The following is a 144179-nucleotide window of genomic DNA, read 5'->3' as shown; positions in this document are numbered from 1 at the left end:
AGGCTTTTATAATACAGTAGAATTCGCTTATTCCTATGGTGACGCCTAAAGAAAATGTGTCACCATAGTGAAATGTCACTATGGCTGAATTGTACTGTATTAAAAAACACTATGCAAATTATTTGGATTTTACACGTCATAAAGGAATGCTTCCTGATTGTTGATTTATTAATAATTGCGTATGGTTAGAAAAAAGCTTTTGTCAAATTTATTAAACTGCTTCAATATAACACTAGTTTGCTTTCCACGCTCGCTACAATCAAGAAATGTGTAGTCTCAACAGTAAGAAGTTTTGCAACCCCAACAAACTCCTTTGAAAATTTGGTTCCAATAGCACTAACTAAAAATTATAAGCTATTACAAACAGATAATTTCATGAAAATAAAACTTACTGGCACTAGTGTAGTTGACGGAGTGACAAATTCCTTCGCTGAACTTCAATGTGAATCGATCAGACGCCTTTTGAGGCAACTGAAGCCTCGGACCATTTTGTTTGCAGTGTTAAAAAAATTCAATGAAAGAAATCAATTGACTTGAGATGGCTTTTCAGTGTCGATCAAGCTGTCATAATTATTGTTGCACATTTATCAATTTCAATCTGGCAGCGATCGATCACGAAAACGATTGATTCTACTCGAATAAAGTGTCGATTTGAATGAAGTTGTTTCAGGCTTTGCAAGGGAAAAGGGGGCACACATTTTTTTAAGTTTCTTAAAAGGAAAAACGAGCATCTGTCGCTTTTAGAAAAGTTTTGCATGATCTGGTGTAGGAAAATTTTATTAAATAAAGTTCTGCTGCCGATTAGAGACTTTAAAATCAGCACTCTCCTGGATTAACAAGCATTTTTGCAAACGCACACTGTAGTTTCCCCACATGTGTTACGAATGTATACAATATTGATTTCGATAACTGCAATGTATAATTACAATCGAGGATATGTACTTTGTTTGAACTCAATGATACAAAGCCATTTTCTATGATTTAATTCAACGTAAGCTGCAGCCGAGAGGAAATGCTAAAGTTGATGAAAATTCAACTGTCGGTCTTCAAACTTTTAGCGTGATTAATAATGCAAGTAAGTAATTGAGATAAAGCAAGAAAAAACAATCAGTCCAAATATATTCGCTATTGATTGGAGAGGGTCAATGGAAAAACAATTGAAACTTTAAATGGAGTTGTACATATTAATGTGACTAAAACCACTTAGAAAATATTTTGGTTGCGTTTGCACAAAAGGAGCCTGCTTCTAATCTGTCAGATTAAAAGAGGAATGTGTCAGAAAGTCAAATGCCTTTGTGTGACCAGCTACGAACTTATCGAAAGAAGATACAGCGATTTGTTTGCATTTGATATAGAAACGATACACTGTAGTTTTCCCTTAAGAGGATAACCTTAATGCTTCAAAAGGTTCATTCTACATGTATTTTCTTGTTGTTTGTTGAGAATTTTGTTTGTGAGACCAACGGTGAGTGTTCCGATGATCAAGGTGGTCCTTTGTACCGTTCAAGTGTGCAAGCCTGGCGAGTGGTTGAAACTTATCAGATAAGTCACTTGACAGAAACACACAACACGCGAATCAACATTGCCATGCAGATAGCATTTCAAGTGGTGATAATTTGGGAATACAGAGGGCCCTGCAAGCAAAATGCAAGACATTACAAAGATAAAAACGTGACATGAACCGATGTGGAGTTCATCCGATGCAGGATGTCTCAGATGAAAACCACTCTGTGTCGCTACTGATGACAGATTATGTGTTTTTATCGTAGTTGAAGTTGTCAAGAACGTTTAATAAACATCAGGTGATCTTTTTTAAACAGTCGGTGATGGCATGACATATCTTTGAAAAAGTTCGTTTGGGGTGTGGTGGAAATGCTTGAGGATAACACATACCAGTGCCAATGACAAACGCATGATGAAAGCAATTGATTACGTAGCAAGTAAAAAAAATTCAACTTACGTGAAACTTCAATGCTGCTGAGTGCCGACATGAATTGGTTTAGAAGTTAGACACCTTCAAACACATTCGTTACGCATGGTTCGGAACGCACATAACTAGTATATAACTTGATTATATTTTTCAATACATTTGCAGTCTGGGTTGGAAAAGTGAATCACAGCGCAGTCTAGTGTTCTGCACAAAACGGGAAAATCTTTCGACCGAAGATACGAAAATCAGGTGCTTGTAAAAAGAAAACGTAAGTTGAATTCTATCGAAACCACAGATGGTTCCATATGGTAAAGTTAAAGAGAAACGAATCCCAATTTGTACCAAATACCACAAAAATCCTTGCAAAAACCATGTGTAGGCTATAGTAGTGTGGTTGGGTTAGAGATGTAGTTTTCGCTATAATAATGAATCATTTCAAGGGTAACTTTTTAACAATATGTGCCAAAACAAAGCAAACAACGCATAGGGCCTACTGTATTGTCCCACCTATGTAACACGAAGACTGTGGAATCTAATCTAAGTAAAAATTATGACAACTCTGTATGGCGTATCAAATAGCGTTAATGGTAAAGAAAATGATTAAGTCAAGAATCTGGAGACTTTTAATGCTCGCAAAATCTAAGAATAAGTGATTAGGTTTATATTACAATACTTAAAATTCGATGTAGCATATTATCTTGCAATAAAAATGATGCTTTTATTTGGCATTGGCAAATTGCACTGAATTTTATTCTTGTAGAGGATGCAACTACCAGCCAGGAGCTACATGTCTACAATTCAATAACAACCGGCAGTAAAAACAATTTCAAGCCATCAATAAATCAATCATGTTTGTTTTGAGTAGATGTCAATGCATGCTGCACCCTAAAGAACAATAATAACTTAGGCTACACAGTTCTTCTTTTTAAGACTTTACGTTAGGTTTATCAAACATTTAAATGTTGCCGTGTGGAACCATACAAAACTAGACGGTTGTTAAAATTTAAAAGTAAAGCAAAATAAAACAATATATTTGCGTGGTTATTTTAAGTTTCTCTCTAATAATATGTTTTTTGCAACAATAATTGCTTCCATAGACATAAAATCGTTGAACTAAGAATCTGTCATGGACTGAGCACCTTTTTTAGAATAGAAATCAAATGGATTTTATATACAAGAAATTTTAAAATCTAAAAACACTTGAACACTGTACAAGGCAAGTGCATTAACATTTGATCGATAATAAGGATATCCAAGGAAAAATAGTACCGGTATGTATGTAAGCTTAGTTAAGGCAAATTAGAAAATTGGTAAACTAATTTAAGAATTTTGATGGAATATGCGGCGTAATTGTATAGGCGAAGTTGCCAGAGGTTGATTCACCACGGTATAATGAAAAATATAGATGCTGTCTTTTTTTACACAAAGCTAATCTGCGCTGCGCGACCCAAAATCCAATGAATTGGTAACAAAGTTATCAACTTGGTCATTATAAAATGAGAGGGTACCCTGATGCACTCCTTTCCTGTAGACATTACACTGTTGGCTACAAAAAGTCTAATATGTTAAAACAAAAGCGTCCGAAATTGATTAATATTATTAAAAAGTTATTTACCTAGATATTTTACTGTGAAGCGAGATTTTATCACAGTCTAATTACAAATATCTGACTAGATAGCTAAAAAGTTTGGTTGTTGTTTAAAATGATTTACTTTTTCAGAAACTTAAAGATGGTCCCATACTTAATTCAAGTGTCGGGTGTGAGAAGATAGGCTCTCATTGTACTAAGCTATCGGCACTAAGAAGAGTAGAGTGGCCAGTTCCTTTCTCTTAGCCGTCTTTCTTTCAACAACTACGCCCACCCAATGTATTACATCCTAGGTAGAGGTGAGCGGTGTTTTCAACAACCAGCTTAGCCGGGAGTCGAACCAGGTTTGCATTTGGAAAGCCAACGCCATATTCGCTGCGCCATCGTTTTTCAGAATTGCTTATAATAAAACATTACACGCCAAAACACACCTTCCAGATATTTCACTGCACAAAATGTTGTTTTCAACAGAGACTTATTATTACGTAGAATAGCAGAACCTACACTAGATATCGTCCATTAAATCGGAGGCCACACTGAAGTCATATTGTATTCACACGGGTTTATTTACTTTAAATGCTACAAGTATATATGCGAGATCATGACAAATTACTTTGACAAAGTTGAAAGGTTGTTAACTGGAGGTAAGTTATGCTCTGGAGTAAATGCACACAAGCAGAAACGATAAATAGCATGAAAAATACCCAAAATTGTAACAAAACGACGATAGCCTACCTTGAACATTGCACCTTCAACTATCGTTGTATGAGAATTTCATTTCATGCTTCTTGCATCGCCAATTGACATATCCATGACTAACAAAATAACCTCATTTCATAGGTTTACCGCCCACTGATGCAGAGCAGTAACACAGGCTCAACACTACCCGCTGAGTTCCCAAGGAGTCCTTTGATAAATATGATCAAAATTCGTCTTAAAAGTGCGTTTCACTTCGGTGCTGACATCAAGCATGACACTTGACACTACACTTATAAAGTTGTGCTATCACATGAAATTTTGACGAGATAAAAAACCGCCTGCCGTTTTACCGCCCGTGATATTTACATGACGTCATAACAAACCATTTAGAAAAAAAGTTAACTGAATTTTGAACAATAGATAGATATTGTGACGAATCACTAAGTCATTTTCAATTTTTTCTGCTAAATTGCGCAGCATAAAATCCTTTTAAATAACAGAAAAAGTGTTTTTCGGTATGAAACTCATCAGACAGTTGTCAAATGGACAGATAACCACAGAAGTTACACACAATAGACACATGAGATACTTTTTGCGCTGATTCAACTAAAACAAGCGTCAAATTAACACAGAAATGACACTACATCATCAGAGAACGACCCGAAGATGTCGTGCAAGTTTCTGAAAAGCGACTGTATTTTATATCTCAGGAGAATTAATTCTGGCATTTCTATCGATAAATTCGTATTTCGCACAAACGAACATTCACGATAGCAAGTAGTAATATCAGCTTTAATTTATTTGGAATGATAAAAATTCCGGTAAAAGTATTATGACAAGAAGTAAATATATTTTAAGGGCCAAAACATGAATTTGATTTAAATTGTCCAAGACAAAGCAGAGCACTGTCAAAATAGGAGATTTAGTTTGAAAGAAACATTGGTAAATATTCAGCCTTAAAATAACTTATTAGTTTAATAATATTAAGAATTTTATATTTTATTTATCTGCAAAACCGGGTTCATGGTTTGAGGAAATGCTTCGAAGGATTACTTTTGACAATAAGGTAGGCCTACAACTTATCAAAATAAAGTGACAGAAATACACGTAGAAATTATTCCAAAGGATTATTATCAAAAGAGAGTCAATTTGAATCTTACAGTCGCTGTGTTATTTTGAACAGCAAGGACACATATGAATTCATTAACCATCCAAAGCGGCGTGATTAACTTTTCATGTGATGTTTATCGTGTCATGAAAAAGAAAATATCCAGGAAAAAATGATTCTTTAAAATTGGATGCCTAAACCGCGGATCTTTTAAGCGGCCGATCAAGCTTACCGTTTGATTAGTTGATCGAGAATCAATTTCTGTAAAGTTTATCTGTGAATGTCGAATTGACGATTGTTATCAGCGAATTAAGGTTCGTGTAAAAAGAAAAAAAAAAACAATCTAAGAATTGAACTTTCTGATCGGTCGATTTGCGCAGGCCGTGAATCATCCACTGTTGGTTCATCAAACTCTAATAGTTTGTTTAATCTTCCATTCAACTTCAAATGTTAGTTGCACAAATTGCAATTGCAACTGCGGTAAACTGGTTTTGTTGTGTCATGCATGCGAAAGTGGTAGCATGCGTGCACTAAAGGCCATAGCACAGCTTGTAAAAAACGGTCGAGCACGTAAGTTTAGCTTCTCATTTTCACACCACTCACTAGATCTATAACAAAACGGGTGAACAGTGAAAGCACTTTAGAGCATATGACGTTGGAAATATGCGACTGAATATCACAGCACTATCAAGTCAACGAAGATTTCACAAAGCTGCGGATTCAACACTTGTGATTGCTACAATCGACTGCCGAGAAGCATATATATTATCATCACACAAAACAACATTTTTATGTTTCAGTAAGATGTAATTATTCAGATGTAGTTAAATTGCATGTATGTTATTCCTGAAGAAGATATTTTGTGATGTCGAAAACGTTCGATATTTAATTTGCTGCGTGTTATGAATCCATACTCATTCATCACAAATCCTCAAATTAAGGTTTAATAAACAAAACACACGATATAGCTGAACATAAACATAGCGGTTAACATCAACATAATAAGGTAGCAGGTATTAACTTAAATAAAGAGATTATACACTACAGCTTACAAACTAAAGATTACATGCAACTGAAATGTCTTCACTACTAAACAATCTGCTGTATGAAGCAAGCTACGCTTCTAGAACACTGAACACAAGTAAAATGTCGTGGCAGGTATTTGATTGTTTAAACGGGCAATTACCTACGTCATAGTACCGCAAGGAGAAGCAATAGAAATGATTAGGCACGAGGCAAAATACGAATGGTTAGTTGTAATCTACAACATTCTCCCTTGCCAAGAAATCGAGTTCAAATGGGTATTTGTATCATTCATACATCAAGCGATCAGGAGGGCGCCTTATGCGGGAAGAACGCCTCAGCATTGGATCTTCTCTTGTGTTAGGCTCTTCATTGACTTCAGAATGATGATCAACTTCGGTGTTTGGTTCAGCACCTTTCACGTTGCTGTGATGCATTTTATCAACGGGTGAATCGCTTGCAACGGTTTCATCATTGTACGATTGATCATTAATGAAAACAGAAGTGTCAGAATCAGTTGCGCTATTTTCGAAAGCATTTCTTTCTCCCACAGGAGCAACATCACGCAATGATACAGTAGTCTGGCGACCATTCGGTAATCTCACAAAAGCATACGTTGGAGTAGCATGAATTAATTCTACTTCATCTACAGCAGGTTCATATTTGCTCGTGCGAACGTGGCGCTTCAATAGAACAGGACCAGGAGTACTGAGCCAAGTGGGACTTGATGATCCCAACTTGGAACGCCGACTAAACTTCATAAAGCGTTCGTGGGGAGATACATTGATCGCAGTACAGAGCAGTGAACGTACGGAATGTAATACGTCAGGCAAAACACTTTCCCATTTTGAAATGGGCAAATTGCGTGTTCTTAATGCAAGTTGCACTGCGGTCCAAATAATATTATTATATTTTTCACATTGACCATTACATCGAGGGTTGTATATTGAAGTTTTGCTGAGAGCTATTCCTTTGCTGTGCGCAAATGATATAAATTCGTTTGACATAAATGCAGGCCCTCTGTCAGAATGAATATATGAGCAAAGGCCGAACAAAGAAAACAATTGCGATAAACATGAAATAACAGTTCCGGCATTCATATTTGCACAAGGAAACGCAAATGGAAACCTCGAATACTCGTCGATTACAGTTAATATATATTTGTTTCTTGTGGCTGAAGGCAATGGGCCTTTGAAATCAATATTTAGGCGTTCCATAGCTTGAGTAGCTTTTATTAGCGGAGTTTGAATCGGCTTGTGGAAACGAGGTTTAATTTCAGCACAAACATTACAATCTGAGATCATTTTACGTATCTCGCCGAGCGAATAAGGTAGATTCTTTGTTTTGATATAATGGTGCATTCTTGTTACCCCAGGGTGGCAAAGACTCGCATGAATCTCGTACAAATAATTGCTAGACAAACTTGCACAATACGCTCTTGATAAGGTATCAGGTGCCACGTTAAGTTTTCCTGGTCGATAAACTATGTCATACTGATATTGTGAAAGTTCAACACGCCATCTCAAAATTTTACTGTTTTTCAACTTACTATGACTTTTGCAATCATACATAAACGCGATTGATCGCTGATCAGTTACAAGTTTGAAACGCCGCGCGGCCAGCAAATGGCTCCATTTCCGCACTGCTTCAACAATAGCAGCGGCCTCTTTTTCTATCGAAGAGTGATGCTTTTCGGTTTTTGTCAACGATCGGGAAAAAAATGCAACTGGTCTATCTCGTTGATTTAAGGTTGCTGACAAGGCAACATCTGAAGCATCAGTTTCGACTACAAACATGGCTTCTTCATCGATTACTCCAAGTGTCACAGTGGCCAATTCTGATTTAAGCTCTTCAAACGCTTTTAAACTATCACCATTTAAAGGAAAGTCGCTGTTTTCTATTAACGGTTTAATTTTGTCAGAATAATGAGACACCCATTTGGCATAATATGCGAAAAGTCCGATAACACGCTGCTGCTCTTTGTTATTTGTTGGAGAAGGGAGCTCTAAAAGAGTTTTCACTCGGTCAGGATCTGGTTTTAAACAACCTTTAGAAATTTGATAACCTAACAACTGTATGCAGTCAGTCGAATATTCACATTTCGACTCATTAAATGTCAAATTACACTCTTTAGCTACTTGCAAAAACTTCGACAAATTTTCATCATGTTCTTGCTGCGTTTTACCACCGATTGTAATATCATCAAGATAAGCGAACGTACCTTTGCAATCATTAGACTTGATAATATCGTCCACAATTCGCTGGAAACATGGCACTGCATTTGTCAGCCCAAATGGTATTCTTTTCCACTGCCAAAGTGAACCGTCAGCTTGAAACGCAGTAAATATCCTGTCGCATTTGGGTAGTTCTACTTGATGGTATGCACTTGTCATATCGATTGTCGAATACACATTAAACTTTGCAACATTTTGCACCACGTCCTGCATCCGTGGCAGCGGATAAGCATCAATTCTAGTGAATTTATTTATAGTCTGGCTATAGTCAATGACCATTCGCTTTAGGTGATCGACACATTTTGGAGAAATGTCCTTTCTTAGCACAACGATAGCACTCAACTTCCTTAGCTGGGCAAAATTGTCGAGAATGCCGTTTATTTCCACAATATGGACATCTTACTGAAACGGTAGCTGCAACAGTATCTTGCTTTCTTTCAAGATCATCTTTAGGTTCGGATATAACAGCAACTTGATGCGAATGCAGTGCTGAGGGTTCTGCAACTATTCGTCCAGCGTTTTTTTGAGCATCTTCCAACGACCGAGCTTTCTCGAAAGCAGCTTGTAAAACAAGGTTTGGTTCTTCCAATAAACGTTGCTTAATTTCTTGTGATGTCAATCCGCCGATAAAGGCATCGAGAATAGATTCCTCTCTGTGCTGAACGGCGGACACAGCTTCGAAATTGCAGTCAGTACTCAAGCGCTTGAGCTTTTGATAATATTCATCAAGTGTCTGGTTGACCTCTTGCTTGCAAGATTTAAGCAAATAACGCGCATAAATTCGATGAGGAGCTTTGTCATATGCACTTTGAAGTTGAGTAATTGCAGCTTCATATGTGCCAGCTTCTGAAATGACCTCATAAGCTGCACTATCAAGATGATTGACAAGAAGACCGAGTTTATCTGCATCCGAAATACCTTCGTACTTCTGAATATAATAGGTAAATGACCTATACCAGTGCGACCAAAGCTTCCTGGCTTCGCTACTGTGAGGATCGGCAGTAAACAGTTTTGGTCTTAAGTCTTTAAGATCCATTCTGTGTCTGTTTATTAAATTGTTATGAATCCATACTCATTCATCACAAATCCTCAAATTAAGGTTTAATAAACAAAACACACGATATAGCTGAACATAAACATAGCGGTTAACATCAACATAATAAGGTAGCAGGTATTAACTTAAATAAAGAGATTATACACTACAGCTTACAAACTAAAGATTACATGCAACTGAAATGTCTTCACTACTAAACAATCTGCTGTATGAAGCAAGCTACGCTTCTAGAACACTGAACACAAGTAAAATGTCGTGGCAGGTATTTGATTGTTTAAACGGGCAATTACCTACGTCATAGTACCGCAAGGAGAAGCAATAGAAATGATTAGGCACGAGGCAAAATACGAATGGTTAGTTGTAATCTACAACACTGCGTAGTTTTGTGTTTCTGTAAATGCAATAAACTTAAATATGTTAAACTTGATCACGTTGCTCCGCTTCGTATGCCTATTGCCTATATTCCAATAAACTTGATAAAATTAACCTGTTATTTGTTTGTAGGCTACATCGTATGATAAAAACAGCCCTTCGAAAATATCCAGATATGGTGAAAATGTTTGAAACATCATAGTATTACTATATCTATCAACCAATACATTTTTAACTTTGACAGTAATTAAACATGATGTAATGAAGTAAATGAAAAATAGTTTTTCTTTTTAATTTAATTTTCAGCGTAAAAGCATTTAGTTGTTTGACACACTCCGGTACATGCGCACCCTAAATTATACAAAATAAAAAAATAACAAAATTGATCAATTTTCGTAAAACCCAAGCAACTTAAAAAGTAAACAATAAGTTAGTGCATGAAATTGAAACATTTAAAATTACTTGCATAATAAGTTGCTTTCACGGATGCAAAGTTATATTAAAACGTGCCAAGTATATTTTGACAGTAATGGCTTAAAACCGTAAGGCACACAGAAAGGATACATGTGTTACTTACATTTAGTACAATAATCGATGCAGTTTTTGTACAATGATTCTTGTTATTGAATTTTCGGATTTAATGCTAACGTAGATGATAGGCCTATGCATTTCGGCAATCGAAAGCACATATGCAATAAATACGTATTGGTTGTTTGCAGCTTATCCATTTTTGTGAAACAAAAACTCCAATTGTAATAGAGAATGTTCAAGCTTATACTGATGGCCCAGTGAAATATCTCTCTACAAACAATAACGCTTGCCTCTTAAAGCTGTTGGTAATTATACGGTTTAGGTAAAGTTTTATTGAGGTATACACATACAGTTCTCACACTCACTGCTTGTTCAGGTGCAGAAAGCAGATGATGGTCTGAACAGGGTAATCAGATAATTGCTGTAATTGAAGTAACCTTAGCAAGCTAAAAATCAAATATTGGCTGAAAATTTAACTTTTCAAAAGTTTAAACATTAGGCTATATCTCAATTCAACTTACTGCGGGAAAAATTTTAGTCGCCAGCGATAAAAAATAAATGGCCAGACACCTGCTACAACTTATTTACAAGACACATTTTTAAATGATAAAATTTCACAAAAGTATATTGACTTATGCTTCTCATTTTCTTCAAAATTTGACAGAAATTCCACTAAAACTACCTCCGTTTAACGATAGGCTACGTATTTACTGCATGGGTTACACAGTAAACGTTCTGGCTCACAAAAATCTTGCTATAAAACTCACATTACAACGCTTCACCTGTTACAAAATGAAGAGGGGGTTCAAATAGGAAACCTTTCTACATAAGTCTACTTTCATGCACCAAGTTCATTCTCTGAAGGTAGAGTATATTGTCTATACAAGAAAGTAAAACAGTAGTAGCCTACAATTTGTGTACGGAAACTGAAATGGCTAAGTTGAGTCAACAAGATTTTTTTTTTATTCTAGTGCGTTTTTGGACAAACTTGTTGTCGAAGTTCAAGTAGTTGAAAGCATGTGAACCGAGAATGCAGAAAACATGAATGACAACAGCAATTCTCATTTAACTTCCATCTAATTCAACGTAGCAGAACGTTTGATCCATATACAAATAACAGTAGAATGGTTAAAAGGGACTAATGAGTGGATGTCAATGCACACGCTTGAAAAGCTTTGTAGTGAGCAAGTAATAGGCACCTGTGTTTGCAAAAAAGCAAGAAATCGGATATCTTTAAACAGTTTGCGACAGCTTGTACAGGTTAATGCGTTTACTTTAACGTAATTACTCTCAACTTTCGTGTTTAGAGATGCTTATGTTGTCATTTGAAAATTCGTGTTCTCCATTCACTTCTTATTGAAAGAGAAATGGCAGTAAGATGTAATAGTGTAGACACATTTGAAATGTGATGTCAAAACGTAGCGTCTTGGACAAACCAACAGTGATGTAACAAAGCATATAAAATATACTAAGAAAAAGATAAGGTATGAATTGAGTAATTATGGAATAAATAAGTTTGCAGGCCAAAGCTTTCTCGTCTAGTTTACTGATGCATTAAAAAATTGTCGATATGGGGCATCTTAAATTCTGTCTTCAAACGGATGAGGTGCTATTTTTGTTTGCTTCGTGCATCTATCTTAATGGATCTTTCATGCATGAGCCAGGTGTGTGTGTTGACCTTATAATCACAAGTACAAAGAGCTCAAACATGAGTAGTATGAAGCGTTTCACCAATTCTTAACCTCTGAGGTGTGAAAACACGAAATCTTACAACAGTATTGGCTCAAACTTTGAGACTTTTGAAACATCATATTTGGTTTTCAAATGTGTTTACCTTCGAAATTAGTCAAGGTTCGCTTCAAGAAGGGCACAGTTCTGTTTATTACAAGCCAAAACAGTTGATGAAAGTCGTTGTTTGTCCGCTTATTAGATTACAGTCGTTTAAGCGATTTTCAGCCGTTTTAGCTAAGCTTGCGTTTTGCTCCAGTGAAGAGGAAAAAGTCGTGAAGCTCTTCGGTCGCATCGGATGCGTTGATTCAATTAAGAATCTGTTAACATCAACCATTTGTTTTGTAAAATATAGAACACCCTCCAGGAAAAGCAATATCAAAGTTTTTATGGAACATCATTTTAAAATTTACTGTTCAATAGCCTCGAGATGAATCTTGTATGATTTTCCTGCGGTATGTAGCCTAACTCATCGACCAAAAAAGCCTCTGAGAAATTGACAGAATCTTAATAAATTAAGATTTGTTTTCAATTCCGATGATGTTGGGAAGTTTAAAACCGGAAGGATTTTGCTTTAATCAAACGTTTTTTCCACGTTTAAAGTGCTTTGGTTTGTATGATAAATGTCCATGATGCAAATTTCTTTCATTCTAATGAGTTTATGATTTAAAATACTCACAATGCGTTCATCATCCAGGTCAACCTCTCGAATTGGAAAAAACGTCATATCCCATATCGTTTTGCGTAAACATGCCATTGTAGCCCAGACAACAAAATCCGTCATTTTTACATTGATTCAACGTCTACGTTGACTACGTTGAATCAATGTAAAAATCACGGATTTTGTTGTCTGGGAGCCTATACTACTGGTGAGCCAAAATCGACAGGTGGAATGCAAACCATCCTTTACATTTAAAGGTATTAAAATAATTTTAAAAAATTTATTCTCTATTCGCACAACATCATTATACAACTCAAGAAACGTAATAATCTTTTTGATTTCTTTGTTAGTCTTTCTCATGTAAAATGTGTTTAAAACTCAGTAATGCTCTGAAATTGTGTCTCATTGAATACTATTACAAGGAAATGAATTAAAGATGAGCTGATAGATTCTCAGATATTTGGCATGCCGACGTCAACAGACATTGTCAAGGTACAAAACTGAATACTGTACACTATAGCTGAAAATGTGTGATTGTTAAGTCAGATCCATGAAAACTTGCGAGTTCTAAGCACAACTAGACCAAGCTACAAGCTTGAACAAAGTAAAACGAGACTTCAGTCACCTACACTAATAGATTGTCACGCTTTATTGGCTACTATACCACATTAACTTATACAAGGAAAAAGAAGCATAGGTCGGCAAAGATTAACTTATTTAAACAACTTGAACCAATGAGCCACAAACACAACAATCAAAACTAATGATTTTATAAGGATGTCAAGTGACAGAGAAGGTTGGAAGACCATGGTCGCCAACGTCTGCATCAGATCAGGCACATAATCATCATCATACCACACTAACTAATACAAAACAAAATATACTTTGTGTCATGATATATGCCGGTTAGTTGGTCGGTTTGGTTTTTGAATCTTTATCCTTGGACTGACAAAGCCTTGATAGGTTATTCCTGGTAGTTTCGCATACTTGTAGAGGCTTTTGACACAGGGCCGGTTACCGAGATTGACAGAGTGAAGTTTTCCGATTGTTGAAATGTTGTTACCGGGGAATTATTCCATTCACTAGGTGCCGCTGAATGGAGAGCAGTCCTGAAATGCGTTGCTCAAGCGCACACCCCGAGACTCGAACTTGTGTCGCGTGATCTTGAACCCGGCGCGTAACCACTGAGCTAACGGGGCGGAGTTGCTTTGCTTTAGTTGCTTTAATTCGTCTACTTGTGACTCAACATAGCTACCTCAAAACTGTCTTTGGGGAAGTGTCAGAAAAACAAAATGTAAATAAAGTTTGGTGAAACCTCCTTTGTAAAATGTTTTGTTATGTTTCGTAATGGTTTGTTGTTAAATTGATTAAGTTTGAAAGGACTTTAGAAAGATTTTATCACGAATGCCCACTTAGAACGCCTATCCATGGTTAAGCATTTTTTGCCGAAGCATTGAGTTTTCATAAAAGTGTACAATTACCAATTGCAAAATGTGCAATGCAATTACAATATAGATTATTGCTGTGTTGCGATTACTGCTGAAGAAAACAAACAAAATTCAACCTAAACGCGTGTTCTTGAACTTCTACGTGTTCTTGCACATACACTTGAGCATCCTTACATTAGTTTGCTGAATATGTTTTCGATGAAAAAGGAAAGTTGCCTCAGAATTTAGATCTTTCTTTCAGATCTCGCACTGCTTTCCTGAAGAAGCTAAATATCTGATGTGCGTTAAAGTTGAATCATTCTCATTGCAATAGAATTTTTGTGGCAGTAAAATATCAACTTCTGGCCATAATTTGAAATCCGGAGCAAGTGCACAGACCAAAGCACCATTGGTTTCCACAGCACAAAAACAACTTGGAACAAAATAAATAAACGCTAAGAAAGTCGTGCTTTCATTCACTCAAGTTTTCGCTCATAAGAAAACAATTAAAACTACAACGGCTCAAGTTTATTTACAACAATGACAGACTTATTCGGCACTTCAACGGTGCATAAATGCATAAATTAACACGTCATAAGAAGATGTGAAAGATATCCCACACGGCATTCCAACAACCTTCATTAAAACGAAGAATTGTTTGTACAATAATTACAAGGCTATCACTTACAAAACTGGCTGTTGACTTACCTAATTCTTTTTCACCACGTCAACCACAAAAAGAGCATAACGGACTCTACAGGCACGTACAAGTGATTCGGGCCAATAATTTGACAGCTTTCAGTGGGCTGATGAAAGATTGGGTGTCTCGATAGAGACAAATGAGCAAACACAACGTGAAAATTTACTTACTCAAAACCTTGACAAAAGCACACCTAAACGGTAGAATGAACACTTGTAATTAGCTAAATAAAAGCTTGTTTTATGTCTGGTCAATGTAGCATAGTAACTCATGACAAAACCCAATCGTAAAGATCCATTCTGAGAGTTCAAAATACGTCAGCAAGAAGTTTCATTTAGATGAGAAATGATTGTGGATCGGTCAATTTTACGAACTCTTTAGAATTTAACAGGAATATTTTCTAATAGGTTACTTCATAATGCAGAAAAAGATGCAAATTTTTTTTTTAAAAATATGTATTTGAAAAAGCTTTTTACAAACAAGAATGATAAGGATAATAACCGACGTGAAAAAACTGCTTCGTGCACAATTACTTTGAATCAATCTGACATTTAATCCCTTTCATTATGTCAAGATTGATTACGTAGCCTATGCGTCATCACACCTGTACACTTCTGCTCTGACATGACCGTTCAAACCCACACGAAGACATGATATCAATAAAATAGACTACAATCGAGCAAGTAAAAAAAAAAACATGTTCAGTGGATTGTGTATAAATTTAAGTTGTCTTCAATCACGATGTGCTGATACTTTTTTGAAAACTTTGTGATATGTCTTAGATTGATATTTTATTTGTTTGCTTGTCGGCAGCCGATTGTAGCAAGAATTGACAGCGAGACACAGCGCCGGTGTCTATCGCTGTAGCGAGCATGCTACATCGCGATGGTGAGCGACTCCCAAATCAACTCGCTGTTCTCAGTGTTCTGGCGAGTTCAGCTTTGCGCTGACTGACTGCCAGGAAGAGCACCCCTTTCTACATTATATTTGTTGGTACTAAAAAACACCTTCAAAAACAATTTGCCAAGTACACACTCTAGGCTAATAAGCAGCAGTTTGCTGAAGTTCAAGTGTTAAAAAAACTGTCAAATTCAGATTTGGTCATTTACATCATACAAGCATATTAGGCTATTTCACAACGTTTACATCAAACCAAGGTGGTTTTTAATTGAAAACGAAAGAGTACAATTTTAATCAAAGACATATTTTGGCTGCACAGTATAATCAAATTCACTGAAAACGAAAAATTGAAGAAACAAAGTACAACCAATAAAAACGTTAAAAAAGGCTTAGGCTATTTCATTTCTACGTAGGAGGTCCACCCAGCTCTCTTTAAGATCACTGGTTTAATTTGGGTTGTGACATTATTTCACTAGAAAGTATCTCAAAAAAACAGTACTTTGTGTCCTTTTGATGGTATCATAGTGATCAACTTCCAGCTCATCACTGTGCGCCTGAAACAAGAGAAAGAGAAAGGCCAGCGACACTTCTTTAATGCATCGAAAAACAATGTTGCACTGCAACAGTACCGAGCCGTTTCTCTTTATCGAGTATTATCTTTTATTTTAGCCCATTCCAATGAATATTAGATTGGACATTTGAGAGTAAGTTGTTGCAAAAAAACAAATCCGACCTACTTCGCATCTAATTTCTTTGTGGTCGAAACACAGAAACAGATGCCAGTCGTTGTTTAATAAGTAATAAGTCTATGATAACACATTGAAAAATAAAACCCATCGTTGGAAACATCTGTAACGTAATGCTTAAATAAATAACCAACATTTTATTTTAATCTTTTGGAATTTAGTTTCATTGCAAAATTGCTGAAGCTTATTGGAACACTATTGTAAAATGGGAGGACAATTTTAAAAAATGTGTAAGTTTCCATAAACATGTCAAGTTTTGTATTGCATTCCATATGAAAACATAAAATGAGTATAAAGTTCACCGTTCAAAAGTCATTTGAAGCCTTTGATATTAATGATTAATATGGGATTGGGTTGTAGCTATTGACTTTTGTAATAAACGGGTTTTTGCAATTGCCTCGCTGGAGATATTAAGAGCGCAGTAGTGAAATGACTTCGGTGAAGATATAATGTACAGTTCGAGCAAGATTCCGGTAGTCTGTGCCACATTAAAGACGTAACAAGACTCAAAATCTCAACAATGATCGTCACAAACAGACACCGCCCATTCCGTGGTGCTTTACCTACAGTTGTATTGCTGTGTTTTACAAAATATACGCTGCGACGCTTTATATTCGCAGGAACAGAGCTTCCATCTAGCTTGTTGTTCCGTGTGGAGTTCATAGCATTAGAGACGGTTACCATAGAAAAATTACTGTTAAGACGACTTCTAGCAATGTTTTTTTGGGAAGGCTTTTTCTAAACATTTGTCCACGCAGTCTCAGAGGATATTGCCACAAAGTCAAACTTTTGCGTTCTTCACAAAATTACTATAATTAATAAAAACAAAGCATGGTTTTAAAGTTTATTTTTTCAGTCAGATTATTGAATGCATGCATGCACATTTTTAAGAAAAGGTAGCCACATACTGCTGATCAATTGTCATCGAATCTATGCACAATAGTCAATCATTTAATAGACCTACCGTAGTAACAGTAGGTTAAAGTTTGTGCTTATGTAGCAATGCGTCTATTGCAGCCACGAATGGAACGATAGTATGGAGGTGCTGTAGCACAGCAGCGTTATTAAAACTGCAAAAATGCATGGTTTTAGCTGATTACCATGACTACACATTGCATCTATGAATAACCGCAAAGAATATCAATCCCAATGAAAAATTACATTGAAACAACTCTATCCAATAAAGAACCTTTTTCGAATAACAGCGAAAGTGGCCACACTGGAAATCAAGTCATGCGCGTCAGGTCTAGCCACTGCCATCCATGATGTACGCCATTTTGTTAACCACCATGTGCAAGTCAAGTCCATAATAGCAAACAATGGTGTTCACGCTTGTATCAGCAGGCGACATACAAGCACTGTCAAACACGGAAGTAACATTTCAAATCTTTGCTTAATATGTCGATACAACAGTGCTTGTGTATAAGATTGATTTTCGCTTTTAGCTGAAACAGATCGTTCAATGTACACATGTGAAACAAGAGTGCTTATTTCTCTACATCAAGAAGTGAATTTTAATAAGTCTGAATCAGTAAATTCAGTAACATGTATTGCACAGAGCAAAACTGAACCCAAACTAAAACTTAATTAAAATCAGTCATTGAATGACCAAAGTCGGGGCGACAAAACTTTGTTTTATCTATATGAAAATTAGGAGTTGGCGTCGTCTTCACAGACCTCAACCAGAAAGCCCTCAAAATCAATTCCAGACTAGGTTTCGTTACATAAAACAAGAATCAACTGAACGTTTAATGACGCGACGACATAGTTCTGGATTGTCATCTGTTTTGGAGGAGACCTTCTGTCAAAGGAATGTTCAAAACGTCTATTACAACTACAGTCACAAAAGTGAGGTGTCAGAAATAATTTTAAGAAAACGCCCGGATATTGACACGATTGAAATCAAAAGATAGGATATCTACAAAATAATATTTTATTTGACATAATACAGATCACAAGCATTTTATATTTCGCTACACGTTTACTAATGTCAAAGTAGACCAAAAAACTCAATATTTTTTTTAGTGTACCATGCCTGTTCCAGGATTAGGCGTTCATGCACAGTTCTTTCCATTTATCCCGGTATTTGACTATGCTAAAAATTGCTGTGGAACTCAATAGGGAAAAACCCAATAGCTTACTTAAAAGGCGCAGCTCAATCAATTTACGCCTTACTCGAGTGATAAAATAACCGAAAGAAAATAGTAAACAAGAACTACAAACATAACTACCATTTTATTCTAAACAGCGTGAAGTGCAGAAATTAACGTGTTCAATGCACCATAAAAAAGGTCCACTGCCAAGAAAGATTTGCAAAAGCAGCATCTAAACATATACCGTAGTGTAATATGCAAATCACTTTTCCACAAAGTTGACTCGACGGAAAAAAACGGCAAACAAATGTGAAAGAAAAACAACAGTTTACAAATTAATGTGTGTGAAAGAAAGATCTGAAACTGTAACCGTCATCATGACTACCGGCTTTGATCTTCCAAGGACTGGGTGGGAAACATCACGAACTGCACGCACTGCTGTGAAAATGAAAGTATATTAAATTAAAAACCGCTTTAAAATTTCACTCTCAGTCAAGAAATCGATGTTTAGGTTAAAGCAACAAATAGAAGTAGCATACCCAACAAAAAGCAACTGGAAAGCGGTCAAGAAGCAACATGTTCATCAAAGCATTTAGCAATTTTAAATGTCGATATATCAGCATGTTCTGATAGGGTGGGCAATAGTTTCTACCATTACATCGATAAAGATACTTCAGTCTCACGATCATTTGGCTCTCTGAGAATGTATCATTGATCAGAAATTTTGCTTCGCAGATCATGCTCAGTGATTCGTAACTTACCTGCTGTTTTTGGTTAAATGGATATATCGGAGAAGAAAAACTGGAAATTATTTTACACCAGATTGGAGCTAAATCATTCCACAAAACGTCATTTTATTCCCACAGTTGTAAAATATAGAATGGTTATTATTGTTGGATTAAAAATGCAAACAAGAGCATCAGTGTTTTACAAGAGGATAATGGTTTAACTATTTGTTTCATGCTAAAGCTAATATTAGGTCAACATCATCCGCTTACTGACATAACTATCTTTACAAAGTGCATCAAAGACAGAGATATCGACACGACAACCTATTCAAGTATTTCCGCCATCCTGTTCAACTGATAAGATCAATTGTTAGTTTCTAATATAAACCATGAGAGAGTCAACATACAGGCAGATTCAAAAATCACATTGAAATGGCACATACTTCAAGCTCTTCTTGTGTTACTTCAAATGATCAAGCAATACATGTCACAAAAGAAACCACCACCTCAACCTCACATCTTCCGGCCAAGCGTGTCATCCATGGTTATGGTGTTCAAACGTCGTACGACTTCATTTTCTTGTTTGTGTTTTTTTCATTTTCCAACATCACATCAACATCACATCACAACTTTCTTCGTCAATATATGTAGTCTGAACATTGAAACTCTGGGGTGGCAAAAAGACAGTCCTTCGGCCTCAAAAGCTCAAACGATCACGATGAAGAACTAGCATAGCGCAATAGGAAAGTCCTGACAAACCTTCCCTACAAAACCATCATATGATATTAAACATTCCCCGTCATCATAATCGTGTTTATTACTCGTATTGAGTGTTAGAAGCAATGCGCCATTGTTAATGATCACGGTTGTCGTACCTCACAGTCATAATTTAGTTTCGTCTATTTAAAGATGTTTAAAAATGTTTACAGCAAATGGTACAGTTGGTTTATGTCCACTTTTAACTTTCTCAAGTTTAATCATTGCAAGTAATCACCAAGCCAGTATGGAAAGGAGGCAAAGCTTCTTCCATTGTCAGTTAAAACTACCTAAAAAAGCAGTGACACCCCCAAGATCTTGTATTTTCAACTCTCTTGGTTATTATATAAGTTTGGGTCAGTGCAAGAATAAATGATCGTTGTGGAAAAGTTAGCTACAACTATTGGATGCTAAATATTGGGATCTTTGTGCCAGCCCCTTGGTTTGTTCGCAGCCAAACGCAAAGGCATAACATTTCTGTGGATGATCGGGCGAACAACAGATGAAGCGTAGAGTGAAGACCCAGTAAAAGATTCCGTTTCTTCCTAACCCATCCGCTTGTCTCATCTGAGACAAGTGTGGATGTGTCTCGACTGCCTCCGCAAGGGTGTCGGTATTTTTCGCTCTCAACCGCGTACAAATAAAGAGTTGCACCATCTTCTTCTTTAGAGTGTATCGCCAAAGAACGGACCGCAAACTATACGCTATCATTAATGATGGTGCCATCACACGCCCAGTAAGTTAACCAAAAGGTCTGCGTATCTTGGACGCTGAAAGTAAAGATTGGCCACTCTCCGGGGCGAAATGGCCCGTTTCGGTGAGTCCGATTCGGTGAGTCTGATTTGGTGAGTCCGATTCGGTGAGTCCGATCCCTTAACAAGGGATTTTTTCAATTTTTTTTTAAAATTATCGGGTACCGTAGCCTGATTATCATTGCCGTTTTAGGATTAGGGGTTAGGGGTTAAGGTTAGGGGTTAGAGGTTAGGAACTCACCAAATCGGACTCACCGAATCGGACTCATCGAGTCGGACACCGAATAGTAGCAGACCCCTCCGGGGGCCCATCGGGAAAACAACATCAACATGGGAGAGTAAAATGATAAACTTTTGACCCTAAACTCTCATAGGAAGAAGATGGCTAAATGATTTATCGTGGAAAACGTTCACAATTAATTTTTGTAACATCAAAACGTCGAATGGTTGCTTGTTTTGTGTACGAAGATTACAATCTTACGATTAGACGGTATTGTTATGAGTCAGGGCTGCATTGCCGAATGTTGGAAATCACTATTTTCAATTTGCCTAAAAACTGTAAATAAATGATGAATCAGAAGCCCATGCTAAAGCATATTGCATCCAATCGTAAATACCTTGGAATAATGAAAATACGAAATCACGCCATTAATCATTCAGCACATTGTTATGTCTCCTAATGTCTATACATGAGTGCCAGTGTGGAGCAGCTCAGCAGTATTAGCTTATCTGTAATTGCTAAGAATTTCAAATGTCCACAAAAGCGCCTTGTGACATATTGAGATCAGTTAAAAATAACACAAAACCTAGAGTCGATTTAACGTCGTTTCAACGCACGGTAAGAGTCACAAACGTGATGTAAAAATTGGATTAAGGTTTGTTGCAAAACAATTCTACGTTTCGCGTTATCTAATATACAGGTGTATGACACTAAAGGCACAGATAAGCATTGAAAGCAAATGCGTTGCTCAAATAATTAGTCGTGCCTTCTGAAAGCTTACTGTTTGGCTGCAGAAGCTTTATCCACTAACTAATCAAACAAGTAGCCTATGTCTTGTAGTAGCAATAAAAGTCAATAAACGCAGCATGCCACATTACGTGGAGTTGGTTTTTTTTCCACAAATCTTATTTCTTCTTTTTGCTTGTTTGGTTTAAAATGACAGTTCGGTTGACAATGAGATAAAAAAATGAGAGCATATTTTACGTAGGAGCTTATATCTTGGCTTTAGTACAGAAAAAGAAACACGAAAACCACACAAACGCTTATCATTACATCCGCCACTTCAAGTCAGCACCTGGGAGGCTAAGAACTAGATGTGGGACTCGTATTAGTTAGACCTTGTAAACTCATTGACAGCCGGTGTTCCAACAACAGCTTACGATAACCTTGACTTATTAAAAAACAGAAGGTTGTAGACTTCACTAAACGAAGATTCAGACAACTTCGAAAAAGGTGTATTCAAAATTGGGATTATTAGCATGCTCTTTCTTGGCCTAACTGTGCGGTGTGCATTGTACAATGTACAAGCTCGCAAAAACCAGAAGAGCGCGATAGGCAAGGAATCGCCAAGGACAACGCGTGGAAGCCCCTAGCTCACTTTCTAAAGACATTTCCACATAGACGCTTCTACAGTAGTTCCATCAGTAACAACCAGACAAACGATTTGACCGATTGTACTAACAGGAACTCACCTGTCGTGGGTAATGATAAAACTTTACTGATCGGCCAAACTATGAAATGCATTGAAGTTCATCTTAAAACAGTGATGAACATAAATAAATTGCGAAAAGAAAACCTAAAAAAGTGTATGGTATGCACTATGCTGAGTATGAACTTTGTTTTGAAAACTTTCGTGGAAACAAATCAATTATCTCATTGGTGAGTAACTGACGTGTCAATTATGCTATTTATTGTTTCATTCCTGAACAGGCGAATATGCTTGGTAATTTCTTTACCTTGTTCTCCGCTGGTCAATATAAAACAGTTCTCATGGTTTCGGTAAGATGTTAGAAGAATTGTAATGACCTGAAAAATTTCTGTCAAGCCGTAAAGCAACGAATGTCTGATATATTGGTGCAATGTTAAAATATACTTTACTTGGCTATTTGCTTTTTAATAATTTTGTCAATTTTTTAAACTGATGCTTTTGAAAACCTAAACAACATAAATTTTATTTTGATATTTATTTGTAGTTTTACGTTTTTTACGAGGGACATTACCTTTACGTACGCCAGTGACTGTGGAAATTACTCCGCGCATGTTTGTCACAACAAATTAAATCGATGTTTTTTTTTACCAAAGATTTAAAGGCTAAAATTTAACAAGAATAATTTTATGACATGGAGTTTATTCGAAGAATTTAAATTTACAATAGTCCAGTACAAAAAATAAACAAACTTCAGCTCATGATATGCATGTCTAATTAAAACTTTCAGTGCATTCATCAGAAGATTGATGTAAGATGTAAGCAAGCGCTCTATATTATTCAAAGCATTTTATTTACTGGCTGTAATTAAACCAGGTTTTTCAAAAGCTCGATAAAACAACACAAAATGTCCATCAAATCGCTCTTCTTAGCATGATGTTAAAGTATAATTCGATCGAAATTTGAGTTTTTTAGTTGGCTTAGCATACACAGATGTTAGATTCGTTTCTATGAGCTACGGTCGAGGAGCATCTCACAGGTAACAAGCTAAGATAAAGTATCGGTAGTTTCATTAAATTCCTATGATTAAAACTATGTTCATTTACTGCTACAGACTAGAATGGTGGCTGAGCACCCATCCTCTAATAAGGATAAATGAGAATTCGATTTCGCATTTAGTATAATTTGCAAAATAGCTGTTGGTTTTCCAAATTTTAATTTATGATCAAATGTGGTTACATAAAACCTGTTTTAACAAGGGAATCACAGAAGTTGGCAAACTATATCCAACTTCATCGCATTCCAATTATGTTTTCACTCTTCTTATGTGACAATAAACGCCAATCGGACTAATGTATAAGGTAGGAAAAAACGCTTAACATATTTTTCACTTCGACAAAGCAATTTGTGAAGCAGTATGTTAATGTAAAAGTGCAGAAAATGTGTTTGGCATTGAGTATTATGTCAAGCAAACTCAGCTCGGCGTTGTTGTTATCTGATTATGGCTTATGATTAATTTATGAAAATACCCTTTTTGTGTGGCAAACTCTTCAAAAAAATTGGCTGATCAGAGTAAATAATTTTGTTGGCTGATCACTGTGTAGCAATACAATATAATTCCGATTAAATTATTCAAAGCTTATTATTTTTATGGCTTTAAGGTGATTGAGAATCAGAAAAATCTGAATGCCGATGGCTTCCTGTAACAAGTGAGTTTGGCAAGCAAGAAAATAAGGTGTTTCATGCCAGAGTAAATATACACGTTTTCCATTAACGTTAAAGGAGAATAAGATGGTGTACAATCTTGTGCAAAAGTAAAACACACCAGTTTTATCACAACATAAAATTATTCATTTTATATAACTGAAATTTTAATAATTTAAATTTCATTGAGGGATAGCCAAGGTGCCTAAATTCGCAAAAAAACATATTTGCATGCGTTTTTGTGGACACCGGCTAAAACGTCCTACAGCGCTAGTTTAGGTTATAAGCTGCTTTAGTGAAACCATCAACGCATACCAGAATTTAAGTTGTTTTAGTAACCACTTTTTGGAGATTAACTTTTTGCAATTCATCGGATGTCAAATGTATGTTATAAGAACACAGTTTATAAACTAGTGTACAAATTCTAATCTAGCCACACCTACTGTCCTTTCAAAGTCACTGAAGGAAAATTAAGTGCAACTTACATCGTTAGTTTGAAGTAAATCGCTTCTGCATTGCATTTTAAATCATCAACAGAAACAAATCAATTTTAATAAATAAGACAAGTACACAAGCTTAAAAAACGAATGAAAGTCAAGAAAAAAATCATTCATCTCCGTAAGCGGTATCGATGAACTGCGAGTGCGACACACGTGAAATAAAAAAAATAAATAAAAGGCTTTTAGGTAAGTCTTAAAGGAAATACAAGAAGAAAACATAAAAAAGATCATTGATTAGATTTTACGGAAACACTTTTCTTCAATCTGCTCAATAAAGCACTTACTCAAATTCTGGCTTCGATTTGGATATTCTATGTTTTCCGATTTATAATTTAATTAGTTGACTGAAGAAATAGAGTATTACTTCGGACCAACAAGCTGTGAGTATTACTCCAAATGACTGATATTAGTTTTCAAGTCACTTTAAGTGAATAATTTAATTATATGAAACCATGTACGAAAAACCTTTATCAAAAATGTCCAAAATAATATACGGAAAACTAAAACGCGTCCAGGCCGTCGAAAAAAACTTAGGCCTACACGCCACCAACAACTCAAACCAAAGCTAACCAACATAGTTCAGCTTAACATACATGAAAATATGTTCAGTAATATCTGATTCTTTCACCTGTTAATAAAATGGCTCCTTTTTACCAAATTCACTTTGGAGTTATAACTGCCAAAATCGATAAAGTTTGTTTTCCGTGGTTACGTCGTCGAAACCATTTGCGAGATTGCAAGTGCCGTTTTAAGAGCTGTATCGTTTGTACTTTTAGGTGGTATCGAACTTGGAATTGTTTAACAATAAACAAGACAACAAAAACGCTTGTGCTGATAGGGCATATAACTGTTTTCAGCTTATAAGGAATTGTTTACATTGTTCGGGTTTGGTCGTTGAAAACTTGTAACCCACCTAGCAATTGGTTCACTTTACATTGATTCCACATCTGTAGACGTAGAATTTATGTACAAAAAAAAATTTTTTTTGGCTGGGATATGACAACATGTCTTTGTTGCATTTACTTTGTTTCCTTTGGAGCTACGTGTTTCGCAACAACAAACGATACAAGAATGTCATCATACAATGAAAGTAGAAACCGGTGGGGAAGGGGCAACAATTTGTTTCATTGATCAACCTGACTGCTGCTCGTACCAATACCACAACGACCATATGCAACCGTACCGGTTTTTAAACTCTGAAACTTTTTCGTGCCAGTAGAGAAAAGTAAAATTAAACTAACTATAATTTTTCATGGACCTTTAATTTTTACAAAAAAATTGCATTTTCAAGACAAACCAGTCTGAAATGCTATGACCAACAAAAAAACAAATGGGTAATTTTTTTTTACAATTGAATAAGAAAACCAACAGAACATCGCAACAACTTTTTTCATCGCCTTTTGAGTTGCTATGATTGCTGAGACGTGTTGGAGCAGTGTTGGAAACATGATGTTGCGTTGTCCTCCCGGAGGGGAAATTGACCCGGTCGTGCGATTGGCATTTTACGCTGGAAAGCTTGGAGATTCACTTGGGATCTTGGAAGTCTTATGATATTGGATTACAAAATATTGAAAGAAACAATCACTATTCCATCCGCTATCTATTGATTACAATTAAGTGTCATATCCACCAAGCAAAATTCAAACATTTTACGTCCATTCTACAATTAGCGATGCTAAATTATTGTATATCGAAGTAACGTTTAGCGCGTCAGTCACGTTGGCTTGTTGTTGTGAGATACTGAAGCTGTTTTACTCGCGTAGCATGGCGTACCGTGCTGTGACTTTGATGTGCAGCAGGTCTTAAGCAATCAAATGATGACGACATTCCGATCCATGGGACATTTTAAACCGACTCGAATTCGTCGACTGTCAGTCTTCATTTAAACCAAACTATCAACAGTGATATAGCAATTTTTCACTGGGGGGATTAGGAATAACTTTGAAATTTGACCTACAGAATGTAAAAACACTAGCTTTGTCTTACTTCTCAGTTACACATCATGAAGTTCCGCCAGTCTATTTTAATTTAGAGATAAAAAGTCCATCCGTAAAAAAGCAAGAAATGGTTACAGATTAAAAAGTGGGTGAGAATCACCGCTTTATTGACTCATAGCCAGATTCACTCCAAACCCACTTCCTAGCCTCTAGTATGGTATCTATGCATTTCATACTAAAAAACGAAAATTAACCTACTGATGTTGAAATTATCTCCAAAAAGATTTTCAAGCAAGACTGTGTTAACAAGATCATGGAAAATTGTTAAATATGTAGGCTATAGTATATAGTCACATATTCACGAAGTAGGCTATAGATAGGCTATCAAGGACCCGTGGTGCAATGATGACCTACAATTTAGGGGTGATCAAACTTCTTCATATTAGGCCAAATAACTGAAAGATTGACAAACGTGGGCCGCATAGTCAGTAGTCACTCTGTTGAATATCCGTAAGCCAGAATGAAACTTCTTTAATTTGTTTTAAACTTTTGGTCGTGACTCAATGGGGTGAATCCGCTGGGTTAAAGATAAGCCATAAGACCTTGACCTGGAAATTTTATGTCAGCCTTCTTACCAATGGTGTGGCCGTTATTTTAAAAGTGGGATTTTACAAAGTGTTGTGTTTGTTTATGACCCAATTGCATGTGAGGCTTCATCAGCTGCCGCGGTGAGCCTGATTCACCTCGTGGGTCGTAGTTTTGCGACCCCTGAGCTATACCAAAAAACTTTTCAAACGCTTAAAAGTAATGACTTTTACCGTAATCGCATTGTTTCTAACACGCTCTTGACAAACATCAATTTTGAAACATGTTGTTCGCATGAAATACGATCTGGTGCTTATAATTAGGTCTTCCTGGAACTCGAAAACAGTTTGTAATACAAAGAGAGTAGCTTTGAAAAAATACATGTTTACAATTTCTCTTTCTTATTATCTGAAAACCTCATGTTTCGAACTTTGTAAACGTTTCGCATTCTTTTGATAATTTTGTTATTTTTGCTTTTGACAGATGTTTCGAAATGCTAAAAGGCAAAGCCGGCCTACACACAACAGAGTTCATGAAAAATTTGTTCAAACTCTCAACGTGCTGTGCTAATGTGCTATGCATTCCGTAAACTGCACAATCACACGCAGAGTAAACCATGGTTCGTAGCCAATAGACGAGGTGGACAAAATATTGCGATCATCGCAAGGTTGTGTGGTTGTAACACCAAGCTTAGTGGGCGAGGTCGAAACACTTATTGGTGTCTGTGGCGGCTTGTATGCAACAATCGGTATGCTTCAATGCTGTGTTTTATTGTTTTGTAAACAGTAGGCTGCGTCCTGTAAAAAAAACTTAATAGCGATAGAAGAAACAACTTCCTCACTTAAAGTTGATTAAGAACAATTAAAGATGTAGCCTACGCAGTGCTCAACAACCAATCCTTATCCACGTTTTTGACGAAGCGTGGTTGCAAAGTCAAATTTTTGTTTTTTTACGTTGAAGGTTTGCATCATTCAATCTATTGTAACTTTGCTTGTGCATTACAAAACAGCAACATGCAGCCGCAGTAATAAAACCCTAATGTGACAGATGGAAAAATGTATCAACAATTTTACTTGCCCACATGCAGAGAGCGACAACGACAAGAGACACAGTTCGCTTTCATCAGCAATTGTTACAATACCGAATTATCGAGTGTCTAAACAACAAGGTTTTAGTAGCTTGCCAATTAACAGGATTACGTAAAAGCGAGCCACCCGTCGCGAAAAACTATCTATCGCATCTGTGCCTTTACAGGCGTGAACCTCATCAGCTTATGACAGCTTTTGTTTAATTGAGAGGGAATTAAACCGGATACATTCATGACATCTGCGGGTGACAAAGCTGAAGAATTTAAACGTGAATTCAATGTCCTGTATCAATAATTTTGTTTCTGGTCTTCCAGACAATAAAAAAACACATTGTGAAGAAAGTAATCTGATGATTTGTGTCATATTAGTTAACGATGAATCAGAGCGTTTATCATCCCAATTGTTACTTCACTGACATCCGGATATTACAATTATTACTGACCACAGAAGAAAAAGAAAAATCATTTAGGAAAATGACTTACGAAAAACAAGCTACAAAGCGATGAGGTCGATAGTTTACGGACAGAGACAAACGGTGTTGTGTGCTTAATTAAAATAACATGAAACGCACTAAACAGAATGCTGGCGACCAAATTGTATATGTAAGGGGCAATCCAACAAGCATGACTTGACTTCTTTTAACAGATAAAGCAATTCCATTTTAACCAGTTTCATTACCACTAAACTGAGCAATAGGCTACCGATAATGCAGCTCAATGAATTTAAAAAATAATAATAATAGGCCTGCTATTGAATGTAAGATTATTCGTGTCTCAATGAAACAACGATTGTTTTTAGGCATGCTCCTTTTTTACAAACAACGTTTGTAGTTACGTTTTCACAACAGCCTATTACAGAGATTGCACATGGCAAGAAATTACAAACGTCTAAATTTATACAAAACTACTAAAACAGGGACTACTCAAACATCGTGGTACGTAATTATGTTGCTTTCTAAATCTTTATAAGATGATGGTTTTCGTCCACTTCTATGACTAAGCGCTAAACCAATAAGACACTCCTTTGTAATTAATAAAAAATTAACCCAATAAGCAACTCGGTGGCTGACAATAGGTTAGGGGTGTGCAAACTTGTAGCACTGCTGGGCCAAATACATAGAACAATCTTGGTCCGCGCAGTGCCGGTCTTTGGGGTGTGCAAACCGTGCGATCGCACAGGGCCCGCAAATTAGGGGGCCCGCAATTTACTCAGAAAAAGCAGTAGTTTTGTCATTTCCAATAGAAAAATTCAACAAGTGAATTCAACAAAGGAATTAGCAACAAGAAAGACTCAACGGGTGCAACCTATTTCGTCCCCTGAAAAGATCGAGAAAAAAAAACAACATAGCCGAAGTTGCTAATCGGAGTTGCCGCAAACATTTCAAATTTCTCTCGATCTTTTAAGGGGACGAAATTTGATTTTGTTACTCCGATTTCAGGGTACGAAATCGGGATACGAATTTTACAGGAGACGAAATAGGTTGCATCTAGACATAACATAGCTTTATTTCCGAAAAATGCCCAAGAATGTATGATCTTATCCTTTTGCCATGCCACCTGACAGCACCATTTTACAGTAATATTCATACCCAAATTTTGAGCATGCTCTCAGAATGCCCCAAATTCAAAGTAATTTTTCAAAATTTTTTGTGGGAGGCCCCCCAGACCCCCCGCCGCTGGGTGTCGCCTTCGGCGATCACACCGTCAAGCTTCGCCGCCGACCGTGAAACCCCCCCTTCCCCTTTCAAAATACCTAGCTACGCTACTGAATTGGATCATTGTCATTGGGGCCCGCAAATCATATTCCGCACAGGGCCCGAAATGCCCTAAGACCGGCACTGGTCCGCGGGCCACCACTGTGTTCCACATAGACTATGTATTGTACTATATGTGGTGACAATGTAAAATACATAAATAGCCTCAACGTAGGCAAAGTTCAATAACATTCTATCAGCACTGTCACAATTAGGCTATCTCCTTGAAAGAAACAATGCTACCATACTGTCAAGTGCCCATACTGGAAATATCTAAAGCACTGTATCACTGTATTATGATGATGACTAAAACGAATGTGTGCGCACTGAAAAGACCACAAAACTATCTCACATTGCAACTACCACGCAACTGCCTCACAAATACCCTACTGATTTCACACTGGTTGAGCTTGTCGGGTTGCCAAACATCAAATAATGTTTACCTAACGTTGCAAACTTGAAACATAAATGAAAACCGTCTAGCGGGCCACACATTATTTAAAACCAGGACCTTTTGGTAGGCCAAAATGTTTAAGCTCGCGGAACATATTTGCCTGCGGGCCACGCTTTGTACACCCCTGCAATAGATTAATGCCTGCAGCGCAACTAACAAGCAGTTCTCGGTCAGCTACCTTTGTGATATCATAGCCTTCATACGTGCAAGATGCTTGGAAAGTTTTTAATGCTGCATTTGAAAAGTTAGTGCCGGTATAATTTTACCTTCACTGCTTGAGAACTTTTTTTGGTAAATTATATTCTTAATGTACGGATGTCCCCCCTCTTCGGCCAATATGCTAGTGATCTTAGTATACCCATTCCTTTTGCATCGGTTTTAGAAACAATTGACCCTAAGCATAAACAAGGATGGCAAATGTGCTTCTGATAAAAAAAAAAAAAAAAAAAACAATGTAAAAATTGGATGCATGCATTGCACTATTTAATCACTTGAAACAGTGTTTCAGTGATACCCATTACAAAATTGAAGTCTTTTGGATGTCATAAAACACCATTTTCAAACGTCTTATCAACGTGTCACAGGCCGACGATCAACACCTTGCCTAGACATAGCGAACACCGATTGAGGAAGGTCTGCTAATTCTGATCTAAATTTCTATTCAATATACAGTTACATGGAGGCTCGAGTCAGCCATAACGCGCACCGCAGAAAGTGCTAGTCATCCACACAAAGAATATCTCAACAGCAGAGATCTAACTCCCAAGAAAAACTTGTGAATTACCCATACTGCTTTTTGAATTTTTCTTTTTCTTAAAAAAAAAAAGTTGTTTTTGATGCTAATACAACTATGATAGGCCTTCAACCCATCTTGGCACTTTTTCTTCATTCATTCTTCATTCGCTAAAAAATGTTACCCTTGAAAATGTCTGGCTACGTCGCTTTTTTATAGATCTTATAATATTGTTCTGTTTACACAAACTTGGTTGCCATAGCACTTTCATAAGAATTACACGAAAATGAAAAGAATCTTAGAAGATAACCATCTATACATACAAGACCGGTTTCCCATCTGCCTTTGCAGAAGGCTTTCTTTTTGCAAATTAAAGCATATTTTTACATAAAGTTATTGATTACAAACGTTAAAGTGGCAAGGAAATTAAATTTAAGTTGCACATTTTGACCTTGCAGGACAAGTGCAGCAACAATGGAACTAAGTGAAGATAAACAAGCCAACAACCGAAGCCAATCTAACATGACAATCTATGCTCCTCTATGTTTTGTGACGTAATTATAAACATGTAAGATTAGAAAAAATTATGTTGCCATAATCGATTGAGCGATTGTGTCAGTCTGGTGATGGCACAGAATTCACGAGAGTTTAGGTCGGGTTTTTGTCCAACACAAGCTATAAGCATAAATACCAGCCAGTTTACCGAAAAACTCCAACTTCTTTTGATGTTTGCAAGATGCATTGCAAATTTATTAACTTGCTGACAAGGAACCGACAACTTTTAAAAATATTTCAAAAATCAGATCTTGTTTATCATGACTACACAGTTTTACTATGAGGTTACGATCAACTCAACTTTACAGCCATGCAAGCCCGAGAATGCCAAGATTATACGCAACAGCTAAATATGGAGATATGTTTTATTCAATTCAAGATCATCAATGGTAATTTAACACGGTTGGAGGATCAACTTATACAGTAAAAAACAGGCAAAATAAGAAATCAATACAAATACAACAAGAAAAAAAAAATTACAATTCAAGAGTTTAATGCCAGATAAAAAGATGCAAATTTAAGTGTGCATCAAAATTTAGTTAGTTGGTTAGTCTTATGGTTCTAAATTAAGGGTCTCACTCAAATTGCTCTGAGGGCCAAATGAACACTTGTAAATTAACCCGAGAGCCGCAAAACACAATAAGAAATCAATAAACGAAGTAACACAGTTAAAACGCAATAAAAAAGGTGGTAAAAACACACAAAGAACGTTAGATCGCAAGAAAAAGTAGTAAGAACAAAAAGATGGAAAACAATGTACGATTGTAAAAAAACGAACAAGAATGCAAACGAAATGACGGACCTGGAGAGTAAAAATCTTGCAATCAACTTTCAAAAGCGCGAAAAATACTCAACCTTTGATGAACCAACTTCAGCAAATACTGCTATTACCACACAATACATGAATGGGCAACGTGATTGTAATGCAACAATACGACCTTCTCGCAGCAATAAAATGGCGCGACAGTAGTGCTAAAAAATCGTGAGAAGTTTAATGGGCAATTTCAGATTTTTTGAGCAAATTTAGAGTGCATTTTATCTTTCTAAATCTATAGAAAAATATGTATGTACTGTAATTGTTAACTATTTCAAAGTTTAAAAATGCATAGCGGGCCGCACCAAAAGTCCTCATGGGCCGCGTGTTAGACCGCTTTCTCTAAATTAGTACATTATTGTGTCTCACATCTCAATTTCGCATACACATCCTACACAGATAAATCTAAGTCAAAAACAAAAGAAAATCAATCCACGTCAAAGCAAGGACCGTTACGTGCTCGTTAATCATCATGTGGAGGGTGAACGATAACCGATAAAAGTTTGTGCCAGCTGCGTAATCTTAGTAGATGCCAAGATCCACTGTTTGAGTTGGCCTGCAGTCGGCTGGCAGTGAATCAACGTTTAAATCAATATTAGAGATCATTGTCTGGTGACGTTGAAACAATGTAAAAAGCAATGTTTGCTTTCTAGCCAAGAATATTCTTGATAACGCAACTCGTGAAACAACATAGCAACTGTCTATTTTCCTGATCATGTCACTCATGGGGTATCACTTTATTCATCCTTTTTTGCACTTTAAAATTATTCTAAAGGTGGACCAAACGTTTTTACTTAGAAGGTCTACCTTATTTCGGTACCGGACACGCCACCAGATTCACGTTTTGTCGGTTCAGCTTTTTTATAAACAGCGGTAATGTTATGACACGTATTGTTCCACTGTGGCCAGAAAAAGAAACAACAACCTGAAGTAAAATAAACTGTTAAAAAAACCTCATTACACGGACAGAATTCAAAAAAATATACCAGCAACAATTTACTGCAAAGTCATGAGATTCCTTGTCAACATCAGAGAAATGCGTGAACAAGCGAACAGTATACAATCCCAAAACAATATAATCAACTGTTTATTGCGAAAAGGTTCAGTGATATTAAGAATTGTTTACTGTATTGCAAAAATTTACAAGAATATTAAACCGTGGTGGTTTATTGAATTGCATCTAAGTTCGGGCAATAGAATGCGAATGCTTTAATATCGAATCCGTTAACTGCTCAAAAACCCCACGATAATTTGCTAAAACAAACTAAGTACAACCTGATAGCCGGCTTTCAAATTTATGACACCACAAACAGTAAAACTTAATCTCTTTTCAAGGAGTGTCTTTATTTTTAAAACTTAATTGTTGCAAACGATCTTGTGTAAACTACTGCACAAGCTGAAAGAAGAAGGGGTTTTATGACATTAATGTAGAGTTGAAAACGACTTCAAAAGCTCCAAAGGCCTTTGATATTGCAGTTACACTTGATTGATTGCATTTCAGTGTGTAAAACGACCTTCCAAAATGACACTCACAACACTGATTTTTATGTGTGCGGTATGTTTACTATATAAAGGCACAACAGCTCTTCACACCCAAATCATGACTTAAACTTGCATGATAATAATCAAACGGAAAAAAACGACATTGAAAGGTCATAACCAGCAAATCAATCGTTTTCACGTTGATTCAACGTCATCGGACAAATGTTTATACAAGGATCTATTGTGAGATATAAAAAGAGTCAAAAACAACACACAAACCAATATGACAACGGAACAACGCCCTCTTTACAATAATTGATTAAAATATTAAATTGTCACTCCATGCTGGTGATTCCGACTCTGTGTTTCTCTGAAGGCCCGTTCTGTCTGACCGTTGCAGCCTACAGTGCACCCAAAGAAGTCCTGGACTCTTGAGAATGTACTGTTTACAATAAACATAACATGTGGAAACAAAGACAGAAGAAAAACGTGCTGATAAAGTTTCATCTTTTTCGCCGTGTGAGCCTCTGGGGCCGACTGTCTATCCCTTTACCACATTACATTCACGATGTTCCCAGACTACATTGGAAGGCTACTAGAGAGCAGCCAGCCTTTGGTTTCATCATCCAAGACACGTAGACCTTTCACTCAGTTAGGTGGCTTGAAGATGGTACATAACTTTAATGTAAAAACTTAATCTAAATTGTATTAAACTTTAAAAATATTTTTCATTGCAGGAAGTTAAAATTATTCATTAAAATACGACTTAGCATAACTTCCAAAGAAATAACTTATTTAGTATAACAACCAATGTCAGAACATAGAAAGTAGGAGATATATATAATACAGTTCTAATGTAACTGGTCAATAACATTTGAGGAAACAGGTTATAACTTACAGTCCAATATCAAGTAGGTGCAATAAATAACACTCCTCTTCCATAAATCCCAACTTACATATTATTTTGAAAATCAAGTTTGATTTTGTGTTTGGTAACTTTTTTCATCGCAGCCACCATGGCTAAACGAAGCTAGCATTTTTACATCGTCGCCAGACTTTGAAACGATGTTAATAAGTCAACTTGTTAGCAAGGTCTGATTCTTTATCTCAAGCCCGCAGAGACTTTGACATGAAGAAAATATCTCACTTTGGCGATAAATCTCATTTCAAATTGCTGAACAACGCATATCCTCATTACAATAACCGGTATTTGGAAAAAGGAAAGAACTTATGAATTAAAATTGAACCAAAAAATGCAATTCAACTTTGACTCCCATTTCAGGAAGCAGGTCTTTAACTGCATCTGGCATAACAAGACGAATAATAAGAATTGTTAAAACATGTTTACATGAAGTAAAATAACAAAACTGCTATCATTTAAAGTGTTGAAATAGGAGGCGAAGTTTGATAAAAGTCCTATTAAATAGAGTGACGGGTGATAAAAATTGTTGAAATGAAATATGACTTGGATGTGAACCAAAATTGTGGCGCTTTCAGATACATCTCTAGCTTGGAGCCAGCTATATTAAAATAAGATAAAACGTAGGGAAAGAAAATTCGTTCGGAGAAAGACAATTTACCAAATGCCCATAGCAAAAAGAAACCATTCAATCACAAGTGATATCAAATGCTTTTGTAATGCTTTTTGCTTGATTTTCGCTTCTTGCCAAACTGATAAGGTCTTTTCAACATATAAAGCAGCGTGTCTGCCAATAACTGTAGCATTTTATTGAATAGTGTTCCCGCTGTTGTCAAACAACGAAGATGTGTGCATTAGACAAATCCATATCCGCTTGGACCAGATACAATGTTTGCTGATCAACACTGCAACTATGATAGTTCCCTTATTATGCAAATATTGAAAACTTCACTGAAGGAAGCTTGAAGTAGATTAATTGTTCACCGAAAATGGCAGTGAAGCAGTCATATGTTGAAATCAGGCTATCGGACTCTCCTATGAGTTCCATCTACACTTCAGTATCATGGCTAGCAACATTGACTTTACAAAGCATAGCAGAAATAAGCGACCAAAATTATTATTCTTTGATCGATTCTTGAACGGATTTGACTTTGAGAGACATATCAATGGATGTGCACGATATTTGTAGACATCACGGCGATTAGGGTTAAAACAAGACAAAATGTTCATACAATCATTTTTTTAACATTTCAATCCTACGTCAATAATTGCCAAAGCCTTCAAAAGAACGAGAGCTTGTTTGGTTGTTTTGCAGTTGTTCTACTCAATACTGTGTATAAAAATAGAGAAACGCTGAAACTTCAATTTCAATCAAGATAATGGAAGTTAGGTCGGCCGTCGGCGTTCAGAACGGTTTTAAACAAACCAGATAAGGTCTGTACTCCAGAACATGATTACTACTAGTAAATATTCACATTGTGCATGATAACGTAGGTTCTTTTCAGCAGTGCAGTAAAAAGCTAAAACCACTGTAAAAAATACATTTAGAGAAAACGATCCAATAGAAATATATTATCATAATGAGAATATACTCCAGTTTCTGTTGATTTGACTTAATTCTTTGCGTTTTAGTGTTTTAAACAGACTGCGTAGAAGAAGAAGCCTTTACTAGGCCTACTTTAAAAAAATACTGAGTAAAGGTCGAATTTGTTGCCCCTACGTAGCTAAAGTACTTTGGAATAAATAGCTATTGTTGTAAACTATCACCAGCAAATGCCAAGTACTAATGCGCAACTACTAGTTCGCGGAAAGTTTGCATATTCAACAACAAAGTGGACAAACCCTCGTTGGTCCACAGTTCTCAGTAACCTATATCCAAATCAAGGTAATCCGACGAAATTGTACACAAAAGCACACCTCCTGTGATAACAATACGTGAGTGACAAAAGTAAATACGTTTGGTAAGTCTTGTGTTTTGAAACAATTACTCACAAACCTATGAGCTGGATCTGCTAATTAGGTCTGACGATATTCATGGTTTACAGCGCTTGCGAGATGTCCAGGCGTATTGTTCTAGCGCAGTCAGATGGCGGTAGAATAATTAAATGGTTATAAAACAAGTAACTGGTTGTAACTACAACAGTCTTCTTCAATGGGGGGTGAGATTAAGGGCGAGTCTTATAAACGGCCATAAATCTGTCGGCAAGTCAACTAAGCAAAAATCGTTCAATTGAACATTTGAAAAGCCGCGGTAAAACGAGACTGTAAAATATTGTTTGCAAATAATTATTTGTTACAAGGAGGTGATTGCAGCTTGCTTAATTACGTAACAAGGCTGTAAATGTCATCATAACTTAATGCCGTCAGTGTCTCATGTCATGTCCTCCTTCGCGCCGTCCACAAGGGTAGAACATGCAATAAGTCAAAAAAGTAGCCTGATACACTTGTCAGTTTTTGTAAACGAGGATTTTCTCATTGTAATTTACAAAACAACAAGGAAGCCTGTCACAATAACAGCTAACATTACGTTGATTCAAACTAGGTTTTTTTTAGCTGGCGTAACTGAACGTGCATCGCCAAGAAGTATAAGATATTCCAGTACGGTTGACAATTTCTTTTACAGTCGAGTCATCCTACATGTTTGCACACTCTTCTGCACTAGAAAAATGCAATGAAAGGCTCTATTAGATTCATTGGATCTTAAACTGGAAGCACACAAAAAGATGGTTCTCTGGGCCTCAGTGAGCATGAGGATAAGGACATGAAACATGCGGAGCACATTCGTGTAAACGTCACATTTTTAGCATATATTCTTCTCTAAAGACTTGGTTTTGATTTGAAGGTAAAATTTATGCTGTTTCTAGTAAAAATGAGCAAATGCTGGTAATGATCAAAAACTTCAACATATCATAATTCCCTCGTTCACTGTGATCTAAAACTTGGTGTGTGTAAAAGAATAGAGAAGAGACGTGCCTTTGGGCAGTGATCTATGTGTCAACAAAACAATAACCTAACCCCATGATTGTTTAGGAGTGTGTAAACTTATAAATCACTTAGTATTTTTTCAATGAAAATATTACTACGTAATATACAGTGTCTAATTCTTCAGAGAAAAATGGAAATTCAGGACTAAATGAAACGACATCGTCCATGAACACTTGGTGTAAGTGCAACACAGCGTTGCTGTAAGTTACTTTAAACATTTGACAAGATAATGGAGGTTTCTCATTATAAGTCAGCTGTTAATTTTTTAATCCCAAAAAAGTTGCAAATCATTTTTAACGCAAGTCATCGTGCACTCAAGTTGCTAACATTATTATAGCCCATCGCACGGGTCAATACATGTTCATGCAGTAGGCTTCAACATGTTCTTAGCTTAGCACAACCAACTCGCAAAAATAAAAACAAAGCAGGTGGTCATAACGACGGCATTACATTTGATTTTTTTTTTCTGAAAACTTTTGACAGACGCTTATCTCGAATACCTTTTCAATTGCTTGCTGCTATGAAATAAATGTAGTCATCAGTTTGTTTGCTTCAAACTTTTTCATTATTACTTGATAAACGAACCGTGGAAAAGTGGTGACATATTAAGATGTTAAACTATTAACCACACACATAACATAAAGGTTTCAAAGCAATTAAGTGGTTTAAGTCTGTTTGGCAATCTTCAACGATTTGATAAAAGAATTCGTTACTTGACGAATAAAAAAACTTAGGTGAACCTAAACTAATTAAAACAACAAGTTACATTAAGAGGACACGAGACTAATCGTTGTTTCTTTTTGTACTGTATCATGTCAAAAAACGAATTTATGCAACAAAGTATGCGACATTTGTTTGTATGTAAACAGATGTCATACGAACACCCTGACTATAATCTAAAGCAAGTCGTAAATACATGAACATGAGTAACTAGCAAAGATTATTTGATAAACACATTTTACATTCTTACATTTCCTTTGATTATTTTTTAGATTCTAATTGTAATGTTCAGGGCAAGAAAGATGAAATTGATAAATTAGAAAAGATTATGGTATCACTGCCAATTCTTTATGACAAACCAAAAGATCATTATCATCCTAAATACAACCATGGTATCTAGGTCCGATGCGCACCTGTAAACTGTATCCTACGTGGGAGGCAAACGATCAGATAAATAACTTCAACTGCTAAAATGGCCGTTGGAACATTTCAAAATACACGACGAGATTACCATTATCAGCCATGTCGAATTCTTCAAACATAATCTCATGGCAAAAGCGTATTAATCCCAAATTTTTAACAATACCATACATAATCAGGATTATTTCTGCTTCATTCTCCACGTAAATGTTAAATCGCGTCAACTTATGTCAGGATCAATCACCTGAAGCTAAACTTATTTAATTTGCACAATGCATACACTGCTTGCATGTGGGCAACAAAATACCAATATTATTTATGAAAACATTGTTATCAAGTGTCTGCGAGTTCATTCATTTCATCAAATAGTGAAAAGCTATCTCCCACCCAGATTTATTTATCAACATTAAATGTCATAATTGAAATAAGAACGACTGCAAGAGATTGGAACGATGCATTCCCAGAATGCAAAAAGAAGAAAATTAAGAACTTTAATAAACAAACAAAAGATGCCTGTGTAGAAACTTCATTACACGTTAAAACGCAACAACACATTTCCTCAAAGATCTAAGATGAAAATCAAAGGACAATAAGATAGTTAAGCAAATACTCAAGCAAGTAAATCACAATTTCAAAAACAAAATATTCATCCAAAGGTACACAATACATATGACAAGCTATCATACACCAAGATATAAAAATAAGCCTGTCATTGACATGTCATAAACTATAGCAGTAAGCTCAAGTCAAACACAAGACGTCTTCAATGTGCAATGTGAAGAGCTGAGAACTTTCTGGCAGCTAACGTTTGTATGTTGTACTGTTTATTCCTAAACATTCCCATACCAACCCTTGAAAAACCGAATTTACTGTGAAAACAAACTTGAAGAACACAGAAAAGTAATACACAAACAGAACACATACTGTATATAGATTCTTCGATTAAATTCCACAGAAAATATTTGGTTAACTTGTTTAACTTGTTCAAATCATAAAAAGCATACCGTAAAAACCGTAGCAGTCTACTTATTTGGTAACATTTGATGAAGTATTTCCAGCACAATCAGACTGTTGCAAAAAGGCATGAACAACTTTAAAAATGAGGAAATACTAGTAACTAAAAGCACAATAATTCTCATGAAATCTCTTATTTCAATTACTCACGTTCATAAAGGATAAGATTTGATTAAATTTTACAATAATCTGATATTGAACGAAGCAGGTGCACAGGCTAAATTAATCCAATTTAATCGGTCGTTTGTTAGTAGTTTCCCATAAACCATTGTGAATGATTAGGATTAGCCATTTTTGGTTTGTCAACGTAAAGAATTGGGCATGTGGCATCTCTAAGAAGCTTTAACGTATAAAATTTATGAACACAAGTTTAAACAAAAAGTTTAAGCCTTGATTTTGTGTGTTAAAATCCCTAATTGGACATCATCAAAACTTTTCTCTGTCATACTCTGTACCGAACGTCTTTGAAATACTTCTGCAGTCTTGTTAATTTATTTAGTATATATACATACATAACTTGCTGTTTTTGTGTTTAGTAACTTACGTTTCTACACGCATAACAAAAGATTTATTTATTACTTTATTATTTGACTGAAGTTTTTGCTAGAGAGTAAAGGCATAATTTATTTATTGAAATAGTCAATATATAGTAGCTCTGCTGCGTTATTTAATCCAAGAGTACAAAGAAAAGTTTGAATAACAAAAATAAAGTTTTTACACAGTGTGAAGATAATCTGCACATACTCATGCATCTTAAATTTAATTTTAACATACGATCACAATTCAAAGACACTTATTAAAAGATTAGAAAGGGAATACACAAACTGCTCATATATCTCAAGCGATGTTGAAATTTTAGACTAAATATTGTTCAATCCAATTGTTTTAACTTTTTCATGTTAAATGGGTTAATCCTAACTGAACATGAATAAAGTTCCTTAGTTTATATTGTAGACTCTGTAGTTAATATTCAGTAGTCAAACAGCACTTACATCAATGTTATGAAAAAGAAGCGGTGAGGCACACGCAAAGACCAAATGTTGTTCGAAACTTTGTGTTAAAAAAAAGCAGATGCAAAAACAAAGAAATATCTCGCAAAAAGAAACACAACGTACAGCAGTGTTTACACGTTTGTAAACACTGATTGTCGTCTTATATCAGTTTCAATACGTCTAAACGTTTGTAGAATAGCCAGTATAGCCTACCGTAGCTACTGCTAGTTTTGAATCATTCATCGTAAACGTTTGACAAGCTACTGCATTTTAGAGTGGTCAGTTAAAGAAACAGCAGTTCACATATAAAAAGCTGGAAAAAAGAGCTGACAGTCGCGCAGTAAATACAAGAAAACTAGCAAAAATTTCGTTGAATTTTGTTTCAAAATAATAGAAAAAACGTTTTGCCAAACTTTCACAAAGAAACCCACAGCGAAGGACGGGTTTTGCGTCACAGCCCTTTTCGAATCTTTGTTCATAAAGTTCCTTTGATTTGATTTCGTTTCGACGTAAATGTCAAGTGAAAGTTTAATTTCATCTGTGACTATCTTTCATTTAATGTTTGTCTAAATTAAGTTTGTACAATGAAAATGTAGGTTGTTTTGAACCTGTACACTTTTGAACCACACCAAAAGGATAGGGGTTGTAGATCATAGGGATGTGAAACTACATCCGCTTTTGGCTTATCCGCAACACTAGAAGGGTTACGATTTTTTTCTAATTTACAAAATATTGTACTTTTTATGGGTTATATAAGAAGAGTGAAGTTGGTTTTAAAATAATTTGAGGTTTTTAGTTAAAAGCAAGGCAGCAGCAAAGCATAAAAAATGTCAAATTGGCAATTGACCCTTTTAATGTTGGCGGAACAACGGAGTTGCGCGTCCGGTAATGTACCGTCCCTACAAAAGGAGTAGTATGTTCGAGAATTTTGTTCCAACTGAAAATTCCTTTTATTATTATTTAACTGCTGTATTTTTAGGCTATTGCCAATTATTTTCGGGGTGGCAATAAAAAAGCAGATCGTGTGGTTGTTTCGCTGTCTCAAGAATTAAATACGGCATTGTTTTTTCGTTTTATTTCTATTATGACCCATGAAATTTTTTTGAAGAACGCGATACCTTTAAAATTTCTAAACACCTATTGTCAGAGTTGCCAGTTTCAGTTGGGCTGGTTTTTCGGATTAAAGTTATGATTCGACAACCCCTGAACATGTCGACAATGCTTAGGATTGTCAGTTCAGCAGTTCACCTGTGATTCGTAGAACTGGGTTAGTTTCATTTTAGAGATATGGAATAGAGATTTCTTTGATCTCGTGTTATTTCAAGCCGACTTTCATACCACTTCTACGAAGTATATTGCTTGAATGCTGAAAAAAGCCCAAAGTTTGCAAATCCTTGCAACAAAACATCACATTTTTTAGAATAATTTGAAATTCTTCTCTGTAACGTTTATACTCTGCGATGAAATAGTTTTGTTTGCGAAAAACAAAAATTCCGTGCATATGTATTTTGGAACTAGAATAAAAAAGTAAAGTCATAAAAATAGATTTTATCAATGGTAGGGTTTCTAAGGGCTACAAAATTGTCAACACTTAGTTTTTTGCTGTATTCCATTTTAGCATTTGGCAACGCTTTTTACCATAACTTCTGGTCTGGTGTAAGTTCTAGACCGCGCATGCGCGGATCATAACTCTCCGAAATTTACTCCAGTTACTCCTGAGCAAATAAACTACTAAAGGCTACTGTTTTGTTCAGAATATTTTTTTTTCAAACCAGCATACGAAAACAAAAAACACCAAGTAAAAAGCTCTAGTTTTAAGTGCACGGGTTAACTCATTTTTACGTTTAACATACTCAAATTATATGAACTTAAAAAGCAACCTTACCTGCATTATTACTTGTTGATAACTCCGACCTGAAGATTCATAAAACACAGCTAACACAATCCTTGTGTAAGACTTAACGGTTGAGGGTTTGGTTAATACTTTATTTCCCAGATGAGGATGTAATATAAAATTACTTGATTTTGTTAGCGGTGAATGCGACCAATATATTTCCATACTGTTAGCATAGCCGATCACGTTACAACAACCATTTTGACTGCGTGTTCGCGCCAAGTGAGCGAATCCAAGTTACCTTGAAACGCCTTGTGAAACAAATAACAATTGTTACATCACTGGCAGTTGATTGAGAATCAACTAAGACACCGTTGCCTTCTGACTTCTGTCAAATGTTTGACTGTCAATTTACAAGGTTTCCAAAACTCTACACAAGGGTGGCTAAAACCTTTCTCACTTTCTTTTCCCCAAGAAGTAAACCGCGAACTTAAATAGAGCGTCACTTTTACGTTGTTTGGGCATCATGGTAAAATTTTACTAATCTTGCAATTGCAAGGTCTTGTGCCCTTTGAGCTGATTTTTCCGTGTAAAGATCTTTTTTGTGTTACATGGCTATCTTCATGATGGAGTTGAGCATCTCAAATTATGTCAGCTTCACCTACTATTACAAATTGTCTGTTTGTAAGTATTTACAAACTGTGTATTTTTATTGTTATTGTACGTACGATTTTGATCACTTCAGTTCAGTTTGTTTTTATTTCTGATTATCACAACAAAATACAATATATGCCAAACGTAGCAGAGATCTAGAAAATTAAGTTTTATCAAATCAAATCAAATTAATTAAGTTAAATCTTAAACTTTTGTAAACGTTTTGCAAGTTGCAACTGTGTCATATTGACATTGGACATTGGATGGATGGACATGGCCAGGATTTATTTTTTCTTGGAAGATGTTTTCTAGGGTAGATTTTTTCTGAAGGATGTTTTCTAGAGTGGATTTTTCCGGAGATATTTTTTTCTGCAATGGATTTTTTCCGAGGATAGTTTTTCAAGATGGATATTTTTGTAGTAAATTTTACCGATTATCGAATTCCACTATATATTGTCGTCTCTAACCAGTTATAGTTATAACACTGCTATAATCAACCAAGACATTGAATTACATAACTCCAGATGTGGTGTATTGCAGCTGCAGGCCTTCATAAAAAAAAGCAACATGGTTAGACCACGTCACCACGCACGGCATAGAAGACAAAAAACACTTCACCACTGTGATAGAAACAAAGTCTTAAAAGTTTGAAGTTTTTGCGGCGTAAAAGACTGAAAAGTTAAGTGGAACTTCTCAAACTTAATAGTAGCCTATTTAAATGCTAGAAGATTTGGTAGCATAGGAAACGGGTGCTGGTTCCGCAACTTCGTACGATTGACGCTGACCTTTAAATTGCAGAGATTTAAAATATACTCTTTCAAAACTTTACTTTAGCTCTATTATAAACTTGTTTTTATCGATTTAGTGTGACATTCTCTACATTTTTTATTTGTATTTTAGTCGCACTCCGCATCCTGTTGGATCATTGGTGAATCCAAAGGAAAATTTTAATGAGAAGTTTAGTGACAAAGTTTTATTTTGGAATTTATAACCTGTTTGACAAATGTGTAAAATGTAACTTAGTTGCTATATCCACCTTGAAGAACTGTAACCAACCCACTATAATTATTCAATAACAGCATTGCTGTTTCTTTTAGCTTGTACAGAAGGAGCTTCTTACAGATCAAACGACGCTCTCTTAGTGTTGGGAAACCGTCAAATTGCGATATATAAGTTGGCGACAAACGTCATATGGGAAGTAAAATAAGAAAATGACGTTATATGGAATCTCAACCATTCCAACTTAAGTGGCTAAAGTAGCAAAAAATACTGCTATACTTCCCAACATGGCCGTAGTAGAGTAAAATATTTTGAGGGAGAGAATAAAATTGCCCAATTTTTGTATTTGCAAATATACTTTTAAAAACGCAACATTACTCACAATCTCTGAGGTGGTGTATAGTTTAACGCAGGGGTCGGGAACCTTTTTAAGTAAGAGAGTAGGCTACGTTTTCCGTTTTTGGAAATGTATTTCCTAAAGAACCATATAATTCTCAGTTATACAACTAACATGTAGGTAGTGGCAGGTGATGAGTTGTAAAAGTGGAGCCAAGTGTTTAGTGAAGATGAGGAAAATAGCGGGGGTCTGGGGGACCTCTCCCAAAAAAAAATTGAAAAAATGCATTTAATTTGGTGCATTCTGAACGCATTTTCAGCTTTAAATTATAATGAAAAGTTAAGATAATACTTTCTGTGAGGCAGATGGCATCGCGAAGAGGCATATATGGCTTGCGAGCAATGGGTTCCCGACCCCTGGTCTAATAACTCCACAGTCACCAACTTGGCAGTGTATAAAAACACAGGCAACAAAACGTTTAACTCAGGTAGACCAGCCTGACCTCATAAACCTGTCTCTTTCTTGAATCAAACTTGCACCTTTGAACAAAACTACTTTTAGTATTTGATGTAATATTGCAATGAAGTCACAGTCACTGTTCTTTCAGTACCATCGTTACGTTATAACTGGTAATTTTTGCCTAAATATTTTTACAAATTACTGTATTAGTAGGATATGGACAAAAAAACGAAAAAATCTAAATAGGTATAAAAACTTTCAAAATTTTACCGATAAAGAAATGTAGGCTAGTATCCGAATGAATATCTAAAATAAGCTTATATATGTTTACCAATTGCATTTTTTTACATTTAATTTCTGCAGATACCGAATCGAAGCTTAACAACACAAGACTTTACATCATAAAAACATAGCCTACTGAGCAATAATTGCACTATGCATTTGCAATTGTGTTTAGCGATGTATAGGCCTACTCGTGTTTGCACTAGTCTCGCAACCAAGATTGCAACACTTATTCCCGTAATGTATTGCTTGGGTTTTAGTATTGCTGACGGATAGTAAGTAAACAAAGATGCTTTGACAGGGCCAGATGCACTCTTGCAGTAAGCTTAAGCAGTTATCGAGATATCACGAGTTTATAAAGGTGTTTAGAAAGGAAAAAACAAGAACCATGCACCTGTTTGAGAGAGAGCTTTTGGTCGAAGTACGTGTGAATGTGTATATGCGCAAACACGGCAAACGTTGTAAATGGACGTTTTGCAAAAGTGGTTTACGAAATGGATTATATTAGATAACGAAGTGTTTACATAAACACGGATAAACATGTTTTCTTACCGGAAAACTGTAACCCAGTAAACGATAAATTTGAACTCTTTTTGTCTTTGTTTTGCACAACTTGCAGAACATGTCATAGATTGAAAGTTTTCTGTATTCCATTCATTGCAAAATCATCCATTTATGTTCTGTACGTCTTCCATGTTTTGCAAATTTGAATCAATTTTTTAGCATTGATTAAGACAATTTGTTTCGTTGCTGTTAAAGTCAGTTTCAAAGCTAGTAGCACCAACTCAAATTTGCAACAAAACAGCTTAGATCATAAAAAAAAGATTTCTAGACGTTGTCTATCTGCTAATAATTTATTTTTTCTTTGACAGCTTTGTATTTTTTTGATTGCTTTCACTCCAGGGCATCATATAATCTTGGGCTTCCTAGCGGAAAAAATGATGCTTCGTAGCATGCAATTGCTGTCCTGATGTAAGGGAATGTAATACGGTTTGGAAACGAACCATCATTTACCGTGCTTTCGCGTTACTACATCTGTATTCCTTTATCATTGCCCAAAAGGAACAAACTGAATCATATTAATGCGCACATTAAGCCTAATTTGCAGTAATTCAATATACGTAACCGTTTCTGTGTCATTATCATTCCAGCACCCGCTGTTTATTTCGTAAAAATGGTCTTTATGGTACAAAGAAGAAAACTAAATCACAGTATAATTGAATAAAGAATTCTATTTCTAAAGGATGAATGATGCAAATTGTATAATATAAAGCTTTGTAATATTCTCAGACTTTTTGTTTGCGTGACAAGGTGCTGGGTTGTATAATGTTTCATAGCAGCAAGAAAACAAGATTGCTAGTTTACAGTTTGAATAGAAAAACAAGCTGAAAACCTACAAAAAGGTTTTCGATTTCAATAAATAGAAAATGTCAAATTATTGCTTCATAGAATTTTACAACAAAAGTCTGAAAAAAAGTGATTTCTTCTGTTCATTCACTGTGAGACACATATGTTGTGCTAGTGTAGCTGCAGGTGTCACCCACCTCAACACTCAACATAGGACAACGGTAACTTCTTATACCGTACCATTACCAATTAAAGATCCTACGTTCTGAATTTTGATAGACACCACAATAAAAATTTGTTTGATTTTAGAAATCTACTGCAAAACGCCGTATAAACTATTATACAGAGGATATATTTGTGTACTACTAATTCGCATTCATTGCAATCTTTTCCAATACCGGTAGCCTACTGGCATTTACACAAAAGTCTAATCTCTTTATACCATTTGGATAAAAAACGTCTAACTAAAGATCACCCCACCAAGTGAAACAAACTGTTAAGAATTTTAGGAGAGTAGAACCTATATTCGCCTTCTATCGGCATGTTTATTAACTAATCAAGAATTGATTTCGCTATAGTGACGGTATCTTCAGCTTTGTTCAAATAGAACTGTACAAAGGAAGAAGTGTTAAGACAATTTGTGAAAGAAAAGGCTGTGTGAGGTGATATAGTTGGTACAAATTGACTTTCTACTTTTGATGTGCCTGCCACTTAAGGGCATTCCACGTGTTGTTTCCATTAAACCCAAAACAAACGTTATAAACAAGCAATTTTACTCAAAAGCTGTCTTAGAACGTGACATATTGAAGCAATCAAAAAAGCCATTTAAAACTAAAAAAGTCCCCTAAAAAAGCTATGTGAGATCACACAAAAACATTTATTATTAATGAGCCAATCTCCCATTTACATTGAGTAGCATAATACACCGAGATGAACTGAAGTAATCTACTGTATAACAATTGCGTTAGAACTTAGATTTAAATAACATCAAAGAAAAACGGTAGCAAAAACGTGGGAAAAATTAAATTTCTGAAAACATGAAGTTACAGCAGTTTTTCATATCAATTCTTTCTGAATTTAAAACTATTTCTTTGATAGACAGCACGTATAGTTTTGATAAAAACGCGTGTTCTGGCCATAGCTAAAAAATAAACAGTTAGTTTTGTATTCATAGATTAAGCTACATAAGCTTCGTAAACGATAAGCCTAATCACAAAGCAGTTGCTGCACAAATCAATTTATTATTCTACAAAGTTTATAAGCTGCTTCTTTTTCTACATGATAAGTAACCTAGTACCATAGCTATAGGTGGCACACGTTTCAATGCATTTGTTGACACTTGTTTGAAAGTATACGTTTTTTATCTTTTAAATGTACATGGCTAATCTTAACGTTTTGCAACGCGTTCTAAACTGAGTAGCCTTCAGAGAAAGGAGACTGACGAGTTCTGTTTAAGGCTCAATAAAATCCTCTGAAAATGTTTTTTGTTTGCAAAATCTCTGATGAAAACTTAATACTGTAACTGTACTGCATCTAGGCTACCGTTGACTACTCAATCGTGATGAAAAGCCTACAGAATTAAAACGATTCAAAAGATGGACATTCACTCATGAGTCGGGTTGATGCAAAATTTACTTTCAGAATTTTTCGTCATAGTGAATTGTACTGAAGTGCATGCCATAGTGATATTGCGTTTGACTTTCGAATGTAAATTTTAACTACTGGTAATCAAAATGGCGATTGCTTCATTGGATAAGATTAAAACCAGCAACATTGTTGGTGAAATATTATGAACAAGATTTGGGTTATCTGCGCTTGAACGATGGCTAATTCAATCTAGACTTACATACACAGCTTATGTAAAATCGATAACACTAGAAGTCTGATATGATACTTACCTACACTCTCGCTCTGTCTCGATGTATTTCAAACAATGAAGCTAGGCCTTCTCTAAAGCTAATGTTGCTTATGCAAGACTTCTGTGAAGCCCCTGCTTCCGAGTAGAAGCGTGGCGAAAAACAATTCTTTGATTATTATTTGTTTTTAATTTTTTAAAGACAATATTTTCATGAAAAAGCAATCAAATTTAGAAAGTATTTCAGCGTATTCCACCACTCATGCCAAATTTTGTACGTCTTGCTATACGAGCGTAACACCGCACAGCGTTAGTTTTTTTTTTGTGTGAAAGAGACATCACATTGCTACACTGACAAAGTCAACTCTGAGGTCAACATATCACATCAGTGTGTGCTTTCTTATCTTGCACGGGAACCTCAAGCAAGAGGGTAACAGTCTATGCAATCCCCAAAATATTAAAAGCTTATTTAAAGCCACATGACTTTTGTTTATTTGAAGTGCTGATAACAAATGAAGTTTTTTTTATATAACAATTCGAATTATGTCCTTCCTTCTTGAAAAGAAAAACTGATTTGCTTTGTGACAAGGAATTATTGATTAATAGCTATAATGTTTACAAAAGCCGGTTTTGTTTTACGTGTTAGCGTTATCATTTCTGCCAGCAGGGGTAAAAATTTGGCGACATCTTTCGGGATATGTCAATGTAAAACTTAAATTTTTTATAGATATTAAAAATTTACATTTAAGAAAGTACTTTTCTCGATTTTCATGATAAAATTCAAGAGCTACTTATTATATTTCCTCTATCCACCAGTCATTGGTTTGGTAGCTGCTATCCAAGAGGATGAATCTTATTTTCAGCAAGCCTTGTGTATCAACGAACATTGTTTGTTTGTTTGTTTATCTTTATCCTGCATTGCGGGAAAGCGGACTTGAGCGCTATGCATCGGTGTACGCCTTCCGACGTACATCTGACCCACGCTGCAGCCGACTGCAATGTCTGTTTCCGGTTGTCTATACTCTACTTATGACTTAAATTTGGTACTACCCATTACTCGAAATCCATCACTGGGTAGAGGCAATTATCGTAAAGTTTCTTGCCTAGAGAAACAACAGCAAGTGCGGGTGGCTGGAGTCGAACACGCAGGCTTTCGACTGTGAGCCCAACGCGCTAACCACTCGCCATTGCCAAAACATAATTGCGTATGACTTATGTACTTGGACTCAAAGCACAACCACTCAATCTACGATGAGTCTGTGTCTTCATAAATTATTCTCTGCTTGTCGATTTCAACTCAAATCTGAAAAATTATCGTTGGGCACATTTGATTTTAACATTTCTACAGCAAGGCATGGTTTAAAAGGTATTTCTTGCTTTTCCATGTTACCTGTGTAATGTGTGGGAGCCAAAACTTTATAAATAAAACAAAAAAAATGACTGAAAAAGTTTAAGATGGAATTTTTGTGAAAAAAACCCAGCAAAGGTGACAAGTCACGTCGAAAAATTGCGGGAAACAGTTATTTCCGTATTTCCGCTTATTAACTATTTTCCTGAATAAATCATTCTTTCTTTTCCAACTGCTCATTGTACTCGAAGACGTTGATGAAACATTGCTGGCACAAGCCAAATTGAGTTTACGATGCAATCTGTCTTGAGGTGCCGGAACTGTCCAATTGGCTTTTCTAATTAAGGGTTAGGAATCCAGCCAGGGGTTCAATGTATTCAAATTGACACCAACTTGGCATATTACTGTGAGCAGACCAATGCTCAATTATTCTTGCTTCTATTTCATGTCAAGGGGTCAGCTTTCCTTGTTAAATATTTTAACTGACATCCGCGATTTTACCACCCTGGTCCTATTAACAATACTTACATTATATTTTTGGACAAAATCTAAAGTTCTTAATAAACTGAAAATCCATCTCAGACCGTGCAAATAACATACTTTCCTGAGATGAGTTTGTTTTCTGCGATGCTTAAACTGAGAATAGATTTAGAAATAAAATAACTTAAAAATTAGATATGTGTTACTAAGGCCACATTTTGGCTGAAGAGTGAAATTAAGGCCTAACAATTAGATTCAATTCAAATAGTTTGTGACTGAGGCTATTTTTCTATCCCATCTCAATGACCTACTAGACGCCTGTATAATTGTCTTTTTGCAATTCCCTATATATTCTCATTGAATTTAACAGCTATCGAATTGTAAAATGAGAGCTTCTTTATTGACTCGCAAATTAAAAATAAACATAAAACATATGAACTTACTTTAAACAAGCAAATGTTTTCAACATGGTGACGTCTTATATTTGCAAGCTCAGAATAATTTATCTATGGAATAATACAATTCAGCTCAAAGTTGCAACTGCCCAGACAGCAAATAGTTTGCAACTGCCCAGAAAATCCGTCGTTTTTACATTGATTCAACGTTGAATCAATGTAAACATGACGGATTATGCTGTCTGGGTGAGTTGAGATTCATCAAAGAACACTCGCAACTGTTGTATTATATTGCTTTAAATCTCTTCAAACTAAATGTCAGAGAAGAGTGTACGTAAAGAAAACAACAAGAAAACGATCGTATTGTCAAGTCAACATTTAGTAGCTGGCAGGTTTGCATGCACGCATACTGAGACGGACAAATAAAAGAGAAAGAAAAGTACTTCCAGAAAACTCAGGGCATGTTCACGACAAAGAGTAAAGTTTAGCAATAATGTATAACAAATAGTTGAGTTTCCATTTCACAAAATTCACATTCTACAATCATAGTAGATAAGCGCATAAAGGCTGTTTTATTTTGATACCTGGTACAGACTTATGTTTAAAAGCTTTCGATTCAATTCTTTTTGTCAACAATGTGAAACATGAGTTCAGTGAGTACAACACAATAAGAATATGATAACAATATCAGTAAGTCACGTGTCTTTGTGTCTTTTTGCTGATAAGGAAAAGCAACTGCAAATAATTTATTTAAGATATTTCATGGTGTTTGCTCCATTGAACTGTCTCTTTGATGAGAAGGCGATGTAGCAAGCCTACAAAAGAAGGCCAGTCAAAACCCAAGATACAAAAATGTGAACCATATCATGTCCTTTTATATTATTACTTTGCCAAAGTAAGCGCCATATTTGAAAAACTGGATGAAAGAATATCCATGGCTGATTTCAAGTAGCCATATATTGACAACATCTAAGTTTGGTTTATGACAAGCCTACTTTAAGAAAGATTGTGCTGTAATTGTAAGACTACTTTAAGTAAACAACGCGAAGCTAAAGCTTCATAAAGTGCTATGGTTTATAAGGAGAATTCTAAAGTCACCTACATCTTACTTGTTAATTTTGCTTTTGTCCAATGCTTTCTCTGAAGCTTCTAGCGATTCACTGGTAGACGACGCTCTTTCAAGCATTTCTGTAATAGAAAAAAAACATTGAGTTAGGTATAGCGTCATTCATGCCGGGCAAGACAAAATCTCATTTTCAAGAAAAGTATATAAAACGTTTTAAAAAAAAATTTTAATGAAAAAATAATAAAGTTAGAACTATATAAATGTAGTAATTGTACAATAGCTATGATTTGAATCTAACAAATTGTGCAGTAACACTTTAAAAATCACTACATGTAGAAGACGACACATGCTTCACTGTACCTTCAGTTTCATTGCTTAGTTGTGCGATTTTTTCCAATTCTTTAACTTTCGCTTTTTCCTCTGCAACAGCTATACCGCCAAACCCAGAAAGCTGTGGTGGAAAACGATTTTGGGAAATTAAAGAGTGGTGACTGTTTGCATCTATCCCAGAAACCAACTGGTGGATTTGTTGCTGTGTTAAGCCATTAGGTAAGTTGTAATGCCTGGACATAGCAATAGCTAACTTTTGATGGAAATCAACATCAATCAAGTTTTCCTCATGAACATCTTTTGGACTGCTTTGGCTTCGTCGATCTTTTGCTTGTGAAGTTTCAGATGATTTTTCTTTTGATAAGGACTTTGGCGCGTCTCCATTGGTTGCGACATCAGCAAGAGACCATATTTTGGGCTTGGTTGGTGATGCTGCTGTGGATGAAGCTTTTGACACTATTGCAGGAGATGGTTCACGATTTGAGGAGGGCGACGAATTACCAACGGTGAGATTGGATGAAGATTTAGAAATTTCTGGAGAGTTTAAAAAGGAGTTCATCGGAAGAGTTTGAAGCGCTTGCTGGTAATGCATTTGCTCACTTAAAGCGGCAAGCAAATGAGGAGGAAGAGCGTGACCTCGAGATGCAGCGAGCAACGATGCAGCTGCCGCGTGGTTGAACTGTCCGGCAACTCCGGGATGCACCATGCTAGGATGCGATGCTCCAGGAATGTGAGGAATTTGAGTTGGAAAAGGCATGACAGGACGAGTAATAGAAGACTGCATTGACGGAGTAATACTTGTCGGGAAAGCACCAAACGAAGGTGAGGATCGTGAACTTTGGTATGGATGGGCAGCGTGTCTTGCAAGATGAGAGGAAGGGATTCGGCTCCGAGTCTCATCCAAACTGCTTTGTCGAATAACTAAAAAAGAAAAAAATGTATGTTATGAAGAGTACAGTCAGGGTTGTTAAGATATTTTGAGCCCGGTACTAATAAGATCTTCAGGCTCCAAATCAACACACTGCTAAGCAAAACGAACTATATCCAAAGAAACGCAGCAAAATCTTCAAGTTCTCGAGCTCCTTGGAAAGGTAACCGACCTCCAAAGGCATCCCGGACTGGGTTCAAAAATACTTCTTGTCCACGCTACAGTGTACAGTACAAAGAGTGCCTGGAATTGCCATGCTAATCTCAATTTATTTAACGGTGGAACTTTTATTCTCTGAATGCTATCGAACTAAGTCTTTACAATAAGATGACCGGCAGTTGAACTGGAATTAGCTCTGTGACACGATAAAACTATTTAATACAACTCCTTCGTCACAAAGAGACCGAGATTTACTCTTCCACTCCATCGGTATTAAACTTAAATAATATGAAAGGTTTGCAATTAGATTAACTCATTTTGATCCTTCGCGCCTAAAGAAATCTTTCCACATCAATAAGACGTTACAAATGATAGTTTTAAACAAAGAAATTGTTAAAGCTCAACATGTGTATTCTCTCAGATGAAACAACCGATTTTATTTCTTTGTGTTCGCACAATTTTAACAAGTTTAGCAATACAAGCCATGTGTTATCGTTAGCGATTTTACGCTTGCCCAAAGCGATTGACTTAAAAAATAAATAAGATTTATCTCCAAACTAATTATAAGCTGAAATAGAAGCAACTTTTCGCGCGACTGGCAAATCAAAAACGCATAGCAAGCATGAGATCATGTCACAGTAATTAGAAATTTGTTACAGCTGAAGAAAAAGGGAATCACTTTGTTACAATAACAAAAATGGTTGAGTTCGGCATACGTAGTAAAAAATTGTACAGTAAATTTTTTTTTGTGTAGTTTGTTAAAACTATAGCCTAAGTAGTCATTGTTTTTGTGTTCGCAATGGTGCCTTGAACTGTTGTAGTTAACTGGTTAGGTAAATTTTGCATTTGATTAACTGAGGATAGCCTTCAGTTGTCACTATCAGCCATTTTTAATTGCGCAAACAATATATAATGTATCTAGTATACGGAAGACTCATATTTATTTAGAGCCGCCATTTTTAATACAATTTAGTTCAACGTAGCATTGTTTTCAAAGGTTGTAAATATTTGATATTGCACGATATGCAACATATACAGAGGAGTTTTGGAAAGAAATAAGGTTGGTTACAGTACACCAATGACTGAAAAGTTTATGCCACTGCAAATTATGTACTCAGGTATGATTGAAAGCCCAACATTACCTTATACCAGAAACATAGCTATAAATTATTGTAATCTGTTGTTGTGAAAGAAATCTGGGAGTGGATCAAACATCCCATCGTTACACCATCAGTAAAAGTATCTTAAATAAATAATCATTTCAGTAAAACTTTGGCTTGAAGCAATCTTCAGCAGTTCAATCGGCTTTTAACCCATGACCTGAGCCGTTCACACACGCAAATAATATCACAGACTTCATGTGTCAAACTGGCATGTTATTGCTGATTTCATACATAAAAAGGACCTAATTTGCTAACCGCTCATATAGGCTAAAAGACTCAACAACAATTTCAATTGGTTTATGATCAATACTTACCGGAAGAAGATGATGTCTTTTCTTCAGATTTTTCACTTGCATCACGATCTGCTTTGAGAGGGAGGCGTAATGCGTCATTGTAACTCATTCCTTCGTCAGAGATACTTTCCGCTCCGCTGTGGTGTCCATTAAATTGAAGCTGTCGGGAGCTGTGTCCTGTCAGTCCGTTTGTTGGCATGGATGCAGGGGTGATCGGGGAGGAAGTTCGGCTGTTGGAGTGCTCGTTGTTGTGTTGTCCATCGTCAGCAAGATCATCATCATCTTCATCATCTTCTCCGCAACGATTGCGTGGCGACCACGTCATTTTGTTTTCTTTCTTTAGCCGTCGCCGGGCATTTGCAAACCAAGTGGAAACCTTGACAACAAAAAACTTTTTTTTAAAAAAAGTTTAAAAAACCTTAAAGCGTATGAAGTAATCTCGAAAAGGTTTATTTAGCTGTTAAACAGATACACAGCTATTTTCTTTTGCCGAAAATTGCATACAAGCAAAAATTTAAGTCATATGAATCACGTTTTAATGGGAAATGTTTATAACGATGGTCGGTGTACTTTAATATCAAGTTTATCAAAAACTATGTTTTCCTAATGCGGTCCATCATGGTCCATCAATCACAAATATGCCATTAACCTTCATGTGCGAGTAACTTAATGTACAAATGTCTTCCTTGATTTTAATAAAATAATAATTGATCATGTTAAAAGCGATAATCCTTACCTGTGTAAGGGTCATCTTGGTTATGATAGCAAGCATAATCTTTTCGCCTTTCGTCGGATAAGGATTTTTTCTGTGTTCGTTGAGCCAGTTCTTCAAAGTTGAGGTAGTTTCACGAGTCGCGTTTTTCCGTCTGGCCCCATCACTCAAGCCTATGGGTCCGTAGCTGTAGAAATTAAACATTGCTTTTTTAATTATAAAAGTAACAAATCAATTTGTGAACACCTGTACTGTTTTCAACAATGCTTTCTATGGTGTCTTTACTATCATCAAATTTCCAGTGTTTTACTAAAAAAGTTAAGAACTTTTGAAACAAATCTGTAACATTCAAAGGTGACTTATAAAAGTGTCTGCTTACCCATATCCGTAATGAGCTGCCATGGCCGGGTCGAAATACGCGGCGGCAGTTTGAGAGAGCCCGACCCGCCAAGCATCAGCATTTTCACCGGGACCCTACAGTCGAAAGCACTTAATTATTAAGAATCCGAGAATTAATTACAAATTTAGAACACCTTTACTCGTGTCAACAATTGAAATTATTAAATTTAAACAGACTTCCAGACAAACTGCAATGCATCAAAGATCCCAATCTAAAAGACAATCTTTACTGCACAATGCTAGCACGGTAGTTAACAGTTTACAACGCTGTTTATTTTTGTACAGAAAACATTTCTAAATGCTCATTATACAGACACACCAATAGTTGTCATTGAGAAGTAAATGTGTTAAGTCTTCCACAATGCAGTGTCAACAAAAGAATTTCGCAATAAAATAAAAAGTAGTTTTTATGATCGTGTAAATTATGCTACTGTGAATGGGCACTTTATTTTTTAAAGTTTCCAATTTCTTTTACAAAGTAGTCTAAGGTTGGTTTCAATTATAGATAGTTAGTATTCCTACCAAAAAAAAAAGGCAAAATCATCGCATTATTATTATTTTTCGCATCTATCTTATTTTTCGTCATGACTTGAGCGAAACTCCTTGCTACAATAAGCGACATATTAGTGTGCCAATAAACAGGACAATGTAATGAAATCTGGTTTATCAGTCGTTTAGATGTTAAATGCTATTTGAAAGTGAACTTGAGTTTATGTTTTGTACTACATCTTGCCGATATGTTTTGTACTACATCTTGCCGATATATCTTGCCGAAGATGCAAAGTGGAGTTGCTCCAGTTTTTTATGAGCAGAGTAACTATTAATTTATGATGTGTAATCTTACTTTTAATCTTTAGTATAGCTTATTTTCTTGCTAGTTTAAAGACAATTTACAGAAAATAACCATTAAAACTGTTGGTGGGCTATGTTTGCTGAATTCATTCTATATCGCCATTTTGTGTAATCGTCAAATTCAATATAATTTTTATATACAGAACATAAAAAAGAGATATCTTGCTATAGCCTTATTAAATAATAGTTCAGTTTAATGCTGTTTCTCACCATAGCCGGGTAAAATGAAGATGGGTCCGTAGCGGCTGCAACAGCAGCTGCCGCTGGAGCGTAGGGCAAATAGCCCGGGAAATTTGGAGACGCGTACGGGGATCCGTACATCGCAAGGCCGGGCAAACGAGCGGCGACGAGTCGGGCGTCCATTGAAGGAAGTCTTGAATTCAGCGGCGAAATTGTCGGTGTAGAAAACTTGCTGCTTGTAGGAATTGGAGCCTGAAAAGAAAACAGATGAAATATGAATTGCATCAGTACATCATTTTACATCAGTAACTGAAACATTTTACGTCAGGAACATTACACAAAACTACAAACGCAACAACGAATGTAGCCTACCAACAGTACCGTTCAAGTAATGCAAGTTAAATCAATTATCACAAGTATCAAGTCCAGTATTTACTTTGTTTAAACCGTTCAAGCCAAGAGGGCCGATTGACATAATCCAGTAAGAGCTCAGTGATACAACTTCTCTTGAAAAACTGAAAGGTCGCGCCAACGAAATCAAGTCACTAAATTTCAAATAGGAAAATATACTTATTGGTTAAACAACTGTGGACTGTAAAAATAAACCATAACTCATTTTTGAAACTATCCTTAAAGAATTTAAACGGGTTTTAAAACATCTAAAATTATTTCCTTTCTTTGAAAACTATATTTATTATTCGATATTGGATCTTGATGTAAACATCAACTGCTCATTTAACCTTTTCGTAATAAAATTCTGGTATTGATTGAATTTTGCCAGAGTCGGACTAAACGCCATTCCGACTTCCACATTTGTCAAACCTCAATTCTCCTCTGTTGGCTTTGAAAGCAATAAATTTCACTTTTTATTTTTGTCATTTTTTCGCGTCTTGTCCCCAGTCTAAACTCTCTCTCTCCTCGCTATTGTCACTGATGCCAGACGCGCGCGTGTTCGTTTGTGTAGTTTTCTAATTACCGAAGGAAATAAACCTTACGAGCGCTACCATGCGGATGTTTGGAATCTTGAGCACACTTGGGATTTATTTCTTCAACAAGTCAAATTCTTTAAGAACATTGCAATGCAGGGGAAGAATGCTTGATCATTGGTTTCAACATGTTCCTTCTAGTTAGTTCACAGACAATGCGTTGTATCTTAAAATGCTGTTTATGTATTTGTTTTCACTTCGTCTATTGCTCCAACACATTTGGTGATATGCACAGTTAATGGTCTATTGTTTGCATAAGAATTTTATCGCAACCTTTTTGCACTTTTTATAACTTGTTTACCTTCGAAATAGAATGAAAAAGAAACAAACACGTGAATAAAAAGAAATTATAATATAACTATAAAAAAATAAATAAATAAACGTAATTAAACATGACTTCAAAATTTACTCAAATGCATCAATACACAAGCTTTCAATGTATTATTTCTGATATTGTTGCATTAAATAAGAAGATTTCTGTGACGTCTGCGTAGTATCAGCTGTAAAACTGTTGCAGTTTCTTTTGACATTTCAACTGTCCTAAATTACTTGTTGGAAAATAAAACACTTCACTCCTGTTAATGCTTTTTCAAAGAAAATGTCTCTGTAATTTTGTTAACCACCGCTCGCTACAAGCGCTGATAAAAGCAACACAAAAACAAGTTGATTAAATTGTATTCTGATGTAATCAAGTTTGCCAAAAGCATACATTGTAGTACAGCATATTGATGCTAAACTTGGAATGTTTTCACTTTTGTTTTTATTCATTCCGGGCAGTTAAATAGTTTCTTCATTCACCTGACTTCATTTAAATAGACAAAGTTTGAAGTCGAGTGAAACTTCGAGGAATTGAAAGAAATCCTCACAATAACTTAACATCAAACTTCTATTGGCTGTTACTCTGCAATCTTGCTCCTTTGCACAATGTAAGCATAGCCTTACACATTCATGATTAATAGTAGCCATGTATGCTTTCATTAATCAATGCTTTTCAATAACCAAACTGACTTGTGATTCCTGGTAAATTCATGTTCTCCAAACCTACTGCAAACTCTGTTCTAGGCAACAATTACATCAACCGACAGTTTTTCTAACTTCAGAACCTTTTTTCTGCAAGTATTAGTTGTGTTTGTGTCAGAATGGCCTGAAAATCTGCCAGAAGACGGTTGTAAGCAAGTTGATCATGAAATCAACTGGCGCTAATCTAAATCGAATAGATGTAGGGTCATGGGATAATCTGCAACACCGCTGTTCTGAAGGAAAGCTAATGTCGACACCTATGGGTGAACAAAAGGTTAGTATTTGGTCCTGCAATTTGATAATACGCACAACTAACGCTAAGCAAATGTAGCTGAACCTAGAAAGGACATAAACAAACTGGTGATCAAACAGTGATGTGTTTCATATTTAGCTTGCAGATCAAGCAAACCTTTATAAGTCCTCTACTTTTGCGACATGCGAAAGATTTGTTAATCACACATGATAAACCAAGCAAAACTTGTCAACTGCATGTTGATACCACGTTTGTAGACGCTGAATTAACCACAAAATAATGACGTTTGCTAACCGGTATTTCTACTGATGTTTGACTAAAAAGTACGGTAGTTTTGGTCTAAAATCAAAGCTGTAAAAGCGAATTTAAACTACTTCTTGCATGAGAATGAACCCAAATGTCAATAAAGACAACAAAAGTATTCTTTTCACCGCAGATTCAAGGTTACAAGACAAACAATTGACCAAAAACAGATAAAAAATTAATTCGCTCTCAAAGCCTTCATCGTGTGAAAACGGGCTTTCCGCTTTCAATAAAAATACAATATGAATGAAACAAGCAGTGGCGTGGCTGAGACTAGAATCACAGTTTCTTGAAAATGAATTAATGTTCTAACTACAGCTCACCATTTAACACTGATGACAAATTTTGACACTTTAAAATATAATGAACTTTAATCATAATATCTACTTGTATATGATAGCACGGAAGAATAAAAAATTTCCTGCATTTATAAGTGTTACTTTAACACAATCTCTTTCACACAAAAAAATCCAACAACCTTTAGTGCGCCATCAAATTTTCTCAATACATACACATCACTGCTTGGCGTGGCCTCAATTTACAATTCTTAAATAAATATTTAGTTAATGCTTGGCTTTTGAGTGATGCTTGTGGGGTTTTGTCAATACATTCAAGAGGCAACTGGCCTTTGTTACTAAATTAGGATCAATTAAAATCAACTGTATGTAGTGTACGTAGCTTTTTTGATTAACCCAGTCAGTGCGCTGAAGTTCGTGTAACTGACTCCAAAGACGAGAAAATTTATTGACTCTGCCAAGGTATGACCTTGCATCACAATCGACATGGGTCATTGCTTATTCAAAGCCATCAAAAGACTTGGACATAAGTTAACAAGATAACATTTTTTTCAAAATTTAACACCTGTCTGTGCCATAAATAATTGAATTCTTCAAATGTTCATACAAGACATTATAAAAACCACGCCAGAGTTAAAAAAAGATGCAAGTCTCTAGCTCCATCTTTTGGATTGAATATTTTATAAATTGTTTCCAATATTAGTTTCTTTGGTGCTTCGTGCGCCTTTACGCTTGTAACAAGATGTTAAATAGATGATGCCTGCGTCACGTGAAAAAAAAATTGAAAAGAAATGTCTTTGTCACGTTTTAAACGTGTTTGAAATTATCTAAAGTATTCTCAACGGTTCAGGTTTACGTTTACGTCTTGTACCATTTTACTGAACATGACAAATTCATTGAAGGTTTAGGTTAGGTTATTTTAGACTTGACTTAAAGAGTCTCCGTTTCAATTAACTTTCTGTACATGTGTTGTCTTTCCTATGCGAAATGCTTTTAGATTAGCGCAGTCTGCACGGAAAGTGAGACATCCGATGTGAACGGTAGACACACTCATTTCGCTCCTTCGGAAGATTAGCACAAGTTTGCCTGTTAAACTGTTTTTGTTTATTCATTAAACTAGAATTTCCCTAATACACAAACAAGAGTTATTTTAACAGCTCTGTTGATTGATCTGTGTTACAAAGCATCTTGTTTGTTTCGGCAACCTATTTCTTTGGTCACATCTTTATACCTCTGTGTTGACTCTGCTAGAAACAAAGAAGCCAACGGCGTCAATTCTTTTTTCTTATTTACAAGGACTCGTCCCCCTCTGGGTTGTGCTGAGGTTTATAGCTCGGCAAATGTAATCTTTTCACTTCGCATTGGTTTTCCAACCTTAATAAATCGGAATTAGAAATTAACAGCCAACAAAGCGGCTGCCTTTCTTTAACAGGCTGTCAGCCAATTGGTACCTTCAAGAATCGCTGGTATTTTTTATTCACAAGACGCACTGTATAAAAGAAATGATGGCAATAGCTAACTAACATCCATTGTTGTGGCAATGTAACAGAAAAATTCTTTTCTTTACGAAGAAAGTACTTTTTAGTCTTCCATCCTACCATATGGAGACTGCCATAGACAATGTAGCTACAACCATTAACCTACTTACCCTAATTTCCTTTGTAGATTTTTCGCAGTCGTTCATTCTGTCTCGATTTCTCAAAGGCAATCTATCGCTATCACATCTTGTTGTATAAATTATTCGATTGTTTTTCTGCAAAATTGTTTCTGTTAAAAGTTTAGAATACTGCGCATGATACAATAAACAGACTGGGTTTAAAAACCGTAACAAAGCTACAGAATCTTTCCGCGAAATTTAGTCTCAAAAATAGATAATCACAAAAACTAGATAAAAACAACTTGTTGAAAACAATCGCTCCAGACGGTTGAGATAATTCTATTGATGCACTGTGTTGCAAATGCCTGCAGTCGAAAAAGAAATTTTCACCAACGGTTCCTTGATTGGTATTCAAAGGAGTTTTTGTGGAACGGTCTTGATGCCTGAAGTCAAGGGTGCCCACAGTCTTTTGATAAATTTAATTTTAAAATGCTGATATTTATTTTAATTATTTGAAAATACCGCCAATTTATTGTCACATATGTGTATAACATTTCAACAAGTCACTGTAAAAATTTTAAGACATTTTGAAGTTAAAATATTCTATAGCACAATGAAGTTCGAACTAGTAATGTTCAAGTAAATTAATTGCATTTTCTAGCAATAGTTGTAACTTTAATCTGAGCAAAAACAAAAAAGTTGTTTCATTTTACTATCCAAATTTTTCAGTATTTAGTTTAATTTATTGCATTAAGAGGCTGGTTATTTTTTACCTGCAATAGTTACACCTTAATTCTTCATGATTTATGCCAATGTGTTTTAAGTATACAGTAGTTCATTTATTTATTTTTAAAAGACCTATCTTTAGAACTAAAATAAACGACAAAAATCTTTAAATATTAACGCTATCTAACGGACAGATCAATTTGTATGAAGTGTTTCAACAATTTTGTACAAAAGCACAACATTCCTTCTTGATTGTTTGAAAGATTTCATCTTCTCTTCAGTCTTTACGTCTCTTTAGGAAGAGAAAGACCGACTCTTAGATATTAATTATTGATTCTGAACCATGTGAGGGTTTGTATAGCTTGAACTGTAGTACGATATATCTAAGACATTTTTTGCTTGGTTTGTGAATTGTGCTTCATATCGCAACAAATAGTACAGGGAGAAAATCCATATCACTCCATTCAAAAACTCCTTTCAAGCTCTGCTGCTAATTCATAGGTTTCATTTTAGAGCAAAATCTTTGTCGTTGATTATTTGGAAAGCTGTTAAATTGTTTTCATACAAACTGTCCTGACAAGCTTTGTTCCTAAATTTATAACTTTTCAAACGAGCGTGAATAACACGTAATTCTATTCACAGGACAAAAAACTAATTTGTGTACTGCAAACTAGAAGTTTCGGTTGTAAAACGAAACGTCTGTAACAGAACTTCACGATTAAATGATCCTGGGGATTATAACTCTGGTTGTTCCTGTTTGTAATTTTTATGAAATTTAACCAATTTTCATAAATTTTCTAAGGTGTTTGCAACATATTAGGCCTAATGTGATATTATTTCTTTCTACGCCTGTTGCTTGTTATTCTATTTTCTAAAAGCTGTAAAATATTAGAAACATATACAGTAGTTTTATGTCATTTTTCGTTTTTGCACAAGTTATTTTTGAGTTGGTCTTAATAAATCCTTTTAACAAGGCATGCCATTGGAGTAGATGTTGGTAATCAGAGTTTAGAAGCAGGGCCTCTGTCACTCATACTGACTTTAGCCTTATTGGCAACATGTCTTTACATTTATTAAATGGCTTGTTATTTTAGCCGAACATGTGCCCTCATTTTGTTTTTTTATGCTGTTTACTTTTGGTGCACTTGATGGTGTGTACCTAGTGGGTACGTCTGAGGTCGGAGCCACTACAAGAAAGATAACGTCCGAACTAAAGTAAAGGCTGTTTTCGTGCGGAGTTTCTGTTTATTCTTGTCACAAGTCAATGAAATATTTAATTCTGTACACACTTGACAAATCTTGGCTTGTTGTTTTACATAGACACATTATTCTCTCGGCCTAATATTCATGATACGTTTTGCTACGTTGATTTTGCACTAAATAAGAAAAAAAGTGCTTGATGCAATGATGAGAAAAGATGAGGAATAATTGATGCATTTTCGAGGTCATGTTTAGCACGACGTCAATGGAAACGCAGTTTAATTGTTGTAAAATGTTCTCAAAGAAGATACATTGTCTTTTTGTTGCTTTTGCTTGTCAAAAAGAAGAAAATGATAAATAAGTGAGAATAGATGCGTTACTTCCATGCTGGGCGTCTCTTAAAGAAGATAATTTTCATTTTCAATAATTTTTATTTTATTCCAAAGATTCACACCGCTGACGTGATCAACAAAGTCATTATTTGAAACAAAGCGGCGGTCTACTAAAGGTAGATGGAGTTGCACATGTTGCATATGCTATTGTATATCTAGTAGCTTCCCAGAAAACCACTTTATCTGGTTCAGGTCTGGTAAAGATGTGGTCAGACCCGTATCCTATCTGGTGAAGATTGTAAACCAGACAAAGTGGTTGTCTGGTATTTAAAACAAATGCACTAATTTAAACCAACGTGATCCAAATGCAGGTCCAGCAGGCCTAATGGAGAAATGCAATAACATGCTATGTGTCTTACTGTACAATTGTACATATCATATCCAAATTTGTAACAATTTTTTTAATTTTAGGTACATGCGTGTCACGAAACAGCGCGAGTGTGAAGTCTAGTTACCCTCCTACTCACATGCAGCAAAGAAAAATACTTTAAACTGAATTTATCGAAAACAATAAAAACATATCTAGGAGGAAATAAATTTCATGTTTTGACGTGTTTGGATTGGTCATGTTCAAAGTGTAAACAATACAAATGACTCGAGTCACAATGGGGCTTACACCTTTTTGTCTCTAATATGTAATCAACATTATTTGAGTTCATTCGTGTCTAACTCTCAGTCACTTCATGAATTATCCATCTCAATCCCTCATGATGCTTCACAATATCATTCAATTTAGCAATTTCACCACAAAGGCTTTTTGTACATTTCAATCACGGACATTTTTGGTATCTGTTCCCCTTTTTATTTTAACCGTACTAAGGCGTCTCCAAGGCACTTGCTTTTCAATATGAGACCAACCTATGACAATTTTTTGTTATCTTAAATCCATTTCCTCAAGACTGCACTAAGCAAGATCTAATTCCAATGTATTTTTTCATAAACAAATAACAATCGTTCTCACATTTGCTAACTCCGGCATAGATTGTGTGAGCTCTTTGAATACCAGCAGATGATGTGACAAGTGATGATAGTAGAATCAGAAAGTTTGACAAAGTTCCAACGCAATGAAGCGGTATAATATGCAAATGGAAATCGAAATTCTACTTTGCGAGTTTATTTAAAGAAGCGATTTTTAATGAAAATTTTATTAATTTTATCGTGGTGGAGCTTTACAGAGTTGTGTCGACAACGTTCAATCCACTTCTTTATTTATTTTTTGTTTGTTTAAATAAATATGGTGGATTCGGTTGCGATGCTTTGCTCTTTATGTGGCACAACAAACCTACTCGCCAATTTGGTTGTCTTTACATTGCTTTAACGTCTTTAAACGTTGACTCAATGTATAACGGATCAACATTGCTAGCTGGAAAAATGGACTCTGACAGACAAAGCTATAATACTTTTGAGTAATTTCTTCGTTGATAAGCGCACATGCAAACTCTAACAAAATTAACACAAAAAACGGCTTGAGTGGTGTACAGTTGTGCATAGGAAAATAATGCGGATGTTCATAAACAATCAAAAAATTAACGACTGTAATAAAACAATTGCAAAATAAATTGTAAGTTATAGTAGAAGAAAGCAATCAACCCTTACTGTGATATCAAGACCTAATTGGACTTGGTACGGCATAGTGCATTAAAATGCTGTTCAAAATGTTGTTTGTTTTGTTGCCAAATCTGTGTTTCTCATACCAAACCACATCAGTCTCAATATGTAATCAATGTAATGTAGTTTCAATTCTTGATGAGACATGTATATCGATTTAGTTGACATTAATTGGATTTTGGTCATTCAAGAACGCTTATTATTAAGTGGGCTGCCCTTTTGAGTACTTTTCTGTCACATCTGCCTACGTGAGTTCAAGTCAATATTTGCTGACATGTTTTCTAGCATTAGGTTGCGTCCATGGCACTTATAATGTAAAAACAAACACAGCATCAACCAAAACTAAGCACTCTATCACGCGACATTGCACTTTGGACCGGATAAGATCTCAACTCAACTGACAAGCAAATTGTTCTGAAACTTGTTTTGAGAGTGGAAAAATATCTATGTTAGTGTGTGAACGCTAATGCAACTTTGTAGTTAAACAGCAATACAATGTATTTACTTGTTAGTTGCATATCGATAAGACGTGAGGGTCTTGACATGTTTCATGGTTCTGCTGAGAAATAACTCATGTTTCAAGTTGTCTGGTTTAATATGTGTTGATTGCAATGTTTGCTAGAAAAACCGTTTTTTTTTTTAAAAACTCATAAAATGGATCTTGGTATTATTTTGTTGAGAATCAGTCTTGCAGAACGACGTTTTGCTACTGTAGCGCGGTTTAGTGTGACAGGATATGAACAACTTGTGGCAACTCAAAACAACATATTGGCCACTTAGAATAATAATTAATCTGTAGCCTATCTTTAGGAAGTCTTGCTCCTTTGACAAAATATCCATAAATGTACACACATACTTTATATATACACATATTTTATCACCAATCTTCTTATTCCACCGAGTCTTCTAAAGTTCGTTGATACACCACAGATTGACACATTCTTCCGCAACGGAGTTATACACTGACAGGTCCCACCTACTGCACTGGGTGGCAAGCCTAGGGCGAACAAGAAGGTGGTCCGCTGTTTGCGGCTCGGTGCTACAGATACATGCAACTGGGCCCGTGTCGTAGCCTCACTCCACCATTGCAGACTTAGTACGTCCAACACCGGTTCGGAGTCGATTTAATGTTTTCCACTTGCCCAATGAGCGATTGCTCCTGGGGGGAGGGACTCTGATGGTGAGACCTTCATTTCAGTGCAAGATGGATTGGTCATTTTCAGATTGTTGTTTCCATTGCTTAAGTCTTGTTTCTTCTTTTGTTGAGGTTTGTGGCTGAACGTGTATTAGGAAGCCTTTTCCTGATTTCAACCGGGTTTGTCATCACATGTTTGTTTTAGACTTTTAGCTTGACTGTTAACGTCTCTTCTTATGTGTGGACTGTGGTGGTGCAATACCAGCAAGCAGATAAAGTTTGTTGGTATTTATGGGCTTCAGACACCCAGTAATAAGACGACAAGAATGATTGAGTACCGAGTTAAGCTTCGATGAGTGACAGGACCTGTTCCAAACAGGGCATGCATATTCTGCTGTGGAGTAGCACAAAACCAATGCGGTCATTCTGAGGGTTTGTGGATTAGTGCCCCACCCAGAGTTGGTAAGCTTCCTCAGGATATTGTTTCTGGTGTTAACCTTAGCTTTTGTGTTTTCAATGTGCTTTTTGTAGCTGAGAGTACGGTCCAGTGTCACTCCAAGGTAGACGTGGTTAGGGCAATGCTCCAGCTCTGCTCCCGACCAGGATAAAGTGTAATTTATTGGCGATAAAATTACTTTTCGATGGAGTCCGAAATTAAAAATTCAATCAATTCTCATTGGCTTATTAAAATCACTCTTAGAAATTACCATCTCATTACTTCAACCACATACTACACGATCGCGTATCCACTCTCAATGTCCCAATCATACAACGCCTACCATCACGGCGCCCTTTTGTAAGGCATGCTGCAAAACTCCAGCTCGCTGATTTCAGCACGTCAGATGCCTGGTTCGAGGAATTGAGCACTGCACCAAAAATAAAATCCCTCCTCATTCTATTTGATGTTTGTCCTGCCTCCTCATTCCCGCTTGGTTCTGAGCTTCAGAGACGGGAGTGGGTGACGCTGAACCGATTAAGAACGGGAGTTGGCCGCTTCAATGCTTGCTTGATACGCTGGGGTATGAGGGGCTCTGCTGCTTGTCAGTGCGGTGCGACGGAGCAAACAGCCAAACACATCATCTTTGGGTGTCCCATCTATTCCCCTCCCAACGGAATAACAGGCCTCCGCACACTTGACGATCAGACGAAAAATTTGCTCCAAGTCCTTCCTTTCGGCTGACCACAATTTTCTGCTTCATACGAAGGACGACTACGACGAAAACAACTTTCTACTTTCATTTTACTGCGCTGAAGAGATTGGGAGATCGAAACACTGGCCACTGTCCGTAGTTACTTTTAACTATGTCTTTTTAGACATTCTTTTTAAAGAAATAAAAAGAAAAGTCGAAAGTCATACAAATTTCACTTTGTGTAGAGCTACATGTACTTGAGAGGTTACTGTTATTTTTTTATTCACTTGTGAATTTGGTATAAGACCGCATCTGTTTATGATGATGCCCTTGTGAACAGAGGTTTTATAAGGTTTTCTACAATCCTGCTAATAACTCGCGGGCATCTAGAAAAAGGAGTTGGAAAACTTTATTGTTTAGTTCTCCTTTCAGCTTACATGTTGATATCAACATTGGCAAGGAATTTTTCAGACTCATTTCCATCCACTTTTTGCCCCATCATAGATTGCATAAGATATTCAACCGTAATATTATTAAGTTAAGCCTTAGTTGCAATGTACTCAGAATGTTGCAAGCATCATATCCACTCACAATAAATCAATATTGCAGGCTAAAAATGAATACTTCCCCTGGTTGCAATTGTAAGGTGAAATCCGATTGCCCTTTGAATGGGCAATGCTTCCAAAAGGCCTTTATTTACATAGTCACCATTGATAGCAGCCCAAAGGTCCTAAATTACACCGGTTGTTGCAAAACAACTTTTAAAAAACGTTTCTCCAACCATAAGTGTTCCTTCATGGATTGTAATAACAATAATAATAATGCTTTTATTTGCGCCCATTGCGATAACATACAGTACACTGTGCTCACAGATGCGATACAACAGACGACAGGAAGCAGCGAAGTGACATATAGTCTTCGAGTCAGCTGCTCCCCTTATTTTGGCTTGCCTTTAAGTGTCTTTCGCCGAGACACAGCCGCGTGCTCTGGAGCGGTGTCAAACTCACGTCCTTTCGAACGTCGCGCAGACGTTCTCACCACTCGGCTGGCTACGCAGCCGACAATTGTTCTAAACGAACGACTGGTCTAAACTAAACGATTGGTCTAAACGAAATAACACAAAACTATCTAAGGCGGTTTGGGACCTTAAGGACAAGGGTGTTGATCTTAAAATATCATGCTCCGTCCACAGCTATGCTCGGCCTTACAGTGGAGGTGGCCGCAATGATTGTAGCCTTTGTCTTGCTGAAAAGCTGGCCATTCCAAGGGCCGATTGTAGCCACCTTTTCAACAAGAGTTCTGAACTTGTGTGTAAATGGCGTCATCGCAACAAATTGAAACTCAAATACTTCAAACTAACATCAGTTTAATTTGATTTCTGCAGATTACTACTGTTACCTTCACCGTTTTTCGTATTTTGCTTCTCTATGACGTCACAAATATTGTTAGAACTGGTTGGTTTCCATTTGGACGTCATTGAGGCTTTTGTGGCATCCGATGGTAGTGGCCCTTTGTAATGGTGATTTTTTTGCAAATTGAATTAAGGTTATAATGTTTAATATCGTTTCAGGTATTTATCGATTTATTGCTTTTGCATATTTTTAGGACCTTCTGTTGATCCCTTTTCAGGGTGAAACAGGCTGTAGAAGTTTTCGAAAGTAATAACTATGTTTGATGTATGTTAAACTCTCCACACTTCGTGCCAACAAACCAAAAAAAAACATTTTAAATCTAATTGCGATGCATAGTTCAATACTCGACGTCATTTAAGTAATACACAAAATCTAATTTGATTGATATCTGATGAAAGAGAACATGCTTAAAAGAGGTTCAAGAAATATTGTAAAATACGTTTCACTCTATGTCAACCAGACAAATGTATTATTGAAAAATAAGTTTTAACTCTATGTCAACCAGTAAAAACTTTTACTCTTCGTGCAATAAACAAATTCCGCGATTCGATTTTTTTTTTGGTGCTTGACCACACATTCCGATTTGTGGCATTTTTGTTACATTGGGTATAAAGGGAAATCAATGCTGATACAATGTCACAAAAATTCACCGACACAATAGTGCAGCAGATTTGCTACAAAGGTGAAGATGTAAAGGATAACGGTATAAAAATTCTTCGATAGATGTTTGAATAAAATGGTGTAATTTTAATATTTTTGTGATTTTAAAACAAAGTAGGCTATGAATAAGGTTTAATGTAAGTCTCTGTCAAAACATATACCTTGTAACTTTTAATATGTTCCTTCTCTTTATGCATCATATTTTAGAGTTTCTTTTGAATGAAATACAAAAACATTGCACGCAAAGCTTTTAGCGCAGAATTCATAAAGTATGCAAAACAATACTATCGGTGCCATATCATAGACAAATAGGATGAAAAAGCTAAATAACAGCTTGAATGACAGTATCGTGGTCAAAGCGAAAAGCACATGTGATTTTTGTATGATTCAAAATAAATAGACTCTAGGTCATGTTTAGACCTCATCTGTGTCATATTGTTCCCATAAACACATTTTAAGCAACTGATCCACATGTCTGTCATCTCTGTCGTCAGATGTTCTTACAGATGAAATAAAAAGTAAAATTTGAGAAAGATATTTTCAAGTAGATAAAGCAAATCTGCTGAAACCTGAACCCTTTATCTTGACACATTATTTATTGTTTTGGTGTCAGGTACAAAAAGATATCAATTGGATGCTTAACGTAGATAGATCAGTCCTTGACTTTTCTATAAATAATTTGTCACAATTTAAACCATGCTTTCGTTGAAATACACAAGTGTCAACAAGAGTAGGCTAGAAATAAAAGTCTGAAACAGACACAGAATAAAAGCGTAAACCTAAAAAATAAAGACAACACACTCTTAAAAAATGAACAACCTAGAAAACAACTAAAAATGTACATTCATTCCCCTTTTTAGCTCATCTAAAAGCCTTCTTCTAGTCGTTTGCGCAACTTAGAAGTAAGATGGTTTGTATGAAAAAACTAATACTGATGATATCTAGCTAGAAATTTATATAATTCAATGGCAAAAAAGCAAATCAAATTGTTTTTTTCAATTGTAGAATTTGCAATAAGCTGCTTTACAAATAGAAATTGATCATATTTATTTAGATGCGTAACTCAATAAAAAAGGAACTTGGATTGAAAATTTGTTGTGGCTGTTCAATGTTTTCCAATAATAGACGAGCGGTGTTTTACAAGTTTTGGTGTAGACCAGCGATTCTCATACTGGGGTCCGCGGTCCTTTTGGGGTCCGCGAGACAATTTTCTGGGACCGCGAAGCACCTTCCAAAAAGATTAACACGATCCCAAAGAAAAAAAATTTTTGAACAGTAAAAAGTTTCAGGCAACTTATTTTCCAAACCAAAGTTAATATATTTTAATAAGCTGGCTTGGCATCCCTCCACACAGTTTTTTAAGCCTGGCCTTTCGTTTAATTGTGATAGCCTTTGTTTTGTTTCTATCGGCTTTGTGACATCAAGGAGTGCATGGTGGTGACGTACTCCTACAACACTCGTGTTTATCAGATCAAGAACAGAATTACGAAATATAGGCTACTTGACTAAAAAGGAGTTAGGGCTGTTAGGCGAAATTGACTAAGGCTAGTTATATTTACTGATTTAAGTTTTGAATTGAATGCCTTTCCAAACTTTTAGATTTTTTAGCCTTAGTCAAATTAGCTAAAAATTAATAACTTTTTAACTTTACTAATTAAATTTTTGACTTAAATTTCAGTACAAAAAGTGAAAATGGCAAAGCCTCGAAAAAAATTAAGATTCAATGATTCCTATTTTCAATTTAGTTTCACTGTCTGCGATACATTCTGGTGAAGTAAAGCCGCAGTGAGTGCTATGCTGGTTTTAGCAAGTTCTGCTCTAAAACCTAGCAAGCTGAAAAGACATTTGGTACACATCATCCAGATTATCAAAACAAAGATGCAGATTTTTTTAAATGGCAAGCTAATAGTTTGTCAAAATTTGATAGCACTGGTAATCAATGGAAGGAAAATACTACAGGGCTAAGGGCCTCCCACGAAGTTACAAGAAAAATAGCTATCGCTAAGAAGCCTAACACCAGCGTAAACAACTGATCTTGCGTTTGTTGTCAAGTTATTGTATCAAACGTTTTGGGAGAATCTGAAGCTCAAAAGCTGAAGCAAGTGTCTCTGCAAACGACACTGTCAGTAGGAGAATGTCTGAGCTATCGGAAACCATTTTGTCACAGGTGGTGTCAAAGATACAGAAGTCAATGTCACATTGATACCTAGCTCAAAACATGTTGGATGTACTGCATAATATCAAGATCATATTGAACTAAACGGAACCTAACATAGAACTGATAACACTGAAGCAGGTGCACCCATTTTATTGACGTGTGCATTTTTAATTGCATGTAACAAATAAATTATTATTGACAGTTTTTGCGCTAATTTGCCTAAAGCTTTTGGTGGACCGTGAGTCGTTGAAAAAATCACAAGGGGACCGTTCAACAAATTTTTTGAAAAAGTTTGAGAACCACTGGTGTACGGTACCTAATCTGATTTACTGAGGTTCTATAGCTTCACTTAGCGGATCTCGTCAAAAATCTTTTGTGCCGTTGTGTAGCGCCCTTGGTTAGTTTAGTTTGTTTTTATTTCTGACAATCACAACGAAAAAAAAAATACATGCCAAATAGCAGAGGTCTAGAAAAAGGTAGAAGCGACAAAACGCGGACGTTATAACGTGCATGATACCAAAGCAGAACAATCAGTTTAAAATATGGCACGGTCGCAACACCTTAAATTAATAGTTAAATGATTCATTTGTCGTACCAAATTTTTTTATGTTGTACTTGCTTCGGCAGTACATATACTAAAATTGGAACGATGCACAAAAGATTAGCATGGCCCTTGCGCAAGGATGCAACGCAAAATCGTGAAGCGTTCCATATTTCTTAAAAAAAAAAATTATGCTTAAGTGCCTATACCTTATTATATGGCTGTTTCTTGTGCAGTGCCACGTTGCGAGACGATAGAGAGTTGGTTCAATTCCTTTGCATGGTATTTCTTTCATATTTAAAAACTCGGTGATGCAATCGCTAATCAGTTTAATACAGCGGTCTCAAAATCCGGCAGCGATTCAAATCCGAGCCACAGAGGGATTCATTCTAGTCGCACTAGCTTTTCTCAGAGTAGCCTACTTAGCATTTTAATAATTATATTTAAATAGGTTAATGCAAGAAAGCTGCTATAGTGATAGATGCTAGACTGAACCGTGATGGTAAGTGGCCGACAATTTTTTCACACTGTCAACTTGCAAGTTACAAGTGACTTAATTATTTTGCGTCGAGCAAAGCTCAAGCTAATTAGGTTTCTACATCCCGCTTTGATTTCTGTATTTGCCAGGAGCTGGAGTCCATGTTGGCTTTAACAGTATTGTAGATGAGGCCATTTTTGCGGTTAACTTCATTCTCACTCGTCCCTTTTCCCCAGCCTAAGGAGAAAATCGATGTTAACTACAAAGATCTCTTGTACCTTTTGTAAACTCGGTGGCTTAGCAACAGAAAAACATCAAGGAAAGTGTAGAATTTGAGACAAACAATTGGATTTTTTGTCATTAGTTGAAGTACGTTCATTGTACGTTGCAAAACGTGCGATTTAAATACGTATTCACACTCAAACATGGCTAAAGCATAAACTGGGAATGCAATCTTTTGAGCTAACTGTGGCAAACGTTTCATTTTGAATCGTGTTGTCAATAACCTTCATAAAAAGTAAGAACACAACACTGTGATCGGAAACCATTCAAATAAAATTGCTGAATATCAGCATCACTTGAAGCACGAAGTCTACTTTTATACCTTTGCAGATTGAAGCTATAGCCTAGTTGCCAAAAGGTGCATTTGTGAGTAGTAGGCTACCATACAAATTGCAGTAATGAGGTTGTTCATAGTTTGCATTTTGTTGGCTTTGATGTGTATGTGCCAGGCTGGCAAAGGAAGCAGAAAACAAATCAAGAAATGCTTCAACAGAAAAATATCGACTTCAGGATACACAAAGCTGTTTGGAGTGAGAACGTTGTATGAAAATTATGAACTAGTCTACGGCCCCCCTTCCATTCAAAGACCAAGTCCTGAAGAAAGTCAGTTTTATGTTTTATAGTTATTTTATTTTTGTGTAATTGTCGTTTTATTTTGCCTTGTTTCATTAACGTAAACTAATGTAAAGGTCACTTGATTCCAAGTCTTTGGGATGAGAATGTAAGGTTATCATTGTACTAAGTCTTTGGCACTAACGAGAGTTTAGCGTGGCCAGTTCTTTTTTCTCGGCCGCTTTTTCTTCAGAAATTATGCCCACCCAATTTACTACACCTTAGATAAAGGTGAGCGGTGTTTTCAACAACCAGCTGATGCCAGTAGTCAAACCAGGTTTGCACAATTATTGTAAGCTAACGCCTTATCCGCTGCGCAATCCCACCATGCATCATTCCACCATGTACTAAATGATAGACAAAGTCTTGGTGAAAATATTTTACCTACTACCTACACATTATATTTTTGTAGCTTTGCACTATTACATGTTGCAAGAAACTTTTGGAAAATTTTTCTTGGGCGGTTTTCCATCGATTTTATCTTTGTACTCTACAGAATGTAAAATTTTCCTGAAATTTAGTTGAAGCTCGAAAACGTTCAAATTCAAATTCAGCCATTTTATTTTTGTAAACAAGTCCGAGTTCCAACAAAAAGACCGGTTTTTCGAGCTTAAGTTACAATAGTATCAGAGATTTTACGCATAGCCGGACGGGACTAGAATATTTTTGGGGGCAGAACAAAAATCTTCTCAAATCTGCGTAATTTTACTAAAATTGCCCAAATATACATATCAAAATAGCTATCTGTACAGTATATGAGCTTGATAAAATGGGTGCCCAAAGTAACATGTTGATTTGGCAGTTTCATGGAAGGATACAATCAGATTCGGGTAATTTTATATTTTCTTTGTGCCCAAACTCATAATTTCAATAGTTTCATAGAAGGATTAAGCAGATTCCGGTAATTTTATAATTTCTTTGTGCCCAAACTCATGATTTCAATAGTTTCATAGAAGGATTAATCAGATTCCGGTAATTTTATATTTTCTTTGTGCCCAAACTCATGATTTCAATAGTTTCATAGAAGGATTAATCAGATTCCGGTAATTTCATACTTCGTTGATGCCCGAAATAACATGTTGATTTGAACAGTTGCATTGAAGAATCAAGGAGGCAGTTTATAGCCTTCTATGTAACTTAGTTTGCCCAATATTTGTACATTTTTGCCAGAATGTACGGCATTTTTTGCAACATGGGGCAACTGCCCCCCTGGCTTGCAAAGAATTTAGATTATGGAGATGCGAAACTACAACTGCTTTTGGCTTTATCCGCCACACGAGAAAGATTACGTTTCTTTTGATTTACAATATAATGCACTTTTTATAGGCTTTATAAGAGTAGTAAAGTTGGTTTTAAAGTAATTAAAAGTTTCTTGTTGAAAGTACGCTTGTAGCAAAGCGTAGAAGTAACTGTCCAATTGACAATTGACCCTTCTAATGTGGCCGGAAAAGTGGAGCTGCGCGTCCTATAATGTAATGCCACTAGAATAGTATATGTAATACAGTAGCCTAATCTACGTAGCCTACTTATGCACTCATTCGTTTCACGTAGTGCATTTTTGAGCATAAATTCGACTTCGACCGGTTTAACACTTTGTAGAACTAAACCATTTTTTTCGAAGATGTTTGTCGGTATCTCGTATGAAACGTCAGAATTGTAGTATAGCTGATTTTACATTTAGTGGATTTTCAGCCAGCAACGTATTGCTTTCTTTTGCAGCACTATTGGCAAGTTGATCTTATAATGTAATAAGTTTTGGTAAACGGCGAAGCTTTCTCATTTTTACTGTGAAGCATTTCTGTATTCTATATTTTAGATTGTGCACCAGTCCACCTTTACTTACTATTGCGGCATGGAGCGAGATACCCGCATGCCGGTACCCTGAAAGAGCAAAGGAAACTATTGAGGTTAACAAGATTACTCAACACCACAGGAAAAGCCACATTATGTCCGAAACATCTTCAGGCATGCGATTGTTAAATATTTTGTCTCAGCACTTATCTTTAACCTACTTTTTTAATTTGATACACCACTGCGTAAACATTAGCATTGACAAAAAAGTGAAACGTTTACACTAATAGAAAACAAATTTCAATCTTTGTTCTTTTTTTAACGGCATTAGTTTGTTTAACAGCAATTAAAGTAACCTTCTATTTGTTGTAATTCTCCATACCCTGATGCACTGTGATGATTTCATAAAAGCATGCTGTGGGTCTTTGCATTATGAAACAGCTCATATATTCATTGAAATTTGTCTCCAATTGAATAGGTCATGGTGTTTCTATTTTGAAATACCAGTATGAAGCATTATGTTTTGTATTTTTCCGCATGGTATATGCTGTTTTAAAGCTTGTTGAATGTCTGAAAAATGGACTTGAAATGTAAAACGTAAAATGATTTTTTACCTGTTATAATTTAGCGATTGCGAGATTGGAAACCATGGGTTAATAAAAATGTAAACAAGAATCAGACTTCATATGGAGATGATGAAATTAGAAATATTTCGAAAAGATTTGCACTGAGTTTCCCAGAGCTGTTCCCATTGGAAGCACAACCTGCGGATTATCGGTAAAATGACTGTAGGCCGGTTTGTTACTTTGTGAAGAAATGGATGCTTTTTAGGAAAAATATCACAAAATCTTGCATTGATCTTTATTCTCGTATTGCAATTTTAGTAGATAGCATTTTTTGTGTTTGTTTGTAGCCTACTAATAAAAGTGGTCCAGCAAGTTGTATCTATTATGGTGGTGGGATGGCACCCAGGATAAGGCGCTCGCTTAGCAATGGTACAATCCTTGTTCGACTCCCGACTAATAAAAGCTGGTTGTTAAAAAAAACACTGCTCACTTTCACCCAGAGTGAAATAAATTTAGTGGACGTAGTTGCTGAAGGAAATGCGGCCAAGAGGAGGAACTGGCCACCCAACTCTTGTTAGTGCTTGGCTTCGAATAGTGAGAACATAAGCTTCTCATCCTTCACCGTTTATAATAAATATGAGCCCACCGTTACCTTTATACGTCTACTATACTTTGTGATAATTAATTTCTAGCTTATTTTTTAGGTTTCGAAGTACGAATTTTCAGCGGACCATCGCTTCAATGAGAGTTTTTGCTGAAGAAATTTTTAAAAGGGGCAGAAACGAAGCAGCAGCAATAGAAGAAGCCGTAGAACATGCTCAGTCTGTAAGCTTGCGTCTTGCTTATTTTTGATAGCACTTCTTAATTAATTGATCTCTTTATTATAACTCCAGCATATTAAGTTGAGACTGTTTTTGATGATTAGGCCTACTCGTAGTATCTGGCCTAATAATTTACCTTTGCTTAAGTTCCAAACGTTTTTAGTTTCCATTTACCATAATCAGGTAACTTCAAAAATTGGAAGCGTTTATAACATCAGAGTTGAGTCTTTGAAGAGCTTTCACTGTTCAACCTCCCACGTCAAACATTCTTTCATTTGGTCATTAAAAACGGAAAACTTAGTTACAATACATGCAAATAACAAAACTTAAATTAAAACGTTTTAGTGACCTACAGAGATGTACGTATACGCCGCAAATTCTACGCCGCACACTTGCGGCGTAGACTTTTTGTTTACGCTAACGCTTGCGGCCACATTTTTTTGGATAGTTTGCGCTTGAGGCTACGCCACAAAGTTTTCGCGGATTTTTAGCGCATAGCGTCAACGCATACTTTTTAATGTATTTTTTTTCGCTACAACACGCCAATACCTTTCAGCGCTGCAGTTGAAAGAATGTTTCCAATGGGCAAAGACATATTGGAACCAAAACACAGCAAAATGTCAGATGAACACTTTCAGATGCTTGTGTTTCTTCGTGGAAATTCAAAATAAAACTTGTTAGTTTCGAGTGGTTTGTACCGTGTGAATGTTTGGCACCTAGCAAACAAAATAAAGTTACGCTAGTGTATGCGCTGACGCTGACGCCGCCAACTTTTTTTACAAGTTACGTTGACGCATACGGCGTATGATTTTTCGAACGTTTGCGTTTACGCTGACGGCGTCAATATTTTTGTATGCGCGTACATCACTGGTGACCTATAATAGTTATAGCCTAATATTTGTGATTTTTATATGATATAAAGGTAGCTTACATGTCATATGTTAGTCTACTGTATATTTTGTTATCAAAGTGTAAATTGTAACAAAGTTACAATAAGGCTATAATTAGTGTCGTATTTTTATATTTGTATATATTGCTGCGAAGTCCGGATAGTATTGCAATCACCCATTGTATTGGCGGCTCGTCCTAATAGGCTGCAGTCTTTACCCTCGTGAAATTGATGAATGTCGTTATATTTTCCCATCAGTAGATCCATAGTCCTGGTGTACATGTGTATACCATTATAACATAAGTGCGCAATCCAAGTTAACAACGATGCTAATCTTTGGTAGTAAGTTTTTAAGCTGTTTTCAGTACAACATTTTTGCAGCCTATCCTTTAAAAAATAGTCACGAGCCGCCACTGACCCATTGCCCGTTTCAATGTACTTTCTGCGTGAGCAAAAACAACAAAAACAACAGCTTTTATCAGCCTAACAACTTGGTCAGGATTTTTCGCCAGGCCAGATCTGATATTTTTAGTTTTGCAATCAGATGATGTAGTTTTTCATCAAGCGGTTGTTGTAATTGTTGTGATTCTTCCGCAGAGCATAGAGCAATAATGACTACTCAACATACAGTACTGGGTTATTGAAGGTGTTTCTTAATGTAAATTAAGCTTTGACTCAAATGATCACTACACTCATTTCAAAAGTACTTTTTCCTAGGTTACTCCAGTTAAACAAGACACGTTGCTTCGAGCCAAGAAGATCTGCAAGAACTATTTGTCAGACCGGCCGAAAAATGTCTCCGAAATATCTGACTTTATGAAGTTTTTAACAGGTGTATTTCATGTTATGTTATATTTGATAAATAATGTTATCATTACTAAGGCTTTGAAGGCGAATAACACGAATTTGTACTCAAGATTGCTTTTTACGTAATCTTCACCATGAAGAACACTCCTTTGAAAAAAAAGAGAATCTTGTTAGTTGTAATATAAAGATACTGTCTATTACTGTCGTTCTACAGTAAGCTACATTAGCGATTGTACCGTTTTCGATGCTTGTGTTCGTGATAAGGATCAGGAAACGCTGGGGCTAAGTCCGAAAAGGCCGATGGAGCTTTGGTACTAGCAATGGCCTGTGTTAGTAAATGGCAATGCATAGGTCAAAATGCCTCAACGACATATAAAAGGAATACTTAGTCTAATTATTCATCCAAGGCCGTCGATCCCTCGTTCAAGTAAGGCAATAGAAGAAGAACCGCATCATTACCTAACTTTTCCAAACAGCTTTACGCAAAAAGGTACACAAACGGACCATTGCAACAAAGTTTTTGGTGAAATCTTAACTTTAATTCAAATCTAAGTCTATCAGAAGCAGTGATTAGAACATTACACCTGTCTGCCACCAAGCCACTTGAGTGATTTCGGAAAAAATGTTAAAATAGTAGATGGGTTTATTTGCTGTCGCTGCACAATTGCTAAGGCGTTTTTTCAGCTGCCCTTTTCCATTTCTCTTTTTTTTCGAAGTTTAAACAAAAAAGTGATTCTTGTTTTACCCTAGGCAAGTTGATCCAGCGAACACTGCGTTCTGTTATTTCTCGTCTTGGAGTTCCAAAGGAAATGATTTCAGCAAATGATCTTTATCGTATTTACTTGGACGGTTGCAGCTTGCAGCAATGGGTTGACACTAAAAACGGTCCATGGTGTTTTCCGTTTTCAAAAAAAGACCATCGAAGTAAGTTTGATTGTTACAAAAGTCTTGCCAAAATTGTGAAATAGGTTTTTGCATTGAATTGACTTAAAGTATGAAATATTCCAGAAAATTGTTGAAGTTCGCTGAATGTGGTAAAGTGGTACAGTTTAAAGACATGTGGTGGCAGGTCATTATGGCTACTATAGGCAGGGATGGGCAAGATCACCAGTTTTGGTGTTTTGGTGATCTTGAAGATCAAGATCACCAAAACAACGTGTTGATCTTGATGTTCAAGATCACTTTTTGTGTAGGCTACATGAAAAAATGAATTTTTTGATCAATGATGTACAAAAAAATAAATTTTACCATAAGCAACCTGGTTAAAAGTAGTTGGCATTGCTTTTAACTACTCAATCGCTGGCCTAAGAATTGTAATAAGTTAGTGACTGTTGCTATTAGGCCTATCAATCGTTGTCATAGTTTGCATGAAATCGCAACGTCACACCCAAAGCTGAGGGTAATTACAGTAGCCTACTGAAAAAGTCACAAAATTTGCAATTAGTTTCATGTTTTTAATTTAAAAAAAAACACCTTTGAACTGCATCATTTTTCACTAAATTTTCGTCTAGTTCATGTGGGAAACTTTTATTCGTGTTACGAAACATTTTCAACTTTTACTAGATTTTATCAATATTGCACCATTAACCATCTGTCAACTTTGATACTTCTTCTTCTTCGTCGTATGAGCTGTTCTTCCGGACTATATGTTTGGGCATGATGTCATCAGCCACTCGACAGTCTCGTCATCCAGGGCCTTCAGTCCAAGCATTCCATGTGGTGGTTGATGGATTCGGCAGTCATGGACGACATGATCTACTGTCTGGTCTGTGGCGCCACACTCGCATCCCGGTGAGGGAGCCAGGCCCCATCTGCACATGTCTGAACGAAAGCGACCGACGCCGGTTCGTAGGCGGTTAAGCCGGACCCACGCAAGTCTTGCGATGGACATTCCCGGAGGGTGGGGATCGACGTCGGGTAGGAAATCACGGAGTCGGGAGGTGTTGTTTTGCCACTCCATGTTCCATGTGTAGTTCGTCCAGTGTGCCGCACTTATTCCAAGATCTTCAACGTTGTTCAGAAGCTGTCGTGCGGCGTGCACAAATGGGCGTCTTGATTTCAGTCGCTGCTGTCCTCCAGGTAGGCGCTGGAGTGTACTGTGGAGGAGGTGGTCGGGGTCCAGTGCGCGACGAGCAAGGGAAATTATGGCTCCTTTACGGCGAAGCTCAGCAGGTTGGATGCCTGCAAGGATGGGAAGGCAGTCCGTTGGAGTGGGACGCAGGCATCCAGTCACAGTGCGTAGTGCGTCATTGATGGCGGTGTCAATGTGGCGGGTGTGAGAGCTGCGGCACCACACTGGTGCACAGTACTCGGCGGTAGAATGGACTAGGGCCAAGGTAGCTGTGCGAAGGGTTTTCGCATCAGCTCCCCAGCCGAAGGTATAGTCTAGGCAACTTTGCTAATAGGTCTAGGCAACTTCGATACTGTTGTCTGCTATCAAAAACGTTCAGAGATCTGGGGTCAGATAAACCGCTCTAAACAAAACTACAAAAGCTATACAAAAAAGAGGCAGCATATGGTTTCACATTTAATATATTTGTTTATACTCAGACCCTAAACAATGATTGGTCTGGTTGATTGGATTGGATGCACTAAATCAGTTTACATGACCAAAATCGGCTATACACTCAGTCCATTTTTTTAGCATCACCATTCCAAACTTTTTAAACATCTAACATTGGATCAAAGAAAGCAAACGTTTTTTTAGAATTCACAAAACAAAATTATGAACAAAGTTGAATGAATTTTTTTTATCATACGTCGACATAAACTATGTACGGAAGTTGACTTCTTTATTATTATGACCAACACAGAGAACTTTTTAAATTTTTAAATGGCAACACTGACCAAATTTGGTTGAAACTTCAAATCGACTTTTCTTGGACACATATCACATTAACAGATGCTTAATGTTAGTAATTGACACTAGGGAAATCACTTTGTACAGTACGAGTTGTAAAAAAAGCCTCTATCTTGTAAGTAAATTTCAATTTTAAAGTGATCTTGATCTTTCTGTTCTTCAAGATCAAAATCACACAAAAAAGTAATCTTAGATCAAGGACAAGATCACCAAAATAAAAGTGATCTTCAAGATCATTTGTGATTTTTAATATCAAGATCATGCCCATATCTACTACAGTATAGGGCTTATAGGCCTACTACATTTTTATCGAATTAAGGCTACAGTTAGTCGATCCAAAACTTAAGCTGCTGATCGATATTTAATTTTTATGGGTTGCATGTTTTTACAGAGCTCGACTATGCAACCGATTTAAAATCATACGGATTTAAATCAAAGAATGTTCTTTCAAAGAAACTCAGTTGCATTTTGGCAAAGGATGTCGTTTCTTCCTTGAAAACTGCATCAGAATCGGACTCATCATCACAAAACTTTATAAAAGGAACATTCAGATTTGGTCACGTGGATAACATTGTATCTCTTGCTGCAAGCCTGAAGTTTTTTCAAGTATGATAGCCATTTTTTTTAAATTTTACTAAACTTTCAGAAGATACAATTAAGATATAGTAGCGGATCCATGAGGGCACTTGGTCACATGCCCCTCCCCCCCAAAAAAACAATCCACAAAAAAACATGTGATTTTTCTCTATTTTTGCAAAATTATATCGCTCGCTTTCTCGCTCAAGCTCATTTTACCTAACCTCCGATATTAGGCAGGCAGGGTTTTAGCATTGAACTTTTGGGATAAAAACGTTTTTCGTGTCCTTTAAAATGTAAGACAATGTTCTGAAATCAACCCATTGCTCACTCAGCTAATTAACAATTAGATTCATCTATTTCATTGTTGACAGAGGCATAAGATGAAGTAAGATGAAATGTGGCTTATTAGTTGTATACAATAGGCAGGGGAAGACTGGGACGCGAATTTTGTTTTTCTACGATAATTTATTTTTTCTGTGTATCACGGTAATTGAAGCCACTGCCAGCTTCCGCATGGTAATAATACCTGCTGCTGTTAAAAACACACTGGTAAACAGTGCTTCAGATAATAATTGAGCACTAAATAAAATACGTTTATCAAAACCACTTCATCATTTAAGAATATCACTTCTGTTTGATCTGAAAAAAAAAAACGCCAAGAGGCCTCGCCTTGATTACCTTGCGTGTTTTCGAGGCCTTCTGGTGCGTTGTCTTGTTTGTGTGCAACTGTTTGTGTATGTTTTGCTTGTGTGCTGTATGCAGTAGAGTAGACTATATTCGTCTACATTGCTGTTTTTGCGCACCAAAAATAAATTTTCTGAGGTTTAAACTTATAATTGATTCTCAAAATATATAGTCTAATAAGCAACTGTAACTAGACAACATAGGCATGCAGCCTAGTTGCATTTCTAGATGGCTTATTGTGCTGAATTAGAATTAGTCCTAAGCAGTGGCGGCTCGTGAGTCCTAGAAATGAGGGTGCTGCGGACGGGCAAAACCCGGTGTAGCGGTCCAGGAGTTACTGCGGTCCAAAAGTTACCGTGCTGCTGCAAGGTGACAGTCTAGAAATGATGTCATACTACAAATGATCAAAGCTGCCCGGCGCTTCCGAAAGCAATACAAAAACAAAAAATTTACAACTAAGTTTAATTGAGTAGTTGCTCTCAAACTAATGCGCACCTTTTCATTTAAGATTAATCATAATCAATGCTTAAAATTGTTAATGCAACTTTTTGAGCAGTAAGAATTTCAATAATTTTCATAAAAAAAAAAAATTAATTATATTGGGCAACTCTGGTAACTCTTGGACTGCGGTCACTCCTGGACCGTTACACCAGCCGCGTGTCCGCCGAAGGCGAATACAAAAGCGGGGGTCTCCCTCAGTAAAATTACATTTGATTTGGTGGATTTTGAGCATATTTTACCTCTAAATTGTGATAAAAGTTTAAGTAAAACTTGGCTTATTTAAGAGTAATATTTTGTGTAATATTTTGAAGGGGATGATCAACAAACATATGTGAATAGCACGTTCTAAATGATAAAAGAGAAAACGCTTGTTTTTTTCATTACCCACTCCACAAAAATTTTCCTTGGCCTATGTCACTTTACATTTTGGATGTAGATTAGGGTGTTTCAAAATTTCACCACTTTTAAATTTTAAAACGAGTACCTTTTTTTCTGATGGAGTTTTGGCCGCTGATTGCGAATCTGGCATTATTTTTTCATTATGACGTCATCTTGAGGGTGCCCCACGCGATTTTTCGCGTTTTTTCAATATCTCGAAAACTACTTGGGCTAGACGTATGGAATTTGTATCAAATGATGCAGAATATACGATTTCCTATCTATACTTACGAGAGTTTAAAGTCGTATCTGCTTCAGAAAAAAAGTAATTTGAGAAAAACACTTTTTTATTGTTTTGATATCCATATCGATAATCTTCGAGCTATATGACAATTACAATTGTGATTTTCGATTTTTTAGATGACATGAGTGAAATATATTTCATTAACATGAAATAAGCATTCCAATGTGTGGATGCCTCGACCATGCCGTTCCATGAAGAAATCGGCCAGGCGCTTATTTATACCAGATTTTTTCCTTGTGTTTAATGCAGTAGTATCTGACATAACTGAATATATTTTACTTAAAGTATCCTCACAAATTTTCTCGGTAACACAGTTAAAAACGGTCTGAGAAATTACCGAAATTCCTTCCAAAAAAGTTTTCACAGCTATAACTTTTTCACACTTGACTCCTGTATCCACAAATTGTCCCAAAAAGATGTACCTGTCCATTTTGTTTATGATTATTCCATCATAGAATAATTGAATTGCTTTAGCATGTTTCAGCTCTTACTCACATTGATTTAAAGCTTCAAGTCGACACTGCTCGCGCTTTCGAAGTACAGTTGTTGGCGAAGCAGAAATATTTTTTTCTCCAATAGTTGATCGCTGCAGATCGGATTGTTGGCGAATCGACACTAAGCCGGTCTGCTTTAACACGGTCACTGGTACTGATCGAAAATGAACGTTTTTTAAGGTAAGCTTTTCCTCCTGCAAGATGCTTGGGAGCAGGTTGGTAATCCAGGTCGAAATAGGTTGACGTGTCCCTAACATTATCACTCGTCTCTGCTTCCAAAAGATCATCATTGCTCTCATTAGAATTTATATTTAAATCGAACTGGCGCGGTCTCAACGAATTGAACAAAACTTTAGAATTGGATAGGCCTCCGTTTATTGTAGCTCTTAATTTACTGGATGTGGGGTTCTCAATATCATCTTCCGCCGTGGTGAGTCGCTTGAGCTTGATTACACTCTGCAGCTTGTGTGTATTAAACAGTGCATCTTTGGATGAAGATAAAATCATTCTTCTAACGGATCTTTGATCTTTCAGAAACATACTTTCTTTTTCTGGAACTCTGTGGTCAAAACTGCAACTACAAATCAGCTTACCTTTATACGTTTGAAATATATCTGGTATTTCACACCGGCACTTGGTTATATCAAAGAGCTGGTCGAGCCAGCCATCGCTGATTGAAATAAGTTTCAATTTCTTGGCACGTTTTCTTGCCACAGCAAACTTGTGAATAAGTTGCTTCAGTTTTGTATGGATACTTCTCAACTCGATAGCAGGCAAGCTGGCTCTTCTCCACAGTTGAACTGTGTCATTCATAACTACATCTTTGATATCATAGAATCCTGAAGTTTTCTTCAAAAATTTAGTGTCTGTATCCATTAAAAGCTGCTGAATATAATGATAGTGCTCTATAACTTCTCTACACATTGGTAATGTATTTCCAAGTAACTTTTTCGAGACTATCAGAGACTTAACCTCAACAGATCTCAACCATGCCATATCCCTGCTTATACTGCATTTAAAACTGACCAACTAAATTCAAATTGGAAATTGTTTTTATCCCTTAAGACCCGTATTGTCAACAAACAATTATCATCGTTCATTTACAAACAATTACCATTGTTATTACCAATTACCGAATTGACGTCACAATGTATTGTCATATAGCTCGAAGATTATAGATATGGAATGGATGTAAAAACAATAAAAAAGTGTTTTTCTCAAATTACTTTTAATCTGAAGCAGATACGACTTTAAACACTCTTAAGTAGAGATAGGAAATTGTATATTCTGCATCATTTGATACAAATTCCATACGTCTAGCCCAAGTAGTTTTCGTGATATTGAAAAAACGCGAAAAATCGCGTGGGGCACCCTCAAGATGACGTCATAATGAAAAAATAATGCCAGATTCGTAATCAGCGGCCAAAACTCCATCAGAAAAAAAGGTACTCGTTTTAAAATTTAAAAGTGGTGAAATTTTGAAACACCCTAATGTAGATACGTTACTTATTTCATGACATATTAAATTCAAGCAGTTTTTTCCAAGGATTGGAAGTAAACCTATCCTAAAAAGTATCAGTTTTTCTAGTGCCTCCCTATTTGCGTTCTTCTGTAACTAAGACTATAGTAATACTAATCAGCGAAAATGTAAACTACTGTAATTGGTTTATTGCGTAACACTTGACAATGCGTAATTCCACAACGTAAAGGTGGATTCACACTGGCGTCACTATTGCGCCGCAAGCTTCTTTTGACGTTACCACGACGCCAGACACTCATCGACTTTTCACATTGCCTTGTTGCCCAATATTCGCCTTTCTGCTTGTGTGCTGTTTTAAAGGGGTATTAAAGGAAAAACCTGACTTGGCGATTTTCCACGTTCTTTGTGTTTAACATGCTACCATAAAACGATTTTCAATAAAATTTTGCCCCATTGCGGTCTGACCACCATTGTGCGCGTGCTTTTGTCAGAGCTTTCAAAACGAGATTGGCCTGAGCAACGAAGCGTGCGACTGTAAAGAACGTCATAAAGTCTACGTCATAAAGTCTAGCAATCAACCGATCACGCAATAATTGTTACTGCGGGCGATTTGACTGTAGGCTATGTATGTATTTACATCAAAACAGCACATTTTAACATCAAAACAGCAGACAGTTTGCTCAAAACATCAGATTGGTAACGTGGTTTTTGTTATTGCTGGACTTTATGACGTATTCTTGAGCTGTGTTTGCACGTTTTGGTCATTTTGAAAAAAATGAAAATAAATGAAACACTGGACTTTGGGCCTTGCCAGCGCCATTGAAAACAAATTTTTTTGGGTAATTGTTTTTGAAATGTATTCTTGAATGTTCAGTTTACTCATTTTAATGCTTAATTTCGGTTTGAAATTTTCCTTTAGTATGCCTTTAAAACAGCACATCGTTTTGCTATTCGTTTGTATTGGCAATTCAAGAAACCTCGCGGCTCTACGACGTCACAATCGAGTGTCTCTTTAGTTGTAACCTTGCGCAGAATATTTCACAGCACGCAAAGTTTCCAACTATAATTTACACTTATAACAGTCAGCAATTCTGTGAACAGAGAACATAAAACATATTTTGGGCAGAAGAAGCGCTAAAATATTTGAGAAACTTTTTGTGAAAACTTTCATGGGAGCTGCTGAAGAGCAGCACCGCAGAGAAGCTGCAGCACCGCAGCACACACTAGCGAGCCGCCCCTGGTCCTAACCGCTCTCTGAAATTAGGGCCAAATACAAATAATGTGAATTGTTGGTGTGGAACATTTCCCAAATTCACAGGTTTAACATGCCAATTTTGAAACGTTATGAACGTCGTTCACTGTAGGCTTCTTCACCATTTCACCACGAAAACCCTATATAGGCAAGTTGGCGTTACAACTTACAAGACAAAGCAAGACGGAAGCCACATTAACATGAAGAAATTCAGCCATTGCCACTGAAACCTCGAACCAATCAGAACATGTTATAAGAGGCTACCGTCCAATTGTGACCTTTCTAGCACTCAGCCAGAGAGTTAATTCTTGTTTTGAGCTTTATTTGGTAGTTACAGAAGAAATAATGGTAGGGGTGGTAATCGAACCCATGTCATAGAAATGACTATTTTCTAGCCCTAACCCTAACCCCTAAGCCAACCAGTTGACACAGAAACAATCACTTGATTTGCTTTGTATCATCTTGTTTTCGCCCTTTTTACGTCACGGAAAACGTAGCTGATGATTGGTTCGCGGTTTCAGTGGCAATGGCTGAATTTTTTCTTGTTGAAGTGCCTATCAAGCAAGACACTCTTAATAAGGGTTTCCCAACTCTTTTGTCAGTGGAACAACGTAAGGTTATTTTTCAAAATAAACCTTTGATATGCTGGAACCGTCAAATAACGCAGAGAACGAAATTAAGCACAATAAAATTAATCATAAACAGTTTAACAAGCATATTTTACATGAAAAATGCAAATTCTATACTTACACAGTGATATGCAGAAAGTTTTTGGGAAAACAATTTTGCGCCAGGACACGTCAGGCGAAGTTTCGAAATTTTACTAAAAGATCTACATAACACTGCAGAACGCAAACCTTGAACAAACAAATTATTGAAATCCTTTTGTGTTCATAAAAAAATAAAAAAACTTTGAAAACGTAACTTCATTTTTAAACCACAAGTTGTCACTCAAACGTCTACAGAAGTCCACATATAAGTTGATGAATTTGGGAAAATACGATCTTAATTACAGACCTAAAAATGCACAAAAAGTGACCAAAACAAGGTTAAATCTGTCAAATCCTTTTAGAGGGGAATCCTTTCAGACCCCCAACTAAATTAATCTCAACCCCTATATTGTTTGTTTTGTTTTACAAATTTTCCTTCATTTAAACTTAGATTCCCTTCAAATCTTCTTTTCTGGATCCGCTACTAGTAAGATAGCTGTGCTACTGTATTGCTTGTAGAATTATGCAAAGCTGTCAGAACAAAATTTTAGGCTACAGAAGTATAGAGTAGTTTTGGATTGTAACAGTTTGGTAATTTTTCAAATTTATTCTGTATCTAAATCAGTGCATTTAAATTTTTCAAACAAAAGCCAGATCTAATTCGCAAGCCACTGCACTTACATTTAAAATTAGTATTTTATTTGTTGCACCAGACATTTTTGAAGAAATGTTTTGGAAGCCTGGTATCACGCAGTGTTATCGGGCTTAAATCATCCTCTCAACGGCTCTCAATAATGAATATAGGCCACATCAGTACTGTGTCAACTCATTCAGATTTCAAAACGTAAAACATCATATTTCTTCACACAGAATCCAGTCAAGGCTGAAACAGCAACAAAGTATCGGTCAGTCCGTTCTCGTCTTCGACGATTCAGTATGAGTAAGATGATTCCTAGTGCTGGAAACTTAGCGTTTGTTTTATACAAATGCAATCAGCAGTACAAGGTACAAGTCTACTGGAATGAAAAGTTGCATCCAATCCCAGCCTGCTCCAACAGTGGATCTCCGACTTTATGTGATTTGACAACTTTTTTGTCGTTTTATCAAGATTTTGTTGCTGGCTCTTCTACGGAATGTAACTACAACAAATTATGTGGATGAATTCTAAGCATCAAAACTCATGTACTTTAAGGACTATTTACTAAGAAACACTTCACAATTACTAACCGAGTTGACAAGTAACTCAATTGTTTTTTGCAAAATGCTTATTCGACGAGCCTATATTTTGATTGTATTTGATTATTATTTTATTTTAATAAGGGACGCAGTGAAAAGATTGTTCAAAATAAAAATATTTCTAAACAAAACCGCTTTTGGCAAAGTAAAACTTTGGCTTTCTTAACTCAATTTGTTTTGAACATTTCCAATATTGTGCCTTTTGAAGTTCGGCTCAATAAATAAGCGACAACAAAAAACTTTGATCGTGGACTAACTCTAGGCTGCCATGATTCGGACGATGAACGTCTGCTGTCAGGAACATATTTGATGGGAAAAGTCCGAGAGGCTGGCCTCTTCCTTATGATGGACACTATCAATGAGATGATCAGAAGAAGTGCATGCTGTTGGGTGGGACATTGTGATGTTTTCATCTCTTGCTTGTGGCCTGTGCAGGCTATCGTGATTTTAAGAAGCTTAAGCTAACGGAGACAAACTACCTCTCCTCGCAAGCTAAACCTAAAGGTTGTCACTCATCTTTGCTCACAAAATATATGAGATTTAAAGATGGTCAGTCGGCATCTTTTGTTTTGATTCTTCTTTGGCATTCGGTTCGTGATCACCTTTTTTTTTGACAGTTATAAGATTATTTTGTAAACCCGAAAGCAAAATTTGGTGACCTCTATGCAGAGGCGTAGTCAGAATGCAAGTTTACAAAGGGGATAAATGTTTGGAAAGGCAAAACATAAACATTTTAGACCAACAGTACGGCTAAACTCATTACAAAGATCATTTATAGAAGTGAAAATAAAAAAAATAAATAAAAAAGCAAAGACAGAACAAGATTTACTTTGCCGTCAAAGATCACAAAATGGACGAAAATAAATTATTATGAAAATATTGTAAAAAGTATTTATGACTGTGGTGAGTAATGACGCAATGTATCGTTCCCTCGCCGCAAAACAGAAACTTAAATGATAATGAGCAGAAAATATAAATTCAACTGCAAATTTTTTTATACCAGAACTCAAGAAGAAATATTAGTATATCCAAAAACATTATAAAAAGGCTGAGCAATTGAAACTTTGGATCAAAGTCGGCATGCTGAAACCACGACAAAATAGAATTGAAATATTATTAAAAATTATTTCTTATCCATGAGGGCGTGAAGCTATAATAGTGTCTGTTAGTATTTGAGCGGTTTCAAAGATGGTTTTAAAAGTGAGAAAAATTTCGAAAACCTTAAAGGTATTAGGCGACTTTTTCCAAAGGAGAAGCCAATTTTTATGGGATGCTTCAGCCCCATTGACCCTCAAGATTGGCACGCTTGCTGCATTGCTTTTACTATTCCAATAATTTTTTTACTTTTTAACATATTTTTTCTTTATTACGTAACAATAACCCAAAACAACGTTTTACTAACAACAACTTGTTATCCACAAATAAACTTGCGCTCACGTAAGGCGCTACGCAGTATTACGTTCCTCAATGTCATGCAAGGCAATGTGTTCTGGATTGTAATGTGCAGAAATTAAACTTACGAAAAACTTTAGCTGTGTCAGATGACGTATACAACATTAAAAAGATAATACAGTAAGTGCAATGATATAATTCTAGTAATTACGTACGGTAAATGCATTGGAATATAGAATTTCCAAAATGTAAAGCCAGGCGACGCCAGTAGCGGATCTTGGGAAGGGGGCGATCGCCCTTCTAAAACAAAACAAAGTAACTTTATTGACTGTGTATTTGCAAGATCAGATTAATGTAGATCTACAGTACATTATGTTTTGTTGAAATCGCCCCCTTAAGGCTCTTTGTTTGATCTGCTCCTGGGCGACGCCTTCAACTGTCATCCCATTTACAGACTTGCACTTTTTCAGAGATAGCCATCCAAATCCTATGCCAATCCTAAAGTTATATTGTTTGACTTTCGGTGACACTGTATGTTTTTGGCACCTAGAAATTGGACAGGGGCGTAGCTAGCAATTCGACCCAAAACATTTCTCTTGATTGTGTTTTGAACGAAAAGCAATTTTGGTTACGTTGTAAATTCGAAACAAAAGGATTGGTTTGTTTTCCAGACCTAACAGTGTTAAGTGTTATCAATATTTGCTAATTGCTACGTTTGAACACAAATTTTCTCCTCTTCTTTCTGCGAAATCAAATCTTACCGTACCCCCGCAACCAATGAAGTTTTTTAATTGAATTTAAAATTGGTTGACTTAGATTTAGAATGTGCAGGCTAAATTGCTTCCATGAGTAGTTTGCTAATACAGTTTAAAGTTCGTTTAGCGAAGTTTCAAGTTTTTAAAATAACATACTGTATTCAGACAGCAAAATCCGTTATTTTTACATCTGCAGACGTTAAATCAACGTAAAAATGACAAATTTTTCTGTCTGGACTTAGGTATCGTTGCGTGTAAGTGAGCTATGTTTGAATATTGATGACGTGTAGGCTAGCCTACTTGTTCAAATAAACAACTCACCACCACAATCAATCCATTTACGTGCAATAGTTTATTAGTTCATCCGACAACTTGATTTATAAATGCTTTGCTGGTACATGTTGATGCGTTGACTGAGATGCGCTGATTCACAACTATTGAACGAGGGCAAGCCTTTTGACACTATATTCTCATTCTCAACAAGCAGGCTACACGTTTTATAAAATAATGTAATTTCTTTGTATTTATTTGTTCTTTGTATTTATTTATTTAGATTCTATTTGAATAATCTGATGACCCCCTTTTTAAGATGAAACAAGCTGTAAAAGTGAAAGTAACAAGAACTATATTTCATGTAGTTTCTTCGTAGATGCTTGGGAGTGTTTTCAAATTAATTAAACTTTGAAACTAAAATGTTCGCTCTATTGTTTGGGCGTGTGTTCAACTAAAATAAATTTGATGTTTTTTGTTTCTTTACTCTCTCTTCTCCCATAAATATGGTGAGCTTTTTTACCAAAAATGTACAAAAAGTCGAAGTGGTTTCAACCTATATTGTGTCGTCATCGACCGATTGTGCAAACTTAATAGATTTATGACCTGAAGAAAACGTTAACAATTTTGATTGCGACAAAAATGCTAAGGCAAGAGCCGCAAGACATCAAACTCGACATCGACATTTTCAACATTTGGATGATGGCTATCCCTCGTTTTCGAGGATGATGGTTCTCGCAATAAGTCTTGCGAAGACGCTTGTGCGTGTGTTGATTAACGTGGACTTGATGGCGCATACTCAACAAGCACACATTAACTTGACAAGGCCATCAGCTTTGTCCAATGGCAAGGCAAGCCAAGACGATTGCTGCTGGTGACACGCTGCAACCTTTATCCGCCATCACAGTCGTTGAGCTTGATTGACTTCATCCGCCTGTTCCGCCGTTGGGGACTTGGGACTTTGGAGTACGTTTTGTCTGGTTTCTTCCTTTCGACCAACCTGGCTTGGGCAACCCTTCTGGGAGCAGTTACCTCTCGCCAGTACAGCTCTAAAGGTCACTGGGGCACGGGAACTCTCTCACCACGTTAAGGTAGTAGTCCGATGAGAGAGTATGTTGGTATGAACAGACAGAATCAGATTCTTGGCTCATTTGCTACGCCATCGTCATAACCTCGCCTGTTACAACTATCAGAGAAACGTTACACTTGCTTCGTTAAGTGGAAGATAAAATGGTGTTTGCATTCCTCATCATGGACAGATCGATGTCCACCATTGTTTGATGGAACAAAGCATACGCACTCAGAAAGCAACGAACAAAAAATTAACATAAAATTATCAAACAAAGAGCACAGATCAGAGATAATATTGAAATTGCAAAACATCTGAAGGAGCAATGGGCTGACCATTAGCAGGAATGATGGGTTATAAATGGACTACAGATGGGCCAAAATAACTGCGGCGTGGACTATAAGAAACTAGAAAAAAAAGCTGCAATTTGCTTATACTGTTCAATCTTATGTAGGCTAGCCCTATGAATAAACTAATAGGTCAATGGTTCATCATTCCACACCTCATGTAGGCTACATAGAGCAAACCGATAACCAGTATACATTGTGTCGGCTACATTTACCCAATTTACTGATAGGGAACATGATGTAGATATGTTTTTTAATTGGACTACACCACTATTTTAATTATATTTGCCTCACAAAAACTTTAGTTGACCCTCTTAAAATTTCATTCTTGGTTAAATCATAGGAAGGAACACAATGGTCTGGTATCGTAATAGTATCACATTTTATCAACTGCTCAATATGAGAAAACACAGCCTTGTGCTGAAAGCTAAGAACCACACATAGGCCTAATTGCCTACATGCCTACACAATGTATAGCAGCCGAAAATAGTACGCTGTACATCAGCGCCTTAGCTGCAAGAGGTTGATATGCTTCTCAGACAAGATGTTCAGCTGGCTAAAAGTGACAGTTGACAACGGCACGGTAAAAATAAGTGCTGTGCGGTTGAGACTCACGTGGGTCAAAGCATCTCTGTTTATCGTGTCATTCTGACCACAGCCGACTGCAGATAAGCAAAGTTTAAGTGTGGATTGGTACAAATATTCTCGCTTTCAAAGAATCAAGAGAAGGATTCTTTTTCACGTTACATCATCGTGACATAAGAAGATAGCAAGAAAAAACACAATTGAAAACGTTTATTGGTTAGTAAGACTCGACCTAAAGTCGAACCATGCAGCCAAACTGCAGTTATAGACCAAAGCTTTTCATTCTCCTGTTGCTGTAGTTTTGCTATGATTTTGATGATCATGTTAAAAATATAGCGGAAGTGAGCAAAACGAAGCCTTGTGTTAATTTGTTGCCCAAAAATGTGCAAATGCGATCGAAATAAGGTAAAATTCAATCTCTTTAGAAATCTTGGCTGACAAGTCCTCTTAACTCCCACTTAAAAATTTCTTCTTTCAAAATTTATTGACTTGTTAATAGTCTATTGTCTATTCTGTTCCATACTATTTCATTCAAGAAAGCTTGGACTAGTGTCCAGCAATTAAAATATGGCTCTCGTCTAGAGTCTAGACCAGTGGTTCTCAACTTTTTCAGCACGGCCAAATTCAAAACCTAAATTTTGTGAAGGGCTGCAGGAAAAGAAATTCAATGTAATATTAAACTTGATTTTGGCTTCGACTAAGTTTTCCAAAACGAAGGAAAATATGAAAAGATGCAGTAGGGCGTAGGGCATAGGCTACTCAAAAGCTGGTTAAAATGATGGTTTGTCAATTGGTTGTGATATTTGGATTTAATTTCAACCATTTTGCTGACAATTGCTTCACACATATGTAAGTTGTGTTGAACCCCAGGACGTTGAACCAAATACACAAGCATTTTTAGTGCATTGGCTATCAAGTTAGGATACTTTCCCTTTGGAGATCGACTCTAAAAGTGAAGTAGATGATCACATTTGAATGCTTAAGTCAGCTTCACATCTGCAAATCTAGCAGCTTTAGTTAAAAATCATTCTGGGCGGTGGCTGCGCCTAGGCTATTGTCATTGGTGTTGCAACATATTTTCATCAAGGGCAGCAAAGAATTGATACCTTAAATGTGACTTTCGAATTCATCAAGCATGTCGTTAATAAGCCTAGTATACTTTCAAATGATCCGTTGACTTGGTGCTCTGGCTTAATCATCATCATCATCATCATCAGCCGGTCATGCCACTGCTGGCAGATGGCCTCCACATATGTTTCCACACCATTCTGTCTTTTGCTGTTCTCATCCAGGTGATGCCAATCTTTTCTTCTATGTCATCTCGCCATCTTCTTTTTGGTCTCCCTCTAGTTCTTCTTGCATATCTTGGTGTCCATTCTGTGGTTATCTTGGCCCATCTGTTGTCTTTCATTCTTGCTACATGTCCCGCCCATTGCCACTTTAGGTTTGTTGCTGTTTCTATGACATCTTTGATACCAGTTTTGTTTCTGATGACTTCATTTCTAATCTTGTCTTTTCTATTTATGTTCAGTATTATTCTTTCCATGTTCCTTTGTGCTGCTGCCAGTTTTCTTGTTTGTTGTTTTGTGAGTGACCATGTTTCTGCTCCGTATGTTAATGTAACTGGCTTAATCACCTTACGGCAATGAATACAAGCACCACGTTTCCAGTCAGCATCAACATCTGCCAGAAATACGTAAGTTTGCGATGATCAAGCGCATTTGCACGAATCCAATTTACTCTTAATGTTGCTATTTCTATCACATCAGATACCTTCAGTGACTTAACGACGATATTTTCTTGGTTTAAAATGCAGTGGTGCCACACTTCAGGGCTAAGATTATGCTCTTCACGCCATCTGTTAACGAGTCCATAAGGACTTGGATTCTTCCCTACTACGGAAGGGCACTCATTCATATGTTGCAATCGAACACAGCTTTAACTTGTCCAAATGTGCTTCTTGAAGGCTAGAACGAAATTCTCGTAGCATATACTGTACAATTGTACATGTAGATTTCTTTTGTTGTGCCGGGAATGGAACACAAAGTGAAAAATTGCTCACAAATGTTAAAGTCTTGCGTAACTTCCCTGATGAACACAGCTAATTGCTCTGCCTGTGTAGTGTGGAGAAACGTTATTACAGGCATTTTCTTTGCTGGCACGTAAGTTATATGATAATCATGCATTCTCGCCATTTTGGACAGTTCTTCTAGCACAAATAATATTTTTTGCTGCATTGATGAAGGCCGCAGAAAAAATTTTGAGGGCCGTATGCCGCCTACAGTTGAGAATCACTGGTCTAAATCACTTGCTAATGGTGACCGCGTCTAAATTAGTGATCAAAGACTTTCAGCATGTAGTTTAGACAAAATGATCAGAAATGAACATCAAAAAAGTTTTTTTCATTATATGCCAACGTGCCTCTTGCATGCCTTATCAACTTTTGCACCTGAATGGTCAAATCATTCACTATCCTTTTTATTCAATGAAGTAGTGTGCCTGCCTCTGCACACTAGTGTGTATGAATGTGTAGTTAGATTTACTGTGATGGGGTGGTGGCTGACTAGATGACTGCTTATGGTCTTTCGCTACCATCCTGATTGCGCCATAATCTAACCAACAGTTGTACAATGCATTGTTTTGACAATTACATTTTACTCTGATTATTTGTTAATATATGGCGCTGTTAAAACAAAATAAATTGACTTGACTTGACTTGACTACCCACAGTTTGCCAAGATTAGTAGCAACATTTGCTTGCAGACTTTCAACTTGGCAGACAAAATTAATGATTAGACAAGCAAAATTCGCAGCAATTCACCTTAACTGCAATTATCTTTATAGAAAACCTCACATTACAAAACGTTGAGTTAATGTAAGAAAATTGCTTGGGTAAACAATAAATGATAAGCACGTGCTAAATTGAATTGTCAGAAACTGAAAGGACCAACGATATTCGTTATGTTTGCAGTTTTTTTAAGCTTACAGTCGAATGTTTTATGAAAGGCTACAAGTTTACAAGCCTCGTAGCTGATAATGTTCATTCTTTTAGAGATGTTGTAGCCTATTGCAGTTGTAACTCAGACTTCATTATGCATAGCTTGTTTTTTAAATGAAAGTGGAGTTATAACTTTTTAAAAAGCAATGTATACTAGTTATTTTTGGTCTGTCTGCTGACCTGTTTGCTCTCTTTCAAGTTGATATTTGGTTTGGTTTTGTTTGCGAAAGTGTCAGAACAAGACTCGGCAAAACCGGGTAAGCTGAGTCTTCCCTTGCTAATGTGTCATTCTGCAAAGCCATTTGCAGCAGTTTGTACTAGAAAAGGACGTCATGCATCGTTGACCAACCTACAGTCTAAAAAGTATTGCACACTTCAAAGCTGAGGAAAGACAGTTGGTTTATTGATGGAAAAATTTGGTGTTTCAGATTTAGTTTTTTTAGCCATGACATGAGCGCTTGAGCATACAAGAAAAATCAAGTATTAATAGATAGGTCGTTTAGATAAAGGCGACTTCAGCAGACTAATGTCTGATGGGCTTCAGCAGACAGCAGACTGATGCAGGATGGGCGTGGGCCTATATCGGCTGATTTGCTTACAGCTTCATGGTTTTATTATGCTCAAATGTTGTTATTATATAAAAATCATTTAATGCAGCAACTCACTAACCTAGCCTGCGAACTAGCCATCTTGATAATTTACACTGGGTGTTTATTTTAAATACGAATGCTATTGATTTTGCATGCATGTGCATTGTGCAATGTGATGTTTTATGTATGCTACTAAAAAGACGGTTTTGCGTGGGCTACTGGTCACAGCGGTAAACCATAATTTCTTCGTGGGAAAATTGTAACTTAAAGTTCCCGGATCCGTTCGTCTGCATATAATGACCGAAGAAACACACACTTGAACTTCTTTTCAAAAAGTGTATTTCTGTAAAAATTAGCCCACGGCTACCGAAAACGAGGGGGTGCAACGCGTACACCACTGAAAACTGTCACTACAGAACAGATTACTTGGATAAAAGACGGAACCTTTGTCCAGCTAGCAAGCACTAAGCCAACAGTTAAATGTGCGGCCAACTTTCAAACAATCATTTTACGAATGACCAGAATAGATAGCAATATCTCAAATTCACGTATGCAGTACTGTGACGCAATAATGAAAGACAATTATGAAGTCATTCCAACAGGTGTTTAAAGCTGATGTAATATTTCTTGTTTAAACAGGCCCAAACAGGTCCAAACAGGTTTGACACAAGTCTATGAACGATGGTGCAATTTTGGCACATGCTTTAGGAATTTCCATGACGTAATATTCAGTAGACTTGAACGGTTTTTATATGACGTTTGATTTGGTGAAAATTGTCGGGAACATAGCGGCCCCTAGTTATGACAGTCTGACATGGCATAACTAAAAGGAAATGACGACAATTGTGAGCCAATGAATAAAAACACACGATACACAAATTGTTTGAATCACTCACGTTTAAGTTAATACGTAAATACAAAGGGCATGCAAAGAATGAACAACAATACGGAATAATACACGACGATACATGAAATTGGTACCATAGGTATTAGGTACACGCAAAAAATGACGCTATATACCATGGTTGCGATAATAACCGACTGTTCTGGGCTCAGACAAGGGTCGGCCACCGCAGACAAAACCAGGCTCAAACCCTAACACTTAGGTGTTCTTTACGGGGGCGAGGCACGAAATATCCCTCAACACGTAGTCTACTTTTACTTTCCCCGCACTCTCATCATAGTTGCAGACGGCAACTTTGGCTCTACGAACCACAGGCTTCCCTTTCCTAATTTGTGGAACTACCTCATGCACCCTCCCAAGTTGATACTTCCCACGTTTACCAATGTCTTGGAGAGAACCTACCACTACAAGTTGACCAGGCTCCAAATTCTCGGCCATTTTTAGCCATTTTTTCCGGCCCTGAAGACCTGGCAAGTAAAAATCGATCCATTTACTCCAAAACTGCTGAGAAAGTGACAAATTGAACCGATAATCCCTTCTTAGTTGGTCACGATCATGTGGTTGCCCAACAGCGCAGTATGGGTCTAAGTATGGGGTCAAAAGTGAGGCAGGGGTGATGACAGTAAAATCCCTAGGGTCGTCACTCAAAGGTACCAAAGGGCGTTCGTTCACGATCCGAACGGCACAACTGGTGTACGTAAGCAGTTCAATAAAATTGGGCTTACGTATTGAAGAGTCCAAAATGTGAAAAAAGTACTTGGTCATATCGGCCACGAAACCAAATCTGCCAAGCCGCAATCTAGCCAAGAGATCTGCCAGAGAGTTTAACAAATCAGGACCCGAAAACATTACATCATTAACACAAGTTCCTCGAAATTCAGACTTGCCATCGTAAACAATGCGCTTTTTTAATTGTGACGTCACAAAGTATGGTAAATACCATTCAAATCCCTTGACATTTCCTGCTTCACCAGCACGCTCAATATAGCCATTAGATTTAAGATCTTTCATGGTGTCAGTAAGGAAATCACGAAGTTCAGGTTGTTTTAAAGCCTTCTTTCTTAAAGCAGCAGCTCTATCTGACGCCAACACAAAATTGTTAGGTAGATCAATATCTTCCTTCAACGGAACAGGTATCTCAAATCGACCATCTTTCAACTCAATATTCGGTTCGACAAGTTCTCTAGCCAAAATATCATTGCGAGACAATTCACAGGTTTCATTTTGCAAAGTCAAATCCTGAATGACTTTATTCAGGTCTGCTATTTCCATATCACGAGACTCAATTTTACGCTGAAAGCCAGAGATGACATCCGACTCTGAAGACGTCTGCACTCTGCACACTTTAGCAACGCTTTCAACTAAGGGTGACTTACCACCACAAGCCAACCAACCGAGAGGAGTGAGTAAAGCATGCGGTTCACTGCGATTTTCACCAACACGTTCTTCTTTTGCCCACATCAAATAAGCGTTGTCGTTTCCAATCAGTACATCTACAGTACTACAATCATTCAAATGAAACATATTCACGTCATGAAAATGACGGAAACTACTTAAATCCTGCTTATGTGGTAAAGTCTTAACATCGTCAGCCCAAGCTGGGTTAACCACCGAAGTTATATCACAAAACAGTTCATTCGTCTCTAACGACTGAATGCTGAGTTTAACAAGTTCAGCACAAGTAGGTTTCTGACCAGCCAGAGTATCCATTTTAAACGACGCTTTATCATACGGTTTAAGACCAAGTTCGCACACCAAGTCACTCGAAACAAAGGTCAACTGCGAACCAGGATCATGCTGACAATACACCAACTTCGATTTGCCAGTCATTGGATTCAAAACACGAGCAGCAGTAACGCGGTTAAAGGCTGCTTTAACATTTCCAATCTTAACATTACGCACAGGAACTCTGGCACCAGCATCATCTTTACCGACCGAATCCAGAGAATCACGTGACGTCACATAAAAATCATGCAGAAGAAAATAGTGTTTCCTATCGTTGTTAGGCCCACACTGACGACAGTTGTTTGCATGATTACAGTCCTTAACCATATGCTGGCGCAAACAGTTCAAGCATTTTCCAGCTTTCACAATGACATCTCTCCGACCTTTAGGTGTCAAGCGCAAAAATTCTTTACAATTAGACAAAAAATGATATTCAACTTGACCACGTGATGAACAACAAAAACATGCCGGTATGTCACTACGTCTGGCCACACCGCCGCGCGGTGCGCCAACAACAGTCGAGTACTGCGAACTCCCTGAAATCACATTATCATGGGGTTTTACCGACGTCTGCCTAACCGGACATGAAGGCAATTTTCCTTTGCCAAACTTTTTAAATTGCTGCGACTCACCAGAATCGCCCATTAGCATAATGCTAAAATCAGTCGACTTGCGCGTTTCCTCTCGTACTACAAATTCAAACAAACTCTGAAAGGTAGGTTCCTCAGTGCTACCATACTGATCACCTAAAAAGTCAAGATAACGCTGCTTAGCGTCAAACGGGAGTCGCTTAGCCAAATCCAAAACAAAACGTCCTTCTAATTTATCACGCTGACCATAAGCTTTCGCGTAAAGCAAACACTGCGACAATTCATCTTTAAACTCTTTCAAATCACTGGAAGAGATAGAAGTCAATTTGCTACCATAGCGATACTTTCTAATTTCTGGTTCTGCGAAAAGACCTCCACGAACTCCAAAACGTTGGGACAAGCGAGCTAACGACATTTCTATCCTGTCTTCCTCTGACAAGCCAGGAGTGTCAGAAACCAAATTAGCAATCGTTTGTGCAGCTGTTCTAACACAAGCTGCTTGCAACAAAGTCAAACGAGTTCCCTTAAAGGGCGAAGCTGCCATCAAGGCCATAACACGATTTTTAAAGAAGACAAATGGCATATTATTACCATTGTAACCAATCAAGGCCGCCTTATCGAAGAACGTCCTACTATTTTGGTATTCAAAAAAACAATCCTGCTGTTGAGAACTCGATTTAGCGGGAGAAGACAAGCTATATCCCTTAAGGGGCTGAGTGGGCTCAGTCACATGCACAGCCCGATCACGATCCTCACACACGTTAAAATCAGGAGACGCGATACGCCTCTCACAACCACCCAAATTACGTGTAGCTGGGCGATCAAAAACTAGCGGCGCTGAAAACTGTGAAGGGGGCAAAGCATTACTGCTAATGGCGGCCCCGTGACCTGTACGCTCTGGGGAAGGAGTTCGGTTGTAATTTGCAGACCTTGGCTCTACAGCCTTCGGAAGACCCTTAGCCGTGGCCCCGAGACCTCCTGAAACAGCTGGAAAACATGTGGATTGTACAGGTCCACTTACGGATTGAACAGGCGTGTGGAAAAGGTTAGGTAAATTAAACTGTGATTGATGTTCACTTCTGGAATGCCTAGAAGAGCCCTTCCTAGAGCTACGCCGGGAGCCCAACTCAGAACGATATTCAGCTAAAACTACCTCTTTACGTTGTTCGGCCCTCAACTGAGCGTCTTTGAGTGCGAACTTAGCAGCTCTCGCTTCGGCCTCAGCTCTCGCGATGGCCTCAGCTCGTATGGCCTCAGCTCTCGCGGCGGCCTCAGCAGCTCTTGCTTCGGCCTCAGCTCTCGCGGCGGCCTCAGCAGCTCTCGCTTCGGCCTCAGCTTGGATCTGGAGCTCCTCTCGTCTTAACTGTAGGTTAATTTGTGCAACTATCCGTGACGAGCTCTCAGACATCCTAGTGCTTACATTTGAGGCGCTATCCTCAGGATGTATGTCAGCATCCAACCTATCTGACAACTCACTTTCTTTTTGTTCGAAGTTATTTTTTAACGAGTTAAATTCGGGATCTACCCTATCACGAAGTTCTGCCAAGATTGCAGAGTTAACAATTTTACTCAAAAGAGCATGGAAATGCCGTAATTCCTCTTCTAAAGTAGATAAGTTAGATCGAAAAATTAACAGTTCCTGCTTATCACTCAAAGAACCTAGGGCCACAGAAAGTTTCCCAATTTGAGTCAAAATATCCCGTCTAAGATGCCGGGCCTCTCGAACTGACTTAGCCTCATCGTTAATGGGTCCCTCCCCAGAATGGCCTGCCCGACCGCAAAGAACATCATCAGGCTTAAACTCAGTCGAGTCGACGGCGGTCGAGTCCCTGTCACCACCGAGTGTAGACATATTAAATGTTAGGGCTAAATTTAACAATTAAAAAATTAAGTTACACAAACATACAAATTACAGTAGTTATAAAAAACTTAACTGCAAAGACCGTAAAAATACAAAAAAGAATTTAAATGCACGATACTGTAGCTGTACGAGTATGTGAAGTCCAAACGTCCACAAAACTTGCTTGGATTCTTCCACTTGAATCTTCAAGCACAGATGGATTGCCTTTAATCTTCTTTCTTGCCAATAAATGTCAAAGTTATTTTTCTTCTGTACCAAACTGAGAAGAAATGTCTTTACTTTTCTTTACTTCTTTAGACTACCAACCAATAAGATCTTCTTTTATTATTTCTTTGCTTCTAAGTGCTTCTTGGCCTACCAACTAACTAACTTCGTCTTTTATTTTTTATGCTTCTAAGTGCTTCTGTGCCAAACACTAGACAGAGAATCGTCTTTTATTTTTTATGGTCACAGCGGTAAACCATAATTTCTTCGTGGGAAAATTGTAACTTAAAGTTCCCGGATCCGTTCGTCTGCATTATAATGACCGAAGAAACACACACTTGAACTTCTTTTCAAAAAGTGTATTTCTGTAAAAATTAGCCCACGGCTACCGAAAACGAGGGGGTGCAACGCGTACACCACTGAAAACTGTCACTACAGAACAGATTACTTGGATAAAAGACGGAACCTTTGTCCAGCTAGCAAGCACTAAGCCAACAGTTAAATGTGCGGCCAACTTTCAAACAATCATTTTACGAATGACCAGAATAGATAGCAATATCTCAAATTCACGTATGCAGTACTGTGACGCAATAATGAAAGACAATTATGAAGTCATTCCAACAGGTGTTTAAAGCTGATGTAATATTTCTTGTTTAAACAGGCCCAAACAGGTCCAAACAGGTTTGACACAAGTCTATGAACGATGGTGCAATTTTGGCACATGCTTTAGGAATTTCCATGACGTAATATTCAGTAGACTTGAACGGTTTTTATATGACGTTTGATTTGGTGAAAATTGTCGGGAACAGCTACCTTTATCAAAACGTTTAAAAAGTGTTTTGAAAATGATTTTGTACCAAATGTTACAAATTATCGCTACTATAAAAAATCAGCCCAAGTCTGGTATGTTGAAAGTGGACCAAATTTTTTAATACTAACTTACTAACTAATAGTAAGTTAGTATTAAAAAATAATACTAACTAATACTAATACTAACTAATAGCTAACAACTTTTAAAAAATACTTCTCGATTCCATCAAAAAAAGTGGCAACTCTGCGGGCTACACTTAAACCATGCTAACATAAATAAACTTGTGGAAATGAGAAAAACGTAAACAAAACATGCGTCGATCACGCACCTAACACGCAGGCAAAGATATCTGTTTTCAAGTCAATATACCAACAACACGTTTCCGCACTCAAGCGTAAAGAAATCACCAAGATCGTAACGTGCTAATTCCGAATTATCCGAAAATTGCGCTAACGTGCTTGATAGCAACGTAAATTTTCCGCCATGCATGACGTTTGCAGTGACGTTTTCTGTGACGTTTCGGTGTCCGTAGGGAAGAAATCAGAAAAGCGAGGCTTCACTTTATTCCAAAAATAACAGTTTAAAATTTTTTGGAAAATTTTATCTTATTTTGATCTTTGTTTTGCGGTATTTGCTTTAGCGTCAGAATGGGTTGCCCTCCAACTAATGTATTTTTTTTTTAGTGCTCCGTCACTTGAGAATTTATTTCATGATTAAAGGCCGTTGAAAGGCTAATTTGGGCCTGGTATCAATGAGAGGGTCGGGATCCAAAAACAAGACACCGCTAAAAATACATTAGAGCAAAATTTAATGCACAGTTTTCTTTGACTTCCTGGGTCCTCTGGAAAAATTTTGGGTCCCTAAAATCATCCTGTGCCTGGGACCAAAAATACCCCCTGGACACCCCTGTTAACGCTACTGGTTCTGGCTTTTTGCCTATTAGTAAACAACTGTATGATATTGATTTTGACAGAATTGCTGTAGATTTGCTGGAAAAAAGATTTTTCCTAAATATTGTCTTAAAAACTCAATCGTTTCAACTTCGAGTGAGATTGTTCAATGTTCATATATCTTTAAATTGAACGCTGTATCAGGTTGCTTAATAAATTCATGCTGTAGTGCGTATGAATACCACAATTGAGCGCAAGAACATTTAAAGCGCTATGATCGTTGTTCTGTTCGAGAAATAATTTAAACTGTCATTGAAGTGAGTTAAGTAAAGCGCTAATTTAAAGGTGAGATTTGCAACAAGAAATAATGTGCAGTACATTAGCAGTCGATACTCATGTTACGTTTTACTTGGATTGCTCAAAACCAATGGAAATAACTTTCTGTGTCAACACTGGATATTTTAGTTTGAGCGAATGGCGTTGAACGATATCGCGAAAAGGCGAAGCAGATGCATAAATCGCTGTTTAGTGTTCATGTGAAAGCTACAAGAGCAGAGTGAGCTAGCATCAACACATCGCCCAAGTACAAGCTTTGTTGTTTGACTGATAGCTTCCCTTTTAAGTTTAGAATATAGCCTGAGTGAGCGCGATAGGCAAAAGGTTCATGTTTAGTCGTTTGATGAGTTGTTAGGATGTGACAAATACAGTAGGCTTTTCAAGCTTTACACAAAAAACGTTTCAGAAACGATTTTTTGTAGTCCAATGAAATTACAGGCAAAGCAATTCAGTTTCAATTCAATTTTAAGCCTGTGGTCTTTCTGTTGCATTTGTGACTTGCGAGATTTGCTTTTTTCATTATGATGACTATTGACACTCACAACCTAGACAGCAAAATTTGTCATTTTTACATTGATTCAACGTCTAAGACGTCTTAGTTCAACGTTGATGTAAAATGATGGATTTTACTGTCTGGGAATAGATTTGTTGGCTTTCATTTTGTCTTTGCGTCACAGGCTAACCAGCCAGGAGAGCTGGGGGATTTCCCCATGCTGTCAAAACATCGCAAATTTGGACAAAAATCTACAATTGCATAAACAAAGTTACCAAATGAAAAGCCGCAAAATTGAGTCTATAAGAAAAATTGCAATCTGTAGTGAAGAATGTTTATTCTACAGTCTCGTATTGACGTTAAGAGCGACGAAACTAACAAAATCGTATTAATGTTTCTTTAGGCAGCAACAAAATGTGAAAATATCTTGAATCTGTCTAACTTAGCCTTTTTATGAAACTGCCCAAATCAACACGATAAAGTGGCCCCAAAATCAACAAATCATGAAATTAATGTGATGAGGGAAAAGGGCAATTTGGTTTAATAGAACTGCTCATCTTTTAAAACAAATGCCGTAGTTTAAATCACAAACTCTGGTGCAGACTCTGGTACAAAATAGCTACATTTCTTGCACTTTTTGTCGCTAGAAAAGGTCAGTGGTAAGTTGATTCAGACTTTTTTAAAAACAAGTCCTTCCTGAAATGGGCCTGCATCGATTTAAAGCGGTTCCGGGTCCTCCACATTATCCGGGGCCCGTGTTCAAAACTACCCTGGACTCCCTGTCAATACTGCTGGTCATAAGCTAGACTCGTACTTTCTGTGGGAATCTTTCGTTAGGTCCGTCACTTGGCATTTGATCCGTCACTGGCCATTTGATTGCTTGAGTTTATGGTCCAAGTTTAAGATGTTATGTGATATGTATTGTATGTATTGTAGATATTAATAGCTTAGTCTCAATAAGTTTGGATTTTTTAGTTGTTTATATTCTTAAGTGTCAATATCTGATTGATTTTTTTTCAAACTTTTACAGACTTTAGGTAAGCTGGCTGAATACTGAAACTTATTGGATTACATCCGAATGGCAACTTCACTGACATCGCTAAACAATTTACAACATGGTGATATATCACCAAGGTCATACTCATGGAAAATCAATAGAAGTTATATTCCACTAAAAATTATATTTTTTTCATTTATGGCAGGTAAGATGTGTTTCTATCTTTAAAATAACGCTGTTGTTTTAACTTTTTTTAGCCATATTTTTCATATTTTTAAGCTACGAAACATAAGCCTTGTCATTTCTGCGAAAACAAGACACTAATGCCGTATTGTCATGCCTCAAGTTAACCGTCATGTGACGTTTATCTCAACAACTGGGCCTGAGTCAGTAGTTTAAAGCCTCTGCCAGTGTGCGAAACGGCCAGGATTATGCTCCATAGAAGCTTTTTGTCCTAAGTCTAGGATAAAGACTCCCACAAACAAATAAAACGTTTTAAGAAGGGATCGAGAAAGGACGTAATTAACACAACTGTGACACAATAAGTGGACGCTACGGCTTGAACGATGGCACATCGTACTCATAAAGTATATCATATACAATACCATCGGACATTGGTATGTGGGAGTACACTGCCTGTCTGGGACGTCTAATGTCACTCCTTTATCTCGATTTTCAGCCAGGTAAATGAACGCACAATAATGTGTCATGTTCATGGTTTGACAGAACACTGGAAGATGCTTGCAAAGTACAGTTTGAGTAATGCTGCCTTAGCCTAATAAGGTGTTTAAGGAAACGTAAGTTTTTTCCACATAAAACTGCAAGTTCTAAAAATTCCGAATTGGTTTAATAAGACTTCGCTCTCGACAGACAAGCAGGCGGCACCTTCAAAATGAGAATTAATTTATGGCCTTTACAATCAAAATTGGATGTTGATGATGATGGTGATGATGATGATGACCGCCTTGAAAATGTTTTCCTGCCCCTTGACTTTATCAAATGCTTTGCAGGTCAAGCTACACATGTTGTGTTTCGTTCTCTATTTATTAAACACTTGGGCATGTCAACAACTCAGAATGGACTAATATGGGCTGCTGATAGAGTAGTCGGAGTGTTTGTTCCGCCATTCTTAGGTTGGATATCCGATAAAAGCGGGCGGCCAAAGACCACAATTGTTTGGACTTTTCTCACTGGGTCTGTTATATGTTTTTCACTCTATTTTATTCCGCCTGAAACACACACTTTTCACTTGAGTGGTAAGTGGTATGATAACGTTTTTTACTTATAGCCTACTTCAACACTATATAATAAATAGCCTATTCATCATTGGTGGAATTTGTCAAAAAATTGCAAAACTTATGGACTCCAGTCAAGCCCGCAACCAGGGGAGGCATTGGGGGCATTTCCCCCCCCCCGTAATTTTTTGAAAAAATTTTAAGCGTTCTATGCAGTATGAAATGTACTATGAATAGATACGTCGTACACGTACAGCCATACTGAGAGTAGAGTGTAGACCAGTGGTTCCCAACCAGGGTGTCGCGGCACCCTGGGGTGCCAATTGCAATGCTCAAGGGTGCCGCGAGACATTGCAATACTGCGGCTCATTCTTTATTTTAACTTTAACCCGTTAAGTGTGGAATTTATTTATTTATTTTAACTCTAATCCACGGTAAGCCTTTGTTTTCTCGCCCAGGAAAAACAGCGCGAAAGATATTTTGACTCGTTGCTGTTTTTTCCATAAAAACGTTTGAAACGCATCATTATTGCCAGGTTTCATGATTTTATTTTGCTTTTCACGGAGCACATAGTCAAATTGCAGTGATGGATTATCGGATTGTGTGACCCAGCACGATTATAAAATTGCACGATTGTTTGCGAACCATTATAAAATAGAAACTTTTGCATGAGGGATACCTGCGCATACAAACACGATACATAGCTAATTGAGAAAAGGCTAAGTTATAATTGATTTGTTCTTTATAGCCTACTTATGAATATATTTTGTGAATTGCTTTGCGATTACAATTGGGTCTCCAAATTAGTGGATTTTCCGTACAAACGAACATTAAAACTAAAAAACGAGAACGACTGCTTGTAGTCGAGGAAGAAATGTGGGTGGCTTTGTCGAATGTGCCTTGAGATATTAAGGGACTTTGTGCAAGAAGTCAAGCCCAAGTTTCACACTAACTTTTGAATAAATACATTTATTTACGCGCGTTATACTGTACAACTCATTCTGTGTTATTTCATACAAATATTTGAAATACAGAAATCTCATAAAATTGACCCAGTTTTGCCAGGGTGCCGCAAACTATTGATCTCTTTGATAGGGTGCCACAAGGTCAAAAAGGTTGGGAACCACTGGTGTAGACTATCGAAACCGAAAGTAGGCTACGCTGGTTGGAAGCCATGCTAACGATTTTGTTCGATAAACTGTCATGCAAATCCATCGTACCGGTACTCAAATTCCAAGCGTGGAATTGGTGTTAAATGAACTTGCCAAATCAAGTAGAAAGTTAGACATTATGCTCTAAATTAAAATGTCATTTTGCATTTGCAAAGTCAACTTCTTTGGGCCTACAAACATAAAAACTTGTTAAGGCAACAAAATGTTTCAGGATTGTAATTTTTAGTTACCGTTTTGAGTTTATTCATATGTATCTGTTTGTGTATGTTGATGTAAATATATGTTATTGATTAATTTATGACTCCAGTCGTGCCAATGCAGTTCGTAGCCTACAGATGTTGTATTTTATTTGTAATCGACTGAACACATTAGGAGTCTGCTACTATTCGGTGAGTCCGATTCGGTGAGTCTGATTCGGTGAGTTCCTAACCTCTAACCCCTAACCCTAAAACGGCAATGATAATTAGGCTACCCGATAATTAAAAAAAAAAAATTGAAAAAATCCCCCGTTAAGGGATCGGACTCACCGAATCGGACTCACCGAATCGGACTCACCGAAACGGGCCATTCCGACACATTAGGCCTACTGTATCATCATAATTTTCTTCCTTGGGTAGTCATACCTAAAGGAGAAAAGGTTACAAAGGCTAGTTTCCTTTAATGCTGTACTAAACAAAAACGTGATTGACATAAGTTATGACCACTGAAACCGTAACATGGTAGTGCCACACACTCTATCAATGGGCGTGGACATTAACATAAAAATGTCACAATGCATCATTTTAATGTTTGTTCTTTGATAAAAATTAAATGCCCCCCCCCCCCCCGAAAATATTTGCTGGTTGCGGGCCTGACTCCAGTGATAGCCTAATGACCACTTTGTGCCAAAATCTTTAACCAAATTTTAGCGGAATCTTAATCGCAACTCAAAACTACGAAACAAGTGTTGAAATTTGCTTTTTTGTTTAGAAAAATGTGCATAATCACTGTAAAACCAGGTATGCGGAAAACACAACAAGCAATGCCACGATAGGCTATTCAGTAATCATATGTAACAAGTAGGCTACATTTTGTTTTAAAAAAAAATCTTAGTCTATAGTAATCTAACAAAAGACAGGAAACAGCTAGTGAAAATTTAATGTCATGTTCTTTCTTTGCACGTAATTGTCTGTCTAATCTTGCAACACAGATTCAAGCAAGTCAGGTTGTTTTGCATCGTCTTGCTCTTACAACACTTCGCAAAAAGTCGCATGCTCTTCGTTATCACAAAGCTACTCATGTGCGAATGCTATGGATTTACCTGTTTTGAGAGTGAACTGTTCTGCGAATTACTCCAGTCTTGCAAGCCTTGAAGATGACAGACTTGTGCTTGTGAAACCCATGAGCGGTTCCATTGTCAAATTTAACCAAAGTTTAGAAGAAACATTTAAATTGTTTTGTTACATTGATTATGCAATGTTGAGCAAAGGATTGAACTCGGCAGAACCATCGCTGCAATCCCGGACGGACGAGGTTTCAAAGCCGTTTCAAATATGTTTGTGCTTGCCAAATTCTACAGTTTGGAAAGGTGAAAATGTGCCAGTTGAAAAATACGGTTATACGTTTTGGTTACTGCTGATACTCATAGTGCTAAGTTCGTTTTCTGTCTTTGGTGGGAATACCCTTGTGGACACATGGGTATTGAACTCGTTTTCGGAAAAGGATAAACACAAATTTAGTCTGCAAAGACTTTGGGGTGGTTTGGGTTTTGGAGCCTCTGTGATTGTAGTGGGATTGATCAAAGGTGAGTTATGTTAATTTTGTTTTTTTAAACTGAAGTTTTGATCATGCTTTTCATTGCACCGCAAACTTTTATAAGCTGTTTTTGAATTTCACTCTTGGAAAAAACGTGTTTTTTTAGCTGGTTTAAATTTCAATTTGCTTTGTATTTTTAACGCATGTATTGAGAAAGTCAAATGTGGTGGTTGCTAGCATAGGCCTACGAGAGAAAAAGTTAAGACATCGTTTGGAATAACTAAAATTGCAAATTATCGTGAATCTAAGCAATAATGCCTATAAGCTTCGACGTTTCGCAAACGATTTATAAAACCTAACGCGAGAAGTTGAAAGCAATTACACATTGATTTGCCTAAAACTTATTTCGGCAATTCATATTTCAGATTGCATTGCATTGGCTGTGTCTGACCCACACAGCAATCTCATGTTTTTACCCTGTTTTTTGGGGCCTGGTTTGTTTTGGTCCATGCTTTGCGTTACTCTTTCCTGTTTTGGTTCAAGAGGAACAGAGGAGAAGTTAGACATCAAGATTCGTTTTTCAGGGCTGAAAGTAAGTCAATAAGTTGATTCTTTTTCTAGCGGCCTGAAGATTTAATCGTGATATTCGCTATTTCAAAATAGAGTAAATAAAAAATTAAAAATGCGAACGGGAATTGGTTGAAAGGTGGAGTAGCCTATATTTCCCTTTGTACACTAGCCTATTTGTAAAGTTTTTGAAATGCAAAAATGGCAATTTGACAATCGCAATTTCTAACTATCCTGTGCCACCTTTTGTGCATTAAATTGAAAAAATATTTAAGAATGCAAGCGTAGAAGAATTCTTTAAGATTTTGGCTGTAGACATAGCTTTGCATGATATTGCCACCGAATAAATTTTGAAAATAATTCTTTGTTTAATTATTTTACAGACCCTTTTGACGAATATTCGTATTCCACCATTTCTGTTGTTTGCAATTGTGGTTGGTTATGCCATTGCTGTAGGTGAAGTCTATATGTTTTGGCTTGCAGAGCAGAGATTCAACGCCAGCAGCACAATTCTTGCGGCCAGTATTGCTATTTCTACTTGCTTTGAAGTCTTGTCTTATCTCTTGAGTGGTCGCTTGGTGAGGCGTTTTGGTCCGAGAATTATAATGTCAATTGGACTGATGATCTTTGGAGTAAGTGTACCATCTGCATTTGCACAATTTTTTCACCTTGGAAAAACACTTTCTGAATCTACAATTCTCTTTACTGTATTTTATTAGTTTTTACACAATTACCAACTAGTAACTAAAGCGACTTCAGCACCAAAATTTAATAAAAACTGATAAAGTTTGTTAACACCGATCCCAACCACTTATTTCGTGTAGCCTACTGAAGAGACCATTTCGTCTTGGGAAAGAAGTAGTTTCCGATATTTATGATGTCATAGCCTGATTTTTAACACCTATTTGCTTGTTTCGTCATTAAAGAGATAAGGAATGTTTGATTAGCATTGTACCTACCACAAAATTTTACGTAACGACTTTTCTACCACGCCTGTTAAAGCTACAAAGCCAAACCATTGCAGAGAATCGTGACATTCACTTATCACTAAACTAGCCTAGTTTTTGGCAGTTGCGCTGTCGGCCTATGTAGTTTGTACAAGCTAAAATTTTGTTTGTCCAAATCAACATTGGTATTTCAGGTACGTGTGTACTTGTACACTTTGGTTACAGAAGCATGGCACTTGTGTTTTGCCGAAATATTGAGAGGGCTGGGTTGGCCAGCAACATGGATAGCAGCATGTTACTTGACATCTAAAATATCACCGCCAGGTTTAGTGACGACTACGATGGGGCTGTTGCAAGCTTGCACATTTGGCATAGGTAACTTTGATTCGTTATTATTTCAAAACGATTTTATGATATTTTTAAAATGGTGGTAATATGATAAGACAAATGGCAGCCCGCATAATCCCAGTTTGTGGCCTAACCAACATTAAACAATATTATGAGAAACACATCTTCTTAAAATATTTTAGTTTCAGTTTAGCTGTAACGCAGTGGTACAATCATATTGTCTTATTGCACATAATATAAATAAAAAGCGTCTTTTAGAAGCCGTAATCCCTTTTATTGATCGGGAAATGCACATGAGATTTTCTGACCACTGGCATGTAAGCTGAACATCACGACAAGCGACGGCTAATGCTGTGTAGGTTACATCAGTGCGAGGTGTTGTCTATTGAAGAATTTTAAATCGTTGTTTTTATCTTGATAAATCAAATCAAGATATTGCTTATCAAGATGAAACGCCTAATTCACATTGATTGGGCAAGGAAAAATAATCCAATCTTATTTTTCGCTAACTGTTAACATTTTTCGCAATACACAGAGTGTATTGCGACAAATTCTCTTGGCAATGCGCCATTTGTTGATTTAATGTGGAATGTCGCCCTTTGCATAATCTTCTTTGTCAAAGGATCACTGTCCACTGTCTTCTATTATTTTTGATATCTCGGTGGCAATTTAAACAAGATAGCAGTATAGTTGTCAAGCAGCTTAGCAGCGACTGCTGTACCTGTATTGCTTTGATATATTCACTACAACCATACAACTCGTTAGGACGCGATCAGTTGTGCAGTTGGTGGTGTCGTCTTATCATCCTCTATTTACGCATAGCTGACCGAATCGATGATGTCACGCAAAGGCAGTTGGGCCATACCCAGGGCTTTCTTGGCAGATGCGTTTCGGTTTTCGTTTCTTCAGCAAACATTATATAATCCGTGCAACGTTTTACCATTGCAGAAACTTGCTAAGTCAAGTCAACTTATTTGTTTCTAAAGCGCTATAACAAGAGCTAATAAATAAAATTCTCAAAACAGCATTGGTTGATTTAGCCTTCAATTTACTTTTACAGCTGTTTCAGCTTCATTTTTTCACCTATTTATTCTTCAGGTTATGGGTTAGGAGCGGTTTTAGGAGGTTATTTATTTGAAAAGTACGGAGGAGACAGCATGTTCAAGATATCGTTTGTACTGATCACTAGTTCGTCGATTTGCTACGTTATATTTTACAAATGCTATGACAAATATGAGCTCAAGAGAAGGAAAAATGCTACTCCAGAGGTTGTAGAAATACAAACACTCAAAAATGGAGATCTCAATCACAACGGTGAGTACGGTACCTTTAATCTTTTGTGCTTCTCATCGCCTTTTGCAATCCCGTTTGATTGAGCAATGTTGTTAACTGTTTAATACAGTGCTGAGACGAAAAGCATTGGGATCGATAAAGGTAATACTTTAAATAAAAAATACAAAACAATGTGGGCTCACTTAGGTTAAAGCACTTTTGAATGCACTGTAAACATTCTTCTATGTTAAGTTGTAGGATGGAGACTATGTTTAAATATTTTTTTTGTCTGACCTGCTGCAGAATGTAGATGCAGTAGCGGATCCAGGGGAAACCTGGCTACGTAAACCCCCCTCACAAATACAAACGAGTAAAAAAATGCGTTTTTTTTCTGTTTTTCAAACTGTTCCAGACGCCATCTGTATCACTCAGAAATTTAGACGGACGTCGACGTTTATATGGCCAACTCTCTCTTAGAATTTTTGATTCTTTGGAATAATGACACACCCTAAGGTGTTTTCTCGATCCGCTACTGTTTATAACCTACTCATGGGATAGAGCTCAAGCAGCCACTTATGGCCCACTTATCGTACAAACAGTAGCAGAAATATGCAGCATCGCATTTGTTATTTTTCAGTTACTTGGTCGGAAGCTGCTGTTTCAACAGATGTTAGAAAGACTCCAAACGGTGTTGAAGAATAAACTTTGTGCAATGACAAATTACGGATGCAATTAGTTTAGCCTATGTTTGCTGCCGACATTTCTCAATGAAACTTGACTGCTCACATTCAAAAACATACAAAGTTTTGTTTTGAATGCCAAAGCTTCACTATTTTGTGTACGCTTTACTTTCAACTTGTAGCCTAGCCTACATCAAACTTCTTGCAGACAAAGGTCGAGTTGCAAAGTTACAGCTTCAAAAATGTTCGGTTTCAAAAGAATTTACTGAACAACACAAAAATAACTGCTGGGTGCTGGTAACTTACTTTGTTTAGCTAGCAAACGTTTTGTAGCCAGACGTAGAAACGATGTAAAATTACAGTCTTTTGCTAGGTGGATAGAATCACATTGAGAATTGAAATTAGGAAATCGATTCTAAAATCTCTGAGTAAGTGTATTAGCAACTTCTTTATTTAAAGTTACTTGACAAACGTGGTGCCACAGTTGAACATTGTTTGCTTACAATACGTGGACACAGCAGCCTACACTAAGATAAAATACTGTAAGAGTAAAAATCTTCCCAGTCAGCAAATCAGTATCAGTCTATTTTTACGTTGATTCAAACAAGGCCAGTATGCTGACTGGGCTATTGTAACAATGAAAAACAATTATCAAAACATGTTTTCACAAGCTTTCAGTTCTGTAACCTGTAAACTGCAACAGTATTTCAGTTTTTGAATAGACCACTTCAAGCACTCAGCTGACTCTGTGAATTCCAGCTCATAAGCGTTGGATTTTTTAAATAATTTTAACGTCTAGCAAGATTAAAACTACAGTATATGTATGAAAATAGAAACTTTTCTACCTGATATGAAACTAATCACCGCTCGATCACTATCATAAACCTGTCTTAGACTAACGCAACTAAAGAAACAAACATGCAACTGCAAGAAAAAAACGCTTAGAAAATGTTGTTTGAATACATTTACACAAAAAATTTTATCACTGACAGCAGACTATAGCCTACCTACTATACACGTACTGTAGAAAAACAAGGTGGCAGAATGTGCGTAGCCTACTCGTAGTCTGAAGAGCTGCTACAATTCACAAAAAGCTCACTTTCGAATTTTTGAAACTTGTTTTGTTACTTCAGTGCAAGCACACCGTGTATCAAACTCGCAAATTGGTTTCGTGTTTGGTTTTCCTCTTCAAATTGTGGCCTGGTATTGATATTATCAGGGGCACCGGAACGATTTTTGACTGGAGGGCAAAATTATAAAAAAAGGGCATTTTTGTTGCTAAAAGGCCCACTTTTCTAAGTTTTAAGATAAAAAATAGCGATAATGTTTATCTATCAGCTCATTATCGAGTAATTATACAAGTGTCCGGTATGCAAAAAACAATGGCACGGAAGGGCATCATGCTATGTTATAATGATGTAAACTACTGTGATACAGAATTTTGTGTCGTGAATATTATTTCGAGGCAAAAATGAAAGAACGCAATTAGTCTAAAAGCGAATGGCAGAAACGGTTATATTGCAAAATGTGCAGTAGCTTACATGACCTTAAAAGGGCACCATTGCCCCCTGCCCCATCTACAAAAAAAATTGAGGGCAGGGGAGCATCTGTCCCCTGCTTCCTCGCTTCCGGTGCTCCTGGGAGTATTATTATGATTGTGTGTAATGTTGGCTATACTAAGTGCAAAGTATTTATACCACTGCATATTGGGCGATGTATTCAATTGCCAGCTGTGTGAATATTTAACATAGACGATAAGACGTTAGTGCAAATTTTTTTTTATCTTGGTTTTATTTCGAAAGAACACCAATTTATTTTTGTTGTGAGTGCGAAACTATTTTCGTTTATTATTATTCATACTTAGGCTACGAGTGTTTGGCATAAAATTATTTCCAAAATATGTGGAAACACTTTGCTTCGACCATGGCCAGCTAAAGATACGGCCTGATTTGTCACATTTTGCATTATTTTTCAGATTTTGCCAACGTTTGGTAATCGTCTGAACTGAATGAAGTTTTCTAAAAATTATGTTTTAACATCTTTACTATACAACTTTGGTAAAGAGGTGACTTTCTTCAACCATAAACAGATTCACTTTAATATATTATGTTAAATGCCGTGTGGTTGCTTGGTTTCATCTGTTTATCTTCTTTACTGTCTTGCTCAAGTGACAAAATGAGTTTGATTATCACCAGGCTTTGACAAACAAAGACAATTCAATTCATAAAATTTCAGTCAGACTGTTAATTCCTCGTTTACAGTCTAACTCTAATTGGACGTTTTTCAACTTACTTTTGATCTTTTTCTGCTGTTTTCCCCAAGGCAATTTTTTTTTTTATATTATGACGAGTAGGCAAAAAGTTAAAAAAATTTAGAAAATTTTAGTCAGACTCAGACAGTAGCAGAGGTGGTAAATCAAAATCTGCCTACTGTGACAAATCAAGCCGCATCTCCAAAGTTGCAGCCATGCTTCGACACAATTTTTTGTTATTGTTATTTCGAAAATTCGAATAGACGGCCAGCAAAGGTAGGCCTACTTGCCTGCTCTTAGAACTTGCTGCAGTAGCCTATAACGTGGACGTCGCTATCATTAGGCTAGCATACGTCCACGCCTATAAGTACAGTTACGGTTAATTAATTGTGTTGCACGTTTATCATTAATAGCAATCGAAAGAAAAGTAGCCTAATGTTTGGTCTTCTGTACCGCAAGCTATTATTAGGCTGCTGTATATAAATGTAAATGTGAATTGTGATAGTAGCTAGTTGTATTCAGTCTAAATGCACAAAATGTAAATTAATGCAAAAATGCGCATTTTTTTTCAAAACTATATACTAGGCTACTTAACAATACGAAAGCAGTATAAACACGTACATGATGCATTTTTGCTCCATGTTTGTAGCCTATATACGTAGAAATGCCTGATATCGAAATTTTGCAGCAACTATGAAAAGCACTTAAAGCAACCACAAATATTTGATCAACAACATCCATAAAAATTAAATGATGTTTTCAATGCTTTTACAAACGCAAAAACTATGATATATGTTCACATAGAGCATTTTCTTAGTTTCATCACACAAAATTTGAGCTTTATTTTTACCCACAATATCTAGTAGCTTATCTACCTTTTTGTTGTGTAAACGTTCAAGAGACAATATTCGCTTACAGATTGAGTTTCGCTTACAGCAGCAAGATCGTTGATTACTTTACTTCACAATGTGGTAGATAGATTCTAATGAACCTGCTCGTAGCCATAAAGGTCGTCATAGACCAATTTTAGCCTGATCCCAAAATAGGTCGTTAGTATCTACGTTGTGAAGTTCAAGAGACAGTTCATTATTGTGGTCTACGAGCTTTTCTTTGTGTTGCTTGGTTTTCAAACCAATATGTTATAGCCTATCTTTCGATAAGGGATTGCATTTTATTTGTGCTTGTTGTACTGTAGTATCTTTCTGCTTTCTGCTGTGGGGAAACAGTGACATTTACAACCCCTATCAGAGCTAGTGCATAAATTACCGTAAAAAAACTGTGGTCCTCTATATTTTCTGGCAAAAACCACGTCATGAAATTATAGCCAGTAAACCTGCACTGCTGTGTTAGATCTAAAAGTAGACTATTTGCTTTGTAACTGGTTTGATGTTCATGTTGGTTAAGAACTTGGGTAGGTTTTGTTATGAAAAGTTTAAATGATGCATCAAGTAGGCTATTCAAGTCAACCACAGTGCTACAAAATGTCATAGTGGTAAGTAACTTATTATGGACGAAGCAAGGAAGTGAAGACTTTGGGTGTCATTTGAGGTCAGGGCACACTTACTTGTGTTATGGTATGACAATTTTAGCCAAAAATTGTCTTGTGGTGGAACAAAGAAGTGAAAACTTGAGTAGCCGGAATCGAAATTACTATCTTTTTTGCTTATTTTTATATAGGCCTAATAGATTTTGTTGTTTATGAGACTAGCCTATTGTTGTTTGAAGCAAAACTAGGCTACTGACGACCTGAGCGAATAACCCGCTTGAATAACCGATTCTTGGCTTGTGTACTTTTTGGTAGAGTAGGCTACAGTTTCCACCATAACAACTGAACTGATTAAAGTAAAGAGCTTAAGTAAAAATGGAGACAGTTTCAGAGAAAAATAACTTCTGGTAGGTCTACGCCCCGATAACTGAACTGAACAGGTACGAAGAAACCTCAAGATCATTCGGTGCTCCGGGTGTAGGCCTAAGCAATGTGCTTTTAGGATTGTTCTCCATTCAGCGAGGTCTTGTGGGTCAAATAATAATTCACAGGCAACAACACTTCGACAATTAGAAACGTCAATCTGGATGACCGAGCCTGTATCAATGTTTTAAAGCCTTTACAAGAAAACGAAACTCAGGAATAATGTTTCAGAGGCTATTTCAGTCCGAGGATAAAAATTCAAACCAACCAATTATTAGGCCTACCATATTTTCATCGCCTAAAAAGAGGACTCGTTTCGCTAGCGAGTAAAATGCAAGTAGAATGTTACGTATGAAGAATTTTTTACATCCTTTTGGATAATAGACGTAGCCTATGCATCCCTGAGGAAAAGTTACAGCAAAAAAACAGACACAAAAAACCCAAACAAATTTGTTTTTTGCAAGCCGATTTGTTGCGACAAAATAAAAATGTGACAAATCAGGCAGTATCTGTAGGTAGCCATGCCTTAACTTATTTCAGAAAAAAAGGATCAGCTTTAACGAAATCATAAAATTACTTGCATGAAATATAATTGAAGTTGCATACAGCTGTTAATGAGATGCTAAAGACTGACTCAACTAAAAGAGTGTTACCTTCCTTGTACTATTGTGACTGCATCATAGACTGAATTCATTCTACATTTGCACCCACATAAGTTGTAAGCATCCACGCCACGATTTATTTTAAAAATAATTATTTTTGAAATATTTATGTTATGCATTACTTATGAGCTTGCTTGGGTTGAATGAGAGTGTTGATAAGTTGGCAAAAGCGAATGGAGTGAGGTGGTATGGGCATGTTTTGAGAAGGGATGAAGATGATGTTTTGAGAAGAGCGCTGGAGTTGCGAGTGAAGGGTCGTAGAAAACAAGGAAGACCAAAGAAAACATGGAAAAAGCAAGTTGAGGAAGAAAGCAGCAAGGTGGGCTTGACAAGAGAGGACGCGCTAGACAGATCGATGTGAAGGCAGGGTGTGAAGACGATTGCGGCACTTGGAGGTGAATCCGGCCACCCTCGGTAACGGGGACATCACCGGATTAAAACTGGACTACTACCACTACTAGGCTACTACAGTACACATTGGATATTTTTTTCGATTTGCTTCACTTGACAGATTAGCCAAACTATTAAGTTGGTAATCAGCAACGTCTACTAGCGTTGAATCAATACAAAATAGATCTGGGTAAAACAATAATTTATTGTAACAGTGTGAGAAGCTTAAAATGTAAATAATATGTCAAACTCTTTTGTAAGTTTTTGCGTTTTTTAATGTTTTATTTCTTTGTGATTTACTCCATTTTTTTTTTTTTCTTTGAAATTTTCATTTTCATAAATTTGTTGATCAGATTTACTCAAATGAAGAAACTTCCTCACAAGTGGATTTGCAGTTCCACTCGCACTCATCGCTGACCACCTGTTTGGCTATTTAAGACAATCGCAAAGCAATCTAGGCCTAGTAGGCCTATATGCTTCAATGAACGTCAAAGATTGTTTAGAACAGCAAATCAAATAATACGTCAATGCTTTTTTGAAAATCTATAAATCAGCATGTTGCATTGGTACAGAAATGGTTGGAAATTGCGAAAAAGTTACATAGCAATGAAATCCTGTTGAAAATATGAGCAAGAAAACGGAAAATGTAAAAAAAGAGGACATTTGAGCATTTTTGGGTGTCCTCGGAGGACAATTTATTTTTCTTCAAAAAAGAGGACAAATCCTCTTAAAAAGGGCATACGGTAGCCCTACCAACTATGGGCAACTTCATTTCTATTTGCTCATTAACTGTAGCCTAATGCATATGAATACGGAAATTATTTACTTACAAAAACAACGTTAATCTATTTCTCAGTTTTTGCGCAGCATATGGCCAAATTTATTTTTTTTGTCTCAAACTTCGCAGCTGAATCAGAACATGAAGTGAGCGAGAAAATTGTGAAAAGCCCAAAAAAAAGAAATTTTATTTTCGGTTTGATGAGACACGACTGGAGCGTGATCACATATTCACCTACTTCTTATAACCAGGGGAGGGGAGATCGCCTCCCTCTACTAAAACACAGAAAAGTAATTTTATTCACGTTTAAGTTGCAAGGTCGGATTATGTGGACTTAGGCCGCACATCACTGTGTTTTGTTGAAATCGACCTCTTCCCCTAAGGTTAGGCTACTTGCTGGTTCCGCCCCTGCTTAGATTCGCTGCTGTATGTCATGACACAGTAGCCTAATAAGCTAACAAAAAATTGTGATAAAATTGAGATAGAACGATGGAAGACTATCTTCTATTCCATCATACACCCTTGGCATGTTTCACCCCAAAATACTGTCGCCTCAGTTTTCTGTTCGATTCCACATCCGCTATGCACTTTGTAGGTAGCTCTCTCGTGCAACCGCGTGGAATTTTTTTTGAAAGTAGGCTACCTAGTTTTTAGGTCAGGATGTAGCGATCCATTATTTCATCATATCAATTCCCTTTCTTTAACTAAAATGAACCATTTCAAACCATGCGTAATTTCCTAAAGAATTGTAATTTTCCATTTAATCTGCTCCCGAAGTCAATAAGAAAAAGGGAACTGATGATTATAAAATGATTTGTTCGTCCTTTGACGAGAGCTCTATCACATCAAACCAGCTCAATTAGACAAAGAGCTCTATCAAATCGGACCAGCTCACATCAAACCAGCTCAGTTAGACCAGTTCAGCTCTCAGAAAAACATTAAATTGATTGTTTAATTAAAATGTAATAACTCGTGATAATGTTTCACTATCCTGTAATTTCATTATTCTGTACTGTTTGAATTCAAATTGTGTTATAGACCTACAACATTATACGAACACCTTCTGATAACTTAAAATTATAATACGAATAACAACTGTGTGGAAATCAGTTCATGGAGTCAGATAGCCAAACTAGATAAATTAGATAAATAGAACTTTCATCAGGTAGTTAGACAGCCTTCATCTTAATTCAACTTATAAACAAACAAAACATTCTCATACTTAAACTCATACTTAAATATAAACTATCCTTATACGTTAAATAAACTAAATAAAATATAACCACAAGGAGACTGGTCAACACAATTAATACAAACAAAATGGTACTTAAATCAACTTTGATACAAATGCGAGTTATTTTTATGCAAAATAAAATATTGTTTTTTCTTTACACCTGAGACTTACGAATCGTAAGAAGTTACGAGTGAATATTTGAAGAACATGGCGAAATATCACACATTTAGAACGTTGCAGCGTTATGAGCGCAAGAAATTCAACAAAATAGAATTTTGCGTAAAAACAAAACTATGAGTTTCAAAAAACTTTTGCCATAGCAAATAACTTAATGGGAATGTTTAGGAAATGGGTTGCTTTAATCAACATGACTTGTAAGCCACAAGTCGATGAGATGTAAGCATTCTGCTGCCAAAGTATTGAAAACCTATCAATGTCTAGGAAAAAAAAAACACACTTACAGACAGGGCTGTGAAGTCAAAGGGCTTTTGGCGTGTCAGGCCAGTAATAAACCGAGGAGTCGAAGTCGTATATTTTTCGCCCGACTCCACAGCTTTGCTTACCGATAGACTGTTTAAGGAGGATCATCAGAATAGCCTACCTGTTGAGAACCACTGCTCTAGACCAGTGGTTCTCAACCTTTTTGTCTTGGCGGACCCCTTTTGGTACCTTCGAAGCGGTCGCGGACCCTTAGAAAAATTTTATCGGAAATTTTGGTATATTGCTTCTCCTATAATGAAATGATTCGTAAGTTCCGAAGCGGCAAACTTAAAAGATTCAGCTAAACTTGCAACGCACTCATGACGATTGATGACATTGACGAAATTATATTATGAGCTTTATGTTGGCACACAGCATCAAAAATTAGTAATGTATATTATGTTGATTTGATGTTTTTCTATAAATTTTATCAAAAATCAATAGAATTTTGCAACCGTTACAAAGTATTTCTCTCTTTTTTCATTTCTAAGTTAATCAATCCCTAATTCGCTATAATTTTTGTCATTGCAAAACTGTAAGTAGTGACACAAATCTAAACGTTAGTCAGCAATCTAAGTTAAGCATTGATCAATAGACTGCTGTCTCAAAAGAATTAGGCCTAAGTTGAACAAAGCATTATTAAAAAATTCATTTATATGATATTTTTTTTAGTTAGGAAACCTTTACCTTTGAACTTTCAAAGGACATCGCACCAGTTCGTTGGGAAGTAGCCTACAGTTTGAAAATCACGATAGCCTAATACACAAATAAAGCACAACCAACCAACTTTTAAATTTCGTAGTTTATCAATCCTGCTGCAAACTCGGAAACTTTCACGTACCCCCTAAAATCGCTTCGCGGACCCCCAGTTGAGAACCACTGCTCTAGATCATAGGCTAGGTTTGGACAGAAAAGAAAACATCTCGTTAAACTTTCGAGCCTTATTAGGACTGTGACATGCATTCGCATTCATTCCGGATTCTGTTAAACTTCTTCTTTTGGTGAAACACAATCTGAAATTACTAGTAACTTATCTTCCTTAAAGTAACTTTTGTTTTTTGGAGGTTTCTTGTTTGTGGGGCCAGGGCCTCTCATTGGTAGGCTACAGATCCCAGACGGCTCAGCATTACAGCCACTTTTCGTAAGGCAAAAATGTACCCAGCATTAAGCCTGGTAGGCTAGTAGATCGGTCTAGGAGCTGTTTGAAACAACCATTGAAATAACCGAAACCCTGAAGCTTTGTACGCAACAACACAACACTAAATCTCACGCAACAAGTCAACCATGTGCCAGTGTCGATCTAAAACTTTATTTTCTGGATTATACACCCAAGGTAAATAGATAAAACACTAAATAAACAATTTATTTGTCAAAAGCAAGTTTATGCAATTTAAAAATCATACTTTTTCGAAACAATATTAGTCGAAACAAAATTCTTCACAAAAAAGATGGATTCAAACTGAAATCAAGACAAAAACGTTTGGGTTCAAATGAAGAAAAATATTTTGAAACCTTTTGTCACTTGCGGATGGAATTGTTTACCGAAAGCGATGTCGCTCAGACGGAATTAAGTTTAACATTTTCCGGTGTTTCCCGTAAAGAACAAGACATAGTGTTTCCAAAAATAATTTAAACATTTGAATTTTCGAAAGACGTATATATCTGCCACCCGTCTTTTCGTCATGTACCAAAATGCGTAAATATACGTCCGCCGTCTTCCAGCAACACTTTTTCTTTGCGTACAAGTACGTCAGCCGAGCTGAAGTGGTTAAACACTCCCTCAACAAAGAGAGAGAATTTCGTCTCGACACATAACCTGTTTGTTTCGAACAGCTTTGTTTAAAATATAGCACGCAAAAAAGGATCAGACACAATGTGGAAGTTACGCACAGGTTCCCTTCCTGTCACTGAGGCAACGATAGGACCATACGTGTAAACAGCACGTTGCTATCTTGGGTCACTTTATGGAACTCCCTATTGTTCACCAATCGAAAAACTTACAACTTATAAACAAAAATGATACCTGTATAATAAAAATAATCGTAGCCTACAATAAATACCGCCGTCACAATTCAGGAAAATCAATCATATCCAAACGTAGTAGGGGAAGACGGAAAAAACGGACATGCTAACTTCAAAGTGTTCAATTTAACTAAATAAATTAGATATCGTGGACCTACTGCGTGTTTTAAATCAACATGTCACTTAACAAGAACTGTCCAAAGTATGAAACCTGATGTAATTTTCTTTTTATTTACAAAAAATGATTTTTATTCTGGGTTTATGTTTTGCCCCGGGCTTGGGGCAAAACGGTCACAGTAGCCTATGACCGCTTTGAAGTTCATTTTTTAATAAGTTGTCAAGATTAAGCGAATTTTTGTAAACTTGTTAAAATGAATATCCATGCATACAGTCAGGTTAGGTAACCTGTAAAGTTATTTTAAATAAAAAGCTTTCACCGCTATAATAAAGCCAGCTTCTTCATTAGTCTTATTCAAATAGAATCAAACCAACTGTTTAACAAATGCATCTTTGCTGTTTCTGGTCTCCAAAACAAACTAAATATCTGTTTGAAAACAATTTCCATGCTAAAATAGCTACAGTATTTTTTTAGGCTGTGTTGCAACTTGCAAGTGATATTGATATGTCCGTATTGCCCCAAACAAGTTACCCAAGAAAGTCTGTAATTATAAGCAAAACTAAATATGTAGAAAGCTAATTTGAGGATATTGTGGTCCATTGTTTAAAACTAAAAGAGCAGAAATTTATTAAGAACACCTAAATTTCACCACATTTTAGTAGACAAGTGTTTATATCAAAGTACTGTATATACTGAGAAAGTTATTTCAACTTCTTTGCCGCCGAGTGTGGCATAAAAGCTTCAAATGTTTTGTGTGGAATATTCATTCAAGCAGTTTTAGAAGATAAAGACAAAAAAGTGTTAATTTTATTTGTAGTTTCAAAACGCAAATGTCCATCTTGCCCGCCTTCTCCCACTTCACTCACAGCAAATGGACGTCATAAAGATATATATCGCCACAAACATATCATCATTTTAGAAGATTAAAAACACTTAAGACAAATGTGCCATTGTGTATGTTACAATTAGGCCTACGTGTTTAGAATCTGAAAAATTCCATTACTTGTTGAAAAAGCTGAGGAGCCCAAACTATAAAAATAATAACCTCAGCTTCCGTATTGTGCATATATTAGTGGCAGGACCGGATTTATCAGTAGGCAGAGTAGGCAGTTGCCTAATGCGGCAAAATATGCGAATATATTACATTGATCATACTGCACGTGAATATAATAACTCACAACAGATATATAGCAATTAATGAATATGTTATCACATCACACACATTTATAAACAGTGCGGCAAGTCATGTATGGCAAGTCATCGCCCCTAGAGTACTTCACGCTTGATTGGTTTTCAACAATATGTGCTGCTTAGCGCGTCTTTTAGTTATCTGTCTCGCTTAGTATGAAACACTAGGCTTTGTCTGTGCAATTTTTATTAATCTTTGTTCGGTTTGTTTCACTGTTAGTAAATTTAAAGGAGCCTAGAAAAAATGGTTTTAGTCAATGTTAGGTTGATAAAAAAGTTGCAGGCTATTTTGTGTACTTGCCTTGATGCTTAAAGTATGTAAACAAGCCAAAAAGTAAGACTAGTTTACGAAAGAACTTTAGTTACATGAAGTTTTATAAAAATGGCGGCATTGAGGACAAGTGCCTGTGTTGTATCGAAAAATCGAAAATCGCCATCAAAAAAATTTTGTTGGGGGGCAGCACTTTTCTTATCTGCCTAGGGCAGCACTTGGGCTAAATCCGGCCCTGATTAGTGGTAGCTTTCAGTATTATGCAACCTCCATTCAAATTATTGATCAATATCATAGAGGTAATTAGGCTAAAATAGTTAATTTTTTTACAAATTTCTTTCAGCAACATGTCTTCAAAATGAGTAAAACAAAGCAGTTCATGTACAATATTGTGTCCTATTGTGGCAAGTCATACAAAACATTTTATAACAAATCTATAGTACGGTAGACGCGTTCTTAATAACTCCGGAGGTGAACGCAACATTTTTTACTGCGACTTCTGTCTTGTTTGTAATTAAGGAAGAAGCATTCTATTGTGAAGAAATTGGTCAATTTCCATGCAAAAAAAGCTAAAGCATTATAACATAAAATGTAATGCAAATCATAATCCACAAAGTAATAACAAACAGGTAGGTGTACAAAAAGTACCAAGCTTAACAACAATAAATCCTCAATTTAAAACAGGCATAAAAATTGCACATGATACAAATAATAACTGTTAAATAAGTAGTGATTCCACCAAATACGATCCACTTCATGATTGATGTGAGGCTTTATGCTGGTATAATTGTAACTTTGTACAGACAACTTTATTACATTCAGAACAAGTCAAACCCTTTCTCATCCGACAATGCCGTGTGTAATTGCTTTTATCAGCAAAAGCTTTTTCACAAATTGTACATTTGAAAGGTTTTTCTCCTGTGTGTGTACGAATGTGAACTCTCAAATCAGTAACATTGTAACAAGCCCTTCCACAAAAAGAACATACATTCTTGTTTGTATGGTGATGTACTTCAATATAATGGCGCTTCAACATATGACTCGAGGTGTGACTTTTCATGCATATCTTGCATGCATAGTTCAGTCTGTGCTTATCAAGAAAAAGTGGGGATATTGAATTTGAATCCATATTTGAAGACATTGAAGGTTGCATATTTATTCCGATTTTATTAACTGTTTGTTGCTGTAAGTCAGTAGAAATTTCTTTTCTTTTCATGACATGGGTTATTTTAGTGGGGAACCGTGTTCTATGCAAAGAATCAGATAATAAATTATGTGTTTTTTCGTGCTGTTTAGTAGCTGCAAGTAGAGGTTGGTCAGATTTGTCTGCTTCTTGTTTGATTCTTATGTTTTCACATAATTGATCGATGCTGCTACACACTTGACTGCTATTGGAATTCCTTCGATCAACATCATCAGAAATGCTGTTATTCTCTGGAATAATACTTTCTACAGATTCTATTGCAAGTTCATAATCTTCACTTGGTTCTTTTTCGTAAATGTTGTTTTGTGTAGCATTCACCTTACATGTTGTTTCAAGGCGTTCAAACTTCTCCTGTAACTTGGAAATTCCACTATTTACATCTTTTCTCATCATTCTTAATTCTTCCAAAATTAAAATTCCAATCATTTCAGCAGACGATTGTTGTTTACTAATCAGTGACGCTATTAAGGCATCCATGACGCAGTGTAAGATGAATGTTTGTAATGCAATAAAATCAACACGGGATAGGCTAGCAAAAAAATTAAAAAAAAAACTGTAAGAGTTTAGGGACATGCCAACCAACATAGAGTTCATGATGAATTATAATACTAGTATATTTATTAGACAATACCATACAGTATATTTATAGTAGATTAAAACATAATCTATATGTACACATTTATCCAACAGTATCATACTTGTCTAATGTCTATAGTAAATTAACTAATCACAATGATGTGCGTCTGGTACCATATTCAACACAAGTTATTTAATATAGATTACCACCACTGTTATTATTCATAGCAAAAAGAACAGCTGACTTAATGACTCTTCAGTCTTGCAATGCTTCCTGTCTGTGTTGTGACTCATTCACTGTTCCGCTATCACCGCATGGTACACCAGCAGGTCTCACATGTCCCACTAACAAGAGTCACAATATGGACTACTAATATTTTGATCATAATATTTAATGCTTTTTTAGGTGGAAGATCAAACAAATATTTATGCTCTGTATTTCTGGTAATGATCTAAATAATACTTTTAGGGTACCGTAAGCCTACACAGTTTGAAGTCTTACAAACTTTATTGACTGTTCTTATGAAGTTTCCATTATCACAACTGCAAACCATAGTGTTTTTCAACACATTGAGCCAGCTTCAAATTTTGACTTTTGTGTTCAAATACTGTTCTGCACTCTCAAATATGGCAAATTTCCACATGTCCTACTATACAAACTTTACTGTTTCATATATAAACGTCTGTCATCCCATAGCAAAAATCTTGCATGTCCTTTTTTATTCCTTCTTCTTTACTCTATTTGAACACTGATGTTAAAGTACCATTAAGTTAAATCAGGAATCTTTTGATTGAAAAAAATCTTCACATGATATTGCATGGTTTTTGCATTTACTCGGGTAAGAACAACGCAAACAAGGCTCTGAAACATGTTTGCAGTTGTAGCCTACTTGAATGCACTTCCTAAGTAGGGGAAGGCTTCGAGTTTTTATAGGTTGACGCTCAGACTTTTTGCTAAACTTTTATCAGCAATATTTTTTGTCGGCGTGTGGAGACTTTGCCTTGTTTCTGAAAAAAGGTTGCGAATATTAGTGAAGAGAAAAAAGTTTCACATACTGACGTGAGTAGAGAAAAAAGTTTGAAATACCAAGGCGAGTGGAGAAATGTTGGTTTGTGGAAACTGACGACTAAACGTGGCCTACCTGCGTGGTTGTTTCGGTGGCCAATTAACAACAAGGTAAAATCACATCTAGGCTATCTAAGTTGGTCAGTCAATAACTGCACAATGTTTGAGTATCTGGGGTGGAAGGTCATTCATTTATCACCCTCATTGGAGTTATTTTCCCAGACTTACACTAAGAAACTATTACAAGTCTTATCGTAAAAGACATGCTGACCAAATGCTCTATTTGGTGGACAGAGGATGGTATAAATCTTTGATAATAAAATTCGTGTGATATGCTTATTGCTTGGTCACATTCCAATTCCATGCAAAACCTGAAACCCATGCAAGGGTGGTGAAGATAATTAAGATTTAACAGAGATGGGCCAATGTGATGGTATTCCAAAGTGTTGACATGAGCATAAAAGAACCGGAATGGCCCGCTTCGGTGAGTCCGATCCCTTAAAGGGGGATTTTTTTTTTTTTTTTTTTTAAATTATTGAGTACCGTAGCCTAATTATCATTGTCGTTTTAGGGTTTGGGGTTGGGGTTAGAGGTTAGGAACTCACCGAATCGGACTCACCGAATAGTAGCAGACCCTAAAAGAACAGAGACTGCTTGTAATCTCCATTTTGTTTAGTAACAATACACATGAAAAATATTGTAAAGAAATGCTGCATTCATCATCTTTCAAACAAGTTGAGCAACAAGACTGCGAGAACTTGCATGACAGATGATGAAGATTGTTATGATTTGCAAGAATATAACACTGCTTAAAAACAACAATGCATTAAACTGTACTTTGTATAGAACTTCATTTAACGTAAGGTAACTGCACATTCTGAGCATTGTATTACAATAGAGTAAGCAAATATATCAAATGACACTTATTTTCTTGTAAATTTAAATGCCTCTTTTTCTAATAAATGGAAATATGATTTAATCTAGACCGAGTGCCTTTTATTACATGCTTTTTTGGTCTGTTAACTGATGTGCTGCTTTGCAATAAAATTAACAAATTAAAACATACATTGAATTTGATGAATGACATTTTTTACAAATAAACTTCAGTTTAGATTATTAATAAGAAATTTTCATACAATCCATGCTGCGAGTAATACATTTGAATCAGCCCACAAGATGTTAGGCCTACTACCACTAGTTAAAGTCACCTCCTCTAGTTCCTCTTGCATTAAATGCTGTGTATAAATTTATTTATTTGCTTGACATAAATATTAAATATAAGCCAAACAATCCAAACATTCATCAGCATACATTGCATAGCCTACCATACATGATACACACCTAAGTTGCATTTTAGTCTGAGTTAGAACCAAAAATCTTGAAAGATCTGCATATCAAACCCAATGATGCCTGTTCAAATAGACAATAGTACTACAGTAGTAGATTGTGCTTGCAGCTCTTCTTTCTGATTAAGCACTTTTGATTTGTCACACCTCAAGTGCTCTGTTTGTCACTGAATTTCAATTTTCAACTTATCATTTCTACCATCTGACGCTGAGGTTGTGCTGTTCACTGTTCAGCATGAAAGCTCTATTCATATAGGCTTTCACAACTTCATGTTTGTTGTAGAATTTAGTTTTATATAGTGCTAATTTTACTTTTAATTGATTATGCTTTTAATATTCTTATACCATACTAGTCTTGCAACAGAGATCAAGCGACGTTGAATATCTGGAACTCTGGGTATGCACCTCATTTCATTTTAGCAACGCATGTCAGGACTGTTCTCTGTTCAACAGCACCTATCGCAATGGATGGAATACTTCACAGACAACAACATTCCAACAACAAGCGGAAACTTCATGCTGTCAATCTCGGTAACCGGTCCTGTGTCAGTGATTTAAAACCTAGAGCTTTAAGTATGTAAAAATGCCAGAAAACACATATCAGTCCGAGGATAAAGATTCAAATCAACAGACAAAAGAACGCTTTTTCCACCTTTTTCGCAGTGCTGTGTCCAGTAGCGTATGCAGGGGGGCATTGAGCTACCACACCCTCCTTCAAAAAATGTTGACTTTTTTAGCATTGTTGTGATTGTATAGCACAAACATGTTATTGTTCAAGAGTGGTCTTAGGTAGCAGGGCTGTATTAACCACCCCTAGTACTCCCAAAGGGGGGCAAGTTTGTTTAGGGGACCACAACTTTAGTTTGTTTAATTTTTTTGGCTATTTAAAATGAAAAAAATATTGTAATTACTGCTGCAGGAACTCAATATTTAATAGCTTATATCACACAAGGCCCTATTATATTTACCGAGCTTCCAAAACCCGGTTAGTGGGCCTACATCTCTATTTAGCGACTTAGTTCAAGGTGCAGCACTTTTTGGTAAATTTAAATAAAAGATAACATGAAACCAAGGAACTTTCAGAAATCATTAGTTAAACTACCATTCAACGTTTTATAGGCAGAGAAAACATGTGACAATACTACTAAAACTCAACATTTTATAGCTTAGGCTGCATTCATCGGTTTTGTATTGTTGATCATTATTTGGAATGACTACCGAGTACCGGTACTTTACTTACTTCACAATGTAGATTTTAACGACCTGTTTTAACCTGTTGCAAAGTTGCTGCCAGTTTGCTGTGGTAATAGCGAAATGCACTAGCTTTCGGACACAGTTCCCTAGTTATGTGCTCTGACATCCAGCTGCCTTGAGCCAAACAAAAAAGCTGCATTAAAGAGCGACTCTCTGACTTCAACACCATTGGTCAAAGCACATGACTAGGGAATATGTTCAGAAAGCTAGTAATTTGCTATGGGTGCAACCTAGTTCATACCTTGAACAGTTCGTACCCTCGGTTTGTTACCTGAAAAGACCGAAAGAAAAATTTCAAAAAAGCCGAAGTCTCTGTTCGGAGTTTCCGCAAACAAACAAACTGAAAAGATCGATAGAAAAAAATAGAACAAAGCCGAAGTCGCTGATCGCAGTTTCCGTTTTTCCGTTGTTTCCGCAAACATTTTAAAATTTCCAGTAATGATCCTAAGAGTTTGCCGAAGTCGCTGATTGCAGTTTCCGCAAACATTTAAAAAGGTTAGGGTTGAGATCGGAGTTTCCACAAACATTTTAAAATTTCTGGTAATGATTCTGAGAGTTTTTGTTTGTTTGCGGAAACTGCGATCAGCAACTTCAGCTTTTTTAATTTTTTCTCTCGATTTTTTCAGGGTACGAACAGAGGATAAAAACTGTTCAGGGTACGAACTAAGTTGCATCTATTTGCTATTACCACAATACCACAACCAACTCGCAGCATCTGGCTAAAACAGGTGGTTAATATCTACATGGTGAAATAAGCAACGATCATGATGTTAAAGCAAAACTCAATCAATTGCATGACTACTTTAAATCAGCAAAATCAGTAAGTCTAAGCTATTTTGCTAGAGTTTAGAAAAAAGAAATATTACTATGCTCTCGCTTGCTTGAAAAATGTGTTTTAACAGTTGATAGCATAAGACTTGTTCAAAATTGCATGCTCGAGAAATGACAAAGATGTTCAATAATGGCATCCAGAAGCATTGATAGGTGCAGACTCCAGCATACAGCCGTAAACTTTTGCATTTAAAATGATCTTTTTGAATTTAAAAACTTTAAGAGGAAAGAGGGGGCTTGCGTACAGAAACTTTATATGGCAAATTTTTTTGCAACTACCTTGTTGAAGCAGGTGATTTTGCATTCAACCCAGCATCTTATTTTTACTTTTTTTTAATACAAACACTGCATCATTTTTTTTATCTAGTTTTGAAAAGCATTTTAGGCACCTTTACTAAAAAGTAGAAACCCACTACTGAATTTTACTGGGAGGCACGAGATGGTTCTCACACAATCGTGTAGGGTACTGTAAGCTTTTTTTTTCGTTACATATGTTTAGAGTGCAATAATTTATTGCAATCAATATTTAAACTTCCACAAAAAAGTTCAATTTATGCTTTAATCTGAAGACCTGTTAATCAAACTAGGCAATTACAGTTTTTACTTATCTGTTTAAATTCAAATTATGCTTTTTATGTTGACATACCGTAGCCTCTCTAATAATTCAATCCAAAAGTACCGTACAGCGACATACGCAAAGACCGCAAAAGTGTATATTAGGGTGCATCGTCTCCCGCTTTTTTTTGAAATTGGTTTCGTAACATTGAGAAGTGTGTTCCACTTCAGGAAAAACTCAGCCAAAAAAAAAATTTTTGTTCAGGGACCCCCCCTTCCACTCGCGCATGCCCCCCCAAATTTTGGACAGAAAAATCGCCATAACTCCAAAACTAAAATACTTAGACATGAAGTGTTTGGTATTAGATTTATTGTAACTATATGATTTGATTCAAATTTGGTGAATAAAACATATTTTACAAAGAAACAACTTTTTTTGCTCTTCAGGAGACACTGTTCCCTCGAATACATCTAAAAAGAAATAGCTACGAAATGATAATGCACTGTTCGTTTTATGCATGTTCCCTTGTAAATATTATAATAATGTCACTGAATGAACTGAAAATATGAATAAGCCTAAAGTGATTTCTGTTTCATTACTGATAATATAATATTGAATAAAGCTTTAAAGAAATACAGATTCATAACTCTATATCTCATACAGCAGCCTTGAAAACGGCTTTAAAAGGGGAGTCCAACTCGAACGTTTTCGTCTAGCTCGGTAGAATAGATTCTTCAGGCAAACGGGGTGGTATTTGTAGTAAAGCTGTTGTAAATAATTACATTTCATGAGCACCTGGAAATTATGTGACGATATAGTTACGCACAGAACTCCACTTCGGTCCCATTTCTAATAATTAAAGGCTACTTTTGAAAGTGGAGCTGCCGGTTTGTTAGATGGATGCAACAGTCTATGATTTTTTCCGCAAATTTGGTCTCTTAGATCTGCTTTGTTCAACTACCTGAAGAATGCTTTCAAAGTTTTGGATATTTTGAGCAGATGATCGAAAATCTGTGGCCAGCTTGACACCACGCTCGGAGCAGTCATTTACAACTGTTAACCTTTCTGCTTTTGATTTGGCCAGTTCATACTGACTATCTTCTTCCCACTCCCTAACATTTTTTTCAAAAAACGTTGGGCATACTTTTAAGAGCTTAAAGAGATACCAGGAATCTTTACCAATCAAATCAATCAGTGAAGTGTTGGCATCAATTGTGTCTGGAAAAACTGGCTTTCCTTTACCTTTTCTTTTCAGAGGTTCCTGAATTGAACCATCTGCTGCTTGCATTTTTAACAATGCATCAACAATTCCTCTTTTCGTTTCATCTGGAACATGGTAATCAAACAGAGAAAGAGGAATCATTTCCTCAGTTAAGTACCAGAGGTGGAGATTCAGCTTTTTCAAGCCACTAGTAGCTACAATGGGATCAATTTTCTCAAACAAATGTAAAGTTTTCATTAACTTCAGGTCTGCCCATGGTGCAGAAACTCCTGAACTGCAACGAAACTACCATGGCACATACACATATAGGAGGAACATTGCAAACCTTTTCAACTTCTCAGTTTGCTTTGGTTGCAGAATCAAGTGCTTCTTGGGATTAGCAGGATCCATTACTTCTTCAGTCCTTCTAGACAATAGTATTAACTTTATGGCATAAATAACTTTAGCCATCCACCAAGCTTTGTGAATAGCTTCTGGTTGTTTAAATTTAAATGGCTTCTTGCATGGCAATGGATAGTTGAAACTAACACAGCTCCAATAGTTCTCTGTAGTCTTCTCGCAGTAAATATCTTTTATCATTTTTTGTAAGCAACTGGGTTGCAAGAGCTACAGTATCTTCTTTCAAGGTTTCAAGGAAATTCATTTCACTGATTGACAAGCACTTGTATGTATCTAAATAAGGTGGGAAAGAGATGAGGTCTTGAGAAATACTGTTGAAGTGAGTACGAAAGTGAACAAACATAGTTATTTCAGGCGATTGAGATGTTTCAATACTCAGTGCTTCAAACACATTACCTACGATTAGTTCTCCAACATGTTTTCTGCATGCACACCATAGCAATGATTTCTTCAATTTCTGTTGCAATTCAACACAACCTCCAGACCAAAGGCCAGTGTTTGTTGATGTAGTGTCAAATACCATGCTGATAGCACCATCAACAGAACAGTTCCATTTGGTATGAGTGGCATGTCTTATAGTTACTGCATTATCATTCCATCGCTATTTCTCTTTTAGATTATTATATACATACTATTATATTATAATAGTTGATTGATGATACTAAACTTGAACAAAGCTTTTAAAAGAGACGGATCCATAACTCTTTATCTCATAGAGTAGCCTTGAATAAGGCTTTAAAAGGGGAGTCCAACTTGAACGTTTTCAACAAACGTAGCAAAAAAATTTTGTTTCTTTGTAAAATATGTTTTATTCACCAAATTTGAATCAAATCATATAGTTACAATAAATCTAATACCAAACACTTTATGTCTAAGTATTTTAGTTTTGGAGTTATGGCGATTTTTCTGTCCGAAATTTGGGGGGGCATGCGCGAGTGGAAGGGGGGGTCCCTGAACAAAAAAAACTTTTTTGGCTGAGTTTTTCCTGAAGTGGAACACACTTCTCAATGTTACGAAACCAATTTCAAAAAAAAGCGGGAGACGATGCACCCTAGTGTATATTTGACCAACAGAGAGCCTGGCTACCTTAGTCAGACTATATCATAAACTCTTTTTTCTTCTGTAATTGCTAAACAAAGTTCAAAATAGGATCAACTCTCTGCCTGAATGCTACAAGGGTGACTTACTGACTGTCCTCACACATAATGTTCTGAATCTGATTGGTTGGCGGTGTCTTACAGGCAGTGCTTCCACTTCTGACAATTGATAAATCCTCTTCAATTTCCTTTTTTGTCATGAAAAATCCCTTTTTCCTCAGTCAGAAATCTTTCAAATATTCCTTCATAGGCGAGGTTATTTTTGACGTTATTTAGGTTAAAAAAAGTGCTAATACAACTTTAAAGTTATTATAATCTCAGTTAAAGCTATTTTAATCTCGACTTTATTCAGTAGCACCGGTATGTCGAAGCAACGTCGTTTTATTAGAACACACAAAAGCAGCCCATATTTTACAATAACATGGTTTACTTCCTTTGTTCACTGTCCAGCCAAAAAACTGCTTGTCAGTTACCGTAGTCGGTTCTGGGACATTTACCACCTGGAGTCCTGGACATCATTTACCAATTACCACTCTCATCTTTCCTACCCGGATTCCTAACCTAGCCCTAACAGCAAAAATGTAGCCTACAGGTGGTAAATGTCCAGTTGCAACGAATTATCCATCCTTTAACAAATTTATTTTTGTGTTTAGTTTAGTTTTCCTTGATGCGCTAAGCCGCTAACTTAACACTATTGGCTAGGCTATCTCTTTTTTCTCCTTGTCAGTAACGTCTTCACAATCATTTGAGACTGACGAAAAACTCCAGGATACCAGGCCTATTCATGATACTGACTCAGTCTGACTGTGTACACTATAGGCCTACATGTTGTATACATACTACATAGCCTCTATTATTATGACAACACCATCAGTTAGCATAGGCAAAAACTAACTTTTGGGTCATTCCATGCCAAATGAGCAAATTTTTTGGAAAAATTACACCACCTGTCATAGATTTTATTGAAATTTGGCATACTTGTAGATGTCAAAGAAATATTAAGAATGCAAAAAAAATTTTTGAAAATTTTTAAACATTGGTGGAGTTATGGTCGTTAGAAAAATCACCATTTTTGCCTGTTCTGCTTCAGTGATTTTGTCCAATTTCTTGTCATATTTGTAATTTCTCAACCTACGATCATACAATATGGCTGAAAATTGCTAGACATACATTTTAAGACCCAAGGAATCCAAAAATATAGATTAAAAAGTCGTCAGAGAAATGCTTGATATGATTATATAGGTTTCAATTTGATACATGCATTTTTCGGAGGCTAAACTTTGGAAGCCTATAAAAAAAATGGGTATAAAAATTAAGAACTGAAATTCACATATTTTATACTTATACCAATACTCTTTCATGTCAAATAAAAAGTATGAATTAATTTTGACAACTACTATGATAAAAGCTAAATTTTCTGACTTGCAAATTTTGTACTTTTTTACACTCATTGTACAAGATTTTTGTCTATGACATAACAATTTGCATTATTGCTTGTTGATGACATCACAATTTACATATTGTTTGTCATGACAATTGTTATGTAGCTCATGAATAAATTGAATACTGGTATATAATGCACTTAGGTTTAGTGTTGTAGGCCATGCACCATAGTAATATTAGTGGTAACTTGTAGAGTTAATTACTGTACTCTTTTTATTGTGATTTCAATTTTAGGTTGTCCTATTAGTAATGTATTATTCCTAACATACTCGACAGATCTTGCAACCAGGAAATATACTTTTCCCACTGTTCAAGTGTTCAAAGCCCATCTATCTGCTTGAAGCAGAGAACTGTTGATGTTCATAATAAACATGTTCATCTGTTTCTGCAAGTCCACCAATGTCCACAAACCCACTACTTCTAGCAAAGTGAATTTTATGGCACAATTTCTCCATTTTTTTGCAATGCCGCATTGCTGTGATGAATAATTGTGTTATTGTAGATTTGTAGAAGTAAAGCTAATGTAGTGCTAATAGGACAACCTAAAATTAAACACTAAACCTAAATGCATTACTAGCATTCAATTCATTCATGAGCTACATAACAATTGTCATGACAAACAATATGTAAATTGTGATGTCATCAACAAGCAATAATGTAAATTGTGATGTCATAGACAAAAATCTTGAACAATGAGTGTAAAAAAGTACAAAATTTGCAAGTCAGAAAATTTAGCTTTTATCATAGAAGTTATCAAAATTAATTCATATTTTTTATTTGACATGAAAGAGTATTGATATAAGTATAAAATATGTGAATTTCAGTTCTTAATTTTTATACCCATTTTTTTTATAGGCACCAAAAGTTTGGCCTCCAAAAAATGCATGTAGCAAATTGAAACCTTTATAATCATATCAAGAAGTTCTCTGTCAACGTTTTAATTTACATTTTTTGATTCCTTGGGTCTTAAAATGTATGTCTAGCAATTTTCAGCCATTTTGTTTGATCACAGGTTAAGAAATTAGAAAGATAATAAGAAATTGGACAAAATCACTGAAGCGGAACTGGCAAATATGGTGATTTTTCTAATGACCATAACTCTAGCAATATTTAAAATTTTCCAAAAATTTTTTTTGCATTCTTAATATTTCTTTGACGTCTACAAGTATGCCAAATTTCGATAAAATCTATGACATGTGGTGTAACCCATTTGCTCATTTGGCATGGAATGACCCTTTTCTAAACCGGAAGGATATCACTAGCCTAAGGGAACGTTCAAATATTACGTAACGCCTTCGAGGGGGAGGGGGGGGTTTATGCAAAGCGTTACGTTAGCGTCACATCAGGGGGGAGGGGGTTCAAGCAAAACGTTACGTAACGCTTTCGAGTACGGAATGGTAGTTTTTTGTGCTGAATTCGTAGTGAAAAAGCGTTACATGGGGGAGGGGGGGATTGAAAAAAGCGTTACGTTGGCGTTACATGGGGGAGGGGGGGTCAAAAATTTGAAAAAAAAGCGTTAAGTAATATTTGAACATTCCCTAAGCTTATCATACCTAACTGTACGTCGAACCTCAGTGAACTTTGTCATTGCTACTCAACTTCAACTGTAAATCAACGGATTACCTAATTTTAACTCAAAGAATTGAGAACTAACTCTCTCACTACAGTCTGCAATCACGTCCAATTCAGTGGCAAGAAAAGAAATCAAGCGATAGAAAGGCGAGGATGGGAAAGAGAGTAAGAGGGGTTCCGGATGGCGAGTGACGATGGAAACCAGCTGATCATCATTATTCCAGTCGTTTTTCAAACTTTTAAAAGAGAATATTAATAAAATTTTCTTCAAAATTGCTAAAAACAACAATTCCCTTTTTAAGACAAAAATTCCTTGTAAAATTGTTAAAAATCCTTAAACAATCCTTCCTATCTTCATTTCCTTTTTTTATCCTTCAAAGCGTTGAAAAATCCCGATTTCGGGATAAAATCCTGCAAAGTGGAAGCACTGCTTGCAGGTCCAACTGGGTCAGTGTTGCCAGATTCTAATTTTCTCACTACACCATTTCAACCCCCAAATTACACCATTTCACATAGAATTGCACCAACGACCTAAATTTTCTTCTAAAAATACAAAAGTGTTAGAAAGTAATGGGAATAGCAAAAATTTACATAGTAAAGAACAAAAATCACACAGCTACATATGCAATACAGCCAATGCAGTGTGATAGTTAGGCGAAAAACCAAGAAGGTTAAAATAAAAATAGTTTTTCAAACAAAATAGCATTCCAATGTTCTTCCAATATTAGAGTGCCAAGAATAGCCTAGCTAAAAACGCTTTTAATAGACTACGACCTATTCTATTGGATCACAAGATTTCTATTTCTCTGAAAGTGCAACTTTTCGAAGTGTTGGTGTGGTCTGTTCTCCAGTATGTTTGTGAAGCATGAACCTTCAACACAGAAACTTAGCATAACATTAAAGCAGCTGAAATGTGGTTTTACAGAAGAATGCTCCGGACTTCATATACTGATCACCAAGCCCGCAACCAGGGGGGGGCATTTGCCTCCCCCCCCCGAAAATTTTTGAAAATTTTTTAAGCGTTCTATGCAGTATGAAATGTACTAATGGACTATACACGTACAGCCATACTGTACTGCAGGGGTCACCAACTGGCGGGCCGCATGCGGCCCGTCACGCTGTATCGCTGCGGCCCGCAGAAGGTATCAGCGTACAAGTATAACCAAAAATACTTTTCTTGAGGAGTTAAAGAGCACGAAGGCAAAAAATACTTTCCTGGAAGCATATTTTCGCTTTGCATACGATTCCACCGACCGACCAATCAGATTATAGTTCTAGGTGGAGATTGCTTACAGTTATTCCAATGCGATGTCCAGCCACACTGTCCTAGTGGTTGATTAAAACGTCTGTTTTCGAAATTGTCTGTGAGCATAATATAGGCTTGCTTATTTTAAGTTCGCAAATGTCATGTAAACACTATGGTGCGTTTCACCGTTATTGTGTTTCTCGAGCAGTGTTCTCTTTAGGCAAGTTTTTGTTGGCAAAATAGGTCGGTGTAGCCTACCAACTCAATTTATAATAAATTGGCAAAATATTATATATAAATTTAAAGACTTTTTCTGATTGTATAATGAAAATATTTAGCATAGTACTGCAAAATGTTTTTTGTTTTTAAAGACACATGGAACGCTTCACGATTTTGCGTGTCATCCTTGCGCAGGGGCCGTACTAATCATCTCTGTATCGCTCCAATTTTAGCATATGTACTGCCGAAGCAAGTAGCCTATTGCAAAATGTTGTTAATCAACAAATTCTTGCCACGCTGATAAGCACCGCCAGCGACAGTTGTCTATAATAAAAGAAAGAAGGTTTTATAGACTCTCACAAAAATGATGAAAAATCAACTCATTACTTTTTTAGAGGGAAGACTCTTCATGATTTACGACAGAGTTGCGATTTTTCGATGATTTCCACAAGAGTTTGTTTCATGGTGCCTAGTTTCTTTTTTCTGTTATTGGAGCATATTTTTCGCTGATATGTTTGCAGGTCACTATTGTTGCCTGTATTGCGATGTGTCAAACATTTCCTTATTTACTGAAATTGTTAATTGCAAGATATCTTTTGTGAAGCGAAGTGACAATACCACTCTTGCGATGAATATTCTGATGAAACCGCTCGCCTCGTTATAAGTGCGCAAAACAAGTGGCCTTGTTTATTAGGCATTGTTAAAAAAGTCAAAAGTGTTGTAAAAGGAGCTTGGCCTGGCAGTAGCGTTGTTCGATTAATTTTGTTGCTGCGGTATTCTAACTGTTCTTTCTTTTTGATAACCGCTATGTATGAGCTGCTATCCAACCTGTCTTCTTCCTAACTTTCGACTCAAGTTCCACATGTGTTGAGTGAAGATTGATGGTATATTGTTAACAAGAGACGGGTTCAATTGTGATGTGGAATAGTCACTTCACACTCTTATTACGTCCGTCCGTTAGATTCACACATCGTAAAAGAAAGACGCAACACGTTTGGAAAACACAAGTTAGAAAATTAGAGAAAGAATGATGAGAGATTGTCGCTCAAGCGTGACAGTGCATCGCAATGATGACGTCACGATTGCGCGACAATCTATGTCACAATACGGAGACAGATAACTTGGCCATAATTTCGTGAACATAGCAGCCTCCAAGATGAATATTACAATATCTATTTTCTAGAAGATTATTTTTACCTAAACGAAATTACTCAACATTGGCCATACCTAACACACATTAAACATAATTGCAATGTCGCATAATATTGTCGTATAAATAACATACATACGACACAGTCATGTAGATGAACCTGTAGTCCCGCACTGCTATCTGAAGGTATTTAAAACGGACCATGCTCACACGACATTACAGTACTAACACACCATACACCTAAAGTTATACAAAAACAAAGTTGTCATATGAAGATACTAAATTAAATGTGAAAGAATGAATAAGATGCTCAGCTTAGTCACAGGTATCACAAGCAAATTTGCTGTAAGCGATATTGGCGTAACTCAAAGTGACAATATGTACTTGATAAATACATACGGTTCCAGTCAAATTGTATCTATTTAATTTGTAAACAGCGAGCATAAGCATCATACATCACACAAGTCATAAACAATTAAACATTAATAATAAAGCGAACACATTTTCTATGAGTGACGTCCCTTAACGTCCATCTGGGGGGCCCGAACCAACTGGAGCGAGCACAGCAGTGCGTGCCCGCGCGCCCTCTACCGGAGCAACGCAAGAAATATCACGAAGCACGGTTTCAACGTGCGACTTCTTTGTGTTAGTGTCCCATGCTACCACAGCCACCCTCACCCTTCTCACAAAGTCTTTACCCTTTCGATGCTGCGGTAAAATTTCAACCACTCTGCCGATTCGGTAGTCCCCTCGTTTAGGCCGATCATTCATATCCCATATCAGGACCAAGTCTCCGGGTTCTAAATTGCGACAGATGTCTCTCCATTTTCTTCGACCGCGCAACTTAGGTAGGCAGAAATCTGTCCAGTGACCCCAAAACTTATCAGCAAGTGACATGCTCTGCCGCGAATCTGCCAGCGTGGCCTCTTTTAACCCCTACCTTAATTCATCCACCATGCAGTCGCGCGTCAAATTTTCACGTTTCAACCAGTTCACGTTCTCAAGGTCATCACAAACCTGTACTTTCCTGACTGTGACACGACTGTCCGAACAGAGAGGAGACCGCCCCCCACCGGCTAGCCATCCCAACGGTGTGTTGATCGCGTGCGGCTTATACAACGTTTTACCAACTCGCTCTTCAAGCACAGTTAACAAGAATGGACAGTCGTCGCCTGTCAAAATGTCCACAGTCTGACGATTTTTCAATTCAAACACACTAATGTCATCAAAATGTCTGTAACCACTCAATTCTTGCTTATGGGGCAAGGTTTCAATGTCATCGCTCCATGACGTCGAACACACAATATTATCTATGTTAAAACTCTCATCAGTCGACAACGATTTTACCACAAATTTGACCAAACCAGTATCAACTTTCGCATCACCGTTTAAGGTTTTCATGGTAAAGGAAATGTTTTCATAGGGCTGTAAACCCAACTCTGCACACAATGATTTTGATACCAGCGTTATCTGGGATCCATAATCAAGCTGACAGTACACCAACTTTTCTAAGCCAGTTGCCGGGTTTATGACCTTCACAGCAACTGTTCGGTTTAAAACTTTACAAGGTGTCACTTTCACATTTCTCATAGAGACTGATTTTTTTCTACCTTGAACTCCAGTTTTATTAACCGCAGACTTGTCAACTTTGTCCACAGCGGACTCGCGTACCTTCTTTGGAACTGGTTTGTTTGCTGGCCTATCATTAACGACCCATTCATGCAACATAGCGAAATGCTTCGGCGTTTTATAGTTAGCATCCTGACACTGATCACAGTTCATGGCACAGCGACAATCTCTAGCCCAATGCTTTCCTCCACAATTATAACAGAGCCAATGTTTGTAGAAAAACTCTTCACGCTTTGCCACAGTCATACCCTGCAAACGATGACATACCTCCAAACCATGATCCACATTCACACCAAACGAAAGGCAACACTCACACAACGAGACACTCGTTTTTGACGTTGCGGAATTTATATTACCATAGCCGTCAACCTTGGCCGCCGTATGTTTCACTTGAAATGCACCCGCGTCCCTTTTACTCTCCGACTTACCAAAAGAATGGTTATTGCTCGACTTATGGTCCTCACTCATTAACCAAACGCCAAAGTCGGTTGATTTCGCATTTTCTTCCGCAATAACAAACTGCAACAAACTATCAAAGGAAGGGTCCGCCGTACAACCAAATTTATCACCTAAGAAATCAATGAAGCGTTGACGCGCATAAACGGGCAAACGTTTAGCTAGATCACAGACAAATTTCCCTTCAAGGTAGTCCAACCGCTTGTATGCTGCCGCATATATTTGGCAATCTAGTAATTCTGCCCGAAACTTGCGCCAACCAGTAATGTCAGCCCCCGACACACGCGGCCCAAATCGGATACTTTTAACACAAGCCTCAGAATTAAAACCGCCGCGAACAGAAAATCTTAAAGACAAACGCTCCAATGCCATATTAGCACGCATTGCTTCGTTGTAACCTGGGGTGCTACTGATCACCAAGCTTATGTCTTGAGCAGCAGTTTTAATACATGCTGCTCTAATCAAGCTCAGTCTCATATCCTCATACGGGCATTTTTCTAACAAAGCATTTATCTCGTTTTTAGAAACAATAAAGGGCATAGAAAACCCGTCATATTTTATGAGCGAGGCCATGTCAAGATAGTCCTTCCTTGACGCCTTTTCGCATGCTCCGTCGTAGGCTAGGGGCGGTTGCTGTTTTCTCCTTGCCATCACGTCACGTTCATGCAGGGGTAAGCTGTAATACCCATCATGGACTGCACTACCCTTAGGGATATACCTAGTAGTATCAGTAAATCCTGGCGGAGATCTAATAGGTCTCTCATAGACAGGTACATTTAAGCTAGGGGCCATTAACTTGTCTGCTTTGTTAGCAGCCTCCATATGGGCACAGAATTTAGACAACACGGAGTGAGGGGCTTTTTTTGGTTTCTCGCTTTCCTTGAGATGGGGACCATCTTTCACCTGGGCGCTCGTCTTGGAATCCCGCGTGCGATAACTCCTCAAGCTATGTGTCTTCTCTGTATAGCATTCCGACATGGCCATCTGCTTCTGCAAGCTTGCACGTACTTGTAACTCCCTAAGCTCTTCTCGGGCTTCCTGTTCCCGGGCCTCCTTAAGCTCTCTGGCCAGCTTACGCTCTTCTCGGGCTTCCTTAAGCTCTTCTCGGGCTTCCTGTTCTCCGGCCTCCTTCAATTTCCTTGTCTCTCGCGCCTCATCTAAGCGGTTCTCAATTTGAATCTGTTCTAATTGAGTTTCCAGATCAATCTGAGCTAGAATATGCGCAGACCTTCTGCTTTTCCCTGCAGATGAGGAAGGGACCCCAATGGTTATGTTTGGCAGGGAAGCTGAATTT

General features: G+C 36.7%; 4 protein-coding genes and 2 non-coding genes across 7 annotated transcripts; 3 read left to right on the top strand and 3 right to left on the bottom strand.

Moving 5' to 3' along the window:
• Positions 1-8850: 8850 nt before the first annotated feature.
• LOC145786208 (uncharacterized) lies at positions 8851-9618 on the bottom strand. The gene has a single exon (XM_082597853.1). The coding sequence runs from the start codon at positions 9616-9618 to the stop codon at positions 8851-8853; it is 768 nt and encodes a 255-aa protein (XP_082453979.1).
• Positions 9619-51313: 41695 nt separating this feature from the next.
• LOC145786690 (uncharacterized) lies at positions 51314-57980 on the bottom strand. Of its 2 annotated transcripts, none has more exons than XM_082598405.1 (8): positions 57840-57980; positions 57434-57655; positions 56352-56446; positions 55997-56159; positions 55282-55636; positions 52748-53638; positions 52424-52509; positions 51314-52136 (listed from the first exon to the last, which is right to left on the bottom strand). In XM_082598405.1, exons 1-7 carry the CDS (start codon positions 57876-57878, stop codon positions 52427-52429), a joined length of 1848 nt encoding a protein of 615 aa, XP_082454531.1. In that variant the 5' UTR covers positions 57879-57980; the 3' UTR covers positions 51314-52136; positions 52424-52426. The 2 variants fall into 2 exon arrangements, with proteins under 2 accessions (XP_082454531.1, XP_082454530.1); XM_082598404.1 differs by having other exon boundaries at positions 52431-52509.
• A 14910-nt stretch (positions 57981-72890) lies between these two features.
• Positions 72891-72997, top strand: LOC145787033 (U6 spliceosomal RNA). The gene has a single exon (XR_014291354.1). It is a non-coding gene; the product is annotated as a U6 spliceosomal RNA (small nuclear RNA).
• Positions 72998-73938: 941 nt separating this feature from the next.
• On the top strand, positions 73939-89771 carry LOC145786776 (multiple inositol polyphosphate phosphatase 1-like). Its single transcript, XM_082598518.1, has 8 exons — positions 73939-74183; positions 76009-76157; positions 76612-76760; positions 77254-77374; positions 78977-79091; positions 79817-79990; positions 82318-82532; positions 89179-89771. Exons 1-8 carry the CDS (start codon positions 73979-73981, stop codon positions 89467-89469), a joined length of 1419 nt encoding a protein of 472 aa, XP_082454644.1. The 5' UTR covers positions 73939-73978; the 3' UTR covers positions 89470-89771.
• Positions 89772-90979: 1208 nt separating this feature from the next.
• On the top strand, positions 90980-115739 carry LOC145786503 (major facilitator superfamily domain-containing protein 6-like). The gene is made up of 9 exons (XM_082598167.1): positions 90980-91116; positions 106395-106566; positions 107372-107617; positions 109958-110551; positions 110928-111094; positions 111453-111701; positions 112211-112391; positions 113463-113678; positions 114274-115739. The coding sequence occupies exons 2-9, from the start codon at positions 106443-106445 to the stop codon at positions 114336-114338; spliced, it is 1842 nt and encodes a 613-aa protein (XP_082454293.1). The 5' UTR covers positions 90980-91116; positions 106395-106442; the 3' UTR covers positions 114339-115739.
• A 24061-nt stretch (positions 115740-139800) lies between these two features.
• On the bottom strand, positions 139801-139907 carry LOC145787031 (U6 spliceosomal RNA). Its single transcript, XR_014291352.1, has one exon. It is a non-coding gene; the product is annotated as a U6 spliceosomal RNA (small nuclear RNA).
• Positions 139908-144179: the final 4272 nt, after the last annotated feature.

This window comes from Aplidium turbinatum, chromosome 17, assembly GCF_918807975.1.
Source record: "Aplidium turbinatum chromosome 17, kaAplTurb1.1, whole genome shotgun sequence".
NCBI lineage: Eukaryota > Metazoa > Chordata > Ascidiacea > Aplousobranchia > Polyclinidae > Aplidium > Aplidium turbinatum.
Note: the sequence above shows the minus strand (reverse complement) of the source record. Positions and strands in the feature narration are given on the sequence as shown.

Bases quoted from the DNA above. Each gene is read 5' to 3' on its own strand.
- LOC145786690 (XM_082598404.1), bottom strand. From the start codon at position 57,878: ATGTCAATCGGCCCTCTTGGCTTGAACGGTTTAAACAAA. The intron at 52,510-52,747 runs GTACAGTGAAGC...TTTCTATTACAG, and splicing joins ACTAAGCAATGAAACTGAAG to AAATGCTTGAAAGAGCGTCG. The intron at 52,137-52,430 runs GTAAGATGTAGG...CTTCTTTTGTAG, and splicing joins GACAAAAGCAAAATTAACAA to GCTTGCTACATCGCCTTCTC.
- LOC145786503 (XM_082598167.1), top strand. From the start codon at position 106,443: ATGGCAACTTCACTGACATCGCTAAACAATTTACAACATGGTGATATA. The intron at 107,618-109,957 runs GTAAGTGGTATG...CTTGCAACACAG, and splicing joins ACACACTTTTCACTTGAGTG to ATTCAAGCAAGTCAGGTTGT. The intron at 113,679-114,273 runs GTGAGTACGGTA...GTTATTTTTCAG, and splicing joins TGGAGATCTCAATCACAACG to TTACTTGGTCGGAAGCTGCT.
- LOC145786776 (XM_082598518.1), top strand. From the start codon at position 73,979: ATGAGGTTGTTCATAGTTTGCATTTTGTTGGCTTTGATGTGTATGTGC. The intron at 76,761-77,253 runs GTAAAATGACTG...CTTATTTTTTAG, and splicing joins GCACAACCTGCGGATTATCG to GTTTCGAAGTACGAATTTTC. The intron at 79,991-82,317 runs GTAAGTTTGATT...ATGTTTTTACAG, and splicing joins TTCAAAAAAAGACCATCGAA to AGCTCGACTATGCAACCGAT.
- LOC145786208 (XM_082597853.1), bottom strand. From the start codon at position 9,618: ATGGATCTTAAAGACTTAAGACCAAAACTGTTTACTGCCGATCCTCAC.